We start from the raw sequence: 144,179 nt of genomic DNA, 5'->3' as shown, positions 1-144,179 counted from the left end.
CTGTTCTCCACCCTGCTACTCATCAGGTGGGACCATCTACTTCCAGGGCACTGAACAGTTGTTTGCTCGTTAGAGGTAACACAACTGGGGTGTGAAGAACTGATAGTACCTCCTTTGTTGAAAGTGGAAGCTGATAGAAAGTTGAAGGATCAGCAGAAAGGCAATGAGAGTCTTTGTGCTCGCAAGAGGGATGGGGAGAGGCAGGGCTTTGGAGGATGAACAGGAGCACAGAAGAGGAGGGGGCCTCTGGACATGAACTTTGCTGGTGCTGGGCATTTTCCAGGTTGTATGACTAGTTGCACGTGTGGGGGAACCTTGTATGGATTGATGCTTGGATGAGAAACTCACTTATCTCCTTCCAGTAGTCCACTGCCTTCCACTCTGTGGCCGTTCATGCCCACGTCCAAAGGGTGACTCATATTTAGAAGGAAATGCCTGCCAGCAGAGTACTCAGGTGGAGGAGTTGATTCTAAAGAGTCAGGTGTTATCAGTCTTCCTTCATGGATGGGGAGAGAGGAGATCAGAATTCAAAGGGCTTGGATGGGGATGGTTGGTGGACATGTTTAACCCTGATCTTGGGGCGGAGGGACGGACATCAGAAGGGTGGTCGGCAAGTGAACGGAGATCTGTAACAGTCAAGATACGGGCTGGGATGCACCTGAGTAAGTGTGGTGGCTCTGGGCCAGTTGGCACAAAGGCTGGGGACTGCAGGCGTTTCTTCACAGGCTGGCGTGCTGCGGGGCCGGTCGGGGAAGGCGTCCAGCTGGACACCCATGTGAGGCTCTGCTGGGCACTCACATTTCCAAGGAGGAGACAAAGGAAATGAAACGCAGCACATCTCCTTAGATTATTGTTTTAGGACGCTAACTCTGTGTCTCATTTCTGGTGAGTGCATCATCTCTATTACTACTACCTTCGTCAGAATACAGCCGCTCCTTCTTTACCACTCAAAGGAAAACATTTGCTTGAACCAGAAGAAGATTCAGTTTATTCTGTACACTAAAAAGAACTGAAACAGTACTGTTCTCCAGAAGACGAAGGAGACTGCCACCAGTCTTCGTAACGTAAAGGCGTGATGCAAAACATCATCGTATGCTTTCGAACGCTGGACCAGCGGCAGAGTGTGCAGTGGAGCATTGGAAAACAAACACCAGCGGTGGGACACTTATTTGCTTCTCTCCTGGATCCAGCTGTTGCTAATTCTGGAAGAGACTTATTCTCTTAATGTTTTGACACATTTGCATTCAAAACTTTATTTCTTTTTTTTTTTTTTTTTAATCCTCACCCGAGGACACCTTTCCATTTTTCACTCAGATAGAGCGGGAAGGAGAGAGAGGGAGAGAGAGAAACATCGACGTGAAAGGGACACATCGAGTGGCCGCCACCCACACGACCCAACCAGGGCCGGGGACAAACTGCAGCCAAGGTACATGCCCTTAGCGGGAACCGAACCCGGGTCTCTCTGGACCGCAGGCTGACGCTCTAACCGCTGAGCCAAACCGGCCAGGGCTAAAACTTTATTTCAATCAGCAAATTATAGTTCAGCTTTTTAAAAATGACACGTTTGCTCCTGTGGTTTAAAAAAAAAAAATCTTGTGGCCCTGGTGGGCTTGGCTCAGAGGTTAGAGCGTCAGCCTGTGGTCCAGAGAGACCCGGGTTCGGTTCCCGCTAAGGGCACATACCTCGGTTGCAGTGTGTCCCCGGCCCTGGTTGGTCGTGTGGGTGGCGGCCCCTCGATGTGTCCCTTTCATGTCGATGTTTTTCTCTCTTTCTCTCTCTCTCTCTCTTCCTCTCCCTCCCACTCTGTCTGAACAAAAAATGGAAAAATGTCCTCAAGTGAGGATTAAAAAAAAAAAAAATCTTTGTGAATGATAATCTCACTTCGACCTTATCACTTTGAGATGTTTACACACCCCTGGTTCTCCCTCATTACTGATGAGCAAAGTCCTCACGGGCACACAGTCTCACTCAATGCCATCACTTGTAACAGAAGCAGAATGATAAGATTTGTAAGTGGTGCATTGCACAAATGGTCCATTGTACTGGCTGGCCTAATTGCTTCACCCAAATAGCAACGTGATCCTATAATACCAGTCAAAAAGAAGAGAACTTTGGGGCAATTGTGTCTCTCCAATTGTATCATAACACACTGTGCTTAGAAACATCCCCCTTCACAGCTTGGCAAGGGAGAAAGACATTTCATTCATTAGAAGAGAGAAAATCCAAACTAAATGTGAGTGAAACAATGCTAGTAATCTCGCAAGTGGTGTGATCACTCAGTGTGATATTTCAAAACCTCCTCTGTTGGGAAAGGGAGCTGATTGGGTTGGTCAGTTTCACACTAAACTGAGGCCTGGAGAATGACAGCCTTTTTACTGTAACAGGAAATTTTTACTTGCATCAATTTTAGAAATATAATCCAATAGTTCTGGCATGCAAGTTTTGGAATTCAGCAAACTTTTTTGGGTTTGGGGTTTCTACAATGTTTGTCTGAGCTAAAGTTTCTTATGAACAGAGAGTTGACAATTTAAAAAAGCAACTATAATTGATGTGAAATTTAAATATGCCAGAGACATTGTATTAGGGTTCTACGGAGAAACAGGACCTATATTGAGAGAGAGAGAGATTTTTATTATAAGGAATTGGTGCTTGTGATGATGGAGGCTGGTATGTTCTGAGATCTGTAGCTGGCAAGCAGGAGGCTCAGAAGAGCCTATAGTTCAGGTCCAGGGCTGAGACCGAATAAGAGCCACTGCTTCGGTTTGAGTCTGATGGCAGGAAAAAGCCGACGTGGTATTCCCTGCTCTGCAGGGGAGGGTCAGCCCCTTTGATCTCTTCAGGCCTTCAGCTGATTGGAGGAGGCCCACCCACATTAGGGAGAACACTGCTTTACTCAGTCTACTGATTTCAATGTAATTTCATTCAGAAACACCCTCACAGACACACCCAGAATAGTATTTGACCAAACATCTGGGCCCAGTCCGAGTGCACATAAAATCCATCATAGACATCAGCTAACAAAGTACTGAAACTGGTAGTCAGAAGGTCTGTGAGGTCAGGCATTTTTCACAAGGCTGATGCCCTGTTATCGTTTAACCCTTCTATCCCTGCCCAGGGTGGACAGATGAACTACAGTCACTTGGTTGATACCAATTGCTCAGGTGCATACTGGTCCTTTTGTTGAAAAGTTTAATATTCTCATATGCAAAGTGAGGCTTACATTCCCTGATTTTGTGGCTTTTAGGAATTCTTGAGGATCACGTGCTGACCAGGAATTGAATCTTGGCTTTAAGTTTGGGGGTGTCTACCAACTTCTTTTGTGTTCTTTTGAATCTCATTTTTCTTATTTGTAAAATAATCAAATTAGTTGTAATTCACATGGTCACAAAGATCCCTTCCAAACCTCAAATCTCATAATTAGTAAATAGCTTGGAAAAGACTCTTTTAATCTTATCAGTGTGTTAAGTGTGAAGGCTATTTGAGCTCTTTTGGCTTTTTAATGTATGGAAATGGTAGGCCTCTAACTTCTACTTTTGGAATGAATTTTCTTCTACACAATTGCCTCAAACCTCTATTATTTTGTTTTTGTCCTCGTCTAAACTATATTATAACGATTTTTAAAATAAGCTTTCCACAATTATAAAATACATTCTGTGAAAACACTCGGCACCCTATAAGACAATAATTGTTAGTTTATGACTTAAGTTCTAGGTTTCTTAGCTCAAGACCAAAAACCAAGCCTGTTCTGACATCAGTCATTTTTGAATCCAATTCTAATAGATACCCAGAATACATTCAAGAATGTCAGTTGAGCCCTGGCTGGTTTGGCTCAGCGGTTGGAGCATCGGCCTGCGGACCAGAGAGTCCCGGGTTCGGTTCCCACTAGAGGCACGTACCAAAAAAAAAAGAATATCAATTGACATTTTTAGTACTTTTCTACAAACAAAACTTGAGCATGTATTGTGGCTAGATCGATAGTACACAGGATAGAAAACACTTCCTATTGCTATTTTCTTTTGCAGAGGAAGGCACACAGCCCACTGCTTTAGTGATAAGACCGCCAACCTTGTAACTTCACACTTGAAGCTCAGTCTCCATCTCTTTTAGTGCTGCAGTAAGTCAGTGACAGAGACGAAGGCTATTGATCAAGATCCTTCCGAAATCGCCCACCCACTCTTCATAGAATCATGGCTGACAAAGGGACATGCTACATATTTTCACAATGACATGGAGATTGAAAATGGAAAAGTTAAATATAAATCTTCATGGAAGTTTCAGTAATTTTTAATAATTTGTTCTTTTGCTGCATGCATATGTGAATGATATATTTGTCCCAGAGCAATACGAATTCATTTCCCCACATCTGTAATATCGGCAGTAAGCTAAATTAAAAATGCATTTGTACTTGTACAGTTAAATGATCATATTTAATGAAATGTCAGAGATGAATCTTAGCAAATAGTCAGGAAATTATTTTAGAGAGTGCAGCATTTCATTACTGGCAGTCAGGGAAAAGCAAAGTGATTAAACAAATGGTTTACTGCCCAAGAAGAATAAAAGCCCAGTGTGTGGGGTTGACAGACAAACGCTGCATTTCTAGGTCTTAGCCCACTCTCTTCCTGCTTCCTCCAACCCCCATGAAATCTTGACTGTGATGGTAGCTCACTCAGGAGGTTTAGAGAAATTCCCCATGCAATGAGGGGGAAAAAAAAGTAGAAAATGGATATGATGCCTGAGAATCACCTCTGTGAGGTCTCCCACACTCCACTTTAGCAAAGTTTAGGCAGGTGAGTTGAATAGGATACTCAGGTCAATTGCAGGAGAACAGGGAGGAGCTGGCCAATGAATGAGGAAGTGTTTAGGCCACAGGCCCTCACCCACGGACATTGGATGTGGAGTGGACCTGGGAGAGATGGGGGATTAGGCAACTGTGCTGTGGGTAAGCACAGAGTGCAGGAGGATGGGGGGCAATAGGCGCTAGGTAGGGACAGAGAAGGAGAAGAGGGATACGTGAGTAGGAATGGGTATGATGAGAGTTATTTGGCACTTGAAACAGCAGAGTTGATACCACAGTAATTAACCTAGTTATTAATAACAGGAAAGAAGCAAAGGGAAGGCTAAACACTATAGGCATGCCATTTGGGCAGCTTTGCCAGAAAGCTGCAGCTGAACACTCCCCAGGGAGCCACCGGTCCACTCCCTGCAGACCCTTGGGGGAAGGCACTGGACAGGGAAGGCAGACATATGCCCCATAAAGTTGGGGGGACTAGTGAAGGCACTTGCTGTCAGTCACACTTGGGAACAGGTCACTGGCCAGAATGGATGTGGCCACTGCAAGCACGGGAAGACTTGAGATATTTAATCCCGTGAACAAAGGAGTCCCCTCTCTTGGTTGACTCCTTGCGGGGCCCTCACACTCCTGCTCCCCTGCATTCACCCACATGGCTCTCGGCTGTGGGAACCCACACACGATGGACTAACGGACTGCAGCGATCCTGACGCTGAACTGGACCTGCTGCGACAGGGAGCAGAGACTCTGGACACCGGCTTTGCTTCTAGCCCCACTGAAGCCCCTACTGCACTTCTTCCAGGACTGGGCTAAGGGAACTGGGACTCCGGAGAGGCAGAGATGTAACTCCACGCAGATAAAAATGTCTCGTTCTCCCATACGAGCCTTAGAAAATTCTTTTTCTCAATATAACCTAAGGACTGCGCATCCAGCACTCAGTGAAGAAAGGGATCCCCACTTCCACCAGTAACAGATTGGGGCCATCAAGTGGCCAGGGAGAACTTCACTGTCACCAACACCCTGCCACGTCCCACGTGAATCCCATGTAAGCAACTTGAGGTGCTGACAGGCCAAGAATTAAAATAAGAATTATCAGCTGTTTGTTTTTTTTTTTTTTTTTTTATCCTCACCTGAGGACATTTTTCTATTTTCTGTTCAGATAGAGTGGGAGGGAGAGAGAGGAAGAGAGGGAGAGAGAGAAACATCGACATGAAAGGGACACATCGAGCGGCTGCCACCCACACCACCAACCAGGGCCGGGGACAAACTGCAACCGAGGTACATGCCCTTAGCGGGAACCGAACCCGGGTCTCTCCAGACTGCAGGCCGATGCTCTAACCGCTGAGCCAAACCGGCCAGGGCTTATCAGCTGCTTTGGTTGGTGTTATGGTCTGAATTTTTTCCTCTAAACAGATACCTTGAAATCCTAACTCCAGATCCTCAGAATGTAAGCTTATTTGGAAACAAGGTCATTGGGGATGTAATTCGTTAAGAAGGAGTCGTACTGTTGTAGGGGAGGGCCTTCATCTAACACATCTGGTGTCCTTGGAAGGAGACCATGTGACGCTGGAGACAGAGGGAGTGGTGCTGCCTCAGGTGGAGAAATGCCAGACTCAGCCACCAAGAGAAGCTAAGAGGGGACAAGGAGGGAGCGTCCCTACAAATCCTTCAGGGAGAGCAGGGCCCTGCTGACACCTTGATCTCAGACTTCCAGCCTCCAGAACTGTGAGACAATACATTTCTGTGTTTTCACTTTTTTCTTTATTGATTTTAAAGAGAGAGAGGAAGGGAGAGGGGGAGAGAGATAGAAACATCTATGAGAGAGAACATCGATTGGCCGCTTCCTGCATGCTCCCCACTGGGGATCAGGCCTACAACCTGGGCATGTGTCCTGACCGGGAATCGAACCGGTGACCTCTTGGTGCATGGGTCGACACTCAACCACTGAGCCATGCTGGCTGGGCCATTTCTGTGTTCTAAGTACCCAACCCATGTGTGGTACTTTGTAACGGCAGCCCCAGGAAACAAATACAGTTGTAAAACATCATTCTGAAAGGCAGAGTCAGTGTTATATTTCTCAGTCTTTTGAATTTTTTCTTAAGGAAATTTTATGACTTTTCATTTAATTTTCTTGTGCTGTCATCTTGGATCAGGATGAGGTGACATTCTCCTCAGCTGCAAAATTTAAGGGGCTGCCAAAACACTCGGTAATTGAGGTAAATAACATTCAGAGGCAATAGTAAAAAAAAATTAAAACAACAAAAAAAAATACCATGATTAGCAGAATGTCAAATATTTAAATATATGATCAATGTGAGTGACTTTCCCTCTTGCCTCACTGTGGGCTGGTACGGCACCACTGTCGGCATCTGAATAGCACAGGTTCAGTTTAGAAATGCACATAATGAAGGACATAGATGTAAATACATCCACATAAAAAGCACTATGTTTTATTTTTATATCAGGCAGACACAAAAAGAGATGACAAAGTAACAGCAAGATGACTTGGGTTGAATTCCCTTTTCTCCGTGTGAGAACTCAGACAGCAGAAGAAAGACCAGGTCAGTGGTCAGGTAACAGTGTGAGCCCAGTTAAGCATCTTTCAAATATGAAATCTGTATAAAAGAAGATAAGCTGCTATAATCCTAGTGGTGAAGGGAATTAGATTCTTTGGCTTTTACCACATGACAGTAAATGACAGCCTAATAAATAAAGCAAAAATGATTCCTGACTTATACTTTTCACATTATATCCTGGAGGCAATTTGCTACTGTTACAAGTATATTAAATGTAGGTCTGATTATATTCTGGGGAGAGCTGACAAGAGGCATGTTCTGGAACAGGAAGATGCTGGTCTATGTCTGTTGGTAAATATTTATTTGGGTGCACACTTCTCTTAAAGCTAGGGAGAGACCGAGAGTAGAATTTCATATCACATGCTGAACTTAGACTAACTTTTCTTCCCATTGCTTAAAGGTATTGATGAGTGTTTAACACTTACGGTGTTTATTAGCGCCCTGGTCAATTTGGCTCAGCGGTTGAACATCGGCCTGTGGACCAGAGAGTCCCGGGTTTGGTTCCCACTAGGGGCACATACCACACACACAAAAAAAAAAAGAAGAAGAAGAAGAAGAAGAAAGATGTTTATTAGCCATTCTCTCTCATCCTCTAAAAGTACAAATATCACTCCAGTGGTCAGTAAAGAGACCTAGGATGTGGATTCTATGACAGAGGAAATGAATAAAGACAGAAATAATTAAAGGTAATGTAGAGATCTGTGCTACTGAAAAAATGTTTTACTGACTCCTTTTTGGTGTATAGTTCTATGAATTTTAGCACATGTATAGATTCATGTAACAACCACCACAATCACATGAAAACATTCTGCAACCATCCCAGCTCCTACCTGCTCCCCCTTTATAGTCATGGTCTTTAAAACTTGATTCAGCCGTCTCTCTGCTAACTTTGTTTTAGAGCTTACTTTCCTTCGTTCCCACGATTCCACTACTAAAAATTCTGTAAATTCACTCTGATTTGAATAATTCAGAGCTACCTAGCTCTTAAGTTTTAGAGTCTTTTATTCCAGAATAATGATTTCATAAAAGCTGTTTGGAAAAAGGCAGAAAGTATGGGGATATGAAAAGTGGAGGTATGACCATGGTTTGAACAGAATGAGATACAGGATCACAGCCAGCCAGGCAGAGTATAAACCACTGTATGTAACAGAGGGTACACTTGTTCATCTTTTAGGGAAACTTTAGTGTTTATAACACAAAATTACTTTCGGCAGTACTATTTACATTCAGTATTTTGGATAGTGTAAAAAGGATTCAGATCTTTTACATTTTTTTCTTTCATAGTTTTTTTCACTTTTATCATTTAAAGTGTACAGTTCAGTGGCCTCCAGTGTACCCACACTCCCGTGCCACCACCACCATCTGGCCACAGGATGCTTTTATCTTTCCAAACTGAAACTCACTGCACAACAACTCTCCTTCCCCTGCCTCCAGCCTCCAGCCACTATCCTTCTCCTTTCTGTCTCCGTGGGGTTGACTACTCTTGGTTCCTAAAACAAGGGAATCATACAGTGTTTGTCATTTTTAATGACTTATAACGATTTATAGTGACTATTAGTATGACTCCCAGGTCATCTATGTTGTAGCATGTGTCAGAATTTCTTTCCTTTTTAGGGTTCAATAATATTCCATTGTATGTATATACCACATTTGGTTTATCCACTCATCTCTTGATAGGCACTTGGGTGTGTCAAACTTTTGGCTACTGTGAGTAACGCTGCTATGAACATAATTGTACAAAAGTCTCTTTGAGTACCTGATTTCAATCCTATTGGGAATATGCCTGAGAGTGGAATTTCTGGGTATTATAGTGATTCTATCTTCATTTTTTTGAGGAATAACTATACTATTTTCCTCATCAGTTGCACCATTTTATATTCCCACCAGCATTGTACAAGGGTTCTATTTTTCCCCCCACATCCTCACCAAAACTTGTTATTTTAAGTGTGTTATATAAAAATAAGGATCCTAATGGATTTTAAGTGATTTTCTGTGGTTTTGATTTGCATTTCCCTAGTTATTAGTGATGTTGAATATCACTTCATATCCTTATTGGCCAATTGTATATATTCCTTGAAGATATGTCCATTTAAGTCCTTTACTCATTTTTCATTTGAGTTGTGTTTTGTTGTTGTTGAGTTGTGAAAGTTCTTTATGTATTCTGGATATTAATCCCCTATCAGATACATGATTCACAAATATTTTCTCCCATCCATGGATTGCCTTTTCACTCTGTTGATTATATCCTTTGATCTGTAAAAGTTTTACATTTTGAAAAAGCCCAATACATCTTTTTACTTTTATTGTCTGTGTTTTTGGTGTCATGTCCAAGAAATAATTGCCATAGCCAATGTTATGAAGAAACTCAGAAAGAAAATAAAAAAAAATCTACAGAAAGCAAGCTAGGACACATAGAAATATGTCATATAAATTCAAGGTTACAGTTCTAAAATACTTAATAAGATGTGAGAAAATACAGATAGACAATTCAATGCACTCAGAAAACAAATTAGTGGACAAAACAAGTACTTTACCAAAGAGACTGAAATGTTAAAAAAGAACCAATCAGAAATATTGGAAATAAAGCATGCAATTAAGGAGATCAGGAGTGATCTACTGAGCACAGGAAACAGAGCCGACCGGATGGAGGAAAGGGTTAGTGACATGGGAGATGGGAATCTAGAAATGATGCAGAGGGAAGAAGATAGAAACCTGAGCATACAAACAAATGAAATAGCTCTACAAGAACTATTTGACTTCAGCAGAAAAAGCAATATCAGAATTATAGGCATACAAGAAGAAGAGAGGGAGAAAGAAATGGAGAGCCTATTCAAAGAAATAGCGGATGAGAACTTCCCAAAACTGTGGAAAGAACTAGATCCTAGAATCCAAGAAGTAAACAGAACACTTAGTTCCCTCAATCCAAAGAGGCCCTCTTTAAGGCACATTATATTAAAACTGTCACAAATTAATGACAAAGAGAAAATCTTGAAGCAGCCAGGGAAAAGATGGAAGTGACCTACAAATGAAAATCCATCCGAATATCGTCCGACTTCTCAGCAGACACTCTACAAGCCAGAAGAGAGTGGAACCAAATATTCAGAAGACTGAAAGAGAGAAATTACCAGTTGAGAATAATATGTCTAGCAAAATTATCCTTTATATCCGAAGGAGAAATAAAGACTTTCACAGATATACAGAAGCCGAGGGATTTCATCACCAGAAAACCTGTATTGCAGAAAATACTCAAGGGAGTTATTCTACCTGAAAGAAAAAGCTTATAGTCACAATACTATGAGTAAGATCACCAAAAACTTACATTAAAAACAGAGATAATTTGTGACAACAAAACCATAAAAGGGGAGGAGGTAAAAGTCTGAACTGCAAAGGAAGATGAAAATCAGATGCACTCAAAAGAAAAAAAATACTGTATAAATGCAACTTAATTTTCCATAAACCTAATGGTAACCACACACACAACACCCCCAAAATTAAGAGATATAATTTTAAAAAAGAGGAAACTGAGGAAAGAAGTATGGAATACCATCAAACAAAAGCAACTGACAGAAACACAAAGGAAAAGAACCAGTGGAGGCACAGAGCTACCAGAAAACAAGATAAAATGGCTACAGGAAATCCTCATATATCAGTAATTACGCTAAATGTAAATGGACAGAATTCATCAATAAAGAGGCACAGAGTAGCAACATGGGTCAAAAAACAAAACCTAAACCCAACCATATGCTACCTACATATAGGCTGCAAAGACAAAGGTAGATTCAAAGTAAAAGGGTGGAAAATTATTCTCCAAACAAATAACATCCACAGAAAAGCAGATGTAGCCATACTTATATTTGATAAAATAGATTTAAAGAAAACAAAGATAGCCCTGGCCTGTTTGGCTCAGCAGTTAGAGCGTTGGCCTGTGGTCCGGAGAGACCCGGGTTCGGTTCCCACTAAGGGCACGTACTTCGGTTGCAGTTTGTCCCCGGCCCTGGTTGGTCGTGCGGGTGGCAGCCACTCGATGTTTCCCTTCACGTCGATGTTTCTCTCTCTCTCTCCCTTCCTCTCTCTCCCTCCCACTCTATCTGTACAAAAAATGGAAAAATATCTTCGGGTGAGGATAAAAAAAAAAGAAAACAAAGATAACAAGAGACAAAGATGGATATTTTATAATGATGAAGGGGACACTACATCAACAAAACATAACACTTCTTAATATATGTACACCTAATCAGGGAGTGCCGAAATATATAAAGCAACTGTTCACAGAACTAAAAGGAGAAACAGATCAAAACACAATCATAGTTGGGGACCTTAATACTCCATTGACAGCTTTAGATAGATCATCCAAACAGAAAATCAATAAAGAAATATTGGCCTTAAATGACACACTAGACCAAATGGACATAATTGACATTTACAGAGCCTTTCATCCCAGAACATTAGATTATACATTCTTCTCCAGTGCACATGGAACATTCTCAAAGATAGACTATATGTTGTATCACAAAAATAGCCTCAACAAATTCAAGAAGATTGAGATTACACCAAGCATATTCTCTGAGCATGATGCCTTGAAATTAGAAATCAATTGCAAAAAGGAAGAAAAGAACCCCACAAATACGTGGAGATTAAACAACATACTACTGAAAAATGACTGTGTCAAAGAAGAAATAAAAGGTGAGATCAAAAGAAATATAGAGACAAATAAGAATGATAATATGACATATCAAAACTTCTGGGATGCAACGAAAGCAGTAATAAGAGAACTTTATATTACTACGGGCCTATCTCAAAAAACAAGAGAAATCACAAATAAACAATCTAATATTACATATTAAAGTACTAGGAAAAAAAGAACAAAGGCAACCCAAAGTCAGCAGAAGAAAGGAAATAATAAAAATTAGAGCAGAACTGAATGAAATAGAGAACAAAAAGACTATACAAAAATTAATACAACAAAGAGCTAGTTCTTTGAAAAGATTAATAAAATGGACAAATCCCCAGCCAGACTCACTTAAGGAAAAAAGAGAAAAGATCCATATAAACAAAATCAGTAATGAATGAGGAGAAAGATCATACTGGAATCCTATGAAGGACTATATGCCACCAAATTCAATAATCTAGAAGAAATAGATAAGTTCCTAGAAATATATAACCTTCCTAGACAGAATCATGAAGAATTGGAAAATTTAAGTGGACTGATCAGCAGTGAGGAAATTGAAACAACCATGAAAAACTTCCCAAAAAAGAAAAGTCCAGGACCAGATGGCTTCACCAGTGAATTCTACCAGATGTTCAAAGAAGATTCAAAACCTATCCTTCTCAAACTCTTCCAAAAAAAATTGTAGAAGAGGCAATACTTCCTAACAAATTTTATGAGACCAACATAACCCTGATACAAAAACCAGGCAAGTATAACACAAAAAAGAAAATTACACCCTGGCTGGTGTGGCTCAGTGGTTGAGCATCGACCAAGATGTCACCGTTTCGATTCCTGGTCAGGGCACATGCCCAGGTTGTGGTCCAAATCCCCAGTGGGGGGCATGCAGGAGGTAGCTGATCAATGTTATCTCTCATCGATGTTTCTATCTCTCTCTCCCTCTCCCTTCCTCTCTCTCTAAAAATCAATAAAGAAAAAATAAATAAAAGATTACTGACCAATATCTCTGATGAGTACACATATAAAAATCCTAAACAAAATACTAGCAAATCAAATACAACAATACATAAAATAATAATAATGATAATACATCACAATCAAGTGGGGTCATTCCAGGACTGCAAGAATGGTTCAACATGGCAAATCAATGTAATATACCACATCAACAAATAAAAGGATAAAAATCATATGATCTTATCAATAGATGTAGAATAAGCATTTGATAAGATATAGCATCCATCTGCAATTAAAACACTAAATAAAATAGGAATAGAAGTAAAGTACCTCAACATAATAAAGGTCATATATGATAAGTCCTCAACCAATATTATACTTAATGAAGAAAAAAATGAAAGCATTTCTTCTAAAATCAGGAACAAGACAAAGATGCCCACTCTCACCACTCTTATTCAACATAATTCTGGAAGTCCTAGCCAGAGCAATAAGGCAAGAGAAAGAAATAAAAGACATCCAAATTTGGAAAGAAAAAAGTAAAAGTGTCACTTTTTGCAGCTGGCATGATTCTGTACATAGAAAACCCCCAAAGACTCCATCAAAAAAACTATTAGAAAAAAATAAATACAGTAAATTTTCAGAATACAAAATCAATATACAAAAATCCACTGCCTTCCTGTATACTAAAAAGAAAATTTCAGAAAAAGAAATTTAAAAAAATCCTTTTGCAATTGCAACTGAAAGAATAAAATACCTAGCAATAAAGTTCACAAAGAACATGAAAAACTTATTTACTAAAAACTACACAGCATCTTTAAAAGAGATTGAAAAGACAAAACAAAATGAAAAAATATCCCATGCTCATGGACCAGAAGAATCAACATAGTTAAAATGGCCATATTACTCAAAGCAATATACAGATTTAATACAATTCCTATCAAAATCCTAATGTCATTCTTTTTTTTTTTTATCCTCATCCAAAGACATTTTTTTTCATTTTTTGTTCAGATAAGTTGGAGGGAGGGAGAGAGAGGAAGAGAGAGAGAGAGAAAGAAACATTGATGTGAAAGGTACACATTGAGTGGCTGCCACCCGCATGATCCAACCAGGGCAGGGGACAAACTGTAACTGAGGTACGTGCCCTTAGTGGGAACTGAACCTGGGTCTCTCTGGACCGCAGGCTGATGCTCTAACCACTGAGCAAACTGGCCAGGGCCGTAGTGCCATTCTTTAAAGAAATAGAACAAAAGAGTCATTAGATTTTTATGGAATCATAAAAGATCCCAAATAGCCAAGGCAATCCTGAAAAAAAAAAAAAGAACAAAGCCAGAGATATCAAGCTACCTGACTTCAAATTATATTACAGAGCTACAGTGATCACAACAGCATGTCACTGGCAGGAAAACTGACACACAAATCAATGGAACAAAATTGAGAGCCCAGATATAAAACTGCATGTGCATGGGCAGATAGTTTTTGACAAAGGAACCAGAAACACACAATGGAATAAAGAAAGCCTCTTTAATAAATGGTGCTGGGAAAATTGGAAAGCCACATGCAAAATAATGACATTGGATTACAATTTATCTCAATGTACAAAAATAAATTCAAAATGCATCAGAGACCTAAATATGAGACCTGAAACAATAGATTGCATAGAAGAAAGCATAGGTACTAAACTTATGCACCTTGGTCACAGAGCATATTTTATGAACTTTAGTCCAAAGGCAAAAATAAATGAATGAGACTATATCAAGCTAAAAATTTTCAGCACAGCAAAAGAAACTGACAGCAAACAAAGAGGCAGCTGACCAAATGGGAAATGATATTTGAAAAAATAACTCCCACAAAGCTTTAATATCCAAAATATATAAAGAACTCACAAAACTCAATACCAAAAAAACCCAATTAAAAAATGGGCAGAGGATCTGAACAGACATCTCTCCCAAGAAGATGTACAGAGAGCCAACAGATATATGAAAAGATGCTCAACCTTACTAGCAAGTAGGGACATGCAAATCAGAACTACGAGATACCACCTCATACCTGTTAGAATGGCTGTTATCAAAAGACAAGTAATAAGTGCTGGAGAGGTGGTGAAGAAAAGGGACCCCTCATTCACTGCTGATGGGAATGTAGACTGGTACAGCCACTATGGAAAACAGTCTGGCGATTCTTCAAACAATTAAGAACAGAGCTTCCATATGACCCAGCAATCTCTTCTCTTGGGTATATACCCCAAAAAACTTGAAACGCATGTATTGCAAAAATATATGCACCCCTATGTTCATTGCAGCATTATGAATGGTGGATAAGACATTGAGACAATCAAGGTATCCTGAGATAGAAGACTGGACAAAGAAGATGTGGTACATATACACAATGGAATACTACTTAGTCATACAAAAAGATGAAATACTGCAATTTGTGACAACTTGGATGGACCTTGAGAATGTTATGCTAAGTGAAATAAATCAGGCAGAAATAACTAAGAACCGTATGATTTTACTCATATGTGGGACATAAAACTGAAACATGTGGACACAAACAGCAGTGTGGTGGTTGCCAGAGGGAAGGGGTGGGGATTGGAGAGTGAATAGGGCCTAATATATGATGACGGAAGATGATATGACTTTGGGTGGTGGCCACACAGTGCAATGTACAGATCTCATGACATCGAAATCCACACCTGAAACTTATATAATTCTATTAACCAATGTTACCCAATAGATTTAGTAAAAACATTAAAATAAAAAATATATAAGGGGAAAAACCTTTAATATTTCACCACTGAGTATGATAGTAGTTATATAATAAAATTACAAAAATATTGAATGTTTTTCATATATGGTCATTTTTATGTTGAGGTAGTTTCCCTTTGTTCCTACTTTGTTGGGTGTTTTTATTATGAAAGAGTATTGGATTTTTGTTAAATTCTTTTTCTACATTAAGTGAAATGATCATGTGCTTTCTTTCATTTTTAAATGTGGCATATTACATTTATTGATTTTCATATGTTGATTACAGTGGCTTTGTAGTATAACCTGAAATCTGGTATTGTGATCCCTCCTACTTTGTTCTTCTTTTTCAAGATTGCTGTGGCTATTTGAGGTCTTTTTTGGTTCAATATGAACTTTTGAAGTACTTGATCTAATTCTGTGAAGTATGCAGTTGGTATTTTGATGGGGATTGCATTGAGTCTATAGATTGCTTTGGGTAGTATGGACATTTTAATGATGTTAATTCTTCCAACCCATGAACAGGGTATATGCTTCCACTTTTTTATATCTTCCTCTATTTCTTTTTTCAATGACCTGTAGTTTTCTGAAAATAGGTCCTTTACTTCTTTGGTTAAGTTTATTCCTAGGTATCTTAATTTTTTTGCTGCAATGATAAATGGGATTGTTTTCTTAGTTTCTCTTTCTGTGAGTTCATCATTAGTGTATAAGAATGGCATCGAGGAGGAGGAAAAAATGGCGGCAGAGTGAACGGAAGCCACACAGACCGTCTCCCAGAACCAAACTGGAATTACAACTATAACACAGACAATCGACGGGAAAAAGCAACAGAAAAGCAGCTTGGAGGACCATATAACGAGGGACACTGACTCCATCCCGGTAGGCTTGCGAAGGCGCGAGACTCAGTCTGGGAGGCCATGGTCGGCAGCTCGGCAGCGGCCTCAGCTGGGAGCGGCGCCCTCGGGTTACACTCCCAGGCGGCTCCACCGCACAGCGGGACAGAGGCTGAAACAGCCACAGCCACTCACCTTGGGCTCCGGCAGAGGGAGGACGGACTGGACTGGAACTGTGTCAGGACACTCGGGATCTGGAGGGCGCTCAGAGCTTTGGCTGACTGCAGCCACTCAGGACGGTGGCCACATTGCTCCTTCCCAGGGCTCTGAGGAGAGGCAGCAGCCCCTCCCTCGGAGGACCAACCCCACCCTGTGGGCCATTGAAGTGCTAATTGAGGCTCACTAACGACCAGCATCTGCCCCACCCTCGGGAAATCCCCTTGTGCTAAGCACCTGAGGGAGCTTTTCAATCAACTGACAACCCAAAACTCATCAAGTAACCTTGACTGCTAGCCTCCAGGCAAAAAGCTAGAGGATAACAGTACCTTTCCTGGGCTGGCAACTTTAACCAGGAAAGTAAGACTTGACAGTGGTGTTCAACGTGGGTCCTCCCTTGCTCATCTAAACACAGGAGAGGGAGCCACAAACAGCAGGACTCCAACACCCACAGGGAAAACTTGACAGACTCCAAAGCCCACAGTGATAGCCAAAATGGTGAAACACAGAAACAGAAGCCAAATGAAAGAGCAAGAGACCTCCACCGAAGATGAGATCAATGTGGAGCAATTAGGCATGATAACAGAGCTAGAATTCAGAGCCATGATCTTGAGGAAGCTGAACAGCATGAGTAAGGACATAGAGACACTGAAAATAAGCCAATTGGAAATTAAAATCCAACAAGAAGAGATAAAAAATGACATATCAGAAATGAAAAACACATTGGAAGGTTTAAAAAGCAGAGTGGAGGAAGCTGAGGACCGGATCAGTGAATTAGAAGACAGGGTAGAAAAAATCAACCAATCAGAAAAACAAAAGGAAATAACTATTACAAAACAGAAAGACAGCTTAAGAGAACTATGGGACAACTGGAAACGTAATAATATTCGTATCATGGGAGTCCCCGAAAAAGAAGAAAATGAGCAAGGGATAGAGAATATATTCAAAAAAATAGTGACAGAAAACTTCCCTAATTTGGTGAAGGAAGAAGGCATTCAAGTTCAAGAAGCACAGAGAGTCCCAAGTAAGAAGAACCCAAACAGGCCCACACCAAGACACATAGTAATTAAAATGCCACAAATTAAAGACAAAGAGAGAATCCTAAAAGCAGCAAGAGATAAGCAACAGGTTACCTACAAAAGGAACCCCATAAGACTCTCAGCTGACTTCTCACAAGAAACACTACAGGCCAGAAGAGGATGGCAGGAAATAATCAAAGTCATGAAAAACAAGACTCTGAATCCAAGACTACTCTACCCACAAGGCTATCATTCAAAATAGAAGACCAAATAAAGAGCTTCCCAGACAAAAAAAGGCTAAGGGAATACATTAGCACCAAACCAGCACTGCAAGAAATGTTAAAAGGACTGCTGTAATTAGCAGTAGAAATGGGAAGAAAAATAGAACCACACTAAACAAAAATGGAAATAAATAAGTACATATCAATAATCACCTTAAACGTAAGTGGATTGAATGCTCCCATAAAGAGACACAGAGTAGCTGATTGGATAAGAAAGCATGACTCATCTATATGTTGTTTATAAGAGACCCACCTCTCAACAAAAGGCTCACATAGGTTGAAAGTGAAGGGATGGAAAAAAATTTTCCAAGCAAATGGAAAGCAAAAAAAAGCTGGGGTAGCAATTCTCATATCTGATAAAATAGATTTCAAAATGAAGACCATAACTAGAAACAAAGACGGCAACTACATAATATTGAAAGGATCTATCCAACAGAAAGATATAACCTTCATAAACATATATGCACCCAATATAGGAGCACCAAAATATATTAAAAATCTTCTGGAGGTCTTCCAAGGAGAAATCGAGAACAATACAATCATAGCAGGGGACTTCAACACCCCGTTGACAGCACTGGATAGATCCCCTAGGCAAAAAAGTAGCAAGGATATAGAGACTCTAAATGAAGCACTAGATCAACCCCAAAACTACAGAATACACATTCTTCTCAAGTGCACATGGGACATTCTCAAAGATAGACCACATGATAGGACACAAACTAAATCTCTACAAGTTCAAGAAGATTGAAATCATATCAAGCATCTTCTCAGATCACAATGGCATGAAACTAGAAATCAATTGCAACAAGAACATGCAAAGACATTTCAAAACATGGAGGCTAAAGAGCATGTTATTAAACAATGAATGGGTCACCGAGGAGATCAAGGAAGAAATAAAAAACTTCCTGGAAACCAATGAAAATGAACACACAACAACACAAAATCTATGGGATGCAGCGAAAGCAGTTCTGAGAGGGAAGTTCATAGCACTACAGGCCTACCTCAAAAAACAAGAAAAATTTCTAATTGACTGTCTAACCTCACAACTTAAAGAATTAGAAAGCAAACAAAAAGAAAATCCCAGAGCAAGTAGAAGGAAGGAAATAGTAAAGAAACCAATGAAAATGAACACACAACAACACAAAATCTATGGGATGCAGCGAAAGCAGTTCTGAGAGGGAAGTTCATAGCACTACAGGCCTACCTCAAAAAATAAGAAAAATTTCTAATTGACTGTCTAACCTCACAACTTAAAGAATTAGAAAGCAAACAAAACGAAAACCCCAGAGCAAGTAGAAGGAAGGAAATAGTAAAGATCAGAGCAGAAATAAACAACATAAAGACCAAAAAAAAATTCAAAGGATCAATGAAACAAAGAGCTGGCTTTTCGAAAAGATAAACAAGATTGATGGACCCTTAGCTAGACTCACCAAGAAACAAAGAGAGAGAACCCAAATACACTAAATCAGAAATGAAAGAGGAGAAGTAACAACCAACACCACGGAAATACAAAAGATCATTAACAACTACTATGAACAACTTTATGGCAACAAATTCGACAATTAAGCAAAATGGACAAATTTCTTGAAACACACAGTCTCCCAAAACTATTCCCGGAAGAGATAGAAAACTTGAACAGACCAATAACAACTAAGGAAATTGAAGAGGTAATCAAGACTCTCCCAGCAAACAAAAGCCCAGGCCCAGATGGCTTCACGGGGAAGTTTTACTGAACATTCAAAGAACTAGCACCCATTCTCCTCAAACTATTTCAAAAAATTCAAGAAGGAAGACTTCCAAACACGTTCTATGAGGCCAGCATAATTCTAATTCCAAAACCAGAAAAAGACACTACGAAGAAAGAAAACTACAGGCCAATATCCCTGATGAAAATAGCCGCCAAAATCCTGAACAAAATATTAGCAAATCGGATCCAGAAATACATCAAAAAAATTATTCACCATGACCAAGTGGGATTCATTCCAGGGATGCAAGGCTGGTACAATATTCGCAAATCAATAAACGTGATACACCACATAAGCAAAATGAAGAATAAAAACCACATGATCATATCAATAGATACTGAAAAAGCATTCGACAAGATCCAGCATCCATTTCTGATAAAAACGCTCAGCAATGTAGGAATAGAGGGATCATATCTCGACATAATAAAGGCCATATTTGAAAGACCTACAGCCAACATCATACTCAATGGACAGAAACTAAAAACATTTCCATTAAGAACAGGAACAAGACAGGGATGTCCACTTTCGCCACTCTTATTTAACATTGTACTGGAAGTCTTAGCCACAGCAATCAGACATGAAGAAAAAATAAAAGGGATCCAAATTGGAAAGGAGGAAGTGAAACTGTCATTATTTGCAGACGACATGATATTGTACATAGAAAACCCTAAAGACTCCATCAAAAATCTACTAGACTTAATAAATGAATTTGGCAAAGTAGCAGGATACAAAATTAACGTCAAGAAATCGACGGCATTCTTGTACATCAATGATGAACTCACAGAAAGAGAAACTGAAAAAACAATCCCATTTACCCTCGCGCCAAAAAAATTACGATACCTAGGAATAAACTTAACCAAAGAAGTAAAGGACCTATTTGCAGAAAACTACAGGTCATTTAAAAGAGAAATAGAGGAAGATATAAAAAAGTGGAAGCACATACCCTGTTCATGGATTGGAAGAATTAACATCATTAAAATGTCCATACTACCCAAAGCAATCTATAGATTCAATGCAATCCCCATCAAAATACCAACGACATATTTCATAGAACTAGAACAAATACTTCAAAAGTTCATATGGAACCAAAAAAGACCCTGAATAGCCACAGCAATCTTGAAAAAAAAGAACAAAGTAGGTGGGATCACAATACCAGATATCAGGTTGTACTACAAAGCGACTGTAACCAAAACAGCCTGGTACTGGCACAAGAACAGGCATATAGACCAGTGGAACAGAACTGAAAACCCAGAAATGGACCCAAGGCAATACGCTCAATTAATATTTGACAAAGGTGGCAAGAGCATACAGTGGAGTAAAGACAGCCTCTTTAATAAATGGTGTTGGGAAAATTGGACAGCTACATGCAAAAAAATGAAACTAGACCATCAACTTACACCATACACAAAAATAAACTCAAAATGGATAAAAGACTTAAATGTGACCTGTGAATCCATAAAAATTCTAGAAGAAAATGTAGGCAACAAAATTTCGAACATCATACGGAGCAGAATTTTCACTGATACATCACCTAAGGCAACAGAAATAAAGGAGAAAATGAACACATGGGACTACATTAAACTAAAAAGCTTCTGCACAGCAAAAGAAACAATCATCAAAATGGAAAGGCAACCCACTGTATGGGAGAACATCATTGCCAATGATGTATCAGATAAGGGGTTAATTTCCAATATATATAGAGTGCTCCTACAACTCCACAAAAGGAAGACAAAGAACCCAATTAAAAAATGGGAAGAGGACCTGAATAGACACCTCTCCAAACAGGACATACAAATGGCCAAAAGACATAGGAAGAAATGCTCAACATCATTAATCATCAGAGAGATGCAAATTAAAACAACAATGAGGTATCACCTCACACCTGTCAAAATGGCCACCATCAACAAATCATCAAACAACAAGTGTTGGCGAGGGTGTGGAGAAAAGGGAACTCTAATACACTGCTGGTGGGAATGCAGACTGGTGCATCCGCTATGGAAAACAATATGGTGCTACCTCAAAAAATTAAAAATTGAACTTCCATTTGACCCAGTGATCCCAGTTCTAGGAATATACCCTAAGAAGCCTGAAACACCAATTAGGAAGAATATATGTACCCCCATGTTCATAGCAGTACTATTTACAATAGCTAAGATCTGGAAACAGCCCAAGTGTCCACCAGTAGACGAATGGATAAAAAAGCAGTGGTACATATACACAATGGAGTACTATGCAGCAGTAAGAAAGAAAGATCTCTTATCCTTTGAGATGACATGGAGGGACCTGGAAAGTATTATCCTAAGTGAAAGAAGCCAAGCAGAAAAAGACAAATACCACATGATCTCACTTATATATGGAATATAATGAACATTACAGTCTGAGGAATACAGTAGACCCAGAAACATGGAAGTAGGGTACAGACTGACAGCCCTCAGAAGAGGGGGTGGGGGGGTGGGGGGGTGGGAAGAGATAAACCACAGAACTTATATGCATTTATGCATGACCAATGGACATGGACAACTTAGCCGGGGACGGGGCGGAGGTGGGGTGGGGTGGGGGGTGCCAGTGGGGTAAAAAGGTAAAATATCTGTAACAAAAAAATAAATAAAAAATTCATAAAAAAAAAAAAAATTTGTGGGGGAAAAAAAAAAAAAGAATGCCATCGATTTCTTGACGTTAATTTTGTATCCTGCTGCTTTTCCAAGTTCATTTATTAAGTCTATTAAATTTTTGATGGAGTCTTTGGGGGTTTTCTATGTATAGTATCATGTCATCTGCAAACAATGACAGTTTCACTTCCTCCTTTCCAATTTGGATCTCTTTTATTTTTTCTTCCTGTCTGATTGCTGTGGCTAAGCCTTCCAGTACTATGTTAAATAGGAGTGGCGAAAGTGGGCATCCTTGCCTTGTTCCTGTTCTTAAGGGAAATGCTTTTAGTTTTTGCCCATTGAGTATGATGTTGGCTGTAGGTCTTTCATATATGGCCTTTATTATGTCTAGATATGATCCCTCTATAACCACACTGATGAGCGCTTTTATCAGCAATGGATGCTGGATTTTGTCAAATGCTTTCTCGGCATCTATTGATATGATCATGTGGTTTTTATTCTTCATTTTATTTAGGTGGTGTATCACATTTATTGATTTGCAAATATTGTACCAGCCTTGCATCTCTGTAATGAATCCCACTTGGTCATGTTGGATACTTTTTTTGGTGTATTGCTGGATCCAATTTGCTAGTATTTTGTTCAAGATTTTGGCATCTATGTTAATCAGGGATATTGGCCTGTAGTTTTCTTTCCTTGTAGTGTCTTTTTCTGGTTTTGGAATTAGAATTATGCTGGCTTCATAAAACGAGTTTGGAAGTCTTCCTTCTTCTTGAATTTTTTGAAATAATTTGAGGAGAAATGGTGTTAGTTCTTCTTTGAATGTTTGGTAAAACTCCCCCGTGAAGCCATCCGGGCCTGGGCTTTTGTTTGCTGGGAGAATCTTGATTACATCTTCAATTTCTTCTGTTGTTATTGGTCTGTTCAAGTTTTCTACTTCTTCCTGGTCCAGTTTTGGGAGACTATGTGTTTTTAGAAATTTGTCCATTTTGCTTAATTGTCAAATTTGTTGCCATATAATTGTTCATAGTAGTTGTTAACGATCTTTTGTATTTCTGTAGTGTCAGTTGTTACTTCTCCTCTTTCATGTCTGATTTTGTGTATTTGGGTTGTCTCTCTTTGTTTCTTGGTGAGTCTAGCTAAGGGTCCATCAATCTTGTTTATCTTTTCGAAAAACCAGCTCTTTGTTTCATTGATCCTTTGAATTGTTTTTTTGGACTTTATGTCGTTTATTTCTGCTCTGATCTTTACTATTTCCTTCCTTCTACTTGCTCTGGGGTTTTCGTTTTGTTTGCTCTCTAGTTCTTTAAGTTGTGAGGTTAAATAGTCTATTAGAGATTTTTCTTGTTTTTTGAGGTAGGCCTGTAGTGCTATGAAGTTGCCTCTCAGAACCGCTTTCACTGCATCCCATGGATTTGGTGTTGTTGTGTCTTCATTTTCATTGGTTTCCAGGAAGTTTTTAAGTTCTTCCTTGATCTCCTTGGTAACCTATTCATTGTTTAATAACATGCTACGTAGCCTCCATGTTTTCAAATGTCTTTGCATGTTCTTGTTGCAATTGATTTCTAGTTTCATGCCATTGTGATCTGAGAAGAGGCTTGATATAATTGCAATCTTTTTGAACTTGCAGAGACTTATTTTGTGTCATAACATGTGGTCAATCTTTGAGAATGTTTCATGTGCACTTGAGACGAATGTGTATTCTGTAGTTTTGGGGTGTAATTCTCTGTTGATATCTATTAAATCCATTTGGTCTAGTGCTTCATTTAGAGTCTCTGTTTCCTTGCTAATTTTGTGCCTAGAGCATCTATCCAGTGCTGTCAGCGGGGTGTTGAAGTCTCTGTTATGATTGTATTGCTGTCGATTTCTCCTTTGAAGTCCTCCAGAAGATTTTTAATATATTTTGTTGCTCCTATATTGGGTGCATATATGTTTATCAAGGTTATATCTTCCTGTTGGATAGATCCTTTCAATATTATGTAGTGGCCTTCTTTGTCTCTAGTTATGGCCTTCATTTTAAAATCTATTTTATCAGATATGAGTATTGCCACCCCAGCTTGTTTTTGCTTTCCATTTGCTTGGAAGATATTTTTCCATCTCTTCACTTTCAACCTATGTGAGTCTTTTGTTGTGAGGTGGGTCTCTTGTAAACAACATATAGATGAGTCATGCTTTCTTATCCAATCAGCTACTCTGTGTCTTTTTATGGGAGCATTCAATCCATTTACATTTAAGGTGATTATTGATATGTAGTTATTTATTGCCATTTTTGTTTAGTGTGGTTCTATTTTTCTTCCTATTTCTCCTGGTAAGTATAGCAGTCCTTTTAACATTTCTTGCAGTGCTGGTTTGGTGCTAATGTATTCCCTTAGCCTTCTTTTTTTTTTTTTTTTTTTGTCTGTGAAGCTCTCTATTTGACCTTCTATTTTGAATGATAGCCTTGCTGGGTAGAGTAGTCTTGGATTCAGATCCTTGTTTTTCATGACCTTGATTACTTCATGCCATTCCCTTCTGGCCTGTATTGTTTCTGTTGAGAAGTCAGCTGAGAGCTTTATGGGGTTTCCTTTGTAGGTAACCTGTTGCTTCTCTCTTGCTGCTTTTAGGATTCTCTCTTTGTCTTTAATTTTTGGAACTTTGATTACCATGTGTCTTGGTGTGGGCCTGTTTGGTTTCTTCTTACTTGGGACTCTCTGTGCTTCTTGAACTTGAATGCCTTCTTCCTTCACCAAATTAGGGAAGTTTTCTCTCACTATTTCTTCAAATATATTCTCTAACCCTCGCTCATTTTCTTCTTTTTTGGGGACTCCTATGATGCGAATATTATTACGTTTCCAGTTGTCCCATAGTTCTCTTAAGCTGTCTTTCTGTTTTGTAATAGTTTTTTCCTTTTGTTTTTCTGATTGGTTGATTTTTTCTACCCTATCTTCTAATTCACTGATCCGGTCCTCAGCTTCCCCTACTCTGCTTTTTAAACCTTCCAATGTGTTTTCCATTTCGGATATGTCATTTTTTATCTCTTCTTGTTGGTTTTTAATTTCCAATTGGCTTATTTTCAGTGTCTCTATGTCCTTACTCATACTGTTCAGCTTCCTCAAGATCATGGCTCTGAATTCTAGCTCTGTTAACATGCCTAATTGCTCCACATTGATCTCATCTTCGGTGGAGGTCTCTTGCTCTTTCATTTGGCTTCTGTTTCTGTGTTTCACCATTTTGGCTATCACTGTGGGCTTTGGAGCCTGTCAAGTTCTCCCTGTGGGTGTTGGTGTTCTGCTGTTTGTGGCTCCCTCTCCTGTGTTTAGATGAGCAAGGGAGGACCCACGTTGAACACCACTGTCAAGTCGTACTTTCCTGATTAAAGTTGCCAGCCCAGGAAAGGTACTGTTATCCTCTAACTTTTCGCCTGGAGGCTAGCAGTCTAGGTTACTTGATGAGTTTTGGGTTGTCAGTTGATTGAAAAACTCCCTCTGGTGCTCAGCCAAGGGACTTTCACGAGGGTGGGGCAGATGCTGGTTGTTAGTGAGCCTCAATTAACACTTCAATGGCCCACAGGGTGGGGTTGGATCTCAGAGGGAGGGGCTGCTGCCTCTCCTCAGAGCTCTGGAAAGGAACAATGTGGCCCCCGTTCTGAGTGGCTGCACTCAGGCAAAGCTCTGAGCGCCCTCCAAACCCCGAGTGTCCCGACACAGTTCCAGTCTAGTCTGCCCTCCCTCGCCCGGAGCCCAACGTAAGTGGCTGTGGCTGTTTCAGCCTCTGTCCCGGCTGCGCTGTGGAGCGGCCTGGGAGTGTAACCTGAGTGTGCTGCTTACAGCTAAGGCTGCTGCCGAGCTGCCGACCGTGGGCTCCCAGCCCTGTCTCTCGCCTTCGCAAGCCTACCGGGATGGAGTCAGTGTCCCTTGTATGGTCCTCACAAGCTGCTTTTCTGTTGGTGTTTCCCGTCAATTTGTCTGTGTTATAGTTGTAATTTCAGTTTGGTTCTGGGAGACGGTCTGTGTAGCTCCGTTCACTCTGCCGCCATCGGAAAATTGCTTTTTTAGACTGTCCAAGATTTGATTTTCTTTTGCTGCTTTCAAGCTCCTCTCTTTACCTTTGAGTGTTAGTAGTTTGATTATAACATGTCTCAGTGTGAGTCTCTTTGACTTATCCTACTTGAAATTTGTTGTGTTTCTTGGATTTGTAGATCCATGTTTTCCTTAAATTTGGGGAGTTTTCTATTATTACTTTTTCAAATAATTTCTCTACCATTTTCTCCTTTTTCTCTTTCAGTGACTCCTATAATATGTGTATTAGGCTACTTGGTACTATCCCATAAATTTCTGGGGCTCTGTTCACTTTTCTTTACTCCCTTTTATTTCTGTTCTTCAACCTCAATAATTTTAAATGACCTATTTTCAAGTTTGATGATTCTTTTTTTCTGAATCTGAGAGTCTGTTCTTGAACTCATTAAGTGATTTTTTTCAATTAATTTGTTGTATTTTTCAGCTTCAAAATTTATGTTTGACTTTTTAAAATAATTAATTTCTATGTCTTTTTTTTTTTTTTTTTTTTATGAATTTTTATTTATTTTATTGTTACAGATATTTTACCTTTTTACCCCATTGGCACCCCCCACCCCCACCCCTCCACCCTGTCCCCGGCTTAGTTGTCCATGTCCATTGGTCATGCATACATGCATATAAGTTCGGTGGTTTATCTCTTCCCACCCCCCCACCCCCCATCCCCTCTTCTGAGGGATGTCAGTCTGTGCCCTACTTCCATGTGTCTGGGTCTACTGTATTCCTCAGACTGTTATGTTCATTATATTCCGTATATAAGTGAGATCATGTGGTATTTGTCTTTTTCTGCTTGGCTTCTTTCACTTAGGATAATACTTTCCAGGTCCCTCCATGTCGTCTCAAAGGATAAGAGATCTTTCTTTCTTACCGCTGCATAGTACTCCATTGTGTATATGTACCACAGCTTTTTGATCCATTCGTCTACTGGTGGACACTTGGGCTGTTTCCAGATCTTAGCTATTGTAAATAGTGCTGCTATGAACATGGGGGTACATATATTCTTCCTGATTGGTGTTTCAGGCTTCTTAGGGTATATTCCCAGCAGTGGGATCACTGGGTCAAATGGAAGTTCAATTTTTAATTTTTTGAGGTAGCACCATATTGTTTTCCATAGCGGCTGCACCAGTCTGCATTCCCACCAGCAGTGTATTAGAGTTCCCTTTTCGCCACACCCTCACCAACACTTGTTGTTTGATGATTTGTTGATGGCGGCCATTCTGACAGGTGTGAGGTGATACCTCATTGTTGTTTTAATTTGCATCTCTCGGATGATTAGTGATGTTGAGCATTTCTTCATATGTCTCTTGGCCATTTGTATGTCCTGTTTGGAGAGGTGTCTATTCAGCTCCTCTGCCCATTTTTTAATTGGGTTCTTTGTCTTCCTTTTGTGGAGTTGTATGAGCTCTCTGTATATATTGGAAATTAACCCCTTATCTGATACATCATTGGCAATGATGTTCTCCCATACAGTGGGTTGCCTTTCCATTTTGATGATCGTTTCTTTTGCTGTGCAGAAGCTTTTTAGTTTGATGTAGTCCCATGTCTTCATTTTCTCCTTTATTTCTGTTGCCTTAGGTGATGTATCAGTGAAAATTCTGCTCCGTATGATGTTCGAAATTTTGTTGCCTACATTTTCTTCTAGAATTTTTATGGATTCACGGGTCACATTTAAGTCTTTTATCCATTTTGAGTTTATTTTTGTGTATGGTGTAAGTTGATGGTCGAGTTTCATTTTTTTGCATGTAGCTGTCCAATTTTCCCAACACCATTTATTAAAGAGGCTGTCTTTACTCCACTGTATGCTCTTGCCACCTTTGTCAAATATTAATTGAGCGTATTGCCTTGGGTCCATTTCTGGGTTTTCAGTTCTGTTCCACTGGTCTATATGCCTGTTCTTGTGCCAGTACCAGGCTGTTTTGGTTACAGTCGCTTTGTAGTATAACCTGATATCTGGTAATGTGATCCCTCCAACTTTGTTCTTCTTTTACAAGATTGCTGTGGCTATTCGGGGTCTTTTTTGGTTCCATATGAACTTTTGAAGTATTTGTTCTAGTTCTATGAAATATGTCGTTGGTATTTTGATGGGGATTGCATTGAATCTATAGATTGCTTTGGGTAGTATGGACATTTTAATTATGTTAATTCTTCCAATCCATGAACAGGGTATGTGCTTCCACTTTTTTATATCTTCCTCTATTTCTCTTTTAAATGACCTGTAGTTTTCTGCAAATAGGTCCTTTACTTCTTTGGTTAAGTTTATTCCTAGGTATCGTAATTTTTTTGGAGCGATGGTAAATGGGATTGTTTTTTCAGTTTCTCTTTCTGTGAGTTCATCATTGATGTACAAGAATGCCGTCGATTTCTTGACGTTAATTTTGTATCCTGCTACTTTGCCAAATTCATTTATTAAGTCTAATAGATTTTTGATGGAGTCTTTAGGGTTTTCTATGTACAATATCATGTCATCTGCAAATAATGACAGTTTCACTTCCTCCTTTCCAATTTGGATCCCTTTTATTTTTTCTTCATGTCTGATTGCTGTGGCTAAGACTTCCAGTACAATGTTAAACAAGAGTGGCGAAAGTGGACATCCCTGTCTTGTTCCTGTTCTTAATGGAAATGTTTTTAGTTTCTGTCCATTGAGTATGATGTTGGCTGTAGGTCTTTCATATATGGCCTTTATTATGTCGAGATATGATCCCCCTATTCCTACATTGCTGAGCGTTTTTATCAGAAATGGATGCTGGATTTTGTCGAATGCTTTTTCAGCATCTATTGATATGATCATGTGGTTTTTATTCTTCATTTTGTTTATGTGGTGTATCACGTTTATTGATTTGCGAATATTGTACCAGCCTTGCATCCCTGGAATGAATCCCACTTGGTCATGGTGAATAATTTTTTTGATGTATTTCTGGATCCGATTTGCTAGTATTTTGTTCAGGATTTTGGCATCTATGTTCATCAGGGATATTGGCCTGTAGTTTTCTTTGTTCGTAGTGTCTTTTTCTGGTTTTGGAATTAGAATTATGCTGGCCTCATAGAACGTGTTTGGAAGTCTTCCTTCTTCTTGAATTTTTTGAAATAGTTTGAGGAGAATGGGTATTAGTTCTTTTTTGAATGTTCGGTAAAACTCCCCCGTGAAACCATCTGGGCCTGGGCTTTTGTTTGCTGGGAGAGTCTTGATTACCTCTTCAATTTCCTTAGTTGTTATTGGTCTGTTCAAGTGTTCTATCTCTTCCGGGAATAGTTTTGGGAGACTGTGTGTTTCTAGAAATTTGTCCATTTCGCTGAGATTGTCGAATTTGTTGCCATATAGTTGTTCATAGTAGTTGTTAACGATCTTTTGTATTTCCGTGGTGTTGGTTGTTACTTCTCCTCTTTCATTTCTGATTTTGTGTATTTGGGTTTTCTCTCTTTGTTTCTTGGTGAGTCTAGCTAAGGGTCCATCAATCTTGTTTATCTTTTCGAAAAACCAGCTCTTTGTTTCATTGATCCTTTGAATTGTTTTTTTGGTCTCTATGTCATTTATTTCTGCTCTGATCTTTACTATTTCCTTCCTTCTACTTGCTCTGGGGTTTTCTTTTTGTTTGCTTTCTAATTCTTTAAGTTGTGAGGTTAGACAGTCAATTAGAAATTTTTCTTGTTTTTTGAGGTCGGCCTGTAGTGCTATGAACTTCCCTCTCAGAACTGCTTTCGCTGCATCCCATAGATTTTGTGTTGTTGTGTGTTCATTTTCATTGGTTTCCAGGAAGTTTTTGATTTCTTCCTTGATCTCCTCAGGTGACCCATTCATTGTTTAATAACATGCTATTTAGCCTCCATGTGTTGAAATGTCTTTGCATGTTCTTGTTGCAATTGATTTCTAGTTTTATGCCATTGTGATCTGAGAAGATGCTTGATATGATTTCAATCTTCTTGAACTTGTAGAGATTTAGTTTGTGTCCTATCATGTGGTCTATCTTTGAGAATGTCCCATGTGCACTTGAGAAGAATGTGTATTCTGTAGTTTTGGGGTGTAATTCTCTGTAGATATCTATTAAATCCATTTGGTCTAGTGCTTCATTTAGAGTCTCTGTTTCCTTGCTAATTTTTTGCCTAGAGGATCTATCCAGTGCTGTCAACGGGGTGTTGAAGTCCCCAGCTATGATTGTATTGTTGTCGATTTCTCCTTGGAAGTCCTCCAGAAGATTTTTAATATATTTTGGTGCTCCTATATTGGGTGCATATATGTTTATCAAGGTTATATCTTCCTGTTGGATAGATCCTTTCAATATTATGTAGTGGCCGTCTTTGTCTCTAGTTATGGTCTTCATTTTGAAATCTATTTTATCAGATATGAGAATTGCTACCCCAGCTTTTTTTTGCTTTCCATTTGCTTGGAAAATTTTTTTCCATCCCTTCACTTTCAACCTATGTGAGTCTTTTGTTGAGAGATGGGTCTCTTGTAAACAACATATAGATGAGTCATGCTTTCTTATCCAATCAGCTACTCTGTGTCTCTTTATGGGAGCATTCAATCCATTTACGTTTAAGGTGATTATTGATATGTACTTATTTATTGCCATTTTTGTTTAGTGTGGTTCTATTTTTGTTCCCATTTCTACTGCTAATTACAGCAGTCCTTTTAACATTTCTTGCAGTGCTGGTTTGGTGCTAATGTATTCCCTTAGCTTTTTTTTGTCTGGGAAGCTCTTTATTTGATCTTCTATTTTGAATGATAGCCTTGCTGGGTAGAGTAGTCTTGGATTCAGATTCTTGTTTTTCATGACTTTGATTACTTCATGCCATTCCCTTCTGGCCTGTAGTGTTTCTTGTGAGAAGTCAGCTGAGAGCCTTATGGGGTTCCCTTTGTAGGTAACCTGTTGCTTATCTCTTGCTGCTTTTAGGATTCTCTCTTTGTCTTTAATTTGTGGCATTTTAATTACTATGTGTCTTGGTGTGGGCCTGTTTGGGTTCTTCTTACTTGGGACTCTCTGTGCTTCTTGAACTTGAATGCCTTCTTCCTTCACCAAATTAGGGAAGTTTTCTCTCACTATTTTTTTGAATATATTCTCTATCCCTTGCTCCTTTTCTTCTTCTTCGGGGACTCCTATGATGCGAATATTATTACGTTTCCAGTTGTCCCATAGTTCTCTTAAGCTGTCTTCCTGTTTTTTAATAGTTTTTTCCTTTTGTTTTTCTGATTGGTTGATTTTTTCTACCCTGTCTTCTAATTCACTGATCCGGTCCTCAGCTTCCCCTACTCTGCTTTTTAAACCTTCCAATGTGTTTTTCATTTCGGATATGTCATTTTTTATCTCTTCTTGTTGGTTTTTAATTTCCATTTGGCTTATTTTCAGTGTCTCTATGTCCTTACTCATGCTGTTCAGCTTCCTCAAGATCATGGCTCTGAATTCTAGCTCTGTTAACATGCCTAATTGCTCCACATTGATCTCATCTTCGGTGGAGGTGGTTTGCTCTTTCATTTGGCTTCTGTTTCTGTGTTTCACCATTTTAGCTATCACTCTGGGCTTTGGAGCCTGTCAAGTTCTCCCTGTGGGTGTTGGTGTTCTGCTGTTTGTGGCTCCCTCTCCTGTGTTTAGATGAGCAAGGGAGGACCCGCGTTGAACACCACTGTCAAGTCTTACTTTCCTGGTTAAAGCTGCCAGCCCAGGAAACGTACTGTTATCCTCTAGCTTTTTGCCTGGAAGCTAGCAGTCTAGGTTAATTGATGAGTTTTGGGTTGTCAGTTGATTGAAAAACTCCCTCTGGTGCTCAGCCAAGGGGCTTTCACGAGGGTGGGGCAGATGCTGGTCCTTAGTGAGCCTCAATTAACACTTCAATGGCCCACAGGGTGGGGTTGGATCTCCGAGGGAGGGGCTTCTGCCTCTCCCCAGAGCCCTGGGAAGAAGCAATGTGGCCACAGTCCTGAGTGGCTGCACTCAGCCAAAGCTCCGAGAGCCCTCCAAACCCCGAGTGTCCCGACACAGTTCCAGTCCAGTCCGCCCTCCCTCTGCCGGAGCCCAAGGTGAGTGGCTGTGGCTGTTTCAGCCTCTTTCTCGGCTGCGCTGTGGAGCCGCCTGGGAGTGTAACCCGCGGGCGCCGCTTATAGCTAAGACCGCTGCCGAGCTGCCGACCGTGGGCTCCCAGCCCCGTCTCGCGCCTTCGCAAGCCTACCGGGATGGAGTCAGTGTCCCGCGTTGTATGGTCCTCGCAAGCTGCTTTTCTGTTGGTTTTTCCCGTCGATTTGTCTGTGTTATAGTTGTAATTCCAGTTTAGTTCTGGGAGACGGTCTGTGTAGCTCCGTTCACTCCGCCGCCATTTTTCGGTTCCTCAATTTCTATGTCTTTGTTGATATTCTCATTTTCTCATATATCAGTTTCCTGATTTCCTGTAGTTCTTTGCCTATATTTTCCATTAGTTCTTTGAGCGTATGTAAGACAGCTGTTTTAAAATCTTTATTTAGTAAGTCCAATGTTTATGTTTCTGAAGATAGTTTGCTAAGATTTATTTTAGTGGGTCATATTTCTCTCTCTCTCTCTCTCTCTCTCTCTCTCTCTCTCTCTCTGTGTTTATTTTGTTGAAAGTAGAACATTTGGAAAACACTGCCTACTATTTTAGTCTTTGTAGACTGGAATTGAAGACTTTCATTAATTAGCATGTTATTTCCTGAGCCTTGGAGTCAGACAGAAGTGAAGGCTTACAGTCTTCTCAGGACTTTCCTAGGCATACATACTACCTAGAGGTAGCTGTGTGTGTGTGTGTTTTCATTTCCCCATACACATAGCTACTTTTAAATATATTAATTTCCCAAAGAGTCTCACCCTAGATTTTTCTCAGGGGCTTAGATATTCTATTGTATTCCTCTGCCCAGCTCTCTTCTTCCAGGTAACTGCAGATCTGCAGTTTTCACACTTCTGCTCAGTCAGGCAGAAGCCACTGCTTTCTGTTGCTTCTGCCTGACAGGTCTGAGCTATGCTGCTTTTCTCTTTTTATGCCTTGATTCAGTCCTGACAGAAACCGACCCCTCAGGTAGCCCATAAACATGCTAGAATGCTGCACCTAAGTTCTATTCTGCTCCTGCCAGCCCGAGGGTGGAGCTAAGAATTGGGCATCTTCTTTCTGATTGTCCCATGTTCAGGAAGGGGAGGACAAGGGAGAGCAAAACATCACTAAATAATAGTCTACCATTTGAAGGTAGTTTTTTCTTGATTATTTGTTTAGTTGCTATAGATCTTTGACTGGTTTCCTATAAAGTTATTTTAGTTAGTCTCTAGTTTTTTTAAATGTAGTCTATGGGTGAACAAGGGCCTGGAGTATCCTTGTCTGCCATTTTGCTAATGTCACTCTCTTCTTTCATAATTTAATAACAATAAATGATAAGGTCCAGGTGATAAAACTGAACTCAATATAGGTGTGTAGTCTAAACTTGTGGTGTATCAGATAACATAACCTGCTACATTGTCATTAAATAGGCTTAGCAGAAAACACTTTCATCAATAAAGAAGATTTTGAGTGCATTCTAACATTCTGGAGAAGAGTAATGATAAACTAATATTGATCATTAATGCTCTGAGATGTTTATCCATTAAAAACACCTTTCTTTCAAAATTCTGTATATTAAAAAGTTGGCTTTTTTAATAGTCTTAAAAAATGGAAAAAATATCATGCTTTGCATTTTAAAAATTATCACCCAAGCATATATTTTTTAAAAATTGATTTTAGAGAAAGAGGAAAGGGAGGGAGAGAGAGAGAAAAAACATCAATGTTAGAGAGAAACATTGTCATTTATCTCCTGTATGTGCCTCGACTGGGGAATCAAACTCAGAACCTAGGTATGTGCTCTGATTAGGAATCGAATCCACAACCTTTTTGATGTATGGGTTGATGCTCCAACCAACTGAGCCATCTGGCTGGGGCCACACTGTGCATTTTAAAAGAAAGGTAGTCTTAGGTACAAGAATTTGTTAGTGGTTGTGAACCAAGATGGTCTTAGATATCAGGCTGGTAGTATCTTCATCATGAGATCATGACAGCCTTCCTATAAGCAGGATGCTTGAATCAAAACATCTGTCAAGAACCCTGTAGTTTTGTGATTTTTGTATCAATGAGTAGAGACTAAATTCTGAACAAAGTGATGGCCAAATAGTAATAATGCACTAGGATTAGTTTCTGAGTCCCAAAGCCTCAGCATATCAAAGATAAAATACTGCGTAGGGTAAAAGTAGGTTTACAGTTGTGAGTATGTGAAATACACAGTTTATTCTTATCTTATTATTTATTAATTATTGTATTATTTTCCATGTGAACAACTGTAAATCTATTTTTGCCCCAGCCTGTAGATAAGACAGGGTGGAAGTATGAGGTAGTAGTACTGCCCTTACAACTAGACACATTCTTTGCCTTGTCCTTAGTGAGGAATTTACTTTTTATATGTAGGACAAGATGAAGGGTGGATGAGTTTGGTTCCAATTACACAAGTTGATGGTTGACATGCCATTCTATTGTTGATGGTCTTAATTAGCTGATGGGCTTTGTTTCTTGATCTTTGGGTGTCGCAGTTTGAATGGAATATGGCATGGAAGAATGGGAGACATGGAGTAAAGCTGGAAAAGAATAAAAATACTAACATTTATTTGGTGCCTACTTTGTACCAGACATTGATAATTCCTTTCTCGACTTTAATCCCCAAAACTACTGCCCCAAATAAATGTTATTTTCCCTTTTGTAAAGTGTTATTGTTCCTTTTCTACAGAAGGGGTCAACTGAGGCATAGAGAAATCCAGGAACTTGTCAGAGACGACCTCTTAGTAAGTGGCAGCTCTGGAAGTTAAGCTCAGGTCCTATGGACTCTTCAGGACACACTTTTCCACATTGCCACGCTGTCTGAACAAAATGCTAATGAAATGGGAGGTAAGAGCCTCAGAGGGCGTTTGAGCAGAAGAGAGGCTGCACGAGAGCTCTTTGATCTGGAAGTGCTGGCCATGTGTAGTCTGGGCTGGGGAATATGGTTTCTCATGAAACCCCATGAAAGAAATGTGCTACTTTTTGTCTGATGAAAACTTGATAATACACCTTTCCCTAGGTGCTACTAGGCTACAGTGAACTCAGGGTAACCATGAACAGGGTTACTTTAAAAAATGTAAAACTTGATTGAGTGTAGTGTTAATTACTGTGCATGTTACAGACATCATCTCGATAAATAATTATAACAACCAGAATGAAGCTTGATGTTATCTTAAATTCACAGAAAAGATAACTGAGGCTTAGAGAAGTTAATTCACTTGTTCAAGGTTAGATTTAAATAAGGGCAGGTGATCTCCAAATCTAGGACTGTCTGTTTCCATAACTTCTCACTGTTCTAACTCTTGCTATTTGCCTAGAAAGCCAAAAAATAATTTTAAAAATGGCTTCATTCAATCCTGTCACCTGTGGAGGTGGCCTCTTCCTGGACCCCAGTGATCATTCTTCCCCGGACAACTCTGCCAGCTCCCTGAGTGCTGCCAGCCATCTCTCCTTCTTTGTCTTAGTTCACTCCTAAGGGCTTCTTGTGTCATGTGTTATAGCCATCCCAACGTACACAAATCACTTTTACAGACAGCGTGGTGAGTATGAAGAGAGAAATTCATCAATGCTGACATCTCCTTGATGAATGGTGGTTTGTCTTTGCAAAGCCTGAGAGTGTCTAGTGAATTTCAATTTGCTGTGGCTTGCTGGGGATTAAAGGGATTATGGTTGGTGAGAGGCTTTGAACTTCAACCAACATATTATTAGGGGAGGCCTATGCCAGCTTGAAAATCTTGTTCATCTCAACTTTTTTTAGATGCAAGGGGAAAAGGGCATGCTGGTCAGAAGTGCACTGAGCTGGCTGGTGGTTTTTGCCATAATCAATCTTATATCTCTTTTCATTTTTCTCCCCACTTGATAATTATCCCTAACATCAAAATACAGAGCGGGACAAAAGTAGATGCACAGTTGTTCATATGGAAAGTATTACAATAATTAATACATAATAATACAGGAATAAACTCTATTTTTCACACACTCCCAGACGTAAACCTATTTTTGCCCTACCCCATATATAATTCAGTTAGGTCTGATGTATTCATTGAGTGGCAACTATGTGCAAAGCATTATACTCGGTGTTCTACGATCAAGATGGAAAGACATGATGAGTAGGTGAATGAATGACATGTAGACTGTCTTGCCTCTTGTGTTTGTCACTTAAATGTTGTTTATTTGGACTGACGTCCTCCTGTAAACCTGGAGATGAGCCAAAGAAAGCCAATAGCTTAAAACTATGGTAGGTCCTTGCAATTCATAGCACTAATTACTGCTGATACAAATAGGACAATGGATTAGATATAAGCTCTCCTACTTTTATTTTATTATGTTCCAATTAAAATATATGCCATACAGCTTGGATATCTTACAATTGCTAAAGGCTCATGGGGGAGACCAGCCATGGCAGCATGCTCTATGGTGATTAATATGAGGACATGTCTAGAGACACTTCTTTCGGGCAGCCTTGGAGAGAATATATGGAGAATTGAGAATTACTGTTGTTAAATGCACCACGTTTCCTCATCTTGCCAAGTTTCTTTTTTTTTTTTTTGGCTCGATCTAGTGACTAGGGAGAAGCCTAAAATAGTGATTTTCTGAACTATTCTTTAAGTTTGAAAAAGCAGAGATATTTTTATAAATTTATATTAGGAAAATTAAACAAAATACCTACTGCACAGGAAACTAAGCTTAATACAATTTCCCTGTTAGAAAGGAATCGGCCGAGGATCATCTGTATTTGGTTTTGGTGACTGAGTATATCAGGATTTTTTGTTGTTGCTATTTTTTCTTCTCTTCCTAGGGCTATATTGATTGTGGGGCCTTGGATATTTGTTTCCCATACAAACATTTTTAAAAATATTGGTGAGCCCTGGTTAGTGTGGCTCAGTTGAGTGACCTTCGTTCCATGCACCAAAAGGTCACTGGTTTGATTCCTGGTCAGGACACATGCCCAGGTTGTGGATTTGATTTCCATTGATGTTTCTCTCTCTCTCTCCCTGCTCCCTTTCTCTCACTAAAATAAATAAAAACATATTTTTTAAAAAGTGGTGAACTTTGGGTAACCAAAGAGTGAACTTAATTCTTTGAGTAACTTGGGGGTTTCGGTGTAGACTGGGGTGGGACAAGGCTGATTCTGAAGTGGTTGAAACACCTGGGATTTTGGATGTTTAGATAATAACTATTCATTTCCCGTGGCTGCTGTAACTAATTGTCACTAACTGGTGGCTGAAGTCAACAGGGATCTAATCTGCCACAGCTCTGGAGGCCAGAAGTCTGAAATCAGTGTTTCAGCAGGGCCACGTTCCCTGGAGGCTCTAGGGAGAATTCCTTCCTTCCTCTTCTGGTGGCTCCAGGTGTCCACTGACTTGTGGCCACATCACTTTAATCTTCGCCTCCATGGTCACATTGCCTCCTCCTCTTCTGTGTCAGATTTACCTTTACCTTTCTCTTATAGACATCTGTCATTGGATTTTGGGCCTATCTGTATAATTCAGAATGATTTCCTTATCTTGAGATCCTTACCTTAATTATATCTGCAAATACTTTTTTCCCAAATAAAGTGCAATTCACAGGTTCTAGGGATTAGAACCTAGAATTACACTTTTGGCCAAACCAGCCAGGGCTAGAAGTACACTTTTGGGAACCTCCCTTCAATCTGCTACAGTGGCTTTCAAACTTGTTTGAAGAAATACATTTGTCATATAACCCAACCCCACTATAAACAGGGAAATAAAGTTTTACAAAACAATACTTTCTATTACCATGCAAAATGCACTCTGTCTTGTTCCATTCTCTACCATTGCATTTCATTCCAACAAAGTCCTGTTTGCTAATCTGCTAGACTACCCCCTCCACAGTTCTAGATCTCAGATGATCCTGGGCTGTATCAGAATGTCTGTATTCTCTTGATTGCAAAACATTAGCTTGTCTTAGATTCCTCAGGGCTGGCTGAATTGAGTTGGCTTTGAAGGAGTTGATGGGGAACTGTGATCAGAATACTGTATTATTTGATGACCTCTTAATTATATTAAATGCAAATTATCAATGCTCACATCAGGTATTTTGTAGACATGAGAACCACAAAAATGGAATATGCAAACCTACTCTCAGGGTTCTATCTGGTGCCATACAAATTGTTTTAACTATACATTTTTTTTTTTTTTTTTACTATACACTCTTAATCACCAACTTCTCTGCCAAGACAGATAGCTATTTATAAATGGGTGTTTAAGTTCACTTAGTAACTCTTTACATGTATTCTTTAATACTCAAGATACAGCATCCCACGAAAGCACCTCAATTTATGCTTTATACATTGTTTTAAGAGGAAAGCTATTTTCAGAAGATGGAAATCTCAATTTCTTGTCAGTGTGGGCATTTAAAGCACTTTGTAAGGGAAACTACAAATGAAAAGCAGTGACAAAAATTTTTGCTTCCATTCAAGCAGGTGACGTAAGAGGACTAAAATCCATGATTAAGAAAAACGAAATTGTATAAATTATAGCAGAAATGCCTGTCATCACCCGTATTAGCTGCTAAAATGCCTCCAGGGGGTTAGATTAGAAAAAGAAAATTACTTATCTGTAATTCTTATTCTCTTTAGGTAGCAATTATAATAGATATGCACTCTTGGGTGTAAGTCATTGGTGTGAGAACCAAGAGCAGACGAGAAGTCAGCTCAAGAATCATAACCCTCCAGGAAGATGCGCCCGAGGAAGTCAAGGGCATAAAGCACATGGAATGTCATTGCCCTCGAGTGTCTTTCCTATCTGACCACCAAAGAGAACTGATGAATTTAGTCCCTTAGAAGAAAAGAATGACTGGGTGGATCTATTATTATTATCATCATCATCATATATTAAATGTATAAAGGTCTAGCCCTGGGCGAAATTTGAGAATTGGGTCTACTCATTTTCTCTCTGCTCCTCTCTGCCTACTTCAGGAATCCAATCCCCACTTACTTGCCACCCCCCTTGCTTTGCTCTTAGGAAATACCTCATTAAATTTATTTACACTGAAGCCAAGACATTCACAGTAGAAAGAACCTTGGAGAGGGAATAAGGAGCCACAGGCCTGATGCTGGCTTGGCTACCAATTTGTTCTGGGGCAGATGTCACCTCTTCGGGCCCCAACGTCCTTGTTTATGCAATAAGAGGGTTGAACTAGGGAGTGTGATTTCAAGGAACATTTTAATCTCCATGATGAAAGTGAAAAAGACAGGCTAAACGTTAGGCTAATTGTAGGCTAAAATGTTAGGCTAAAAGTGTTATCCTAACATTTAAACTTGGCATAGCATTTAAACTGGAGCGAAACTGACCAAGCCCCACGCTGTAGAAATGAAGCCTTGTTGAATGTCTGCAGGGACTCAGGGATGTGTTTGGGGGGTCCACGCTTATTTGATGAGAAATTTTGAGATCATGTCATGTCAGGACTGGCCCTAAATGTCTCTCAATGCAACTTGGGTTGGTGCAAACTTCACGTAAGAGCCCGAGCCTGTGGTTAAATGCGAGGGTTTTGGAAGCTGCCCTTCCAGAGGGCACGTGGTGCCACGAAGCAATCATTCGTGAGGGCTGTGGCATCTGGAGGAGCCGGGCCACTTCCAGAAATGGCTGCTTCGTGGCTAAGGGCTGACTGACTCCAGCAGTGTTTCTTCTTTATTTCTTTGTGACATGCACGGAGACAAGCTGCATGCGCCTATTTGAACATAGAGACAGAAAAGGCATTTCTTTCTTATACCAAATCCCTGCCTTTTCTTTCCTTTGTGTCCATTCCAAATCACACCAAGAGGAGAAGTGCTGGGAGGCCTTGCTCAGATCCCATAAAGGTACTTATTTATTTATTTATTTATTTATTTATTTATTTATTTGTTGATCCTCACCTGAAGATATATTTCAGTTGATTTTTAGAAAGAGTGGAAGGGAGAGAGGGAGAGGGGGAGAGAGAGGGCGAGAGAGAGACATCACGTGAGAGAGACACATTGATTGGTTGCCTCCTGCACACGCCCTGACCAGGGCCAAGGGTCAAACTTGCAACCCAGGTACGTGTCTCTGACCAGGAATCAAACTTATGACCCTTTGGTGCATGGGCCAAGGGCCAATACTCTATCCACTGAACCACATCAGCCAGGCACCATCTCACAAAATTTTAAAAGCAAGAAAAAGGTTTTCATCCCTGGGTGCGTGCGTCTAGAGGTTCGCAGGGTGAGTGTGCTCAGGCGTGACTGTCATTGGCTCTGCTCTATGCTGTTGACCTGATCATCTACTAACCAATCTCCCTTTGGGCCTCTAGGAGGGGCCGCCCAAAGTAGAGAGAGGCATTTGAGATTTTCTGTAGCGTAGCATGAATGCATATGGTACGGCTGATCTACCCTAAGCTCACATCCTAAGAATTCCAAGTGGCTCTGTGGCCTAAGGTCTAAATCAGTAATTCAGTCATTCCTTTGACACAATTATTTGGAGCAATGACCCTTGACCATTCATACTCTGACAGTGAGCCCAAGCAGGGATGCGGGATGGGAGACAGGACACTGATCTGGATCCAGAATAGACCAGAAGCCCATGTGACATAATTAGACTGTTCTAGGTACCCCCTTTTTTTTCCTACCATATTTTTCTCACGTCAAATAATCTGGAAATGGCTTCATAGCAATTCTGATTCTGTATTCCTTTTATATCTGGGAAGAAAATTAAGCATCATGTTTTCAATCCATTGTCTCCCTTTGTGATGCGGGTTACGAGGAATGTGTAGGAAAAAGAAAAGGCAGATAACTCATTCTAATTTTCTTGTGTATCTGGTAATACCAAACCTTCTGGCAAGCATTCTGATGGCATTTGCTAGCAGCAGAGTCCTTATCTATAGAGCGTTTTAAGCAGGATGTAGCTGGTAGCCTAGGATTGCCTATCATACACTGACATGTATGTATTTATGGAGTATAGCTCTCCAGAAAATGCCACAGAACCCATCTGAATAAGGACTGGATGTGCTGTGTAGGAGATGGAACTCTTCTGTAAGTGATATGAACTATACATGTTGCTTAGAAACATCACCTGGAGCGGTGCCAAAGAGCATCTGATGTGGTGAGAAGGACCTAGAGAGCTGCGCGGGAGGCTCCAGTCCTCCCTGCTCGTCTGTGCCTCTTCGTGACCCTTAGTGTGGCCAGTGCAGCTGACACTGAATCCTAGACGGCTGCTTTGACAATCTCATCCTGCGTGTGTTCCCCTCTGCGTATTGCCTCCTTGGTAGTAGCCACTGTTCTTCATTTTTCAAAGTTGCATATGATAAATGGTTTCATTTTGTTCATTCATCCACTCACTCATTATCCATGTATTTCTTATATACCTACTACGCTCCAGGCACTCTTTTAAGTGTGGCGGATGCTGTAGTGAACAAAAGAGACAAAAATCCTGGCCTTCGTGGGGCGTATCTTCCAGTGGGGATGACAGGCAATACATATGAGTAGGGAAGTAAATGATATGGTGTGGTAGCAGGTCATACGCACTCCAGGGAAGAAGGAAAGCAGGAGAAGAGAGACGGGGAGGGCAGTGGGGAGGAGTAGCAATTCCAAATAAAGAGGCTAGAGTAAGCATCCACGAGAAAGTGACATTGAATAACTGCTCGAGGGGGTGAGGAAGTGGGCCATGTGAGCACTGGGGAGGAGAGCTTTGTGGACAGCGGGAGTGGCCAGTGTGAAGCACAGCCATGTGCTGTGTGTCCAGAGAGGGGTCGGCGGAGTGGCCACAGGGTGAGCTGATGCCGGCTCACAGACCACTTACACTATTAATAAGGCTGGGGAGCCCTGGGAAGCTTTTGCACAGAGGGGTGACAGGACTCGATTTGCATTTTAAAAGATTGTTCTTCCTAGTGTTCATTTTAACTAGAATTCACTGAAAAACCTTTGGGGAAAAAAAGGTCTTTGGTTATGCAGGCACTTGGCAGGGACACACAGAGTGATCTCCCCAGAGTCCTGTCCACCTTTGGGTTCATGTAAAACATACTCTGAGGATGGGGTGCAAAAAGTCTTCATGCAATAGATGTAAATTTGTTGTGAGCATCATATAAAAAACCTTTGTGAGTGTGAAATATAGCACACATACACAAGAAAATGCACACGTCATAGATAGGGCTTAGTGAATCGCAATAAAGTAAGTAGTCAGATAGTCAAGGAACTGAACATTGTCACAACCTCAGAGGCTCATGTACGCTCTTTTCCAATGACAACTCACCCCCTATTCCCTAAAGGTAACCCTTCTCCAGACTCTCACGGTGACCACTTCCTGGCTTACTTTGTTCTTTTGCCATCTGCGCGTGTACCAGGCTGTTGTTTGTAGCTATGGTTTGTTTTCATTGTAATTTATTTCACCGTATGAATCTCTCTTATCTTTTTAACCATTCTATAATTGATGGACATTTTGTTTGCTCCCTGCTGTGAGTATCCTTGTGCAGTTCTCCTGGTGTCTGTGAGCAGCTGTGTGTGTCAGGCACACGCCTAGGATGGGACCCGCAGGTGTACGGGGTCCTGTATGTTCATCTTCAGTAGATTACGTTGGTCTGTTTTTCAGAATGAGTGACTCAGTTTCTATCTTTCCAGCAGGGTATAGGAATTACTCTCGGTCCATCTTCTTGTCTGCACTTGGTCATGTTGCTCTTTTGAATTTTAGCTATTCTGGTGGGTGTGTAGTGACATCTCAAAGAAGCTTTAATTTGCATTTCCTTTGTTATAAATTTGTTGAACACCTTTTCCTATGTTTATTGACCACTTGTATGTAGAGACTCTTGTGAAGTCTTTGTTCAGGTCTCCTGTTCATTTTCTCATTAGATGGTCTGTCTTTTTCTCATTGATTTGTAGGAGCTTTTTTTTCTTTATTGATATTAGAGAGAGAGAGAGAGAGAGATGGAAACATCAATGAGAGAGAACATCAATTGGCCGCCTCCTGCATGCCCCCCACTGGGGATCAGGCCCACAACCTGGGCATGTGCCCTGATCAGGAATCGAAATGGTGACCTCTTGGTGCCTGGGTCAATGCTCAACCACTGAGCCACATTGGCTGGGCTGATTTGTAAAAATTTGAAAAAATATATTAGCGCTGGCTTGTGTAGCTCTGTTCGTTGGACATTGTCACATGAATGGAGAGGTCGCCGGTTCTCTCCCTGCTCAGGGCACATGCCCAGGTTTCCAGCTCGATCCCCAGGAGGGGCCTGCAGGAAGCAGCCAATTGATGTTTCTGTCTCTCTCCCTCTCTTAATAATAAAATCAAATAAAATTATAAAATATATATATTAAAGATATGCACGGCATATAAATTTCAAATATTTTGTCTCACTTTCTGGCTTATCTTTTCATTCTTTTATTGATGTTTTTTGAAGATCAGATGCTCTTAATTTTAATGTGCTCATATTTATCAATGTTTTCCTTTATGGTTTGTGCTTTTTAGTCCTTTAAAAATCTTTGCATACTTTCTATATTGTCTTATATTTTGCCTTTCATATTTAATCTACCATACTCCTAGATTATATATTTTATGAGGCAGACACAGTTTCTTTTCCTCCCTCCCTCTCCCCTTTCCTCCCTTCCTCCCTCCCTCCCTCCCTCCCTCCCTCCCTCCATCCCTCCCTCCCTCCCTTCCTTCCTTCCTTCCTTCCTTCCTTCCTTCCTTCCTTCCTTCACTTTCTTCTTTCCCCTTCCCCCTGCTCTTCAGCTCTATCATAAATCAAATCCATGAGACATCATTCTCCAGATTCCATTCTAAACTGCTCACTGGGTCCTTTCTTGAAAATAACAAGCTTTACTGGAAAGATTTTTTGATAAAAGTACACTAGAGCATGAGCTCCTTGCGAGTAGGAATGTGTCTTGTCCATTTCTGGTTCTCCAGTGCTCGGCATGGTGCTCAGTCAATGTTTATTTATTGGAGGGTTCTTCGCTCATATTTTCCTGGTAAGACAGAGTTAAATGAGAAGCCCAAACTTTTTCCCAGTTAAAAGGAAGCTTGGACAAAACTACTATCAGTGATCTGTCTGTCCCTCATGCAGTTTCTTTGACTAAAATATAAAAGTCTGACAGTGGTTCTCAGCTTTGGCTGAGGTTTGGGATTGCAGGGGAAGTTACAGAATTTCAGAAGCCTGGGCCCCGCCCCCAATGATTCTACTGAATTGGTCTGGGATGCGGCCTGGGCATCAGGATTTTTCAGTCCTTCCAGAAGATTCTAATGGGCAGCCAGGGCTGCGAATCATCAGGAAGGGAAACAGTGAGAAGTGTTACTGTCACGGTGGCTGGATAAAATGCAGGCCCCCCCAGTTAAATCTGAACTTTAGATAGCTAACACATAATTTTTCAGTCTAAGACTGTCTGCAATCGTGCATGGAGTATACTTATGCTAATAGTTACATGTTTCTATGAAATTCAGATTTAACTGCGTGTCCTGTATTTTATTTGGTGAATCTGGCAACTCTAGTGACTGTCAGTTATTGCTTACATGCTAACCTTGTCAGAGTCATGATCTCCAGGCGGCAGTCATCCTTCCCCATGACATCCTGGTCCTGTGAGGTGCTCGTGGTGCCGACCTCTCTGCCCAGCTGTCTGTGTGGTGACGGCTGCTCACTAAACAACATTCTCAGAACTGGTGCTGCTACGAAAGCCCACTCGACTCAACAGGGTGTCAGATTTAAGCAGGTAAACTTAGGAACAATTGAAACATATTTCGGAGAATTGCATGGGAAAAGTAATAATTGAGAGATTACTTTTACAATGTCAACAATTTATGCAGGGTGCAATTAAATCCAAAAGAGAGTAGCATGAGCACACTCTTTTTCATTTTCCCCAACTAGACTCAGTGAAATGACTTCATTAATTCGGGTGAATCGTAGTTCGCACTGTCGAAGATAACCAGTTTGTTAACACAGACGACAGAATCGTACCCTTTCCTCTCACGTCTGTAGGTGAAGAGAAGCTTCATTTTCCACCGACACTGCATAGTTGATCCTTTACCTCTTAGCTTAACAGGTGTTGCTTTAGACTTCCTTGGAAGGTTCTAGAAGCATAGGACCTGTCATTAGCCTGCTTATGCTGTCCTTGTTCTGTGTTAATGAGATCTAGACCCCTGCACATGAATAATTTTGCTTTCGAGGTGTCCCTCACACTGCTGGGGAACCATTGCATTTGCAGGTTTGGTGGCTTTCCTGACTGTATTGCTAAATGCTGAATACCCAAGTATTCTCAATGATGAGACCATGACTATCTTGGAGGCAGAAGAAGATGCACTAATGAATAAGTTGGATAATTAGGGGGCAGAGTCCACTATATGGATGGATGGCAATTTTCTAGCACATTGTCACTTTCTTATAGCATCATGTTTGATCCTGACAACACCCCTGCAAGTTGATTGGGTGGGCATTGTTTTCCTTACTTTGCAGATAAGGCAATAAACTCAGTAAGATTGAAAGACTATATAACGTTATACATGTGATAAATGGGAAGTCTCAGCACTTAGGTCTTGATTCTTGGTTTGGTGGTGTGTTTCGTGTAGTCATGCTTCACTTAACAACGGTGACCTTCGGAAAGGCGTCATCAGGCCATTCATCGTGTGCGCACATCGCAGGGCGCTTACACAGACCGAGATGGTCCGGCCTCCTACACGCCAGGCCCTACGGTATGTCCTGTTGCTGCTGGGCTACAAGCCTGCACAGTATCACTGCACAAAAAAACATGGGATTACATCAAGCACAGAGAAAACGATGCAATTGGAGATGTGGCAACATGAGAATCTGAAGCTGCTGCTGGAGTAACACATTACTGTTTTACAGCAAACTTGCTTCAGATAAGTAGAAGTCATAAGCTCTAAAATAACAATAAAAGGTATAGTACAGGAAACACACAAACCAGCAACATAGTCCTTTATTGTCATTATCAAGTATTACGTACTGTACATAATTCTGTGTTGTGTACGACGGCAGTACATAGGTTTGTTTACGCCAGCACCACCACAAACGTGGATAATGTGTTGCACTTTGATGGAGGACACCCACAATGCCACTAGGCAATGGGACTGTTTCAGCTCCTCCATGACCCCATGGGACCACTGTCCTACCTGCAGTCTGTCCTCAGGCAGATCCTTATGCGTGTAGCCGGTATTTCAGTCTGGGAGAGCATGGCCTAAACTTGCAGTCTTTTAATACTCAAAGTTGTTAAAAACTTGTGGATACTAAATCCTTTTCTTTTAAATTCTAATGCAGTTAAGCTGGGGGAGAGCCCAGGAGTCTGAAGTTTAAAGACTGGCCTTAGAGAATTAGCAGAGACTATTGTATTTGAAAACTACCATTGGAATTCTTTATATTATTTTTTTATTTATTAATTTTTTTGTTGTTATAGATGTTTCTCATTTTTCCCCCATTGACACCCCCCACCCCATCCCCAGCTTTGTTGTTTATGTTCAGTGGTCATGCATACATGCATGGAAGTTCTGTGGTTTATCTCTTCCCCCTCCCATGCAACCCCCCTACTCTGAGGCTTGTCATTCTGTACCCCACCTCTATGTCTCTGGGTTAATTTTGTTCAGTAGTTTGTTTAGTTCATTATATTCCACAAATAAGTGAGATCATGTGATATTTGTCTTTCTCCGACTGGCTTATTTCACTTAGCATAATACTCTCCAGGTCCTTCCATGCCATCTCAAAGGATAAGAGATCTTTCTTTCTTACAGCTGCATACTATTCCATTGTATATATGTACTACAGCTTTTTTTATCCACTCATCTACTGATGGAAACTTGAGTTACTTCCAGATCTTAGCTATTGTAAATAGTGCTGCTATGAACATGGGGGTACATATATTCTTTCTGATTGATGTTTCAGGTTTCTTAGGGTATATTCCTAGAAGTGGAATCGAACAACACAACAAATCATCAAACAACAAGTGTTGGCGAGGGTGTGGAGAAAAGGGGACTCTAGACACTGCTGGTGGGAATGCAGACTGGTGCAGCCACTATGGAAAACACTATGGTATTACCTCAAAAAGTTAAAAATTGAACCATCAGAATTCTTGATTCAATTTTAGCAATCCCAGCTGCTTTGGGGGACAGCACACATACATTTAAGTGAAAATATTTACTACATCTTTTGCAAAAATTGTTGATATTTGTAGCTTATTTTTAAAAAAGCGTGTTGGCAGTCCTTAATAAGTGCAACAAAAGCTGTAAGGTAGAAATAAAAAAGGGGATTGCTTATTGACTTCCTCAGTGCACTATTGCTTCGCTGTCAGTGGGGACGACGGAGGAAGAGGCTCTATTTCGGACTTTGTTTGGTTAATCCATTCACGTAACAAGCATCCACGGAATATCTACAATATGCCGGACCCTGTGCTAAGCACTCGATGTAAAAGAGTCAGATGAGGCATACTCCTTGCCTTCGAGAGTCTTAGTCTTTTGGACGGACAGATATGCAAAGTATAGATCATAATAAATGTGACCTATGATACCATGAGGGTCTGGGTTATACTGTGTGGGAACACAGAAGAGGGAAATTCAGCTCCGCTGAGGTCAGGATAGATTTCAGAAGGTGCTGCCCGGATCTGCCTCGAGTTTTTCCAGACGTCAGAGCCACTCCACTGTTTTCCTGCAGGGTCCACTCAAGAGACAAGTATCTTTCAGAACTAAAGTCAAAGGGCCCCTTGCTTTCCTGCTGCTGGGCTTCCCATATAAAATGAAGCCAACTTTACGTGCACCAGATGGGCTCTGAGCCTGCTTCCCCTTCGGAGTTTGGGGCAGAAAGGAAATTGTTAGGATGGGAGCCAGTAGCTTTCACCCTGCGCTTCCTCAGGGATTAAAGCCTGCGGTTCTGCTCACAGGTGTGCAGATGCCAGAGAAACTGGTGTCAGCATTCGGTGGCCTGTGACACCCCACCCCAGAGCCCTCCTTCTTTCTGCTGTGCCGAGCTGAATTCCATGGACAACCGCCCCAAATGGAGAGCTTGGGAAGGGTACCCCATGAACCTGTTCAGACTCACTCCAAGCTGCTCTTTGGCACCCTCATTGCCCTCACTTAAATTGTTTCCCAGCGGAATCCCCGCTCTGGTATTTAATGCAAATTTAATTCCTATTCTCTGGACGGCTACTCTTCCTCACACTCTCCCTACCGCCTTCCCCGAAAACTGCCTAAACCATTTTCCCTCTTTGCTTTGAAGGCAACTACCATAAATAAAACCAGAGAGGCCACAGCTATTCCCGAGGAGGGGGAGGTCGCAGGAGCTGCCCTTTGAGAGCACCGCTGGGCTCTCTTGCAGTCGGAGGGACAGCCCGTGGCATGCGGTATCCCTTTGCTGTCATCCTCACCTCAGGCAATGTTTCTGTTTTTGCTGCTGCTCAGCTCCCTGGAATGTGGTCTTTCAGAGGCTGTTTCTGCTGACCCTCGTCTAGAGAGTGCTCTTCCTGAGGAGGAGAGGGAGGAGCAGGGCGAGGAGGCGGGCGGAGGAGAGAAATGGGTTTGTTTCATCCCTGGAGATGTATTTGCTTGAAAAATGTAACTTCCCATTTTGAAGGTGTTGATCAAAAAAATGAAAACTTGAAAAATTTCGGCTCCTCTAGAGGAAACACTATTCTTAACTCATTTGGGTGCCTGAAGCACCCCAGGACTTGAGCAATCAGGGCTACTAAATTCTGATTTTGGATGCTTGAATAAAACTGAGAAAAATCAAAGTAGAGAAGGAAATGAACGTAGATTGACTGCTTTTAATGTGCTCCAAATTGTACCTACTTGTATTTAATTGTACAATAACAGCCCTGTGAGCGGTATTGGTATTATTTTTCTCATGTTACAGATGCCAAAGTGAGACTTCAGCGAGCTTAGGAGTAGAGCACCAAGCCGGTGCAGAGGGGAGTCCGATTCAGCCCAGATCCATCCAGCTGGCTTCTGCGCTGAGAAAGGGTTGGTGCCTTACCGGCTCTGGGGAGGGATGCAGGCTGGTCTAACATGAGCAGTTTGTAACCCCGGACTCTGACTGTAATGCTGTTCCCTATGCATGAACAGAAGCGGTGCCGGGAAAGAGAGAGGGCTTTATATAGAAAATGAATGCACGTGAAAAATTGGGGTGTGCTGAAAAGTTCTTCAACTTTTTCTTCTTCCCTCCCTCCCTTCCTTTTTTTTCCCGTTCTTTTCATTCTTTTTCTTTTTTCACTTCCTCTCTCTCTTTCTTCCCTCTTTCCTTTGGATATTTTACTCTATTTAGAGATGATGGTCAATGATACAGTTCCTGCCCTGGAGCAGTTTCAGGCCAAGGAAATGGCCATGTAAGCAAATTGCTATGACGCCGTATGTCAGGTTCTGTGATGGAGGGATCCACAGAGTCTACGGATACAGCCGAGGGAGCCAGGAACTTTGCTTGGAGAAGTTAGGAGCAGATAAAGAGAGGAAGTGATGTTTCATCTGGCCCTGAATGTTGGGTAAACATTTACTCCCCTTTGGGAGAGATGAGCATACCCTTTCTGTTTGGGAACTAGTAGGACCAGCATGGCTGGATTGAACCTTGGTCTGAGGGCTCAGACTCAGACAGTAGTCTTGGCATTCAACTCTCTCTTCTAGAAGGGCTTCTTTTTTAGAGCTTGTCCTGAGTCCTGGAGTCTGGGTAAACTATTGAATGGTCACACCAGGCCAAAGTCACACCTGGTTGTCAGGGCTATGAAATCTACACTTTCATTCTCCTCTCTTGACCCATCCATGTTTTTCACGGGACAGTGTAACAAGTCACTCACCTGGCACAGACTCCTGAGAGCATTGTAAAGAAATTGGGAGTAATCTGCTTCTATATGCAGCGGATGCGAGAACGTCTTTCCGTAAGCCAAGCCTGTCCGCTTAAGAGAATTGCCCTTGAAGAAATGACTGAAGTGATTGGGAAAGAATTTCTTTTGTCCTGCAGAAATAAATGAGGACCAAGGAGAACAGGCAAAAGCTATTTATTATTCTGACCTTGAAGTCAGACACCGTCTCTTGTGTTTGGCAGAGACTGGAAGGTGGGCAGAGGTGTTGGAGAGCTGGGGGGGGGGGGGGGGAGGAGGCTTCAGGTGTGCCCTGACTGGGCGCTGCTGGCCTAAGAAGTTGTCGGCAACCTAATCAGCAGCGGGGTGTCCTATGCAGTCGGTTAGGACACGTACAGGAGAGAGCAAAAGTGGGATTGCAGTTGTGAGCACGCAAAACCCGGAGTTTATTCTTGGACCATTGTTTATTAATTAATTATTGTATGATTTCTCTGGATGATTTGTCTTCTTCCTCTTCTCCTTCTTCTTATTTTGTATCCTTACTTATGATTTATCTTTTAGGTAATGATGGCTGGTCATTCAGCCTGCTTTTGCACACTCCTGGTATTTTGACTTTCTTGGTTGGTTCTAAGTTGGAAGTGGGGACAAAAACTAGGGAAGCCGTCAATTATCACTTAAGTTCTGATCAACTGGGGGGTGATTGTTACAGGAGTTATTGTTTGGCTTCCTAGAGTCCTATTACAGAGAGTGGTCTGACTTAAAGTTAGCAGGCTGGCTTTCTGGGCTGCTTGTGACAGATAATGGGTTGGTTTCCAGGGCTGGTTGCTGTAACTTGTGGGTCTGCGTTCTGTTTTCATATTCGGTCTGGCCCAAGTCCATTTGTAGACACGGGTGCTGGTTCATATCTATGAATGTGGGCTGGCTTCTGGACTTCGGGATGGCACTAAGGCTAGAGTCTGTTTGGGAAACAGCACATGGGACGAAAGGCATGGGAGGAGCTGCGCGCACGGGTGGGGGTGGGGAGGGTGGGGGGTGGGGTCGGGTGGGGAGGGCAAGGCTGAGGCCTCACAGGGCGCAGGCGGGGCTGGAGGGCGGCTGGCCTCAGGCTGCCTGTCCCAGCTGCGAACCCTGGAGGAAGTGACACCTTTGGAAGGCTCAGGGTATGGTTAGGACATCCCTGGAAACGTCCTGCATGGATTTTTCAGTGTCCGCCTTCCTTTTGATAGACAGTAGTTTGGACTCCATCCCAGTAAAATGTGTGGCCTCTCTCAAACAGAAACCAGGGGCGGTGTCTCTTCCAGTTGCTATTGGAAATAAAGCCCATTGAGAGGCAAAGAGTTTTGATGAGCCGGCCTAACAGGTGTGCTGCCTGGCGCAGCTGCAGGCTCCTTCCGCTGGTCTTTCCTCTCCCCCGCCCGCCCCAAATTCTGGAAGGCTCGTCTGCAAATGGAAACCTTTTTCCTTCTCCCTTAACTACCATCACGTATCCTGCTCAGGTAGCTGGGTAAAATAGTCAAAATATTTTTATAGCAGCTCTAAAGGGTTATAATATACTCACTGTCTATGAGGAAGGCCCGCACGCGGGGAGCTGAGGCTGTGACAGGTGCCCCTCAGATTTCCCCGCACTTCCCACAGTTCTGCTAAAACGTGTTAACCCTAAATCACAAAGCCGAGTATAAAATTTTAGTGGCTTCACATACTCGGCCTTTTTTTATGTTTCTTGTCTGAAGCTCTCTAGACACCAATGGAATGTCATACAGCTAGTCAGATTTCCAATCAAATGGTGTCTTTTTACACAGAACAATTTAACGATTAAAAAATTAAAAAAGAAAGATTTAAAATGTCTAGTTTGTAAAAAGGTCACAATGAAGTTATAATGAAATAGGACACAGCATCAACCCCCCCCCCCCCCCAGGATCAAGGAGTAAGTTTAAATTATTAGCATTCTATTTAATAACCTAGAGCAAATAACATAGTTTAATGACCGCAATGATATACATTCTTGTGACTTAACAATGTGCTAGGAAATTATAAAGAGGTTCTCATGAAATAGACACGCCCAACCAATATGAAGAGATGGTTATGATTTTGCAGAAGTTGTTTTAAAGCAACTGTGAAATATGGTTACAGTGATTATTTTTCCTTTCTACGCTAAGGCTTGTGTATTAAGTCCTGAATGATGAGTGCCCAAAGTGTGCGCTGAAATGTAAAATTTGACTTCGTACTCTATTTTGAAGGAAAAGTATTCTTGAAAGGTCAGCCTGCAGCTCGCTGGTGGAGAGCTGGACATGCCTTTGGCTCGGACTTTTCCTTGTGGCCTTGGGTTGCCGTGGTCAGTCTGCCTGACGACTGTTAGTTAGCACACATGGATTCGGAGGGACCCTCAGTTCTCTAAGGACAGCAAACGGAGCAATTCTAAAGTTTGGAGAACAAATTCTGAGAATGAATCAAACAGACATAACATGAATAATAATTTCAGGATATTTTAATTTTATTTTTTTTAATAATACTTGCCTAAGCTCTTGAGCTTGGGCTGAGAGATTTAGGAAATAAAAGGACCAGTATTTTAAAGGCAGTTCTACCTTTAGTCTATATGATTTCTGTATCCTCCAATTCACCCGTTTGAAGTGCACAATTTAATTTCTTTTTCTTTATTGATTTTTAGAGAGAGAAGGAGAGAGAGATAGAAACATTGATTGACCGCCTCCTGCAAGTCCCCCACTGGGGGTAGAGCCCACAACCCAGGCATGTGCCCTGACTGGGAATTGAACTGGCAACCTCTTGGTGCATAGGTCGACGCTCAACCACTGAGCCACAGCAGCCAGTAAGTGCAAAATTTAATCGCCTTCGCTATATTTAAACAGTTGTGCCTTAATTTTAGAACACTTTCATTAGCCCAAGAAGGTACTCAGCATTCCTGAGCTATCACCTCCCAAATTTTCCACCCCTGGCCTTAAGTAACCACTCACTAATTTACTCTCTGTCTATATAGATTTTTCTCTTCTGGACATTTCATATCATATAAGTGGAATCATACAATATTTGTCCTTTTGTATTTGATTTCTTTTACTGAGCATGTTTTCAAGGTTCACCCACGTTGTAGCATGTGTCAGAATTTCCTTCCTTTTTAAGGTTCCATGGTACGTACATACCACATTTTGTTTATCCATTCATCTGTCAGTGGACACTCTTGGTTATAGGGAATAATGTTGCTATAAACATGGGTGTACGAGTATCTGTTTGAGTCTCTTCTTTCCATTCTCTTGGGTAAATACCCAGAAGTGGTATATGTTGCTGGGTCATGTGGTAACTCCATGCATAATTATTTGAGGAACCGCCATGCTTACTTTTCTTTCTTTCTTTCTTTCTTTCTTTCCTTCTTTCTTTCTTTCTTTCTTTCTTTCTTTCTTTCTTTCTTTCTTTCTTTCTTTCTTTCTTTCTTTCTTTCTTTCTTTCTCTCTCTCTCTCTCTCTCTCTCTCTCTTTCTTTCTTTCTTTCTTTCTTTCTTTCTTTCTTTCTTTCTTTCTTTCTTTTCTTTTTTGGTTAATCTTCATCCGAGGATATTTTTCCTTTGATTTTTAGAGAGAGAGAGAGTGGAAGGGAGGGAGGGAGGGGGAAAGAGAGTGTGAGAAACACTGATGTGAGAGACACACATCACTTGATTGCTGCACATGCCCAACCTGGGCCGGGGATCAGACCTGCAACCCAAGTACGTGCCCTTGACCAGAATCGAACCTGTGACCCTTCGGTGTGCGGGCTGATGCTCTAATCACTGAGCAACTCTGGCCAGGGCTGCCATGCTTACTTTTAAGCAACATATTTTATCTATAATTTTAATTGTAAAAAATAGTAAGTGGAATAATCTTTGAAGTCTTTCATGCTTATTGCTTTTCAAATTAATGTTCACAAGATGCTATGAAAAGCTTTCTGATATTATTCACCCTTCTGCTCCTAATAAAAAGAAGAAAAAAATGTTAAAATTATCTTTACATAGAATAAAGAGCAAAACATAAAGGGAAATCCCTTGCAGAATTACATTAAAACTGATAACATGCTTCGAGTCCAGGGATATTTACAGACTTCCAAGGTCTTGCTCTCTGATACCAAAACACACCAAAAGTATCTTTCATAGTTTTGAAACAAAACCTCCAGGAGTCCTTCACATAAATCTCGGTATTAAGCCAGTCTTGCCTTGTCTAGCCCCTCAAATCATTTATTTAAGTGGCAGTAATAAAAGATGTCAGCAGTTCAGTCGTAAGCTCCGAAAGATTTCTGTGCGCATTGACCTTTAAGCGTTCGTGTCTTGACAGGAGAGTGGTTCGCAAGGACCCCGGTGAGATACGGTGTGGCCAGGGGTCAGGCACGCTAATGACAAAATTACCATGTACCGCTCACCTGGGCAGGCCCGGTGCTGGCCTTAGCACTGCCGGTGACCTTTCTCCTGAGCTCTTCTTTTGCCCAGAGAGTCTGTCGGAATGAACACACTTGTCGGGCAGAAGACTTCTGCGAGGAAAGGACTGAATTTAGTGCATTTTTTTTTCTCTCCATTTTGGTTTCTTTTTGAGGATGCCCTTTCTCTCTCACTCGATCTAGATAAAACATCTATTTCTGGGGGGTAGACCTTGGCGGGGAGGCTTCCTCTGTCTGTCCTGCGTTCTTGGCATTTTTGAAGCGTGGCCGTGGCTCACATTCTTTCTCCAGACACGCTCTCTCTCTAAAGCTGCAGGTACTAATGAGGTCTCATTGGTGGCTTTCATCTGTGACGGCGGTCCTCTTCCTGCGGCTTCCGGTGGGATGGCATTTCAGTGCTCCGGGTCCGGACACGCGAGTCCTCAGGGAACCGGCGGGGTTCACAGGGGTACGTGCCTCAAGTTGGTGATCGGAGGGGCTAAAGAGGCAGATGGCAGTCTGGCCGAGGCACAGAAAGTTAATGAAAAATGATGCTGATGACAACTTCCCAGGCTAGCAATTGGATGCTGTATAAACTGTATTTTAACATATTTATTGTTTAGTCTTTAAGGTGTCATGGGATGATCTAATTCTATAAATAACACTTAGCTAAATATCCTGAGACTCTGGGCTGGGCTAACATAAAAATCGGAGTGCTTTCATTAGTAGGTGTAAGATTCACTGTGGAGTGTTTACTCTTTGGTTTGCTGAGAGTGGAGAACATGATAGGGGGGGCATCAGTGAGGGGGGAAGGAAGAGAAAGGCAAAGGAAGAAGAGGAAGGAGGCCTGGGAGGAAGGAGAGAGAGAGGGTTGGAGAGAGGGAGGGAGGGAGGAGGAAAGGAAGGAACGCCTGATTTCCCACCCTCGGTCACATTGCCTCTGTGACACACTTCCAGGCCTGGACGCCCAGGTCACTGCACCCTGATGAGAGAGCTGGTGCTCCCTGGGCCGGGTGGGGGCGGGGATGCTCGCGGCTCTCCTGCGTCCTCATCCTGGTCTCCACGCTGGGAAAGATGCTGCTCAGTAAGAAACTGGAAGCCCAGTGATCTCTGGCATCTGCAAATGTGTCTGGGGGCTACAAGAATACTTGTAAATAATGATAATTAAAGGAACCTGAGAAATCTGCTCGGTTAGTTGTTTGTTTAGCTCGAAATTTGGTACCTTATAATTATCACATGGAGTAAATGTTCAGCTACAAAATCTCATTATGGATGTGTTCCAGTAAGTAAATATAAAATTTTTGGACTATTTGTAGCATATTTAAATGAAAGCTGGTGCTAATGAAATTATTCTCATGTAATTAGATATATTAAATCATGTCCCAGGTTGGTTCCATGACATGGTTGCGCTGCTAATTTTTATTCTTTCCAGGCACGGAGAGAATTCTCTCTGAAGATCGGTGCCACAAACAGCCGCCGAAGCTGGCTGATTTTGGAATCACTGGGACAGGCAGAGCCATGGCATCATCTTGAAGAAAACGGAGCCTTCCCATTCTTCCCCTCTGAGCCGGTGACTCAGGAGAAGCACACAGGAAAAGCCTTTTCCTGCAACTTCTGTGCTCAGATCTAATGTGTTGACAAGGTCCCAGTAGGGACTTCATTCATGCTGAGTGAATTGGCAGAGTGATTTCACGGCTTATCAGATCATAGGCTCCATGTCTTGCTTTACTTTTTGAATCAGCCCCAACTCAGGAGACCAGAATCGCAACACAAATCTCATTTTCACTAGACAAAGGGCTCAGCCATGCATTCAGTCTCCTGTTTTTCTTCATCTATCCCTGGGTCTGGAGTGACATGGAGCGAGACAGGGGTTTTGTGTCCAATATTCCTCAAGGTTGGACCTTGGCACAGGGGATGTGATTGAGCAGGTGTAAGGGTGGGGAGCAGGCAGCCAAGAGTGATTGGCATTTGTGGTGAATTCTCTTTTTTTCTTTATAACTGGCCCCCAAATTATTCCTATTATATATTTTTTTCCTTTATTGATTTTAGAGAGAGAGGAAGGGAGAGGGAGAGAGAGACGGAAACATCGATGAGAGAGAACATGGACTGGCCACCTCCTGCATGCCCCCCACTGGGGATCAGGCCCACACCCTGGGCATGTGCCCTGACCGGGAATTGAACTGGTGACCTATTGGTGCATGGGTCGATGCTCAACCACTGAGCCACACCGGCTGGAAGGCCCCAGATTATTTTATTCATTTTATTTGAAAGGAGTCCTGACCTTGAAAAGAATTGAATCATGGTTTTATTCTTGATGACAAGAAGAGAGGATTTCCAGTAACCTCTCCTCTCATCTCTATATCTACTCCTTTATTAGCTCTGTTCTTTCCTGGGCCCATGCCTGTTGGACACAGTTGTGCTTATGTCTAGCGAGGACACATCTTTCCCCACTGAATAGGCAGGCGGGTCAAACTCTATGGGCTCAGAAGAGAAGAGAGTTTTCCTCAATCTAAGTAAATGATATTTGCTGGAACAAGGTGGGTCTCTAAGCCCTTAGAGATAATCCTATCTGAGAGAGAGAGAGAGCGAGAGCGAGAAGGAGAGAGAGTTCTCTCAGTTTTGTTCTTTTAGGAAGACAATGTCAGCAGCATTACCTTGGGTCATTCAGGGATGTGTATAAACCTGGGCAAGTGTAATTATCCCTCTAAGCCACCAGGGAGCCTCTGGTGTGTTCCTAGTCATAGGACCTTCACACTGAAAAGAATAAACAAATCTGAACAAAATTTCTGATTCTCATCAACCAGCCAAGCCTGACCCTGCCATTCCAAAGGGTAATGCATTTTGTAGATCGAGTGAGAAACTAAATAGGCAACCCTCTTTGGGGATGTAGCTATCTCTGCTTCAGAAAATGTTTATTGATTCTTTAGGTTTTTCAGAAAAACATTAATCATGCAAAACGGTAAAGACATGAGGCTCAGAACACGGGTGGTAGGAGACAGGGGAGCTGGTTTTCTTTTTACAGTAAGACTTATGTCAACACATTTCTGAAAATTAATCAATAGTTAAATAACTCAAGTGACAGATTGATCATTCTGGTAGAGACCGAAGTCTATAAGATGTTATACAATTAAAACAGAAACAACACATAAGGCATTTTATTTGACATTACTCAAACTTCTACTGATCCCACCACATTTAATTCATCATTTTCCATCAGTCTCTGGATTTAGGAAGATTAAAGCTACAGTAAAATTAAATCTAGCTATTATATTAGAAATAAGAAAGTAAACAGTGCTTATTACTATTTCAGCTCCAATTTTATAACAAAAAGTAAGGTTATAAATTCCATATCAGTTTAAATAGACTATATAATATATTATGTTTATAAGGTCTTTTATAAGATAATAAGACACCTTTTTAAAAATGTTTTCTTAATGATTTTTTTTTTAAGAGGGAGAGGAAGGGAGAAAGAGAGAGAGATAGAAAATCAATGAGAGAGAAACATTCATTGATCAGCTGCCTCCTGCACGCCCCCTATTTGGGATCGAGCCCAAAACCTGGGCTTGTGCCCTGATCGAGAATCGAACCAGTGAGCTCTTGGTTGAAGCTTAACCACTGAGCCACACTGGCCAGGCTCAAAACACCTTTTTTTTTTTTTAAAACCATCATTTTAATTATAACCTGGTTTTCCTTTAGCTATGTTTTCTTTGAAAAAAATGTTTTTATAGAGTTTTAGTATTGTGATTTTTCTTTTGTAAAATGGGCTATTTTTCTATTTGCTTATTAATACACTGCTTTTTTTTTTTCTTTTTTGAGTTCTTTGCATGTTGACAGTTGTTGTGAAGCTCATGAGCTTTTAGTGAAAGAGCTTTGGGGTAGACAGGTCAGGGTTCAAATTCCTATCTCTGCCTTTTAGTGGCTACAGGACCTGGGCAGGCTTCCTCGTCTCTTGAGTCTCCAGGTGTGAAAGGAAATCATAGCACAGTCTGTTAGGACAATTGTGAGGAGAGCAAGACTTACATGCTTGGTATATAGTCGGTGCTCATATTACCATCTAATGTTGCTATGCTTGTTATCATTATCATCATTACCCCTGTAGAGAAGCTCTCTGTTATTTAACATTTCTCATTTGTAAATCTTTATCACAGAAAGATGATGACAATCTCTGAAATAAATGATGTTCAAAATCATGATCACAAGGCATTGGAAAATTCTGAATTATGTGTCTTGAATTACAAAATAAAGTTACATTTTGGGCAGTATAGCTTGAGTGATATGTATATTATAGTATATTCTAATTCTTAAAAATTGTTTATTTATGTGCTATATATAATGACCCTTGGTCTACTGAAATATTTAATCAAACATCTGACTAGGCTGAATAATTTTGTTTCTTACATTCTGTGTGTCATCAGCAAATTGACAATGGAGTGAAGTTATGACTCAATTATGAGCAGTGAGTAAAACCTATAAATAATAATTGTAAATGATTTTTTTTTTATCCTTATCCGAGGACATTTTTGCATTTATCTTCAGATAGAGTGGGAGGGTCAAAGGGAGGGAGGGAGAGAGAGAGAAACATCGTTGTGAGAGAGACACATTGACCGGTTGCCACCCACACGACCCCAACTTGGGCTGGGGACAAACTGCAACAAAGGTACGTGCCCTTAGCGGGAACCGAACCCTGGTCTCTCTGGTCTGTGGGCCAGTGCTCTAACTGCTGAGCCAAACTGGCCAGGACATAAATGATGTTTAATAAATATTGGTAATAATTGTGATACGGTCAAACTGGTTATTCCTAAATTTTCTTTTGTCTATATTTTTGACCTTTAAGAGAGAGCTGGCTTTATGATGTGTTATATTATTAATCTGACAAAATTATTTCCTTATGAACAGACTATTAGGGGGACAGTGTCTATACCAGCGATGTTAGGACATTATGAGTCTAAATCTCAGTGGTTTAACATATAAAAGTTATATCTTGCTCATGCTACATATGCGGTATGATTTGGCAGGAACAGGTGCAAGTCTGAAGGCAGGAGACCTAGGTCCCAGCTCAAAGGCAGCCAGGCAGAGAGAGAGTTCCCCCTCACGCAGCCTCTATTCTATTCAGACTTCCGTGGGGTGGGAGGAGTCTGCCCTGTTGGAGAAGGCAATGTGCTTCACTCAGCCTACTGACTCAATGTTAATCTCATCCACAAACACCCTCATAGACACAGACGGAATAATGTTGTTTTTTTAAATACTTTTCTTTTTACCTTCAGATAGAATGGGAGGGAGGGAGAGAAAGAAAGAGAGAGAAGGAGAGGAGAGAGACGATGTGAGAGAGACACATCAACTGGTTGCCTCCTGCATGACCCTGACCAGGGCCAGGGACCAAACCACAGCCGAGGTACATGCCCTTGACTGGAATTGATCCCGAGACTCTTTGGTCTGAAGGCTGATGCTCTAACTGCTGAGCCAAACCTGCCAGAGCAGAGTAATGTTTGACAGAATAGCTGGACACTAGGTGACCCAGTCACGATGACACACGATGTAAACCTTCACACCAGGTGGGGCTGATGCTGCTACCCCGGGGACAGCAGGTTGAACGCCACAGGCTCGCTTCTGTTTCCCGGTTTTCCCAGGGGATTGAGCCTCAGCAGCCCCACTGCTAACCTGTTCCACAGCACACTCTTTATCGACTTCCTTTCTTTTTAGCTCTTTGTTCTCCTCCTCCTTCCCCCATTATTTCCTAGGATCATCTTTCAAATAAATTACTTACTCTCAAAGTCAGCTGCTAGGGGAACCCAACCTAACGCATTTGATTATAACACAGCTGTGCCTGGAGCCACCCTGTCCATGACCATTTGTTTGAAGAGGGTTATGGACAAGAGGATACTTAGTCATTGTCTTTGTGGACAAAGAGTTAATAAAACTCTCCAAAATGGTTAATCCTGTATTTTCTATCTTAAATTTGAGATTACAAATGATGGTTACCATAAAACCTGTTGAAACTCTGGCCAAAATTTTCATGTCAGGCAGTGTTGGTCTTTGGTTCTCTCCACTCTGATGCTCCCTTTTCTGCTGGCTCTTCCCAGTTTCTCCTTGTCTCCTAGGATACTCGCTCTGCCCCCCCCCCCCCCGATCCCTCTGCTGCATAGGAAAGCCATTGTATGAGGCTACTTCTAAGGAAATATTGACTGATGTTTCCTCTTTCAGTTAAATTAAAAACATTTATTGAAAACCTACCATGTGTTAAGTTATTAGCTAAGCATAGGGAATCCTAAGATAAATAACATACACTCGTGCCTTGGAGGTGGAGCAAGTCTGGTTACCAACCCTACTTACACATTGGAACCGCTTTGGAAATTCAGAAAGTACAGTTTCTCAGACCACATCCTGGGAGAGACAATAGGTCTAGGGTAGGATCGGAAGGCAATCATTTATGAAAGCTTTCCAAGATGTTGTGTCTTACCAGTCTACCGGCTGTGCAGACCCTAAGGATGCTTTATCCAAAGAAAGTTATCTCTAATAAGGAAAATTCAGGCGCAGTGACAGGACAGTGGAGGAGATAATCTGGGGCCCAAAGGAACCTTCCCAGGACCTTAAAAGTCATAATGTGCGAGGTGTTATTACTCTCTACACCAGTATTCTCTTCCATGTGCCTGATGCTGATAAGGGATTAGATACCGAAGAAAAGATTAGAGCTGAACTGTAGCTAAGAATCCAACTGTTTTTATGGTGCTGGTTGAGTCAGCCCTGGCTCATTTCAATGAGTAATTCATGTAATGTTACAAAGACACTGTCCTGAGAGTGTCTGCATGTGTACATGTGTCCGAGGCTCAGTGGTGCGCACAGTGAGATGCAGGGATAAATGAGCCTTAGAGTCCAACGTGAAGCCCACAGTATGCCCTCCAGTTCCTCAAAGACTGTTTTGCTTGGAGCATTCTCAATAAAACTTTCTGGGGGTACATGTTCTGGGCTTTACCCTTGGATAGCAAAAGTGCGTGACATCAGGGAAAATGAGCTAGGGCAACAGGAAGACTGGGCCCCAGGTGAGTGAATTTGCCACCCAAGCGGTGACAGGTTCTTCTTGAAGCTCGGCTTCAGCATGCACAGCAGAAGCGCGGAGTGAGCGAGCAGAAGACAGAAATCTTCCAGTGGAAGAGAATCTCCGGGACTCCACACAGTAGCATTCCGTTCATTGTAATTTGATGTGTGAATTTTGGCTGGCATTTACAGTTCAGATCCCGTTCCTACGGGATTCCCATTTAGGGCCTGTTTGTGTGATTGATTCCCAGCCTTTCTTCACCATGGACGCTTGAGATCCTCAGGTAAAACGCACATATCTGCTCTCCGACAAATGTTCATCATCATTACCCCAGTGAATCATTTACCTGCCCTGACACGTTCTGATGTCCCTAGCACTCCAGGAGCACCCCTCTTCCCTTTCCTGTCCCCCGTGTCCCCTGGCCCTCGCCCCTCCAGTGCCCCACGTCTCAAAATTTCAAAGTATTGCCGCCATTAATCACTGGAAATTTAGCTGGCAGCAGGGCAATGAGGGGAAGAGAATTATTATCCAAATACCTGCTTCAGAAAACCAAAAGATAATGGCTTATTTTGTGCTGAGGGAGAAGGGAGGATGGGGCTCGTGGAGACATCAGGCTCAAGCTGCTTTCGAGATGTCGATGGTGTTTCCTGATGGCTCGCACGGTGCAGCTCTTTCCACCCCACAGGCTGGACTCCACACACTCGAGGGCCGCTCCTGCAGCCCCTCCACGTGGGGCCTGCACCCAAGGTGCTGGCTGGGGTGGTTCCGGCCCTAGCAGGCTGCCCTTCTCTCATCGCTGTGTCAAGGGGTAGTGTGATTCCCATCGTTAATTATATGCTCTATTTTCAGCTCTTTCAAGTGATTTATGGAACGACCTTGACGTCTCTGGGTCTTTTCTCCCTCCTCCTAATTTCTCCTCATCTGGCCAGAGCATAATTTGTTTGTTTTTTAACTTATTAAATTGTTGCTGCTTTTTTGCTTATCTGACATGACTGTATTATTTAAAAATTGTAAGATAGACAAAAGAAAGAGATGTATTATCATGAATGTAACAGCATCCTTGTTGGTATTTTGCTGTATTTCTTCCCATTTTTTTTTCTTTTACACTGTCAAAACATAGTTGCAATCATAGTGAACAGTTTTGTAGTTTTTGTGCATTTTCCTGTATTGCTAAGTTATCGTCATACCATGGTTTTTAATGCCTTTATGTTTTCAAAACATATTTCTTAGTCCCTTCTATTTATTCCACCTACTGGAGTTGAGATACAATTTTTCTACTGAAATTGTCCCCTTGGATTTCCACATGTTAGTTGACTTTTGAAATATTGAGTGGTTCCTTTTTTAGAATAGGAAACAAACCCAATGCCTTGGAGCTAAAATGCCCAGACAAAAAACTCCCCCAAAACTGGTTGGTTCTTTTCAAAAGTTTGTGAGGCCACACACTCTAAGTCAAACATTCGTTTCTTCCAACTTGTGGATTAATGTAGCCCCATCAGCATTCCTCGAGCTTTGTTCTTAGGATTCCAGCAAATTCTTGATTTGGATGTCCACTCTGCCCAATGCCTACCGGGAATCCTGCTGGGACAGCGGATCTATGTGGCTCTGCCTCGTGACTGTTCTCCAGAGCGTGGAGTAAGCAGGGGACTCAGCCTGTCTGCATGGTGACAGTTCCTGTCACTGTCGGCCCCTCTGTGAAAGGCCAGTACCTGGGGAGGCTGTGCATTCTCTGGGGGGCAGTGCACTGCGGTCCTCAGAGCACTGTTCACACAGGGAAGAAAGCAAAACCTCGATTTTAATGATTAAAAATCAAAACAACAGTTTGAGAAGGTGAGTGTTTTTGAGCAGGATGTTTTCCTTTTTCTTTGTGAATGCATCATGGCCCTACAACACCTCATCCTTCCCTGCGCCTCCGCTGCAGACCGAGCCCAAGGCTGCTTTCCCTCCCTCTCTGTTCTTATCTCAACCAGATCATGGAGTCACCTGAGCTTTGTCTTTTAGTTCTCAGATCCAACGTTCATGCTATCTTATTAATTCTGCCATACATGGCTTTCACATCAGCCTCCTTTTCTGCTCCCTACCACACACTGTACTACTTCAGTGACGTTCTCATTGCCGGTTGATCAGGTTCCTGTGTCAACACACCGGGCCAGTTAATCCAAAGCATGTCTGTCCCTCTCTTTGTAGTTCATCCTCTCTTTGCAATTCATCCTGCCCGATCTCACAACCACCCAATTTATTCTGTTCACTTGCATCGAAGTTGACTTTCTCATATGTTTACCTGACCACGTCACTCATCTGCCCATGAACCACATTGCTTCTGCGGTCAAGTTCATGGCGTAGAGGGTGCATCATTATCTGCTGCTTGCTTCTCCTCCCAGCTCAATCCCTCCTCCCGATTCTACTGAGTCAAAACCTGAACTGGTAAAGTCCAGGCAGATATATTTGTAACAAGCTCTGTAGGCAATTCTGATGCATTTGATACAGTCATGTGAAAACTCAGTAAGGTGTCATATGGGTGCCTCCATTTTTCTGTAATCAGGTTTTAGGAAAAGATGTGTCATAATGTATTTCAGTTACTGAGCTCTTTTGATTTGGATCCCAGATAGAATCCTAATATGGTTAATTCTGCATAGAAGGTTTTGTTTAGAGTTAAATCTCAGGATATTAATTGTTATTGTTTTTTTTTAATCCTCACCCGAGGATATTTTTCTATTTATCTTCAGATACAGTGGGAGGGAGGGAGGGAAAGAGGGAGAGAGAGAGAAACATTGATGTGAGAGAGACACACTGACTGGTTGCCTCCCGCATGACCCTGACAAGGGCCAGGGATGAACCACAACCGAGGTACGAGCCCTTGACCAGAATTGAAACTTTGACTAATTGGTCCGAGGGCCGACGCTCTAACCGCTGAGCCAAACTGACCAGGGCTATACTGCAGGATGTTAATGTTGCTCATACCTAAAATGTTTTGTATGTTATAAGCCTGTTCGTGCACAAACCAGTTCCATTATTAGTTTCCTGTCTTGTTTCTGGAGCAGCATACCCCTCCTGATGCCCATGCCAAGTCTTCATTTAAGAAGAAGAAAAGGAAACATGAAAATAATAGTGTGAGAAATAAGAATGAAAGAAGACTAACTCACATAATAATATGGCAAAATAGAAAAAAATGGGAAACATAGGTATCCAGATCTTCAGAAATTAACAATCACGTCCATGTTCATATATCATTTGGCCATATCAAATATGGAGCTTTTAATGCTATGGCAAATACCTATTATTTAAAAATATGGAAAATGAAATTATATGGAAAAGGTTAAGAAAGATGTCAGAATGCAATACTGCTTTTGTAATATTATCTCTGTGGTGTGAAATATGTATAGAAAAAGAAACTTTTGGATATCAAGTTAATATTGGATCTCTTGGGTACTGAGATTATTGATTTTTTAAGACTCTTTGTCTTTCTCCCCTTGATACTTTTCAGATTTCTGAGTTAACAGGTATTACTTTTGGAATAAGGAAAATATCAGCTTACTTTTATGATTGTCATCGTCAGAACTGGAGCAGAAAGAGACATAGACATGAGAGAGAAGTTGGCAAAGGTGAGGCGGGGGGAAGAGAGGAGAGGAAGGAGGTAGATGTGAGGGAGAACAGGATATGGCAACCAGGCAAGGGCTGGTTTTGTTTCAAAGCCTTGAGGAAGGGTACTTTATTCTCTATCTTCAAATTAGGACTTCTGATTTTCTAAACAGCCTGGCGCTCCCATCAGAAGGCACTATAAAAACACAGACCCCCCCCCCCCCCCCCAGTTTACTGGTATTCTTTACAATGATACATAGAAACAGCAGCTTCTATTTATCACCAGTATTAAAAACAGCAGTGAGCTCCTGGACATTACTTTGAAGTCATGTGCGTATTGGTAAGCGAGTCACAAGATGGCAAAGCTCCAGTGTTTTAGGAAAATATTTTCTTGTGTCCTTTCCTTTGCTTTGTACAGTCCTGAGTCCTCTCAAGTCAATTAAGGGGGATATGAAATTCCAGCCCTGAGCAACCAGTCTGTTCCCTCGTCCGTCCCCAGGACCTGGCTACTGCAGTAAGGGCCCTGACCGGGAGAGAGGCTCCCGTCACTGTGAGACTGGCAGAGATGAGGCTGCGAATATGCAGAAAGCAGGAGGAAGGGAATGACTACTCAAGGCATAATGACTGAATTACAATTTTAAAATGGAATGAGTTAGATAGTTATTATCAGTGTAATTATTCATAAGTGTGCCTAATTATTCATAATTATTCAGAAGCATATTACTTCCCTGATTGCCATAAGTGATCTCTGAGGCCAATTACAATGCGATTCTGGTCATGGGACCCGGCGAGTATTACCCCTCCTGTCTTGGTGAATCCCGAGCTTGGTCTCTGTCCTGACAGCAATGGGAGCCCTTTGTGTCATCTGGCCCTTTAAATACACACAACAAACTCCTTGCTTCGAACCCAGCTGATTTCAAAGCCCCCATTGTCTTTCTCCCTTTCCATTCCCAAGCTCCTCTTATTTGGGTTCAAGCTGTTCCTTCGAGGGCCTTCGCTGCTGCTGTTTAATTAGGGCTTTCTTGTTGTCATTCCTGCCTTTGATATCTTAATAGCATTGCAGGGCACATGTAGGGAAACAGGGCGAGAAGCAAGGACCCTTGTGCAGACATCAGTTCTGTGGAGGGGCCGAAGACTGGGCCATTCTGCGGAGGATGAGCTGTTAAGTGAAGGGTTTCAGATTCTTGTCAATGGAGAAGCCTCAGGTGGAGGGCTGCAGCCGTTTTTAACTCGTCTGCAATAGGCCACAACTCACTGCCTCCCTGTACAATGTGTACTTCTGGGATTATTTCAAAATAGTGTCGCCTGGGAGAATATTTGCAGTTTGAACAGCATGATTTCACGTTGACCTCAATGTGGCAAACCAGGGATGTGGGCTCAGCCTTTACAACCTGCTCTTTGCGCGGAGGTTCTCATGGAGGTGCAGCCTTCAGAGATGGAGCCACGGCTCAATTTCTGCTTTTTTTTTTTTCCTCCCTGGAAAACATTACAGGAATTACCATATTGTGGGCCGGCATTATCAAGTGCAAATTAGCATATAGATTAGTTCTGGGGGGCAGGGAGAAGGAGAGGTGGGTTAAGATCTTTAAAATCATGTATAGTTATGCTCCACAGAGTGGCGCGCAGAAACCTTCCCGGCGCTGGGCTACCTAACCCAGTGCGCTCCTGAACGGAGCTGATGGGTGTCAGTCGACAGTTTCCAAGGGAACAAAGACAATTTGTTCTGATTACAGCTGAGACATGACTGGGAATTGGGCAGCAGAAGAAGTTGCAGGTTGATTTGGTGGATTTTAAGACTTTTACCAGCTTTTTGTTCCTGGATAGAGAATCCCTGATTTTGTTAGTACGAACACCCTATAATTAATTGGAATGACCAAGTTGAGGTTTTGCATTTGGTCCAATAAATGAAATCAGTTAAATTTTTATTGACAGGGTGAAAAGAAAGGGAAAATAAAAGAATTTAATCTATTACTGATACTTTCTTGCAAAGCGTGCCAAAAGATAGAATGCAACGGAGCTAGTTTAAATTGCTACTTTCTAACGTAAGAATATTGAAATAGATTTATTGAAAAACAAAGATTTGTAGGACCCACTTTCTCTCCCAGGGTTCTCACAACGCGGGAGACTGGTCGGTTTGCAAACGTCACTCCGTCAAGTATTCTTCACTGTGTTCCTGGCGCCCACACCGGAGCGGGACCCAGCGCTAGGGCACTCCCTCAAGCTCCGGAATACAACGTTGTATGAAATCTGCAACCACTGTGGAAGCGAGTTCAGGGGAGGGGGAGACTCTGAGGACCTAGTGACCAAGAAAATGTGATTAGGTTGTGGGACCTGACTTGGCCGTAAACGATAAGCACAATGTGAACAAACATTTGTGAGGACTTTTCAAGCCAGGGCGATGGACCCCAGGCTCTGGGATGGAAAATTATTGTAGAAAAAGAAATCAGTTCTTTTTTCTCAATGCCATTCCTGACACATAGCTGGGCAGAGAGCATTTGCTTTGTACATTAATTAGCTAATTTAATTGGTTTTAATTTAATTAAATTAAAAACCAGTAAGATCAGCTCAGAGCTTAGTGATAAGCATGCGACTTTCTCTGTAGCAAATATTACCACTAAGTAACAAAATTAACATATTTTATTAAAATAAACACAATTCCTCTTAAAAAATAATATTGCCCAATTTTTTCTGGAATCACCCCCTTCTCTCATGGTTGGGAGTAGGCTTAGAGTGGGATGTAGAAGAAACTGCCACAGTAAAACAGAAGAGCAAAGGTGTGTGCAGGTGCACCGGTAGGTAAGACGGACCAGCTGCAGGAGCCGCACAGAGATTTCTGCCTCCCGGCGACAGGAAGTGATAAAAAACCAGAAGGATGTGGCCGCAGAGGCTGACAGGTCAGCACAGCTACAAAGCAGAGCAAGTTTGCACTGTCCTTTTGATCTTGGAGCCAACACCGCACATTTCATGCCACGTGAGGTAGATTTTAAAATCTAATTTGGTCCCATGAATGTTTGATCAGTGGTTTTATCAAGGTCCGAATTGTTCACCCAGTCAGAGATGGGTAAGGGCATGAGAGAGGCATCTGGCCATGTGTGATTTAGCATGACGTCCTGGTCCCAGCCCTGCACCATTCGCTGTCCGAGGATGTCCACCTGAGCTCTGCACGCCATGGGTCCTGGAAAGTCATCGGGAGGACTGTTTTGTCTTCCACCTAGATTCTCCAAATTCTGTGAAAGTCTGGGTGAGAAAAGTACAAGGCCTTGGCTCTTTGAGAAAAGTGCCGACACATAGTAAATGCTCGACAAATATTTGTGAAGCAATATTTGTTGAATCTTCCTTTTGTTCGATTTGAATCATTAGATCCTGTAGCTTTTATTGCTTGTACTGTTTTTCATGATCTATTTTCCAACATTTAATACAGGTATTAGAGGGTTGTTCGGTCTTTATTCAATTTGTTCACAAAATGAAATGTCTTATTCTCCCAGTTAGATTTCAAGCTGTCCAGGACAGGGGCCTCTCTCTGGTCTCTTCTACAGCATCCAGTGCAATGCTTCACTCAACCCATGTGCGTGTTGATTTGTGACAGAGGAGGCACCTGTGACTTGATAGCTGGGCAGGAGATTAGGAATCAGAAAGTCAGGTGTTCTGACAGGCAGTGTGAGAGGGAAAAAGTCACAATCTTACTGAACCTCAGTTCGATCATATGTAAAATATGGATATTAATTCATGTCCTACCTGAATAATAGGATCAAATAAATCAGATTTGTGAGGATCAAGTAAATTACAGTTTGTGTTTAATTTAAAGTGTTCCGGCAACTACTTCCTGAATTTAGCTATGATGGTAGTGTACCTACATGGTCATTTCTGAACTTGAGGCATTCTATTCTAAGGAAAGACCTGATTTTGAAAGTCTTAATGGGATCAAGGTGAGTTAATGTTGTTTTATTTGATTGCAACTGGGATCTGGCTTGTCCAAAGCCAGGATGCTTTGTCTTCCCTTCAGATATTATGTGATATGTAAGACTGTTGGTTCAAGAACAGACAGCCTTGAGTACAAGAAGCACCTTCATCCAAAGAAAAGTTTATTCTGAGGGCAGAAAAGAAGAAAGACTGTCCTGAGATGAGACATACAAAACCAACAAGGTATGCAAATCCCAGCAAACTCAGGTCGATAGTGCATGCAATTCCTTGGAAAAGAGTTAGGAAAAAATCCTGGGTAAGGAGTTTCTTGGAGTTGTTGGTAACATAAAGCGTGATGGAGAGAGTGTGGTTTAAGATGTACAGTTTGCTCAGGGTGAATTTTCCAATATTTATTAGGTGGTCTGGTCCTAGACCTTTTTACTGTGTCTTTATTTCCCTCATGTTATTTGTTTTCCTAGTGGGTTCCCAATCCATCATTGACCCAACATGGGCCAACCTCCTCTGTTGGGGACATATATTTTTCCTGCTTACTTCATTTTATTCTTTTTCACATGGAGCATAACATGACTTTCATTATAATTTAATTTCTCCCCAGCAGACATGTCCTTACTCAGCATGGATGTTTGATGTTATCCAAACAATAAGGTGATCCTGACAGGTTTTGAAGATGTTTTCTCACTTGAAGTCGTAGCCGTACTCCTGAGAGCAGTAGGCTAGTAGCCCTCAGTCCTAGATCCATTTCAAAATCTGGAGGACTTGATGAAGGTAATAACTATTTTTCAAATACTCCCTACATGATTATACTTGTAGTTAGAACTTAAAAACAATTTGTTAGATAAAAATTCCTGAGCCATATTATTGATGTGCACTGTTTAAAGAAATACTGCAATGACCCGTTTGTGACACAAATAGTCAGTGTTCCCACCATCCTGATTTTCCATTTGGAAGTCTGACTATGTATGCAATATTGTGTGTGTGTGTGTGTGTGTGTGTGTGTGTGAATAACTTATGAATGACACAGACTGCATTACATAAGAGAGTTCCCTTAGTGCACTGAGAAGGAGCTTTACTTCTGCATTTACAGTAAGTTTTCATTTACACTGATTAATTGACCTATAATGTTATAGAAGTTATCACATAGTATTTATTCATATTTACATTTAGTATGTAAAACAGAAAACTGCTACAAATTCCATGAGTTTCAAGAAGACTTATTCTCTCATTATACTTCTGATGACATTTTTCATTTTTTCTTTTAAGCTTTAGATGAAGGAAATTTTCATATGTAAAAAACAGAGAAAATGGTCTACTTGGTTTCCACTTGCTAATCATCTGACTTCAACAATTATCAACATTTTGTTCATCTGGTGTCTTGTCTTGTCTTCATCCCTTACCTTCCAACCCCTAGTCTCTGATTGAGACAAACAACCTTATAATTTTTGCTCTTCCTTTAAAAAAAATCTTAATAATTGATATTGCATTGCCAACAAGCCTCGCTCATCCCTGACTGAAGAGGCAGGCTGTAATTCCGTCCCTGGTTTGCAAGATTTCCTGCTAAACCTAAACCCTTAAGCTATGTTCTTGCAGACTGGGACATTAGCAAGATCTCTCGATTGAATTACAGAATTGCATTCCACCAAGGATTCAGATTTGTAGAGTACTTAACACTGAACTACACGAGGAGGCACAGGAGTAATGGGTCTTTTCCGTAATGTCATCTTTTTTTCCTTCCGTAAATCAAAGGAGGTATTACAAGACCTTGAGTTTTGTGGCACGAATGCAGCCACAGGTATACAGGGGCTGGAAACAGCCCCCAAATTAAAGCATTTGTCATCTCCTGAAGGTTTATTCTTTTACCTGTAGTTGTTAATATGAATCATTGAAGAATCAGATCTTTTCTGTAATTTGAAACTCTTTTGGAGGCTACAGATTCAACAGTTTCCAGTGCCCTACAAGCCAAAACAGAATAAATTACCCAACTGGTTCAGTTCCCACTTAGCATGGTGCTGTGCCCTCCCGCCTTGGGGACTGGGGTTTACAGGTCACCATGGGCTCTGAGACAGCCTGGACTCTCTTCTGGCCTTACTCCAGCAGTGAAATAAAGAGAACGCAGTTGAGAATCGCCCCTCCGCAGGGAGGTCCCCGCTGGAGACCAGCTTGTCCCTGTCTGGGCGCTGAAGCCAGGAGCATGTGTTTGCTTCCAGCCTGGCCTCACCGGCCTCTGTCACCTCATCACGCTGGTTTCGAGCCTCAGAGTGTCACATTGCTGGTGTCTCCTGTTAGTTCAAGGAGAATGTAAACTTTCTGAACATTTTCTCAAAAGGATACATTTTACTTTCATTAAAAAGCCAAACACTTATAATATTGTCTGCAAGTTTGGGAACAGAGAGGAACTAGAGAAATGGGGGGGGGGGGGGAGAAAGCTATAGAAATTGGGAACCAAATCCTATGTCTTGTTTTGGGGTGGGGGATGGGCTGGTTGTGGTGGAGTGTATTTGAATCTATCCTATACTCTGTGTTTAAATTGATAGACCTGTACAACAAGATACAGTAAATTTTATTGTGTTACAATATAGAAAATAAAATAAATTGTTAGGAGCAAAATAAAACAGTCCTGTTGAAGGTTGAAAGTCAAGAAGCCAGTGAATGAATATAGAGAATTCTGGAACGGAAGGGAAAGAGCACATTAAGATTATCATTTTTTTGAAAGTTATTTAAAAATTATTATTATACAAATCATATTGTAAAGGCAGAGATTTTTTATTTTTTATTTTTATTTATTTATTTTTTTATCCTCACCCGAGGACATTTTTCCATGTTTTTGTCCAGACAGAGTGGGAGGGAGAGAGAGAGAGAGAGAGAAACATCGACGTGAAAGGGACCCAACCAGGGCAGAGGACAAACTGCAACCGAGGCACAGGCCCTCAGCAGGAACCGAACCCGGGTCTCTCCAGACCGCAGGCTGATGCTCTGACCGCTGAGCCAAACCAACCAGGGCTAAAGGCAGAGATTTAAAAAAGTTGTCAAGAATCTCCTAACTGTAATAAGCCACCTATTTGTATTTTAAAAGCCCTATAGGTTTCAGTCAAATTCTGTTCTTCCTTCCCCTTACCGGACAGAAGCTCCCCGGCTCAGTTTCATGCCTGGGGTCCTCACTGCTGTCCCAGAAGCTGCTGACTCAGAAGCTGCCTTTTAGATGCACGTTAAAGTTTGAGAATCACTGGTTGCCTTGGAGATTGCTACGGAGGCCTCAAGTAAACCCTGCTTCGGAGGCTGACTACCAGCGCACACACAGTTGAGCGTGCAGGTGTATTCCCAGGATTCTTACAGTGAAATGAAACCACCCTATTGGAATTGCCCAAAGAAGCTTATCTTAATTACATTTTTAATATCACAGGCAGTATTCGAGGACTACTTTCCCTTGTTATCCTTAGACATCTGCCTTTTCTCTTAAATTTAAGTTTTATATCATCTGAGCCGGGTTGAGGGAGCAGGCTGAGGGGAGTGGGCAGAATCTGGGCATGTGGTATTGAACGGGAAGTGTGGAAGGTGATGTTAGCACAGCTAAGTGCCTGGAGCAGACAGTTCCCTCTTGTCTCCCATTGCTCGGTGGGGAGGGTTGTCCCACGCGGAGCCGCTATGTTCATACGCACTGCTGTGGGAAGTCTGCCATAAACACTTTGTCCTGAGTATGATTCCTGAATGCTAATGTCTAACGGAGACGTTCTCCGTGGGCCTGGCTGTCGTGCGGAGGGGCTCGGAGCTCGCTGTAACTGGGTGAGCTGCCCCTGCAAGAGCTGCTGGACCAGGTGTCATTTTGCTATGGAGGACATGACTGAGTCCACGTGCTTTAACTCTATGCATCAAGAAATCCCAGTGAAAAAACAAATTAGCACCAACTGAGATTGCTTTCATCATATATTTTTCTTTTTAATTAATATTTCATGACCAGTTAACCAGCAGTCTTTTATCCTTCTAAGAAGGAAAAAGGTATTTAACCAATAAAATATATTTATTGCCCTCATTTTAAAGTCTTAATTAAGGACCTATCCCTCATGAAAATCTCTTAAAAATATACCACCAGAAGTGTACAATAAAGAAGGAAAGAAGCCCTTCAATGCTAAAACAAAAACAAACAAACAAAAAAACCCCATATTTTTTCATGCTTATCTGTTTAATGTGTTCCTTGGACAACTTTGTAAATTCATGCAGTTATTAGCTTATTATGGAAGAGGTAGAAATATAAGCCTGTAAGTAAGAATATGGACATGCTGTTTGCTCAGGGTAGATTTTGTATATAGCACATACACGCAATAGAATCATTCTCAAATTTGAGGAATTCAGAGATTTTCACTTTTGTAAACTCAATATAGAGACATAATAGAGCTCTAAGTTAACAGAGTAATTCAGGAACATAAGAAAAGGAGCTTAGTCCTTCTAGGGTCATCTTAGATGAGCATAGTACCCAGTTCTAAAGCCACGGCGACCCTTGTCACTGGATGCTTAAGCTGTGCGTTCTAGGACGTGCAATCTGTGAAGCAGGTCTCCATTAGTGAAGGTTCTGTGCAAGGAGCTGGAGGAAGAGCATATGCACTCATTCTGGGTGGCTAAATACCAGCCAGCTCAGAGGAAGTAAACATTCTCAACCGAAGCTTTCTCTGTGTGTGGTTCCAGCTCTTGGGTCTACTCATCAGGGAAGATGGGAAGCAATCGGAACACTGGTCTGTTCATTAGGGTTGGTCTTAGATAATAACATCATATATTTATTTACAAGTGAAATAGAGGCTTAGGAATACTTAATTTTTCATTTGCGAAAAAGGTAGAAAGAGTTGCAATGATCTGCTCAAGGCGCACAGCTAGCGAGCTGCAAAAGTGGGACTGGAATTCACCTAATTCTGTCCTGTGACCACCAGAGAACAGAAGGAAAATTCCAATTTGTGCATTTCGTTGGATCACTAGGCATTAAAAGTTCTGTGTAAAGTGCTACTTAACTTATGCTTGTTAGTTCTTAGTCGATTGGAATAAACTCATAGTGTGTTTGATACACCCCAGTAGACAAAAAGAGCACCTTTTTCAGTAAACTGAAGTTAAAGACATATTTACTTTTAGGCCTGAAAGACTGTTTCTAAGGCATTATGACAATCTCTATCCCTGAATCTGAATCGGTCAGTATAAATGGAGACTCTGTTTAAAACTTAAAAAAATTGAGGTGATTTTGATGAATGATTTTAGCAATAAAGTCATTTATTAAATCCTGGAAAAATCTACCAAACTCTACAATGTTCAGAATTCTAACTAGACTATATGATATATCTTTTATTCTATCATATTTACTTTTTGTAATTACTTACAAATTTATAGTAATATACTTGCAAATATAAAAAGCAAGTGTAGAATATTGTGTCACTAATATTTGTTTGAGTATCCTGAAAGGTAAAATTAGTTTTCCAGTTGTTTCTCTTTGTAAAAAGTAAGCAGTGGGCTTATTTTATTAGTATTTCTGCTCATTGGTGTGTTCATATTTTGTTGACTCTATACTTAATGAAAACGCAAAGCAAAATAACTTCCCCTGGTAGTAATAAAAATCTTAAAGCTGAGAAGAAACAAATTGTAGATTCATATTTTCATGATGCTAAATTGGTTTTGGTGAGTATTCAGCATAAAAAACAACCAACAATAAACTAAACCCAACATCTTCCAATGGTATTTCCTTTTCCTGCTGTAAATGGTGGAAAGAAGGCAATAGTGTGCCACCTAGTGGTTGAACATGGATTGGCGTGGTAGACTCCCCTAATCCTTTCTCAGAATATAAAGTGTATCTACCAGAATGTAAAGCAATTGGTCTTTAAAACACCAATTCTTTCCTCCTCAGACAGATTCATTTTTATTCAGCCTAGAGAGTCTCCATATGGTACTATTATTCTTTGTTAAGATCATAAATACTTTTAAATAATCACCTCTAATGTGCATGGACATTTGCCATTGAGTTATATCAATAAATGGTACTTAATTAAATGTAGATACAGCTAAGAACTATATATTAAAATAATGCCATTCTCAGCTACTTAATTGTGAGGGGCTATATATTAGGATACTAGAAGTTATTTTTTCTCTGTGGACTACCAGTTCATTTTCAAACAAACATTGATTTCTGTGACGTCATTTAATCAAATGCTCAGCCTCTTGATATTTTTATATTTATATTTTATTTATTTTGTAGAGTACAGTTAACAGTGTACAAACAATTACTCTTCATATTTAACCTTATGTTTCTCCAGTGTAGGTAAGTTTTTATATTCCAGGCTATGCTTAGGGCCATCATATGCGTGTGGCAGGTAGGTATGTTACAGAACTTTAGCTCAAGGAATCTTTTGCTGTATTGTCCTTGATCAGTATAGGATGTTAAGACTTTCATTCTACTTCGTGCTGTGCCTCATACATCTGAAACCTTGGTTGCAGTTTCACTGAGTGTGAATATGGGGTTATCCTAATCAGTATCCCTGAAGAAAATTCCAGAAATGGTTATTCATTCACTGTCACAGATTTGGGTGTATCCTTAGGTCTTCTGTCGTTTTTGCAAAGACTGCCTTTAAAATCAGAGCTGAAAGATTTCTAGGCAGTGCAGCTAAACCAACCTCATGATGTAGTTAGTGTTCTGTGGTTCACCTTATGACATTGAGCCTGAAGTCACATATTCTCCTACTCCTAATGAAATTCTAATTTTGTTCTGTTTGAAACTTTTAGACTTTTTTTGAAGGTCAAATTATACCTCCACTCCCCTTTCGCTTTACACAGGCTTTTGTCTAAAAACAATAACACTCTTATTTAACCTGTCCTAACCTTTAGGATCCTTGAGGTTATGAAGACTTTTCAGCAGGTTGTAATCACAGAAGTTACAGCATACATTTATGTTCTATTTCAGCAGGAGCAAAGACACTGTTAGATAAAAAGTAAAATGCATTAATCTAATTGTTTACAACTATTAATCATGGGTAACAATCCTCTTTTGTGTAGGAATGTAAAATAGAAAATATGATTTATTCTGGTTTTGCAACTTTGATGTTCTTTATTCTGAGATCACTTTGTCATCTTCAAAGAGACAATATCTTGTTAATCCATCTCCATTTCTAACATAATGACATTAGTGAAATGTCATTTAAGGGTATAATTTCATTTTGTTAGTATTTTCATTTTATTTTATTTTTTTCATCACCATTTATCCCCCTAGACCCTCTTCACCCCCTCCCCCTCCATCACCCCCGGGTTGTCCATGTCCATGAGTTCTCTCTCGTTTTTGCTTGATCTTTCTCCCCCCAACCCCCAACACAATAAGTCCTTCCTTGCATCTTTGTTTTTGTATGAAGCCAGATCATTAAACATCACTAGTGAGTGGCACCCACAGTTTTTGGTGCAATTTTTGAAGCAAATAGTACAACCAAAGCAAGGCTATAGAAGTCACTGTCCGAAGTCATTACTGATCAGAGAAACCATCTATATTAGGATATAGTCAAGTAAATTTTGCATTTTTTTGTTGACTTTCCAGGAAATAGCAGGAGGCCACATGGTGCAGGAAAAAAAGAACAGTTAGCTTGGAGTCTGGCTCTGTTGGTAGAAATGCTGTTAGACTTTGGTCTCAGAGAGGTTTATTTCTGACGAGATTTCCTATATGTTTAGGTAGTTCTATGAGACACTGAGCAAATCATCTGACATATCTGGCCTCATACGGAGCATAAAGTAATTTGGGGCACGAAATAATTAAACAGTAATTACAACTACCAGATCCTGTGGTTCACGTTCAGCCCAAGCTTTAAGCAGGAAGTGAGTCTCCTTGAGAAAGGGCTCCACTCACCCCTGGTGCTACCAGCGCTCCTCAGCGGCTGTGGGTCAGAGGGAACAGGGCCACTCAAGTCACACAGACGCGGGCGAGGCTCAGACAGGAGGCGGCAGGGTAGCAGTCCCAGGCAGTCATCTTTCTTAGCAAGTAAAGCAAGCAGCCAACCTTTGGAGGGAAGCCAACTCCTCTTCAGAAATCCCATTCTGACCCCAGGAACAGTGCCGAAAAGCAAAGTTGAGGAGCAGTTCTGTGCTTGGCAATAAGTAGCAAGAAGGCAATATTCAGAGAAAAATATATTTTTCACCAAAATAGATTGAGTTTTCACTTGTGATGAGTGAGGAGGAAACAGTGACTGCTGTCAGAACCATCCTGTGTACTTTTTATAGACTATGTACAGTTGACCCTTGAATAATGTGGGTGTAACGCGCACAGACCCTTCCACTGCAGTAAAAAATATTTACATATAACTTTGGATTCCCCCCAAACTTAACTCCAACATAGTCCCTTGCTATTCTTGGGGAATTGGTTCCAGGATCCCCACAGATACCAAAATCCGCAGATGCTCAGTTCCTTTATATACAAAGGCATAGAATAGTGCATACAGTTAGCCCTTCACGTCTACAGATTTCCATCTGCAGATCAAAACTGTTTCTATCTATGGTTGGTTGGATTTGTGGATGTGAAACGTAGAGAGACAGAGGGCTGACTGTATATTTATTGAAAAAAATCCATGTAAAAGTGGACCAGTGCCGTTCAAACTCATGTTGTTCAAGGGTTAACTGTAGTTAAGTTAAAATGAGGTCATTGGGGTGGGCCCTAATTCAATATGACTGGTGTCCTCTTTTAAAGGGAAAATTTGGACACAGACATGGGCAGAGGGAAAACACCCTGTGAACATGAGGCAGAGATTGGGATGAGGGATCCTGCAAGCCAAGGAATGCCAAAGATTGCCAGCGAACCCCAGAGTTTAGAGGAGAGAGGCCAGGAACAGACTCTTCCTCTCAGCCTTCGGAAGGAAGCAGCCCTGCCCACACTGATCTCAGCCTTCCAGCCCCAGAGCTGTGAGGCAGCACATTTCTGTTGATTCAGCCCCTGGGCAGAGGTCCTGCGTCATGACAGCCCTGACTCCTCTAATACAATGTCATGTGCTTGCCAGTTCTCATGACTTCTTTTTATCAGCCTCATGAGGGCTTGAGTAGGATCGTCTGATGAGAGCCAGCATGCTCAGTTAAATTCAATGTTAGAAACAAGTATTTAGATAAACAAAACAAACAAGACAAAAGGTCCTGTTTGGCACATACCGATTGTAGAATCTTTCTCAGTGTTCTTTGAATTTCAAACTTGACTGGTTGTCCTGTATTTTTATTCGCTAAATCTGAGGAGCCTTTTTGGGGTACATTTGTCAGAGTCATGTTCATTTACATGGACAGAGCAGATTCTCGGGTGTCCATAGAGAGGCAACAACAGAGAAGTGCAAATGCTTTTAGGCTCTGTCTCAGTGAGGTTTATTTCTGATTATATTTATATAAGCTAAACCAGTCCTGCAACTAACTAGCTGTAAGACACTGTGTACGTCATCTGACAGATCTGGGCCTCAATATCTCATTTGTTAAATGAGGGAGCAGATGATATGCTTTCCAAGGTTCCTTTCAGCTCTAAATGTCTACCATTCAAGAAAATGCTTCTTAAAGAACATTTGAAAAAGCCTAGCTTATCAAAGCATTAGAAAGTACTTAGCTATTTTTATGGGTTCGATCAAAAATATAAGCTGTCACTTCTTGGGAAGCTTTATTACTCCCACTTCTTAGCGAAGGCTGAAGTTTAAAATCATTATGGTGCCCCTTAACGAGGAGTCCCTAATTTAGGAGGGTGTTCATGATAATGATCACTTAAAAAGATCACTGATTAGAGAAATGGTTCAAATCTTAATGGGTGTGGAGAATGAAAGCTGAGTAATTACTTTTTTACTGGGCTGGTGGTGTTGAATTATGTTTGCTCTGCTAATTGTACTTAATTTACTGTGAATCTTTTCCCCAGACTCCTGTTGCTCTGAGGGGTGGTGCTGCCGGGCGAGGCATTACACTGGGACCTTGATTCATGACTGTCGTAGAAGCCCTACTCCCGCGACAGTGTCCTGAACTTATTTTTAGGTAATTTATTAGAGGGCATGTAATGAAGTTAGCCTGGTAGTTTTACATCTTCCCTCCACACTGCTTCTTAGGTATGTAAACAAGTTCACCCATCAGCTTACAAAATCGTAGGAGTTGGTCATGTTGCCAACGGTTCTTAAAAAAGGGGCCAGATTGTTATTTCTCAAAGATGGCTCTAGAAAGCCAATGAGCATTTCATACTGGGAGCCAGTGGGAAGTCGGCATGGTAGGCGTTTGAGGTTGAGAATAAAGAGAAAGAAAGAAAGTAGTCCTGATGAAAAGGCTAGGAGGAGTCCTTTGCTCTTAGAGTTGGACAGAACACTGGGTTCGGCCTCGGACCTGGCCCTGGGGCTCAAGGAAGTCTCTCAACCTTGGTTCTCGTGGCTGAGATAAAGCTCTTCATCCAATAACCACATCTTGGAGAATCACACATCAAATTACTAACCAATCCAAATCCTTATAAAGACATCTAGTAGGTTCTGTTTATCCTTAGTGAGGATAAACCAACAATTTGTCTAGTCTCATGGATGATTTTATAAAGAAGTTTTAATTAGCCCCTAACAAAGAGTGTGGGAATACCCTGTTAGTTACTTACCAAAATCAGTTTCCTCCTTTCTTGCAAATTGAATCCTGGTGACAATGTGTCCAGTTCCTGGGGATGGATTGTAATTGGTCCAAGCATTTATAATAATCTTGCCCTCCAATTTCCAAGCTTCCCTTGCAGCTAGCCATGGCCATGTGTCCTACTGGCCAATGAGACAAGAGGAAGTCTGGTAGGGGCTCCTGGAGAAAGCAGAGGCCAGAAGCAGGTACCACCCCTTCTCTTTCTGCCCTTCCCTGAGACTTCCTGCCTCTAACTGGGGTACAGTGTCTGAAGCTACAGGTGGTGAGAAGTCAGCGGGACGGCGGGGGGAAGACGGAAGGAGCCCATGTCTTCACTTCATAGGCCCACAAATTACTCTGGACCTCCAACCACCGGACATTTGTTGCCTTTGGGCTGCATCATAAGAGAAACTATGTATTTTTCCTAGTCCATTATTGAAGCAGAAAGGGACTGACTTACGTACAGAGAGAAAGTGACATAAACTGGGGAAAATATCACCCCTTGGAAACAAACCACCGTTCTCTGGTGCTCTGTTCCTTTTCTTCAAGTGTTTCTTGATCAGAGTGGAGCAGGTCTGTGCTCTGCTGGTTTCATTTTCTGCCCACCACGTGGGGGTCCATAAAGAATCACAGACAGTAAGCTCTGTCAAGTGTAATTATAAATAATGAGAGTGATTATTTATGTACATTGTGGCCAATTCACGGCAGCCTGCTTTGCTTTGTAAGCCCCTGCTCACCTCTAGTCTGTCAAGGGAAGCCGAGCCACAAATCAATGGCTGTTCTCATAATTTACGCTGCACTTTTTCTCTAAAGATTGTGTAAGGTTTGAGACACAGACAATTAATTTTACAGGGCGTACAAAAGTCATCCTGATCTGAGAACCAGGTGTCTGGTTTTTCCACTAAGATTCATTGCCCCGCATGTCAGCCAGGCCAGGCTGAGCATTCTTGAGTAGTTGGGAGTCACTCCATTGGCAGCCCGTACTGACCTCACCTGGCAAAACTCCCTCAAGTGTCTGAGCCAGAACCCACCCCTCCCCAGCATACCTCTGCTGCAATATCCTGGCAGATACTTTATGACATGCTGCCGTGATATAAAGCTCGCAGAAACTGCTTTACACTGCCCCGAGCCCCGGGCTACTGGGGAAAATGGTAAGTGTTTGAAGTTTAAGCTAAATAATATGCTTTTAATGAGATCGTGTGCCTTGCAGATCAAAAGCATCACCAAAAGGTAAAAAGTTCAAAAAGGCCTTTACATGCACAGCAAATTTGACCAAAGCAGCTTGCGTGATCTTTCTGATAGACTTTTAAAAAGCGTCCTTAAGTTTCTGATCCTGAATGTCTCAGCAGGTTCCCCTGTACATTTCATCACACTGACGTGAGGTTTGGTGGTAGGGTGGGTTTATCAGCAGGGGAATATCAATGCTTAGCATCTGTGATGCTGAACTTATCAGAGTCTGCAAGCCTCGGGGAATGTTATCTGAGTGGTCTGGGCATCTGATAGGACATGATCTCTTCCAAATGTTGGGGGAGAAGCACAAAGGCAATAGCCAGCTTAGGAGAATTTAAGCTTTGCTCAAACTTCATTCACTTCATGGGACTCTCTGAGGAATCCTTTCAGTTAGAATTGGGGGTGGGGGTGCAGAGGGACAAAGAAATGAACATTAAATAATAAGTACATATGAGGGATTTTCGATGCATTATTTCATTGAATCCTCAAAGTATCTTTGTGAAGTGGCTATTATTAATAATTTGTTCTTCCACTGAACTTTATCTTTTAACCATAAATATAACGTTTATTACAACCGTCCTCATATTACCTTTATTTGGTAAGTGCCAGTCTTCACCTTTGGACTGTATCTTGGAGAACGTGGGCTCTGCCACGCCCTGCTCTCAGCCATGGCCACCAGGCCAGGACGTGTCCCCTTTAATCTCACAAGAACTCGGGGAGTTTGCTTTTGTTTTTGCTCATCTTACAGATAAAGAAATTGTCCAAGAGATTGGGTAACCAGCTTTTCTTTTTTTTTCTTTTATCCTCACCAGAGGACATTTTTCTATTTTTTGTTCAGATAGAGTGGGAGGGAGGGAGGGAGGGAGGGAGGGAGGGAGAGAGAGAGAGAGAGAGAGAGAGAGAGAGAGAGAAACATCTATGTGAAAGGGACACATGGAGTGGCTGCCACCCGCATAACCAACCAGGGCTGGGAACAACTGCAATCGAGGTACATGCCCTTAGCAGGAACCGAACAGGGTCTCTCTGGGCCGCAGGCTGACACTCCAACCGCTGAGCCACCCAGCCAGTAAGAGCCGAAGTGGAACCGTGACCCGTCCGGGAGTGCACATGGGCGTTTCCCTGTTGAGCTCTGCTGCCCAACCTGGGTGTCCCCAGAACCCAGAGCTTCAGCGTTTGTTCGGATGAGTGCTTCCTGCACTGGGAGTCACCCTCTTCCCAACACGTAACCCGTCGGGGCGCCGGTCACCTCATCGCCACGCCCTCAGCACGTTTTGTCGCTGCCCGCACCCTCTCCACACGCTCCTAGTTGTTCATCATGCAAAGTGTGGGTCGGGACCAGCAGCATCCGCGTCAGCTGGAAACGCCACAGACAAGCCCACTCTCGGCGCCTTGCCTAGACGTCCTGAATGCGAGGTGGGACCAGGAAAGCGATTTTCAACGAGTTTTCCAGCTGATCCTGGTGCACGCTGACGCTCGGAAGGCGCTGTCCGCTGTCCGGTGTGATCCTGGTGCACGCTGAGGCTGGGAAGGCGCTGTCCTGTGTGATCCTGGTGCACGCTGAGGCTGGGAAGGCGCTGTCCGGTGTGATCCTGGTGCACGCGGAGGCCGGGAAGGCGCTGTCCGGTGTGATCCTGGTGCACGCTGAGGCTGGGAAGGCGCTGTCCTGTGTGATCCTGGTGCACGCGGAGGCCGGGAAGGCGCTGTCCTGTGTGATCCTGGTGCACGCTGAGGCTCGGAAGGCGCTGTCCTGTGTGATCCTGGTGCACGCTGAGGCTGGGAAGGCGCTGTCCTGTGTGATCCTGGTGCACGCTGAGGCTCGGAAGGCGCTGTCCGGTGTGTGGAGGCAAAGCCTTACGAATGGCATGCCTATGCTATCTAGTCTCCCTCCGCTCCTTTAACACCCAGGTGATTGCAACGGTATCAGGTAGACAACTACTTTACATAATGTTCCCCTCGATATTTCCAGAACCCCACCTGGCACATACATAGTGACTGAATTATCACTGACTGTATTTCCTATGCTCTCCTTACTTCCCAATCTGTGCTTCCTAGTCCCTTCCCGTCTTTCACCCAGTGTCCCACACCCCTCTCCCCCCTGACAACCAGTTATTTTTTCCTGTTTCTATGCGTCTGTTTGAGTTTTGCTTGTTCATTTATTTTGTTCTTTAGATTCCACATATAAGTGAAGTAATATGATATTTGTCTTGATTGGACTGACTTACTTCACTGAGCACAATGCCCTCCAGGTCCATTTGTGCTGTTGTAAATGGTAAGATTTCATTTTTTTGGTGGCCAAGTAATATTCTATTGAATGTATATATGTAGCACCACTGTTTTAATCCACTCGTCTATTGATGGGCTCCTGGCTTCCTTCCATAGCTTGGCTATTGTAAATAATGCTGCAAGGAGCCAGTGATTTTTGAAACACATTTAGCATGATGTTCCATAGGCTATAACTGTGCACACTGTTTATCCAGACACTGAATCCTTTTCCTGCTTCTACTCACGTACCTACATCATTTTATTTGAGGATTTTGCTGAAGTGACCATTACTCTCATTGACTGAGTGTTTTGAGGGTTTGATTTTATTAATCTTCACATTCCTTGTGCCTAATACTCTGTAAACTGTTTATTGAACTAATTAAGTGAACTGCTAAGTCACCTGTTGTTGTCTTTGGCATGAAGCAAATCTACTAATCAATTTGATGAGTTTAGAATAATGTATTCAATTCCTTTTCCAAAGTGTTTTTGAAAATAGATTTTACCCCAAATAAAAAAATATCTAAGAGTTGGTGGGGTGACAATTACACAAGTAAAACCCATTGTTAAGAGTAATGAAGAATCATAACAATTTCTCTAGTTGAAGAGTCTACAGGATGGCCAGTGCTGACTGCCCAAGTGGCTACCACCTTTCAGGGAACCAATTCCTCATTCATTGGCCAAGTCTTTCTTTCTTTCTTTCTTTCTTTCTTTCTTCTTTCTTTCTTTCTTTCTTTCTTTCTTTTTCTTTCTTTCTTTCTTTCTCTCCCTCTCTCTCTCTCTTTCTTTCTTTCTTTCTTTCTTTCTTTCTTTCTTTCTTTCTTTCTTTCTTTCTTTCTTTTTTCTCTTTTGGCAACTAAAAAGAGTAAAAGGTGTGTCTTCTCTTCTCTCACTCCTGATTCTGATGGGGGACTCCAAATGTAAACATTTGTCATTGATGGGTGCATTATCATTTAATTTCTCTCTCACAGAATCTGCAATTGGGAATAGGCAGGGCAAGAGATAGACAACATAAGGCAAGCCCACTCTCGGCGCCTTGCCTAGACGTCCTGAATGCGAGGTGGGACCAGGAAAGCGGTTTTCAACGAGTTTTCCAGCTGATCCTGGTGCACGCTGACGCTCGGAAGGCGCTGTCCGCTGTCCTGTGTGATCCTGGTGCACGCTGAGGCTCGGAAGGCACTGTCCAGTGTGATCCTGGTGCACGCGGAGGCTGGGAAGGCGCGGTCATACATTTTATGATTAACACACTGAGACTTGTAGAGTTTCAGTAATTTATCCAAAGTTCTATTGTTGGTAAGAAGTGGGACTAGGATTGAACTGAGGTCTGTTCGAGTTCTTTTCCCTGGAACACTGACCACCCAAGAGAGGGTACCCAAGGCCTGCACCTCAGGAGTAAATGAAGAGCTTTAAAAAATACAGATTTCAAAGTTCCATCCTAGCCCCTAGTAAATTAGAATTTTGGGGGTAAATCCAGAGAGATTTGTATTTTTAAAACATGATTTGCACTGCATGTGTCTTTAAATAGTGATTCTAATGTTTGCTAAACTTTGAGTAATCTCGTTGATTATGATAAAAATGTACATATTCCAGAGAGGGACAGATTTATATGCTGTTATCAGTCAGTGGTAGTTTAAAAGTGCTGGAGTTAGGAAGGGAGGCAGGTGAACCAAGAACAATCTCTGTGACTTCCCAATCTTGCCTCAGGCCAGCCCAGCCTATGTTAGCTGTTGCCTTTCTTCTAAGAAGTAAATGTCAAAAGTAGTTTTCTTTGAAGGCAACATAGGTATTTAACTCCTCAAACAGCGAGAATCCCACCAGACAGTTTTATGATGTGATAATTTACCTCTTACAAGTAAGTACACTCTGCCCAGGTAGAATATCACAAACTGAATTTGGTTTTCAGAAAGGAATTCTACTGAAACAATTTCTCTGGTTTTTTTTTTTTTTTTTTAAAGCAAATCTGATTGACTTTTAAATTTTTAATTGGAAAATTAAGTTCCTTTGGGCTCATTGCATTACTAAAAGAATGGGCAAATTATTGGTCAATAAAACAGTGTGACCAGGGATTCCTGTGGTTTAAAAACATTATGTGAAGGCCCCTAACCTTACTTTTTCACAGTATAAAGTGAACATGTTTAGTATTTCTGCATTAAAAATATTTAAGAACATTATTCCTTACTCTTCATTTAAAAATAGTCAAGTAAGCCCTGGCAGGTTTGGCTTAGCGGTTAGAGCGTTGACCTGCGGTCCAGAGAGACCCGGGTTCAGTTCCCACTAAGGGCGCGTACCTCGGTTGCAGTTTGTCCCTGGCCCTGGTTGGGTTGTGCGGGTGGCAACCACTCGATGTGTCCCTTTCACGTTGATGTTTCTCCCTCTCTCTCTCCCTCCCACTCTATCTGAACAACAACAACAACAAAGTAGTCAAGTAATATTCATTATATTCCAATCCTGTGTTGGTACTCTATTAGGTCTTGGGGATACAGTGATGAACAAGACAGGGTCTTGATACCCAAAGAGCTTCTAGTCATAATTAACATGTGTACTATATTCTCCATTGGAGGTTTTTTTCTGCCCAAGCTGTGCTTGGATATGAGTTACATAGATGCCCATACTGACTTACCCATAAGAATATCAAACACATATATAAAAAAATTAACTATCTTTTGAGGCATGTCAAAAGGAGGACTTAACATAGGGGATTGTTTACATAGGTAACAGAAGAGCTAGGGAGACAGGACAAGGAGGCACTAAGGGATTGGCAACACCAGGAAGGACCGGAGGGACTCAGGGAAAGTTGGTGTTATCAGACTCCAGAAGCTGGTTCCTTTGGGTGGTTTAGGACCATAGTGGGGACCTCCCAGTGGGACCTGGAATCCTGGACAGATGCAGCTGCTGCTAGAGATACCTGTGCAAGTGGAGTAAGAACGAGATGATCCCTGGTTCTCTTCTTGGGTAATATGCTGAAAAGTTTGCTTTAGCTCCATTGACTGGAGGGGCTGGGGACAAATCCAGCAAGAAAAGATGCAGGGAGACCCAAAAGGAGGCGACTGGAGTTATCCAAACATTAGATGTGGCTTTTGGGAAAGGTTGGCGGAAGTACCCTCTTTCAAGATAATTCAACAGAAAGTCGTTTATTAGAACATAACAACTTGCCTAATGCTTTTAGAAATTTCTTTTTCAATATTTGCTCTTTATTACTGATAGGCTCTTTGACTGTGGGTGGCCCTCAAGAAGCCAGGGGTCCTTGCGGTCTCTTCAGTGGTCCCCTCATGGGTCCCACAGCTGCCAGGCTGCTCCTGTGTCTTGGCAGAACCCTCTCTGCCTGCCAGGCCTGCAGCTGAGGTCCATGTTTATGATGTCTCCCAGTTGGCAATTTATCTTCAGAGATGTCATGAACTCTCTTGTCCAGCTGCACACTTGCCTCTTTTTCTAGTGCTTGGAGTCTGGTTGAGGAATGCTGACCATGTTGCTTCTCCAGGCCACTTCGACTGGGTCATGGTGCACTGTCTACCGGGGATGATGACTGCAGTTCTGCCGAGAGCTGTGCAGGGTGATTCGTCTCCATACTGGGACTAGCATCTAGCAGTCCGCTCCAGGCTTCTGCCAGTGCCTCCCACTGAACAAGCCGAACGAGAAGCCTAGAGGAGAAGGGCTTGGAGAGCACTGTTTCTGTGTTATAGCAGAGTGGGGGGGAGGGGGGAGTGGACCTGAGAACTGATAGTCCAATGGGGGCAAACTCAGTGGTCCTCTGAAGGAATTGACTGTCTATTGGTTCAGAGTGGGCAAGCTGTAGAGAGGGTCAGGATCAGTGTGTGTGTGTGTGTGCATGTGCGTGTGCGTGAGCATGCATGCGTGGGCAGAGGTGCATCTCCTGGAGGGCAGCAGATAGGGAGTCGAAGCCGTGCAGAGGCATAGTTCCATCAAGATCCCGTTCAGAACCAAGATTCTTGGACTCTCTACTGAGCCCCACTCTCACTTCTCTTTTTAACTTTTTTTTTAACTTTTGTGTCATGCAGCAGAGCTCAATATCTGCCTTCTGCTCTCAGAGGAGCTCAGCCTAAAGTGAGTCCAGACAGGTTATCGACGTGTCCACATCGACTGATCTCGTAGATTCTCAGAGAAGAAATACTTAGCTCAAAGTCACACATTGTTAGCTTTGTGGTAAAAACACTCAGATTTTTGGCAGAGTTTCTACGGGACCCTCTAGGCTCCAGCCTCCTCTCTGTAAAGAGCTCTGCATGAAGGTTGGATTTGTGCGCTTTTACCAGGACCCTGTCAAGTTGGGTATAATGACCTCAGCTGAGGACAGTACTTCTCAAGAACCGGTTTTCTTTTTTCCCTGCCAATTTAATCTGGACCTATATTTTCGTAAAATATGTTTTTAAAAGTTTAATAGTAAAAGACATGCAAAGCAGCGGTTCAAATGTTTTTTATTAGATTTCATAGGCATAGACTCACTGGGCTCCTCCTCGCTTTTCTGTTGCAGGAGAGTCACAGTTTCTGGTCCACTGCCCACGCTTACTCAGAACACACACCTGGGGTTGCCCTCATGATCTTGGGGGGCTGCTCTGCAGGAAGCTTGTTTTTCCCACTCCTGCCCTCTGACCTGAGAATTTCTGGAAGTCTTGACCAAGAATTAACAAAAAGCAGGATCAGTGAGTCAGCAAGAACGTGCCGAACAGCTCTGAGCTCTAGCTGAGAAGACTCGCCCACTCTGCTTCCAGGGCGTGTGTGTGTCTGACTCAGTGGAATGGGGTCTGTCTTTTCCAACTACTTTGTTTTATGTTCTTTTGATGCTGACAACTTGGAAAAAGCAGTGGACATATCTACAAATGGCAGTTATCTTCAGGGAAAGGAAAATGGCAAATATTAGACAAAAAAATATAAAGTAAAACATTGCACCCTGAAGGGCCAAAGAAATCATTAGAGCTATCTGACAGCCCCAGTCTCCAGGCACGTGACCTGCCTCCTGGCTATCTCATTGCTATTCATATGAGCCAGGGTGTCTATCCGGCAGTCAGGGTTGAAACTGGGTGGAATCTATAGGAACTTAGATATGGTCCAGAGTGAAAGGAACCAGCAACCCTTACAGCTGTGTTTTTAAATTTTGTCTTCCAAATTATTCACCTATTGTTTATAATTAGTTACTCTTCTACCAAAGCATGCACACACACACACACACACACACACACACATTTTAATATTTTTATTCCTCTCTCCCCCAAAATATTACATTGAGCAAAGTAAACGTTTGGGAGTTAATTACCATATCTCTTCCACAAGATATTACTCTACTTACAGAATGAGTATTGAATTAAAGTAAAATAAAATAACTACTCTTTGCTTAGGGGAAGATATTCAAATAAATTATGAAACAGGAAGTTCAAAATCTGTCTCTTACCTAATCTTGACACTTATTTAAATCTAACAAATTTCTTGTTTAAAAAGTTGCCATTATTGAAATGTTATTAGGGTAATATAATAAAAGTTAAATACATATCAGTGCAATACATACTCAAATGCAATTGCCTAGGGATGGAGTGTTTCTTACCGGTTGAGAAATAGGTTCTCTCTCATGCCCTTTATTAAAGTTTAAAGAAAGTGTTGACTTGGAGGAGAAGACCGGGTGGGAAATGGGCTTTCTCGCGGCCGATCTTTAAGGGCTGGTCTGCCTGCAGCACTCTCAAACATGGCAGGGTACAGTGTGTTTGCAAAAGAAATGTTAAAAACAACCAGAACCAAAAAATTCCAGCCCCAGATCCATCTCCCGAGATCCCTGTGTTTGTGACAGGTCGGCATGTCCTAAGCCGTATTTCAGTGCTTCTCAAAGAGAAGCTCGGCTATATTCTTTTTGTATTGTTTCAGCAATAGATTCTAATCACAACTTAAAAATCTATCCCCACCATCTTTTCACAAGTTCAGCTTTCTCTTTTTCAGCACTTAGCATGATAAAAACAAAACAAATCCCCAAACCTCTGTACCTATTGAAATCCTCTGCTTTCCCTGGAAGATCACGTCATCTTCTTTGAGACCAGGGTGTGCATTTAAGACCTGAAAACTGTGACCCCCGTTGCCTAGCAACCGAGAGACTCAGGCCTCAGCCCTGGTGGGTGAGATGAAAAAAGGTCAATTAATGTGGCAGGCCTGTCCTTATCAATATGCTACCGTGGCAGCGACTTTTATTTCTTTATAGTAATGTATCATAATAAGTTTTGTAGGTCTTTATACTGTGGTTCTCCCTTTTGAATAAAAGCATAACTAAGACTTGAGGGGATGTCTGATATAACAGAAAATGTAACCATAAAAAAAAACCACCCAGAAGAGAAATCATCTGAGTGCTGAGTACCCTGCCGGGCTGCCTGAGGCAGTTACACATTTCCATTGAGTTATTTTATGATCAGGCCAGTATGTTATTGAAATATTATCTCTTTAGCCTTTCTCATTCTGATAAGAAATGACAGGCTCTCAGAACAGTAATACATACAGAGTACAAAATATGGAGCTGTGGACAAAATTCAGCTGGGGTAAAGAACACCGACTGGAGAATTTCCATCAAAACCATTCATCCTTGGGTCGTATTTTCAGATCAAGCAAGTCACATTCTAATGTCACTTTAATCATGATGAGAATTTGGGGCCTCTGTCGATGATTAAATTTAGACCAATGATTGAACAACATTAAAGGAAAGTCTACGTTAATTTTAGCAACCTCATTGAAGATAATTTCTTTGGTAAATTATGAAATGCTGTAACGTTGACGATACACAGGTAATAGTTACAGTCATTTGGAAGAGTCATTCATGGAAACAGGCCAAGGAGACATAACTAGGAATAAAACATTTCAAGTTTATAAGGTGGTCTGATTTGGAAATATTCTGAAAATGATATGGAATACCTGAGCTTTGTTCCCTTATTTATAAAGGGAGGAGAGGTGCTCTTATCACTGTTTACTTATTGCTTTTTACACACCAGCCAGTCCATGAATATAACTGATATGTACATATTTATAGATATGTGAGCTACACATGTGGTCTCTTGGTCTGGATGTCAGGACACCTGGGTTTTATTCTTCACTCTGTACTGATTAGCATGTGACCGTGGGCAAGGTGGCGACTCCTGGGGTCTCAGCATTGACTCCCAACCTATGAAATGAACAAGTTGAACTATATAATTGCTGCTGTCCTTTCCTGTGGTTCTTTTATCCTCTATCAGCTATATTTTTCTCTATTCTCTATTCTGCCATCTAGATACACAGAATCACATTTTTATGCAAAGTATGACTTATGTGTGATTTTGCATAATAGCCACTTTGTATATTTTAAGACTTTTTGACTTTCTGACAAATGACCTTCAAGAGGACATAAATTTAGGTGTTCTCAATTATCAGCACCATTTTGGGGTTGTATAAATTGACCTTCTACAATCTGAAGTTAGCATTTTCCTCTACTCAGCCCAGTCTTTGTGAACTTATGGGATTCGTGACTGTTTTGCTTTCCCCCCGCCTCTCTTTTTTTCTTTTCTAAAGAGCCTTAATGTAGACACAGATGTTGTCTCCTCCTCACAAATGCTGCACAGTGAATCATCTTAGCCTCTCTGTAAAATTTTAACTTAATGGAGTCCTGGCATTTCTGATGAGATGAGGAACTTAATTTTATAGAACAACCTATTGAACAAGCTGTTCTTGGACATTCCCATCTCAACTAAATGTTAAAAGTATTAAAATTCACATTAGCACAAGAGGAAATTTTGCATGGGTAATCCTTTAATACAGTGTTTTATGGCTCTATTAGCTGCACAGCAGCTGGTGACATGATGAATTTAATCCATTAAAAATTTCAGTAAGAGGTTTAAAAGTCAGCTTTTTAAAACATTATCTTGCTGCAAGGAAAGAGAACTTGTCCTCGGGGCCAGAACCAGGGTGGCGTCACACTGGGGCAGGTATGAGACACACCTGCACGACACACTTCTACCTGCCGGAAGCCTGCTGGGGGCTGCACCGGGAGGGGCTGAGTCGCAGTCAGGACGAGTCGGTCGGAAGGCGCTGCAGCCCTGCAACATCTGACTGACACCTTCCACTGTCTCCGTGCTCCTCAGAGAACGTTTCCCATGGATACTAAATGAGGGTGTTGTTTTTAAACGGCTCAGCATTTTTTTTTTCCTGTGTTACGGTACATATATATGCAAAATGAGAAATTCCCTGAGCCTTTGTTGATATAATTATTTATCTTAGAAGGACATAAGTAAGAAGAGATTTCTGATCTTTGATAGCAGCTTTTGCAAAGTCGCTTGGGTATAGAAGCTTTGGCTCAAGAGATCAAGGTCTCGCCTGGAAGAACGCTACCGATGTGTGTCCCCGTGGGAGCCATGCCGGGCACAGAGCAGCTATGTTCCTCGGCAGCTGGGAACTGAGGGACCTGGCCAGGGCCGGACTGAGGCACAGTCAGCTCTTAACCTCAATACACTTCACTTTTCTTTCCAGATTATGACTTGTTTTCCCAAAAGGAAAAAAAAAAATACTACATTGTCCACCCCCATCAGTAGATTTCGTGAGTTAGTCGATAGGATTAATTGTTCTCAAAGTCAGGAGAATCTCTTTGTAACAGCTATGTATTTCTGAGCAGAGACGGTAGCAGGTCACCTTGGATCAAATTGCCTAGCATCTGTAAACGGGTTTGTTACTGTGTTCAACCCTCGTGAATTGAAAAATAGGTAGCCTGATTTAGGAGTGGTGTCTGTCTACACAATTCATTTATGCACTCATTCCCCTATTCATGTAAATTCCTCCTGTCATCTCCTCACCTAGCAGAACTTGAAGTTGGAGGGGAATTACTATTTCACGTACAGCTCTTCTGGACCATAAGAGCAAAGCTGGAATCTACTTCATCTGCCTAACAGGAGGTCCCTAACGGTCCCCACAGTTCAAAGACACCACCAGGTTGAAAATGGAAGCCGCGACTGTATTCCGGAGTATAAACATTGGTTTATTTTCTTCCAGTTGACAGGCTTCATCTTTCTCAAAGTACATTAGGTTACCAGGGTGTGAAAGGCCCTTCCTTCTGTTCCATGAAGGGAGACATGAACACTCTAAAATTATTATTTTCATAATCTGCGCACCCCTACGCTGCCACACATTACCTTTTAATGAGAAGGTCAACGTATTTAGAAAACAGTTGAACTTGAGAGCTGATCACTGTTAGCTTGAGTGAAATCTGTTTCGATGATATCTAATCCCGTGTTTGAGGCTGATTGATCTGGATTCACTGCTGCACCCCCCATGCTTTTACAAAGGCGCCTTCACGGGTGTGCAGTAATGTGCTGCTTTTTCCAATCTATATGGTTCCTGGTGACTGAGCCTGTTGTGAGAAGGGTTATGCAGTCTGACTGCTCGACTAATGATACTGCCTTTTTTTAAAAAAAAAAAAAAAACACATAAAACACAAACTCCACTAAAATGAGTTCCTTATTGAAAAAAATGCATAACCGAAATCCAGTCAATAGTGTCATCGTAACCACACACATTTCCATGTATATACTATTTTCATAAGCGAGAGGGATTCTGGTTGACATTTCAGATTTTATAGTCAAGGATGAAACAAAAGCAGAGTAATCAGATCTTCTCACCCAGCAGAGGTATTTTGATCGAGTTTGACATATTATAACCATTTCCAAAGAATTCAAAAATGGGAGCAATTTGTGTTTCTTGATCGATTTTAATGACTCTTGAGTTGCCACTGCAGGGTACTATGGATGGGGCCAAACTGGGTTATTTGGTGCATAAATAGCTAATCCTAGCTTCTGAGAAAAAGCCCGCAGCCTCTCCATGTTTTCTTCACCCCACAGTGGCGCTCTCTGCCGTGCGACACCCCCTGGTGCCGGGATGAGCCAGAGACGGCCTGTGTGGACGCCTTCGACGTTTCTCTCTGTTTAGTTCAAAAGTCCAACCATGCCAAACTCAAAGTTTTACACACCAATTATTTAAAAAATAGCCCAAACAAGAAAATTTTTAGGCTTTTAGAAACTTCCTGCTTTACATATCCAGTGAAATCTTATCCAACAGCTGCCACCTATTGAGGGGACAGGGCCCTGCCAGGAGATCTCAAGCTGCTGTGTCTTTCTGAGCTCCGCCCCATAGCCCCCCACTGCGCTGCTGAGCCCCTGCACCCGTGAGCACCCTCTTCTCCCCAGAATTCCCTCCTTCTCCTTTCCTTCTGAATAGTGACCCCCATGGTGTGAGGAACTCCCCCACATGCAACCCTCCAAGCAAGGGCCACGGGACAGAGTGTGTGTTACTGCCTCCCGTGGTCATATCTTTCTCCTCTATGGGCTCCAAATTCCTCAGCTCCTGACCTCCTCTTCCTCCTCCTCCTTGCCTTGCCTTCTCCCCCTCCTCCTCTCCTTCCTCTCTCTCCTCTTCCTCCTTCTCCACAATAAACAAAGCAACCTTGGATGCTGTGGGCTGGCTGGGAGGAGGCGTGTATGGAGATTTAAAAAGCTGCCAGAGTTCACAGACCTTGACTATGTCGATGAACAAGTGACCACTGATCCCCTGCTGGTCTGGGGACCATGGGGAAGGAACTGCCATCGAGTAAGACAAGGGCTTGTTGTCAGGAAGCCTCAGCCTCTCGGGTGAACAGCACAGATACACATGAAAAGAGAGATTAGTGGCTGCTCCTCCTGACTGTGTCCTCATAACTCACACGCCGGTTTCATTCTCTGCTCCCTTTCTGCGGAGGTTCGCTCATCTGTTCTCTCATGCTGAGGATTTTGATTGATTCCTTCCCGTATGCGCGGCACTGTTGTGGGCACTGGAATAGAGCTGAGAGCGAAGCAAAGGCATGACTTAGATTATGACGTAGGGAAAGTCCCACCCGCTGGGAAGGGAGCTCAGAGAAAAGCCCGCCTTTCGAGGCTGTGGGGAGAGGGCGAAGAGAGCGTCCGAAGGACAGTGTGCGGGTGGCGGGCAGGACCCTTCTCACCACTCTCGGGCCTGAGGCTGGGCTCCTGTAGGACCATCCAGTGCTTTTGGGAGGAGTTGGAGAAAGTTGGGCCAAGTGACCTGCTCCTTTAGGTGGCGTGTGTGTGTGTGTGAGTGTGTGTGTGTGTGTGTGTGTGTGTGTGTGTGTTGAGGTTGCAGTTCCCCAAGGACACTCATATTATGGCAATCCCCAAATGATTCCCCAGAAATCCCAAGAAGTGTTCTGGGCAAAAATAAGGCTCCGTGGGCAAATGTGTTTGTAAAACACTGCACACTACAAAACCCATTAACACAATGCTTCTCAAAGTTTCTTTGCACCCAAATCAACCATTAAAACGCAGATGCCGAGTCAGTGGGCCTCTGACCCTGCATATCTAACCAGTGTCCTGGTGAGGTGACGCTGCGGGTTCATGAACACTGTTTTGTTTTTTTTTTATCCTCACCCGAGGACATTTTTGCATTTTTTGTTCAGACAGAGCGGGAGGGAGAGAGAGGAAGAGAGAGAGAGAGAAACATCAACGTGAGGGGACACATCGAGTGGTTGCCACCCGCACGACCAACCAGGGCCGGGGACAAACTGCAACTGAGGTACGGGAACTGAACCCAGGTCTCTCCGGACCGCAGGCCAATGCTCCAACCGCTGAGCCAAACCGGCCAGGGCCATGAACACTGTTTTGATTAACAAAGCTTATGGGATTCTTTCTGCCTCTTAGTTTCTAAAGGTGCTAGGATATCCTCCACGAATACTCCCAGTTTTGTCTAACACGAACATTTACATCTAGCTACAGAAAGCAATGGGAGCTTTCGAAATGTAGCTGAGAAAGCATTTTACTATTAGCCTCACGATAGTTCCCTGACTGTCACCGGAGAATTCTATTTATTGTGCATGCATGTGTGCACTGGAGTGTGTAAGGGTGCCGCGTAAGCCTGTATGGCAGGCTGTTGTTTGCACAAATACTAGCACATTCTGTGTGCGAACCTCTCAGAACCTGGTCGACGACTCATTACAAGGCACAGTCTGTGTTCCCTCATCTTGAACCCAGTCTCCGTGAGCACAGCACAAAAGAAGTGCGATTGTGAGGTCATAAAAGGTAATGCAGTTTCCACCTGCTCTCTCTCAGGATACTTGCTTTGCAACTTTAGTCACCATGCGAGAAGTCTGGTTACCCTGTGCAGAGACCACGTGGAAGGATGAGAGGAAGAGGGACAGAGACAGGGAGGCAGGGAGGGAGGAAGGAGGGATCCTGAAGGAACCCCAGCTAGTCCAGTACTCAGCTGTTTGAATCTCTCCAGCCTACACACTAAACATGAGTTGAAAGCTCTCAAAATGACCTCAGTTGGACCTCAGCTCTAGCCACAGATTGATTGCAACTGGATGAAAAACTCTCAGATGAGAACTGCTTACCTGAGCTCAGTTAGTTCCCTGATTCATAAGCAAAATAAATGATTATTATTGATTTAAGCTACTGTTTTGGAGTGCTTTTTAGGCAGCAATAGATGTCTAGAAGAGTCCAAATAATAAAAATTAATCAGATCCTGGGCTTGCTTCCTTATATTAACTTAGGGCCAAAGGAAGACCTGATAGCACCTTTGTTGGAGCTGAGATAAAAAATAAGTTCCTGTTAGAATTTTCCTGTGGATGGAATTCTTGTCTGTAGCCAGAATCCAAAGCTTAGGCACTCTCTCTCCTCATGCCCTTCCACGGATAAGGTTGTATTCTGTAATGCCAGACAACATCTGATAAGCAAGCAGACACCCATGAAAATGAATGACTGTCAAAATTTTTTCATGCTTATTTGTTATTAACGACAGAGAATGTGAAGGTGCAATTCAAATAGTTTATTATTGTTATACGTTTTAGCAATATATTACAGTTTACGCCTTGGCTTGGAAGTTGATTACAAGTTTTATGAGACTGAGTGCCTGTTATTGGCAATCTTGATGTTTTCTTTTTCCGTGTAAGATGTCACAGACAATTGATTTATATATAGTCAATTTTTTTATATTATATCATTTCAATAAAAAAATTAAAGGAGAAAGTGTGCAGTTGGGAGTGGAAAGAGGATAATGAACGTTACATCAGTCATATGGAAGGATTTTAGAGCATATTAATAATATGTATGTACTCTATGGGATTTGTTTTAGGAACACTTTATATTCTTTGCCAGAGAAAAAACAAGTCATCAGAGACTTTTTATAAACACAGGTGGTGCTTATTAACTGAGAAATAAAAGTTTTACACTCCTGATGATTAGCTTAGACAAGTGTTCATGGGCTTCTGCACTTTTGGAAAATGGTTCTTATTTTCTTTCCTAGTTTTCCTCTCAATTCTGATTACTTTCATTCTATATGAACAGCTTGAGTTAGTGGCGCAGTGATACCTAATATATCTGTGACAGATTTTTTCGGGGGCGGGGGGAGTATTAGCAATCTACTTTACAATGATCATCATCATAAAATATGGCACTAGACACATTTTAACAGACATGGCCTTGAAACCTCAATGAAATAAACAAAGACTTCATATGTGAACAGAGAATTCGGATTTAGATCTACAAGTAATAGGCTTAAAGGGAAAAGCCAGTCTGCCTGTTTATCTGTTACTGCCTGCATTGCTGTCTGCTTCACCTTAGGATTTCCCGAATCCACTCGTTATTTTGTGATTGTTTTAATGCGTATGAAGGGCAGCTCAAAAAAGGCACGAAACGTTAAGAGGATTCTGTGAAACAATATGGACAAAGCACAAATGAAAATAAAGACTGCAGGAAAAGTTTTGAAAGCGAGGCAATGCCATTCTAGAAAATTTGCAAAAGGCACATGTGTAGTGTAAGAATTTGCGAATTCAAACCCGTGGAAGGCGAGAGAGGTGAGGAGGGGCGGGCACTTGGCGCAGTTGGAGGATGTGGTTTGAGAGCGGTACGGCCTCAGGAAGCCTTGCAGCAGAGGCTGAGCAGAGACATTTGGATTTAATTACTGGGGTAGAGATAGTTTATAAGATGGCCTTTGGATGCAGGAGCCCCCTTTCAATTTACAAGCTGTGTTTCTCACAATTCTAGGTATCAATTCCATTTCCTGCTCAGAGTGCTATAGAAATGTATTTGACTACAGATTGGTAGTTATGAGGTAAACAGGGAAAAATATTTCTTAAAGTATTTAAATGTGTATATATCTATTCACCTGTTTATTTATCTATAATTCCACATTATAAATGACAGCATAGAAAATGGTAACCTAAAACTGTTAATTAGTATTGGGGAGATGAGGTCGGAGCTATAGAAAAATGAATCATATAAAAAAGCAAATGCATGCATCAAAGCAGGGTGCAAATAAATGAGAGGCCTTGATTACTGGTTCTGGCCACGGGAGGACGTCTCTCTAGGTGGAGTGCCTCGCACACCGGTGAAAAGAAAGGAACTTCCACTTAATGCAAAGAATTCAGCAACTGACACCGAAGGACAGATGACCAGAAAGTGATCACTTCCTGTGCTATCACTGCATATAATGTTTTATTTTTTTTTTAATATGTGTTTATTGACTTTTTTAGAGAGAGAGGAATGAAGAGAGAGAGAGAAACATCAATGTGAGAGAGATACATCGATTGGCTGCCTCCTGCATACACCCTACTGGGGATCGAACCTGCAACCTGGGCATGTGTCCTGACCAGAAATAGAACCAGGACCTTGCAGTCTGTGGGACTGTGCTCAATCCACTAAGGCACACCAGCTGGGCTCATTGCATATTATGGAGTGGACTTTATGAGGGATTCAAAACAGCCAAGTTGGAGCAGATCTCAGATGCCCTTCACCTCTGACTTCCTTGAGGAGAACTCCCACTGTCTGCTCCTCTGCCCACTTGCCCAGGAAGCTGGTTAGACCTTCAATTACCCGCCTGTGAGCCTACCTTGGCTGACACCAAGTGAGCCAAAACTGGGGGAGGATAGAGGGAGAAACAATAAATGCCTACTGGGGAAGCTCTGAGCCTGTTTTTAGTTTCTTTCAACCATATTTGGGATTTAAATATTTGCTAAGAGGAAAGTTAAAGAAACTTAATTTGGGTTTTGAGATTTAGACGCAAGGCAATGCAGAATATTTGAAGAAGTAATTTTACCTTTTACCAAAGCAGTTTCATGGCTGAAGTGGTGGCCAAAGAAAAAATTCATGGAAGCCTAATGATGGGTAAGATTTTTTTCATTCACCTGAGTATTTATTGAGCATATATTACATGTCAGCATGTTAGTCTTTTTTTTTAAAGTCTACTTTGCATGTTATTATTTATTTATTTTTAATTAAAGTATAGTTGACATACAATATTATATTAGTTTCTCACGTACATTATAGTGATTCAATATTTACATACCTTACATTGGGATCACAATGGGAGGTCTAACAACCACTTGTTGCCGCACAAGTTTATTATGATATTATTGAATACATTACTTGTGCTGTACATCACATCGGGCCTTGACTTATTTATTTTATAACTGGAAGTTTGTACTTCTATTCCCCTTCACCTTGTTTACCCACCCCCTTCCTTGGCAACCATTAGTTCCTTCTCTGTTTTTTTTTTTTTCTTAATCCTCACCCCAAGACATTTCCCCATATTTTGTTCAGATAGAGTGGGAGGGAGAGAGAGAGAGAGAGACAGAAACATCGACGTGAAAGGGACACATTGAGTGGCTGCCATCCACACGACTTAACCAGGGCTAGGAACAAACTGCAACTAAGGTATGTGCCCTTAGCGGGAACTGAACCTGGGTCTCTCTGGACTGCAGGCTGACACTCTAACCGCTGAGCCAAACTAGCCAGGGATAGTTCCTTTTCTGTATTTTTGACTTTCTGCTTTGTTTTGTTTGCTTCTTTGTTCTATTTTTTAGATTCCACATATGAGTAATATTATACATATTTCTCTTTCTCTGTCTGACTTATTTCTCTTAGCATAATACCCTCTAGGTCTATCCATGCTGATGCAAATGGCAAGATTTCATTTTTTTAATTGTTGAGTAATATTTCACTGCATACATGTACCACATCTTTATCTAGTGATCTTTTGATGTCATCTAGGTTTCTTCCATATCATGGCTATTGTAAACAATGCTGCAATGAACATAAGGGTACATATATCTTTTCAAACCAGTGTTACTGTTTTCTTTGGAAAAAATATTCACAAGTGGAATTGCTGGGCCATATAGTACTTATATTTTAATGTTTTGAGGACCCTCCTTACTGTTTTCTGTAGTGGTTGCACCAGTTTACAATCCTACCAACTGTGTGTGAAGGTTTCCTTTTCTCCAAATCCTTGCCAACACTTGTTTGTTGACTTTTTGACAATAGCTATTCTGACTGGTATGAGATGATATCTCATTGTGGCTTTGATTTGCATTTCCCTAATGATTAGTGATATTGAGCATATTTTCATATTTCTGTTGGCCATCTATATGTCTTCTTTGGATAAATATCTACTGAGGCTTTTGACCATTTTTAAATTGATTTTTTTTATAGTAAATTATGTGAGTTGTTTATATATTTTGGATATTAACTACTTATTAAATATATCTTTTGCAAATATCTTCTCCCATTTAGAAGGTTGTCTTTTTGTTTGTTGATGGTTTCCTTTGCTATATAAAAGCTTTTTGGTTTGATGTAGTCCCATTTGTTTATTTTTGTTTTTGTTGCTGTTGCCTGGAGAGATATGTCCAAAATAACATTGCTGAGACAGGTGTCAAAGAGTTTACTGCCTAAGTTTCCTTCTACGATTTTTATGGTTTCGGGTCTTACATTTGATTCTTTAATCCCTTTTGAGTTTATTTTTGTATGTAGTATAGAAAAGTGGTCCAGTTTCAATTTTTTTTTTGCATGTATCTGTCCAGTTTTCCCAACACCATTTATTGAAGAGGCTTTAATTTCTCTATTGTATATTCTTGCCTCTTTTGTCATAGATTAATTGACTATATAAATGTAGGTTTATTTCTGGTCTCTCTGTTCTGTTCCATTGATTGATGTGTCTGTTTTTGTGCCAGTACCATACTGTTTTGCTTAGAATGGCTTCATAGTATAGTTTGAAATCCAGCAGTATGATACCTCTAATTATGTTCTTATTTCTTGATATTGCATTGGCTATTTAAAGTCTTTTGTGATTTCATATACATTTTAGGAATATTTGTTCTAGTTCTATAAGAGGTACCATTGGTATTTTAATAGGGATTGTATTGAGTCTGTAGATTTCTTTGGGTAATATGGACATTTTAACAATATTAATCTTTCCAGTCCACGAGCACAGTATATCCTTTCATTTATTTGTGTCATCTTCAATTTCTGTTTTTTTTTTTTTTTATCTTCACCCAAGAATATTTTTCCATTGATTTTTCAGATAGAATAGTAGGGAAGAAGGGAGAGAGAGAGACAGAGAGAAACATCACTGTAAAAGAGACACTTCGATTGGTTGCTTCTCACACAACCCAACCAAGGCCTGACATTCTATCCTATAGTTCTTTAAACCAGTAAGATGATGAGTTTCTATTCATGTTTTAGCCACCCGAGATGGCACTGACTGGGACTTGCTCCCTGCTAAAGCCTAAAAACATGAGATATACTGAGTTTCATTCTCGTGGTCTAGCTTTTAATGTTCCTCCACTATCTGCCTGATTTTATTTGCTCCCCAGGGCCTTCAAGTAATGTTTTTTTTTTTTTTTTGTATTTTGTCCCTAGATTACAGTCATTATTTGTAGAAGGACTGACCTGATAGAAGCTACTCTACCATTACCCAATTAATCACTTTTGATTATTTTTGTATTTGTGATTTTTCTAAATTGGGCATACAGTGTAACAATAATCACAATTAAAGAGAGGCATCTTAAAAACTTAAGAAAAAGAGGCATGTAATATGAAAATATATAACCAAAAGAAAACTATATGCTTTTACATGAATATTAGCTAAGATGACTAACCATCACAGCCATTAGAGCACAAGCTGCTTTTTAATAATGTAGTAATTATTTATAATAGAATGAGATTTATGTGATTATGAAAGTCTTTCACATTTGGGTAATGGATATGAATAAAATTATTTAATCACTTTTGCTTGAAACCTCCACTTTACCTGTGGGCATCTTATAAACCACCTTGGAATATTGGAATTCTGTAGATACTTTGAGAAACTCAACTATTTGTGTAATAGATATACCCTTTTTTATGTTTTCTCACCACAAATTTACTTTCCTTTTCCTCTATAATTCCTCTATAAGTCTTGTTCACTCTCATTTCAAGTAAAATCAAGAACAAGACAAGGATGCCCATTCTTGTCACTTTGTTCAACATAGTATTGGAAGTTCTAGCCATAGCAATCAGACAAGAAAAAAAAAGATGTCCAAATTTGAAAGGAAGAAGTAAAACTGCCATTCTTTGTAGAGGACATGATACTATATAGAGAGAACCCTAAAGTCTCCACCAACAAGCTATTAGAGATAAAAAATCAATATACACAAATCTGTTGCATGTCTATACACTAATAACAAACTGTCAGAAAGAGAAATTATGAAAACAATTCCATTTACAATTGTATCAAACAGAATAAAATACCTAAGGGTAAGTGTAACCAAGGTGGTAAAAGATCTTGTACTCTGAAAGCCATGACATTAATAAAAGAAATTGAGCCCTGGCTGGTTTGACTCAGCAGTTAGAACACAGGCCCATGGACCAAAGAGTCTCAGGTTCAATTCCCAGGCCAAGGGCATAGTGTACCTCAGTTGCAGGTTCTAGTGTCATGTCATCTGCAAATAGTGGCAGTTTTACAACTTCCTTTCAAATTTGGACATTAAAAAAAAATTTTTTTTCCTCTTGTCTATTTGCTTGCAGCATGAATAGTTTTCTACAGTGAACTACTATGGTTTTATATTTTCTGCCTGAAAGATTTCTCTAGTGTGCTTAGCTTACAGGTGTGGCAGCTTGGAATTACTGAGGAATTAATACCCCTAGGAGTTTCTATAGGTATATACTCCAGCTTCCTCTTTGTTCAATAGGACATTTCCAAGACATGTTATAAACACTTTCTCAGAGATGGAGCTCCAGTTGTCTGTAGCATTATACCACTTATTAACTCACCCTTTTTTTTTGCCCCCCCCCCTTGCCCAATATTACTATCTTCACTTTCTCACTTATGCTTCTCAGAATGATATCTCAGAAAATTTTCTATACCCAAGTACCTTCAGGGTCCACTTTCAGGGAAACACAAACTACAACACACATTATCTTAAAATAATATAAAGAAGGCCAATATGTCTCAAAACTTATAGGATGTGACTAATACATCCTTTTTTTTTAGTACTATATTATAGTACTATACATTTTTATTATTAAAAAAGAAAGAATAATATAAGAATTAAATAATTTATTAAAAAGTTCAAAAAGTAACTGACACATATACCTAAGAAAAGTAGAAATTAGAAAATTACACAGATGAATACACATGTAAAATAAGTGTGTTGGAAAACAAATAATAAAATTAGTTAATAAGTTTAAGAATGTGTTCTTTGGGGAAAAAAAAAACTAGCAAATGTCTGAAAATTCTGGTAAGTAATACAGTTATGTGCCACTTAACTACAGGATAAAATTTGAGAAATGTGCCCTTAATTTTGTCAATGTGCAAACATCACAGAGTGTACTTCACAAACCTGGGTTGCAAGCATTTACAGCATATTACTATACAGAACAACACAAGATTAAATCATGCACAAGAGAAAATAATGTAGTCAAGAGATGGGTAAACAGGAGACATAGGAGGCTGCTGCTGGGGTAACATGGCATACTGTTTTCCAGCAAACTCTTTTTATAAGTAGAAGCAGTATGCTTAAAAAAACTAGCATAGTATAGTAAATACATAAATCAATAACATAGTCATTTATTATCATTATCAAGTGCTATGTATTGTACATAATTGTATGTGCTAGATTTTTATACAGCTGCAGGTGCAGTAGGTATGTTTACATCAACATCCCGCAGCCATGTGAGTAAGGTGTTGCACTAGGACGTTATGATGGCAACAGCATCACTAGAAGATGGAATATTTTCAGCTCCATTGTAATCTTATGGGACCACTGTCATAGTGCAGACTATTGTTGACCAAAAAGTTATGTGGCATGTGACTGTATCAACAACAACAAAAAAAGAAAACACAAAGAAGCAAAATAAAAAAGTGATTATGACATTAGATATTGATAAATAAAATAATTTAAAGAGATTATTAGGCAGGTTTATGTTAATAATTTGAAAACCTTGGCGAAATGAATGCTTTTAAGGAAAATCTGAATGATCATAATTAATCCAATAAGTTGATAGCTGACCACGGTGAATAAAGAAGTTGAAAATGTTTTTGAAGAATTACTTTAAAAATGTTCTAGGGCTTGACTATTTTGAAATAACTTTTTCCAAACTTTCAAAACATAGCTTATTTTTATGTTACACAAGCCATTCTCAGCATAGATGGGAAGAATTCCAATTTATTTAATAAAATAGTGTAAATTTGATGCCAAAACTTAAAAAATATATAAAAGGAGAAAAACCACTGAAAAATTTCTTTTCTGAATATGCTTAAGATAATGAAAAATATCTATAATAAAAAAGCAATCATTTACTAGGCAGTAAAGAGCTAGAGGCATTGCCATTAAAATTAAGAACAAAATATGGATATATGCTATTGTCACTGTCCATTTATGGTGTCCTGAAAGTTCCAGCTGTTAAGTATAAGACAAAAATACTGTACAAGAGGTAGTGTGTTTGTTACCGAGAGAAAAGAAATGATTAATACTTTTTTATTTATTGATTTTTTTTGAGAGAGAGAGAGGAAGGGAGAGAGAGAGGGAGAGAGAGAGAGAGAGAGAGAGAGAGAGAGAGATTTATTGTTCCACTTATTTATGCATTCATTGGTTGCCCCTTGTATGTGCCCTGATCAGGGATTGAACCCACAACCTTGGTGTATGGGGATGATGCTCTAACCAACTGAACTACCTTCTCCCCCCAAACGCCCCAACATCCCCCCAACTACTGTTTATAGATGACATGGTTGTCTTTTTAGAAATTGCAAGAGATCAATTAAAAAACTTTTAGCACAAATAAGGTTAATTAGTTGATTAATTAGGTTAATGATTGTTGTTACAAAGAGAACACAAAGATAATAGATTAAATAAGATAGAAATTTCTTTTCATCCCTCACAGCACTCAAGAAGTCAGTGGTCAAGAACAGAACTGCTCTGTTCCATGTGGTAATTAAGAGACCCAAGTTCCCTCTGTCTTGCTGTCTAATTGTCCTCTAGAATAGGGTTAGCAGGTATTTTCTGTAATGGGCCAGAAAGTAAAAATTTTAGGTTTTGAGGAAACATATGATCTCTGTCACATTTTTCTTTCTTCCTTTTTTATAATCATTAAACAATATGAAACCATTCTTAGCTCAGGATCATACAAAAATCAGGCCACAGGTCAGATTTGGTGCACAGGCCATAGTTTGCTAACTCCTGCTTTTTAATTTATTACCCTCTTCATGGTTAAAGATGCTTCATCTCAAGTCTGCGTTCCAGAAGAAAAATACAAAGATTTTGGAGATGACTTGGAAGTTGCACATACCACTTCCATGTCACTGGACAAACACAGTCACCTGCTTACCACACTGCAAGGAAAGCTGGGAAATCAAGGTAGCCATGTAATCAGGACAAAGGGAGGACTATACTTGGATGGGCAAATATAAATCTGACTTACTGGTTGAAATGAGAATTTCAAAAAAATCCTAAGTTTCTCAAATGTCAGCAATTGCCAATTAGAAAATACAATGGGAAGTTGGAAAGTGGGTCTTTTACAATAACAAAATGTCTTTAATAAACACCTTGAAAATTTGAACCGGAAATGTTCAGAATCTACCCAAAGAGAATACACACACACACACACACACACACACGCACACACACAAATTAAAAAATATTTATATATAAATATTTATAAATAAAATATTTATATATATAAAATTTACTTTCTTTTGTATTTATATAATATAAAAGAAAGTAAATTGGAAAAGCAAACAAAAGTGCTAGATGAAAAGAATGAGTTTTTAAAATATGTATGCAAATTTTCTCAAATTAATTGTTAGGTTTAATGCAATACTAATAAAGATTTCAACAAGAATTACTGTGTGTGTTTGACAAGATGATTCTGAAATGTAGGATGACACTCAAAAATAAATAGGAGAGAATTTGCAGAAAAAATATTTTAAAAGAAATGAAATAAGAGGAACTTGATCTACCAGATACTTTATTATTGGTACCATGAGTTAGCAGTGTTTTTCAGCCTTCCTAATGCCGTGACCCTTTAATACAGTTCCTCATGTTGTGGTGACCCCCAACCATAAAATTATTTTTGTTGCTACTTTGTAACTATAATTTTGCTACTGTTATGTCTTAGGCGATCCCTGTGAAAGGGTTGTTCAACCCCCAAAAGGGTTGCGACCCACAGGTTGGGAACCGCTAATTAGAGGAATTGATTCAGTAGAGATAGTCTAGTTGAAACAGTGTCCCTTACCCCTTCTAAGTGTTTTTAGGTCACAGGATTTTGAGAAACAGAGGGTTCTAATTCAACCACCTTTGGGGTGACCTTAGGCAACTGATTTAATTGATCTAAACATCAATTTTATGATAAAAGTCAGCCAATAATATGTATATTACAGGGGTTTAATAAGAATTAGAATTTGTTTTGTACTACTTTACCTTTCTATAACTCTTGGAGGAAAAGATTTTATCTAACTAAAATTTTGTTAATTAAATCCAATGTTCCTATTAGAAGCACGTCACCTGGGATTGCAGCACATGATGCCTATGGGTACTGATGCTGATACTGAGGAACAGAATGGATAACTTGACATGACTTTCTCTTGGTATGCTACAGAATGCCACACAGCACTTTGGCTAAGAAACAGCTGTCAGTTTGGGGAAAGAAAGCTATTCTGAATTTTAGTTCTCTCTATTTCTAGCTATACAATATTGGGAATACTATTTATTTATTTTTACTTAGTATACATTTCAATTTATTTACTTATTTTTATTTATTAATTTGTTTTTGCTACAGATGTTTCTCATTTTTCCCCCATTTACACCTTCCTCCCCACCCTCACCCAATCCCCAGCTTTGTTGTCTATGTTCAGTGGTCATGCATACATGCATGGAAGTTCTGTGGTTTATTTCTTCCCCCACAAACCCCTTCTCCTCTGAGGCTTGTCAGTCTGTACCCCACCTTTATGTCTCTGGGTTAATTTTGTTCAGCAGTTTGTTTAGTTCATTATATTCCACAAATAAATGAGATCATGTGATATTTGTCTTTCTCTGACTGGCTTATTTCGCTTAGCATAATACTCTCCAGGTCCTTCCATGCTATCTCAAAGGATGAGATCTTTCTTTCTTACAGCTGCATAGTATTCCATTGTGTACATGTACCACAGCTGTCTAATCCACTCATCTACTGATGGACACTTGGGTTGTTTCCAGATCTTAGCTATTGTAAATAGTGCTGCTATGAACATGGGGGTACATATATTCTTTCTGATTGGTGTTTCAGGCTTCTTAGGGTATATTCCTAGAAGTGGGATCACTGGGTCAAATGGAAGTTCAATTTTTAATTTTTTGAGGTAACACCATATTGTTTTCCATAGTGGCTGCACCAGTCTGCATTTCCACCAGCAGTGTACTAGAGTCCCCTTTTCTCCACACCCTCGCCAACACTTGTTGCTTGATGATTTGTTGATGGCGGCCATTCTGACAGATGTGAGGTGATACCTCATAGTTGTTTTAATTTGCATCTCTCTGATGATTAGTGATGTTGAGCATTTCTTCATATGTCTGTTGGCCATTTGTTTGTCCTTTTTGGAGAGGTGTCACATATTTAGGTCCTCTGTTCATTTTTTAATTGGGTTCTTTGTCTTCCTTTTGTTGAGTTGCATGAGTAGCTATATATTTTGGAAATTAACCCCTTATCTGATGCATCATTGGAGATTATGGTCTTCCATATAGTGGGATTCCTTTCCGTTTTGATGGTTGTTTCTTTTGCTGTGCAGAAGCTTTTTAGTTTGATATAGTCTGGGAATGCTATTTAATTTCCCTGTGCCTTTATTTTCTTATCAGTAATATTCAGACAATGATGATGATAGCATGGCTATAATAAACAATTATTGATTATTTATCTGTCCTAGGCATGAGGTATTTATGATACATCAAATTATTTAATTTTTAAGAGGCATGTATCATCATTATCATCATCATGGTTATTATTTCTATTTTGCAGATGAGGAAACAGAGATCAAAAGATTTCTATAACTTGCCTAAAGTCACATGCTATTTACCATGGGCGTCAGGACCAGCACATAGGCAGCTCTTCACCATCAGGGGACTACTGTTTGTGTAAAGGTAGGCATGCAAAAAGCAGCTGTTACACTCGGATTAGGATAGACAAATAGGGGTGCTCGCATTACAGAAGCAGAAAATAGCAGTTGGACATTGTGATTCAGCTAGTCTGTCTCATTGTGGAAGCTTTATTTATTTATTTATTTATTTTTGTTTTGTTTTTTTATCCTCACCCGAGGACATTTTTCCATTTTTTGTACAGATAGAGTGGGAGGGAGAGAGAGGAGGAGAGAGAGAGAGAGAGAAATATCGACGTGAAGGGACACATCGAGTGGCTGCCACCCGCACAACCAACCAGGGCCGGGGACAAACTGCAACTGAAGTACGTGCCCTTAGCGGGAACCGAACCCGGGCCTCTCCGGACCGCAGGCCGACGCTCTAACCGCTGAGCCAAACTGGCCAGGGCTGTGGAAGCTTTATTTAAACCAAGGGTACTTTAGAGGCTCAGTGAATTCATCCTGGAAGTTGGGGTGTTTGCAAACACTTAGGACAGTGTTTGGTATATGGTAAACATGCAATAATTGAGGGTATTAGTGTGGTGATTTACCACTGTAAGTAATAGGTCTAGCAGAATGGCTCACTCTTTATCAGCAACTCAATAAATATTTATTGATTGAATAAATGCTTTAATAAAATGTCTGATCTTCAAATGTCTTTGATATCCCTGGGTTTTCCTAGAGTTATGATGTTAAGACTGTGAGAGATAAATCTCCAGTGAAAAGGCTCATAGTAATAAATCAGTGTTTGTCCATGACACAATCTTTCCAATTTAAATTTGGTTTAGAACTAATGAGTTTCTAAGGGAATGGGAACAGTCTGAAACTTTGAATCAACAAACATTACTTGAATGCTAAGGAGTATAACTGATTATTTTCCAGAGTTCTGGTTCATGTGTTTTATTACAGATATTCATTGTAACCAGTTTCACTCTATCCAGTGAAATTGTAAATTTCAGCAAAAATGATGAATATCAAAGCTAACATTCTACTTACAGTATTTCTAATATGTCTATTTTCAATTGTGAATCAAATGTTCTAATTAAGAAAGTAAATATAGTAATATTATTTTACACAAATTTTGTTGGTTCATTAATGTTCACTTGTTTTAATCTTTTCTGAAAATTTTGGCTAGAAACTGCTTGATGATTACAATGTGTATCAAGTAGAAACGTCTCAGAAAAACTATTTTATTTGGGTAGACTAAATATTTGTTGGGAAAATAAACTGCTGAAGACAACAGATATGTTTAAAAATTGTGCTTTATTATAGAGTTTTGTTTACTAGTATAGTCAATGTCCATATTTCAGAAAATTAGAACTGGTTTGTAGTCTGTTGTTTTTCTTATCTGTAGCTATATATAGTATACTAATCACTTAGAAATGAGGTGTCTACATTAGAGAGAAACCTCCCTACTTCACCAACTCTTGAAAAGATAAATCCTTAAAAAATGAGCAGAATAATAGTAGGGGTGGGAGTGAAGAGAAGGGGGTGGAGGAGAGAGAAAGAGAGAGAGAGAGAGAGAGAGATTGAAGAGGCTGGGAAAATAATCTTGTACTTTCTATATTAGCTTCTAATATCATCCCCAAATAGTTCTTTAAGACCTCAATTTATTGAATCTGATGGAGATGAGAGAGAATCATGAGACTGATAATGATTTTCATGTGCAGGTCATGGGCTTGGTTAATTCCCTTTCAAAGTGATGTCGGGAAGGAGAGTGAGTGCAGCCGTTGGGCCCTCACTTTCCAGCTAGCTGGGAACTGTTTCTGATGAATGTCCCTACCTCCATCAAGGGCATTTCTGCCATTTAGCAAGCACGCGGGAAGCAGACATTGCTCAAGTACAAGGGTTCAGTTTGCAGTGAGCCACAAATCACATTTCATTTATCAGGCCCTACAGATGACAGGATATCATCGAATCCCTGGAGAGCCATATTCATTAAAAAGAAATCTTAAGTAATTACAACAATTAATTGACTTGAAACAGTTTCTGGTGGATAAGGTTTACATAATTCATTCGCCAGACAAAACAAGCCTGATCAAGTTCGGGAACATGCTCTGTCGGAGGGCCCCTCTCTCAGACGCAGCGCAGACCAGGAAAGGGGCCGATAACCCGGAGTCCTCCCTCCGCCGCGCTCTGGTTGGAAAGAAAGGGTAATTTGTAAAGTGAAAAATTTGAACTTAAAAGGAATGGACAGGTTCTATTTTGGGTACATACTATGATCTATAGCACTTCTTTACTTACCCATGTTACTCAAGTTGATGAGTGAAAACTAAAATGAGTTATATTAACTGAGAACTCCGTGAGTTTGTGGTTTTGAGGATGCAAAGCCAAGCAATCATTGAGGATACGATCCAGACCCAGCCCAAGAATCCTTTATCCCCAATGTAACTTGCATGAATAACTATCCTTGTCTAATATTTTGTCAACATGTTCAACAATTATTCATAAATTCTTTAAGTTTTTAAAATGTGGGACTTATGATTAAGTTTGGGGAGGGATACCACTGGGGAGCAATAGCAAATAATTTCTTTATGTGCTGTGAAATACGATTTCTAACCACGTAATACTGTAACATAATATAACCATACTATCAGGATTCTACTATATCAGCACCTATTTTTTTTTTAAATCCTCACTGAGGATATGTTTTTATTGATTTTAGAGAGGGAAAGGGAGAGAGAGAGAAAGAGAAAACATCAATGTGAGGGAGAAATATCGGTTAGTTGCTACCTGTATGCACCCTGACCAGGATCAAACCTGCAACCTAGGTATGTGCCTTGACCAGGAATTGAACCCGCCACCTTTTGGTGTATGGGACAATGCTCCAACCAGCTGAGCCACCTGGCCAGGGCAGTACCTATTTTTTGCAGACATGATTTAGAGGAGTCCATGTAATGAGAAACTCTCCTCTAACACAGTTTCAATGTGTCTTGTTGGGGGTGGTAGGAGGATGCATGACGGTGACTCTTAGTAAAACAACTAAAGAAGCACGTACTATAGAATCTTTCAGATAGTTGTATTTTATTTCATGCCCCAAGAAGAGTTCCTAAGGCTTTGAGAACTACAGGGGCAGCTTCACTGAAAGGGCCAATGGTGGGGCGGGGACTTACACCCAAGAGGGATGGTCTCTGAAGTTTGGTTGTTCCAAATCAAGCCACAGACTTGCTGCCTCCGTGTCTGGGAGGCTTGTTGAGCATATGCAGGGCCCAGGGCAGATACACTGAATCAGATCTCTGGGGGCGAGAGTCCTGGACCTCTGCTGTTTTAACAGTTACGCTGAAACACCATGACGACTGGTGAGATTCAAAATATTAAAAAACCTGTAGGAAGAGTTTCAGAGTATTGTTGTTTTTTGAAATTACTCTTTCCTTTGTATTAGGCAGTGTTGTCCAAAGAAGCATAGCCAATAGGATATACAGGGTGGGGCAAAAGTAGGTTTCCAGTTGTGAGTACGTGAAACAGAGTTTATTTTATTTTTGTATTATTATTTATTAATTGCTATATTATTTCCCATATGAACAACTGGGAACCTATTCTTGCTACACCCTGTATATCTATATCAACATAGACATCATTATTCATTATAAGGAATTGGCTCATGTGGTTATGTAGGCTGAGAAGTCCCCCTGTCTGCAGCCACGAGCTGGAGACCTGGAAGAGCTGTGGATGCGGTTCCGTCCAAGTCCGAAGGCCCGAGAACCAGGGGAACCATTGGGTCAATCCCAGTTCAAGGTGAGATAAGATGTCCTGACTCAAGCAATTATGAAAAATAAAAAGAAAAGAAGAGGATAGAAAGAAATTTTTAAAAGGAGATGAACTTCTTTCTCCACCTTCTGTGTTATTGAGGCCCACAGTGGGGAGGGCAATCTGCTTTGAGTCCACCAATTCAAATGCTAGTTTCAGTTGAAAATGCTTTCACAGGAATACCCAGAAATAGTGCTTATTCTGTGGACCTGTGGCCAGTCAAGTTGACACATAAAATTAACCATCATACTCTCCAAGATTTTCCTAATTCTTACTTCTTGAAAGTTGCAGCCTAAAATTCTGGAGAGAAGTTGCAACGTTACATGTTTTATCCATCCAACTCGCCTTATAGAATACCTGATGCTACATCATCAACCATGCCCAGGGCTGAAACTGCAAAGTAATAACCTTTCCAAAAATTTGTTTTGCATTTTCTTCATAGATAGAGAGATTTTAATTTTGTTATTTTATTTTTTAGGTAAATAATTTCCATTTGGTTAAGAAATCTACTATTTCGTTGTTGAGATGTTCTGATGTTCTGTTTTTTTTTTTTTAAAGAATCTTTGATTGTTATAGCATAAAAAAATGCTTCATAAAAAGTGAGGGCTGATTGAAAATCCTTGTTAGAGTATTCCAACATTGGATCCATCTGACGTTCGTGTTGCTTAGTTATCTTTTCTCATTGAAGTTGTGATTTCCTTGGTATGACAAGTAACTTTCTGTCATATCCTGGACATTTTGGCTATTATATTAAGAGATTCTGGGTCTCCTTTAAATCTGGTACTTTATCAGGTGGTCATCCTGCATAGGTTAGGTGCCAGGCCCTGGTCGAATTTGGTGGGATGTGGTTCCAATGGCAGTTTAATCTTCTGAGCCTGGCGGTGTTCTTTTGTCTGCTTGGTTTATCTTGTGTCATGGGGTCTCTCACCAGTACCTGCTGAGCTGCCTGAGGGCTGACAGGGGTTTTCCCAGGTGAGTCCCTTCTCTACCGCGTACTTTAGTGGGCGATAGGGGTCTCTGGGTGGTGGGAGGAGGGCTTCCTTGTTGCTGCCTGCAGCTCTGGTGCTTCTCAGCAAGGGAGAGGAGGCTCCAGCCCTGCCTAGAGGCTGAGTATCTCTCCTGGGGCTTAACCTTCTTGAGGATGGTGCCGGTTTGCCTCCTGTCATTGGAGGGGCCTCCTTCTTGTTACAGGGGGAGGAATGAGCCTACCGGGGCTGCCTTCTTTTACTAGGTTGGGGCCAGGAAATGCTGGGCCTGCATCACCTTCTTCCTAAGTGGGGAACATAGGCCAACCTGCCCTATAATGTTCCTCTAGGCTGTGGGTCTTAAACCCGGTGGCTTTCATCTTACCAGCTTTTAAAGTTTTCCTTTGCTTGCCTCTTCTGTTATTTCCAGGATTTATAGTTATACTTGGGGAGGGGAGGAGCAGGGAGAAATGAGTGTATGTTATGGACTGGTTCTAAAAATTAATTTTCCATGGCAAGTGTCACAGGTAATTTCAAACCAAAGTTTCTTGCTAGGCCCCAGAATTATTTTAATTTCTTTTTTTAAAATTTATTTTTAGAGAAAGAGGAAGGGAGAGGGAAAGAGATAGAGAAACACTGATGCGAGAGAACATCAATTGGCCATCTCCTGCATGCCCCCCACTGGGGATCAGGCCCACAACCTGGGCATGTGCCTTTTCGGGAATTGAACTGGCCACCTCTTGGTGCATGAGTCAATGCTCAACCATCGAGCCATACTGGCTGTGCACCCCAGAGTTATTTTAAATAATTTTCTGTGATGCCATTTAAATGAGATAAGAAACATTGACAAATTCCTATGTACTTCATCATATTTCCACTTGAAATCATACATAAAAAATATGACAAGGTTTGGAGCTTCCAGTCAAGAAGGCAACGTTGGTAAATGCAATACTTGCATTCTCCACAACCACATCAAAATTACAACTAAACTACAGAAAAAACCATCATTCAGAACAACCTGACATCGAACTGAACAGAAGTCCTACAACTAAGGATATAAAGAAGTCACATCAAGCCCTGGCCGGTTTGGTTCAGCGGTTAGAGCGTCGGCCTGCGGTCCTGAGAGACCCGGGTTCGGTTCCCGCTAAGGGCATGTACCTCGGTTGCAGTTTGTCCCTGGCCCTGGTCGGTCGTGCGGGTGGCAGCCACTCGATGTGTCCCTTCACATCGATGTTTCTCTCTCTCTCTCCTTCCCACTCTACCTGAACAAAAAAAAAAAAAAAAGAAGTCACATCAAGACTAGTATGATGGGTGGAGGCACGGAACCAGTTGGTCCCACACCCATATGTGGTGGACAAAAATCAGTAGAGATACCTCAGCTGTAGAGGTCCCCCCTAAGGAGTGAGGAGCCCCAAACCCACACCAGGTCACCCAGTCTGGGGTTTCAGTGTCAGGAAGAGAAGTCCCCATAACTTGGCTATAAAAATGAGCAGGGAGTGTGGCTGAGTGGACCAAGGCTGCTGGAGTCCTCGGGTAGCAGCTGCAAAGGCACCAGGGATATATGGGGAGGAACTGAAGTGTCTCACATCAGGGCGAGAGCTGGAGGTGCAATTTTCTCCCAGACAAAAGTTATGACAGAGGCCATTGTTCCTTTGCTGAGCTCTCCCCCTGCAGAGCCGGCAGGTGGGTGTCATATCTGAGACTCCATCAACCTGGCTATCACTATTCACGCTGCCTTGGTGATTCCCTGAGACCTTGCCCCACCCAACTTTCAGACCCACCCAAGCTGCTTCCAGTGCCTTTTTTGTATAAATGGCCTGTCTTGGCTCATTCTTCAGACTTTCCTAAAATCTTTCAAACAAGCAGCTTCTGGCCTCAGCTTGCCCTGCATTTCTTCTTCTTTTTTTGAAAAAATTTTTTCTTTATTGATTTTAGAGAGAGAGAAAGGGAGAGGGAGAGGGAGAGAGAGAAAGAAACATTGATGAGAGAGGCTATCCAATGGCTGCCTCCTGCATGCCCCCTACTGGGGATTTGGCCTACAACCTGGGCACGTGCCCTGACTGGGAATCGAACCAGTGACTTCTTGGTGCATGGGTTGAAGCTCAACCAATGAGTCATACCAACCGGGCTGCCCTGCATTTCTTGATAAGTGGCCCTAGGCCAGGCACTAGTGCCAGCCAGCTGTGGTTCACATCATGGCCTCTTCTGGGCACATCCAACCCCTGCACAAGTAGCAGCCATCTGCAGATCACTTTTTAGCTCATGCCAGGTGGCCCCAAGTAGAACTCAGGTGGCAGCTGACCTTGGCTTGTACCTCTCAGGAGGCCCCAGAGGAAGAGCTCTCAGCAGCCTTAGACTACATCCAACCATTTCTGAAGCACCACTCAACCACCTCCACAAGGGACACACTCAAGGGGCAGAATCAGTCAGCAGGCAATGGAGCACCACTGAAGTAACTCCTGTTCTGTGGGGTGGGCCCCTGCACAGCTGATCCTCCATGGTGGTCACAGCCAGCCTTGCAGCTGGTTGGCCTGGGGCTAAATACCTCCCATTGACATGCCAACAACAATTAAGGCTCACCTACAATGGGAGGGTATACATAGGCCACACAGGGTGGCACCTGGAGTGTCCAGCTTGGGTGAACAAGGAGGCTGTGCCACTGGGCCCTGTAGGATACCTACTACATAAGTCCACACTACCACGCCCAGGAGATGTAGCATCTCTACCTAATACACAGATACAAACAGAAACACCGGGAGGATGCCAAAATAAGGAGACAAAGACACATGTTCCAAATGAAAGAACAGAACAAAACCCCAGAAAAATAACTAAACAAAATGGAGATAAGCTATCTACCAGATGCAGAGTTCAAAATACTGGTTGTAAGGATACTCAATGAATTTAGGGGAAAGGGAAGTGCAGGTAGTGAGAACTTTAATAGCATAAAAAAGGACATAGAAACCATAAAAAAGAAACAGTCAGAAATAAAGGATAAACTAACTGAAATGAAGAAGAATTTACACAGAATTAACAGTAGGGTAGATAAAGTCAAGAATCAAATCAGCAATTTGAAATATAAGGAAGCAAAAAATACCCAATCAAAATAGAAAAAAGAAAAGATAATTTAAAAAATGAGGCTAGGACAACTTCAAGCATATCAACATTTGCATCATGGGGTGTCAGAACAAGAGAGAGAAAGCAAGAAATTGAAAATCTGTTTGAAAAAATAATGACAGAAAATTTCCCTAGCCTGGTAAAGGAAATAGACATTCAAGTCCAGGAAGCACAGAGAGTCCCAAACAAGATGAACCCAAAGAGACTCACACCAAGACACATCATAATGAAAATACAAAAGGTTAAAGACAAAGAGACAATCTTAAAAGCAGCAAGAGAAAAGCAGTTGTTAACTCCAAGGGAGCTCCTAAAGGAGTGTCAGCTGATTTCTCAAAGGAAACTTTACAGGCTAGAAGGGAGTGGCAAAAAATATTCAAAGTGATGAAAAGCAAGGACCTACAACCAAGATTACTCTACCCAGCACAGCTATCATTTAGAATTGATGGACATATAAAGAGCTTCCCAGACAAAAAAATGCTAAAGGAGTCCATCACCACCAAACCAGTATTATATGAAATGCTAATGGGTCTTCTTTGAAAAAAAATTTTTTTTTCTTTATTGATCTTAGAGAGAGAGGAAGGGGGAGAGAGAGAGAGAGAGAGAGAGAGAGAAAGAGACACTGATGAGAGAGAACATTGATTGGCCTGTCTGGGAATTGAACCAGCTACCTCTTGGTGCATGGGTCGATGTTCAACCACATAGTCACACTAGCTGACTAAAGGGTCTTCTTTAAGAAAAAGAAGGAAAAAATATGAACAATAAAATGGCAACAAATATATATATATGTATCAACAACTGAATCTAAAAACAAAATAAACAAACAAGCAAAACAGAAACAGATTCATAGATACAGAGAACATTTTGGCAGTTGCCAGATGGAAGGGAGGTTGGGGATTGGTGGAAAAGGTGAAGAGATTAAGATGTACAAATTGGTCATTACAGAATAATCATTAGGATGTAAAGTACAGCATAGGGAATATAGTAAATAATATTTTAATAACTATGTGTGGTGTCAGATGTGTATGAGATTTATTAGGATGATCACTTAGTTATATAATGTCTAATCACTGGGGTGTATACCTCAAACTAATATAATATTGTATGTCAACTATAATTTTAAAAATTAAAAAAATTATATACCAAGATTTGAAAAACTCTATATAATCTCGGGAAAGAAAATGAAAAAAAATTTTGCTTTCAGTTTCTGGTTATAAGTCAAGTACTCTCATTTAGCACGTTTCTCCCCATTTTGCACCCTTTAATGGTTGATTATTTGAGAGAGAGGCAGTTTCCCGAGTTCAATGCCAAACGTTTTTCAGAAGGGCTAGGCCAGCGGCACAAAGCTGGCTGATAACAGAACTTCTCAGAGAGCTTTCAAAGGCCCCAGCCTCCTGGGTCCTACTCCCCGAAAATTCTGTCAGTGGGGTGAAGCTGCTCTGAATGTATACATATATTTTAAAGTTCCCCAAGCAAGTATGGGTGATTGTTTATATTTGGTAACTACATCTAACCAAGAAATTGGTACATTTCCAAAATGTGATAGAATCTAGAAAAATAAGGGCCTTCACCCAGGTTAACCCTTTATGCAGGGAAAGCCAAAAGGAAATTTGAAATGTGAATCTTGCAATGATTTTGGTCAGCACATTCTGAACAGGGGAATGAAAACAAGAAGTATTAAGGAGCATGATGAAGATCACGTAAGACATGAGATATCTAGTATGCGGGGAAAAGGGAGTGAAATAATTGCCTTGGTGAGGCAGGGCCTCGGAGAAGATATGATGCTTGTCTCAAATATTAACAGGAGTGTATTGAAGAGGAATTAGACTTGAACTGATTTGGAGTAGGAAGCTGCCTCTTTATCTTACTTAGGTGATTCCAAGGCAGACAGTGTGTGAGGTGAGCTGCCAAACAGCCCTGGTTATGGGAGGGATTCATGCAGACTTGCAAAAATGGTCTGGGTGCCTAAGATTGAATGAGCTGTAGGAAGAATTCAACAGGGAGCCAACCAAGATGTATGAGGAAGGAAGGAATGAAAGGAGGGAGGAAGGAAGGAAGGGAGGAAGGGAGGAAGGGAGGAAGGGAGGAAGGGAGGAAGGGAGGAAGGGAGGAAGGAAGGAAGGGAGGAAGGGAGGAAGGGAGGAAGGGAGGAAGGAAGGAGGGCATAAATGGTTTGGGTTCGGAGGACCCGCTTCTGATGTAATGTTTGCTTGTATGACTTTCTTCAATAAAGCTCAGCAATCTGGAAACAAAGCAGAGAAAATGAAATTACATTAACTTGAAATTGAAAAAGATAGGCAGAGAGAGAGAACAGCCAAGGAATAGAGGATATATTGGCTGTCAGTAAGGGCAGGTTAAAATGCAGGGTCTTGGCAAAATAGGAAGGCAGGTGCACTGAGGAAGAGACCAACAGACCCGGAAAAGTGCCTAAGGCCAGTGGGCTGGAGGCAACCACAGAGGTGAGGAAGGTTCAGAAACAGTGGGGAAGAAGAGAGGATCCTAGGTTTGGAGTGGTCTCCTTTTCCACGACTGTGAACCGTGGAGTGAGCAGGGGTTCCCACTGGAGTCAGCCCTGGAGCCAGGGCTTTGCCTGAGACCATGCTTCTCAGACAAAGCGCCGTCAGAATCATCCGGAGGGACTGTTGACACACAAGCTGCTGGATCCTTCCCCAGGGGAGTCTGACTCAGTAGGTTGGGAGGGCCCCAGGGTCTGTTTCTCTGACAACCTCCTGGATGGTGCTTGTGCTGTGATCCTGGGGCAAGCCCTTGAGAGACGGTGACCTGGGAGAAGCCAGGCTTCCATGAAATTAAAACACTTGCAGGGGATGAGGTCATAAGAAATTCATTTACCACAGAGGGTTTAAAGAGCAGCGTAGCTTGGCCAGGGGATTCTGTGTTACAAGGAGCTGCTCTAGGGCAAGGTTTGGGGCATTCTCGGGTGGCTGGGAGTGGGGGCAGCTGGCTGGATTCCAGAGTGTTTTCAAGTAGCTCTCAAAGTTTGCTTGGGCAGTTCACACTTGTCCATCACTAGTCATTTACTGTCGGCTCCTTTCCATGAGCTCTTGGCATGTCTAACTTCGGTGATGCCAGGGGAAGCTTATTTCACGGTGCCTGAAAGGGTGTTGGTTCAGATCCAGCCCTGAGTATGATGGGCATTCTCACAAGGGAGGAATAGATTGGCAGCAGAGGTCTTTAGCAAAACTGATGGTATGAAAACTTTATTCATAGTTTTTCTTAAAGCCTTTGATGACTTTCCATAGCCATTCGGGCCCAATCTAGACTCCATAATATATGTACGTATAAGCTTTTCACACTGGCCCTGGAGCACCTTCCAAAGCAGCATTTCCCCCCTTCTCTGGGCTTTTCACAAAGGACGTGCCGTTTGCTTGCAGCACATGCCTTCTCCAGCGCCGAGGCCTTCACGCGTGCTGGGCTCGCTCACAATGTTTTCCGCTGGCTTTATAAGCTAACTTCCACTGATTCTTCTAATACCACTTCCGGGTCTCTTTCGGCGGGGGGGGGGGGGACTTTTCTAATCATCATACCAGAGAACATGTCCTCCCCTTTAACAACTGGTCTCACAGTTGTAATTTCATGTTTACTATCAGTTTTCCATGTTCTGCTGCTGACTCTGGAATGGCAGAGGGTTGACCTGGAACTTACCTGGTTTTATAGCTCTAAGTCTCATCCTGGGAACCCTCAGCCCCAGGCAAACCAGGATGGTTGGTCATCCTCGTCATCCGTGGTCACACCGTACCCCCAGCTCTCGCACAGTGACTGGCACAAGCGGCTCAAAATATCTGCACTAAAGAGAATTGTGTAGTGCTTTACGTTGGTCAAAGGGGAATCATCCCTCACTCTCACTATCCTTATGACATCTACCAACATTACATGAAAAGGCAAAACAGAGGGCTAAAAGTCACTAATTAAAAGGATTTTGGGGTTTGATTCCAAACTTTCACTTCGAAACTCACTAAGTGGTTTTAAGACTATAGACATATGGTAAGATAATATGTATGGCTGACCTGCTGAGAATGGGAATATTCATTCATTCATTCAGCAAATAACATTTTGTTTTTATACTTATCCTCAAAATACACTTACCTCTCCACCAGGTTCACTCTCCACCAGGTTCACTAGTAAATCATATTCACTTTCTTGAGAGAGTTTTCGGAAGTTACCTAATGAATGGAAATGCTCTGGTAAGAGATTACCTCGAGCTCTGTTCTCTACATATCTGAAGTGGGGAAGAGGGATTATCATTATTAGCTCCAGGACAAAGAGTGGCAGACATGAGCACTTCTAGAGTGGCCAGGGTTGGGCTACAATTATATCCTATTTCTGTTTTGATGTCCCCTCTCCCCCCACAATCCCTGGGGACATGAAAGTCTGTCTATGTAAATGTATGATCTGTGCCCCTGAAGAAATGAAGTGGTTTACAAGGAACAAACTATCCTGAGTCACGCTCAAGTAAACAAACTCAGTAATTCATCTGTAAAGAATTTTGTAATTTAAACAGACTCTCCAGTACTTTGAACTGTTGAGGAGTATTTGTTAACACAATGTGTTTAAGAGCCAGTATCAAGGATTTTAATCTTCCAAACAAGGGAATTAGAAAGCATGTCCTGTTTCCACCGAGACAGAGTAAGGGCAAAGGCTCTTAGGATAGCTCATCCCCTAGGATATTAAAAACACCCTGACAGCCTGGCCGGTGTGGCTCAGTGGTTGAGCATCGACCCATGTACCAAGAGGTTGCTGGTTCGATTCCCGGTCAGGACACATGCCCAAGTTGTGGGCCCAGTCCCCAGTGGGGTCATGCAGGAGACGGCCAATCAATGTTCTCTCTAATGAACGTTTCTCTCTCTCTCAAATCAATAAAGAAAAAAAAATTAAAGAACAAAGAAACAAAAAAACACCCTGACAAGCTTCTCTAGCTCAGAAGAAGGGGGACCCACTGGAGCTTGGCGTGAAGGACAGATATGGGGCGGCAGCCCTCAGACAGGGAAGTGGTGAACTTGCTACTGCTCATATAAGGAAGGGAAAAAGGAGATGAAAATGCTTCTTCTCAGACCCTTAATTTCTACTTTAACATCAAGGCACAGCTCTATTTTAGGTCTCAGGGGAAAGGAAGAGAAAAGGAGCAAGTGAGAGAGTCTGGAGAGAAAACGGGGAAGACGCTCAAGAGGGCTTGCTCTTCCCTGCTCGGCACCCGCTCCGGTAACAAAGCAGGAGTCCGCTCCCTTTACTGCCCTCATCTCAGTCAGGGACGACGGGTGAAACTGGAGTCGTTTTCAGCGTTCTTGACCCTGAAAGCTATTTCAAAGACAAGTGTTTCTGCACGCGATGACTCTCGGTGGAGAGTGGACTCAATCACCCCAAATCTATCCGTACTTGTTCTAGTTTACCCGCTGCTGTGTAACAAATCACCCTCAAACTTGAGCTGCTTCAAACAATAACCATTTTATTATATCTGTGGCCCTAGCAGCTGGAAAAAGCAAGGAGATTGATTCTCCTCTAGAGCCTCTGGAGGGAGTGGCGCTTTGCTGACACTGATTTTGGCCCTGTGACACTGATTTTGGCCCTGTGACACTGATTTTGAACTTCTGACCTCCAGGATGAGAAGAAAATAAATGTGTCGAGTTTGGTACGGCAGCCATAGGAAACGTACACAGCTGGGGTAGCTGGGAGACTGGGCTGCACTGAGACTGCTGGACAGAGCGTCTGCGGCGGCCTCTGTACCGTGGGAGCTGCCGCAGAGTTTCTTAGCGGTAGCTCAGGGATCTCAGGAAGACTATCCGGGAGAGGACGGGGAGCTTCCAGTTTTTGTTTTTTTTTTTATCCTTACCCGAGGACATTTTTCCATTTTTTGTTCAGATAGAGTGGGAGGAAGAGAGAGAGAGAGAGAAACATCAATGTGAGAGAGACACATTGTGTGGTTGCCACCCACACGACTCGAACTGGGCCGGGGACAAACTGCAACCGAGGTACATGCCCTTAGCGGGAACTGAACCCGGGTCTTTCAGGAGCGCAGGCCAACGCTCTAACCGCTGAGCCAAACCAGCCAGGGCGAGCTTCCAGTTTTTAAAGGCTTGGTCAAAGCTACCACAGAGCCTGCCGAGATTCAGGAAAGAATAATTTGAAATCTCATGTCCTACTGATTGTGGATCAACAACATCTTGTTTGTAAGCTTATTCAACCTACTGACTATCAAAATCACAGTTGTGTCGTGGATACAATCATTAATCAGTTCGATCTAGAAAAAGAGAGTAATAGAGATTCTTTTGTTTTCCTTATGGAATCGAAAGTTCACATTCACTTATTGTCCTAAAAGAGGTAAAAAAGAAATGAGTGCTGCCCAGCCGGTGTGGCTCAGTGGTTGAGCGTCGACCCATGCACCAAGAGGTCACTGGTTCGATTCCTGGTCAGGGCACATGCCCAGGTTGTGGGCCTGATCCCAGTGAGGGGGCATGCAGGAGGTAGCCAGTCCATGTTCTCTCTCATTGATGTTTCTATCTTTCTCTCCCTCTCCTTTCCTCTCTCTCTAAAATCAATAAAGGAAAAAAAAATTAAAAAAGAAAAAAGAAATGAGTGAATTATTTTCATTCATTCATTCATTCATTCATAATCATTCTGCCTGTTTGCTACAAGACGAACATTGTATTAGTAAGTGTGATTAGTATGTAGAAAGCTCTGTGGCAAAACTGACAAATCTTCATTGAAAAACGAATTTCAAAGTGGGGAGTTGGGATTTCTCTTTTCTTTGGTGTGAGCATAATGACTGTGACGACGTATACAGAACATACTGCAGCTTCTCAGGAGGACTACCGTCACCCCCACTTCTGGCCCAGCTATTCCGTGGGGGGATGTTCAGAGTGCTTCAGGCACTTTCCCACACATTATTTCTTTTGATCCTCATAAGATCCTATCTCTTAGATTATTATTTCTAATAACAGGAAACTGAGTCTGAGAAAAATTACCTAGCTAAGTAAACGATTGAGCTAAGACTTGGGGCTGACCTTCCTCTCTTTGCGGCCGAGAGAAGGTTCCTGGGCATGGACACATGATAAAAGTGCACAGAGAGGTGGTTCCCCAGCCGTTTCTTATGGCATTTCCTCATCATTGCAAAAGCATGCTGATTTCACACAACTGACTGACTTGACAGATGTTCAAGTGTTTGAGCATCTGGAATAGACTGATCTGAGATGGGCTTTTTGCATCAGCTCTGTGCAGTGCACCCCGGCTGATGTCTTGAGGCTCTTTAGATGATTTTGCATTTTCTGCTGCAGTGAAAAATCAGTCAGTCAGTAGAATAAGGATCTGTACTTTGGGCTGGACTCCCCAAACTTGGTAGCCTTCCCACAGCTCTAAGGTATGTCTGAGTGCATACAGCAGCCCATGAAAAGTGCTGCAGTTAGTACCTCTCTGAGGTCCTGAGCCTTTTAAGGAATCATAATATCAATATGAGCAATAATAAAGATGAAACTCCTGGGGCTTCTGGTCAGGACGGCGGCGTAGGTAAATGCGGTCTCGCCTCCTCCCACAACGACATCAAAATTACTGCAAAACAACCATCATCCAGAACTGCCTGAAATCGAGCTGAATGAAAGTCCTACAACTATGAAATTAAAGAAGCAGCCACATGGAGACTGGTATGAGGGGTGGAGGCAGAAGGGCTGGTCCCACACCCACGTGTGGTGGATAAAAATCAGGAGGACACCTCGGCTGGGAAGGCCCTCCCTGAGGAGTGAGGGGTCCCCGTCCCACACCAGGCACCCCGCTCAGGGTTCCTGTGGCAGGAAGAGAATACCCATCACTTTTGGCTGTAAAAACCAGTGGAAACTGAGGCTGAGAGAGGCTGTGGCTGCTGAAGCCTCAGGCAGCTCCTCTTAAAGGGCCCGCGCACTGACTTCCTTGGACTCACTTTCTCTGGGCTCCAGCACAGGGGCAGCAGCTTGAAAAGCACCAGAGACACATGGGAAAAAGCTGAGTTGTTTGGCATTAGGATGAGGGATGGAGAGGCAGCTTTCTCCTGGACAGACGTGCTGGTGGAGGCTGTTGTTCCTTTGGTGAGCCCTTTCCCCACGGGGCAGTCGAATGTACACCATATCTGGGACTCCAGCAACCTGGCTCACACTGTTTGCCCCACCCTGGTGATTCCCTGAGGCCCTACCCCACCCAACCTTCCCGCCCAATCAAGCTGTTTCCAGTGGCTTTACCATAGGAATGACCTGTCTGGCACCTGCTTCCGATTTTCCTAAAATCTCTTAAACAAGAGGCATCTGGCCTCAGCATGCCCCATACCTCTAGCTAACTGGCCCCAGGCCTGGCTCTAGAAGCAGCCAGCCTTGGTTTGGCCTTGCCTGGGCACCTCCAAGCCCAGCACAAGAAGCAGCCATCTGCAGACTGCTTTGTAGCTTATGCCTGGTGTCCCCAGGTAGAACACAGGCAGTGGCTGACCTTGTCCCAGAGCCAACAAACCCAGTGAACAGCTTCAGACCACATCGAAGCACCACCACCCAACCATCTCTGCAAGAAACACACTCCAGGGTTGGACTCAGTGGGTACCAGAGCCCTGCTGAAATAGTCTTGCTCTGCGTGGTGGGACCTGCACAGCTGATCCTCCAAGGTGGTCCGAGGTTGGTGATCAGTGGGCACACCAGTCCTTGCAGCTGATCAGCCTTCCCATTGATGTGACAATGGCAGTCAAGACTCAACTGCAACAGGGGAGTGGGGTACCTTGAGTGCCCAACTGGGGTGACTAGGGAAGCTGTGACACTGGACCCTATAGAACACTTACTACAATAAGCCACCCTACCAAGCCTAGGAGACATAGCAGCTCTACCTAATATATAGAAACAAACACAGGAAGGCAGCCAAAATGAGACAAAGAAACATGTCCCAAATGAAAGTACAGAACAAAACTCCAGAAAAACAACTAAACAAAATGAAGATAAGCAATCAGTCAGATGCAGAGTTCAAAACACTGGTTATAAGGATGCTCAAGAAACTTAGTGAGGAACTCAAAGGAATAAAAAAAGACTAGTAGAGTAAGTGAAGCCAAGAAACAAACCATTGATTTTGAATATAAGGAAGCAAAAAACACCCAATCAGAACAGCAAATAGAAAAAAGAATAAAAAAAAAAAAATGAGGATAGTGTAAGGAGCCTCTGGGACAACTTCAAGCATGCCAACATTCACATCATGGGGGTGCCAGAAAGAGAAGAGAGAAAGCAAAATATTGAAAACCTATTTGAAAAAATAATGACAGAAAATTTCCCTAATTTGGTGAAGGAAACAGACATGCAAGTTCAGGAAACACAGAGATTCCCAAACAAGATGAACCCAAAGAACCCACACCAAGACACATCATAATGAAAATGTAAAAGGTTAAAGACAAAAAGAGAATCTTAAAAACAGCAAGAGAAAAGTAGTTAGTTACCTACAAGGGAGCTCTCATAAGACTGTCAGCTGATTTCTCAAAAGAAACTTTGCAGGCCAGAAGGGAGTGACAAGAGATATTCAAAGTGATGAAAAGCAACGACCTACAATCAAGATTAGTCTATCCTGCAAAGCTATCATTTAGACTTGATGGACATATAAAGAGCTTCCAAGACAAGAAAAAACTAAAGTAGTTCATCACCACCAAACCAATATTATATAAAATGTTGACAGGTTTTGAAGAAGAAGATAAAAAATATGAACAATAAAATGGCAATAAATACATGTCTATCAACAATCGAATCAACAAATAAAATGAGCAAGCAGAACAGAAACAGACTCATAGGCACAGAAAACTTTTTGTTGGTTGCCAGATGGGAGGGAGTTTGGGCGAACTGGCAGAAAAGGAGAAAGGATTAAAAAGTACAAATTTGTTGTTAGACTGAGGAACCTCAAAGGGAAGGGGCGAGGAGGGGAGGGATAAACCAAAAAACTTATATGAATAACCAGTGGACACAGACAATAGTGTGGGGAAGACAGGAGGGGGGCAGGAATGGGCAAAGGGAGGTCAAAGGGGGGAAAATGGGGTGCATCTGTAATACTTTCAATAATAAAGATAAAATAATTTTTTTAAAAAGATGAAACTCTTCATACAACAACTGGAGATCTCTGGGGTAAGGGATTATTTTACCCCATAAATTAGTGGAGCTACTTTTCTCATATGAGAATGATTTCTAGACATCCAGGACTCCTAGCTGAGCTCAAGCTCACTTTGTGGTGGGAAGGGTTTCCAGGGTCCTGGTTCTTGGTATCATCACCATATACTTCTGCTTTCCACTAAGAGCTGGCTCAGGGCCAGGCACTGTCCTGGGTCCTTCATTTATAGTTTTTTTGTTTGTTTTTTTGTTTAAGAGATATATTTATTTTAATTCCCTTTCCAAGGGAAGTATCTCAAAATTCTCCTGTGTCCAGTGACCCACATTGAAGAGGGCTACTGAGCACCAATGACAAAATAATGAGAGAAATTTTGTAAAAATGAGGTGGAGTTTGAGTTCTTTTCATAACATTTTAGAATCAATTTATTACTATAACCTAAGATCCTAAAGCAACTGAAATTCAGACTTCAATGTTATAGACTTAAATAAAAAACACACATGGTAAATGATCTACAGAGTGGTGTTCTGGTCTTGCCACCAGTCAAGAAAATGGAAAGGAAGAAGTATGTTGAAAGCTACTAGGTATAGCAAACACTGCCCCCAGAATGGAATAGGAAAAGGCCATGGATCAAGCAAGATTTTATTCAGTTGCATGTGACATAAATCCACAAATAATGATGTCTTATTCAAGATAGTGGTTTAGTTTTTCTCTCTGCACAAGGAGCCCTGGGGTAGACCCTGGTGCAGTAGCTCCGTAATTACAGGGATCCAGCTCGATTGCTCTCGCTGATCCACTGTCCTTGGTCCGACGTCCCTGGTCTAGGAAGGCTGCCTGAACTCCAGCCAATGTAGCTGCATTTATCCACCAGGAAGGATAAGGGAGAAGGACCATAATTGGTAAGGACACGAACCAGCTGTCCTTTAAGGGGCTTCCCAGGAGCTAGTACACTATGGCTACTTTTACATCTGGCAAAAGAACTATAGGAGGGTACATCTTTCATCTTGATGAACATGTGCTTAGCTAAAAACCAGAGTTTCTGTTACTAATGAAAACCAACAGTGGATAGAACATTGGCAGTTGCTGCACATGCTACATCTTTAAGAAGGTATAAAACATGGGGATCAGAAGAAAAGAATGACCTGATTTCCAATTGGATTTCAGTATACAATACAAACACATCAATAAATCATGCCTGACTTTCAAAAACCACATTAAAATCAATTTTAATGCATGTCTACTTTTCCCCCAAATCATTTTCTGGTAGAGTTGGCAAGTCTCTTACATTCAAGCAAAGATGGTAAATATCTCATTGAATTAACTTACTCAAACCCATGACATGGATATTATCCTCATAGCTCAGAAGAGTTATTTATATAACTTGTTTGAGCTCAGAGCCAGGTTTGAAGTCCAGATGTATCTGGCTTTGAAACCAATGATTTCATCATTTCAAAATATTTTAGACTTCCTTAAAATGCACCAAAACCTTGGTGACAGGAACTCTTCCCAGTTTCCCCCGCACTAGGACATAATTGGTGGGAGACAAAGGTAATTTAAAGCTGAGGAAGATAGTGGTATGTACTATAAAAGACAATTGTAATAAAGTACTGGCCTAGTCTGTCCTGGTCAGAAAATTCCCACCTATATTTGTGTTACAGCTGGTAGGCAGCTGGTATAAACAATCCAGACAGACTTTCTGTGCGTCCCAATACTATGGCGGACTCTTTTTTTGTTTTGTTTTGTTTTTTGGTACATGCCCCTAGCAGGAACCAAACCCGGGACTCTTTCTGGTCCGCAGGCCGATGCTTTAACCGCTGAACCAAACTGGCCAGGGCCTATGGCAGATTCTTGAATGCAGAACAGATATGAAAAATAAACTTGGGCCATTTATATCTGTTGTAAATTGATGGGGAAAAAATCCCCAAGTAGAAACACAGCTTGGTTTGGTGTTAGGAGAATGTATTCTTAAAAAATCATACTTGAAGAAATTTGAGTAACAAAATGTTATTGGTTAAGATGGTGAAGTACAGTGTTGGAATGAAAATGGCTCCTGGAAGACAATGCTGTCCTTTATGGGCATTCTTATCCGATCAGGTCTTCAAAGGGGTAAGCCTTAAATTCAGGGGATGCCTAACAACACTTTGCTTCCAGATTACATCTCAAGAGTAAAGTTGAGTAAATTGTCATGACAGAAATATATACATTTACTCTTTATAAGGCCAAAGATTCACCCATAGTCCCTTCCATATATGACCTAGCAATATGGAAGAAATTTTGCATGAAGCTATATGGCTCTGATGTAATTTGGTGGACCATGTGCTCCCAGACAGTAGGTCCTCTGACTCTCTCTCTGGCCTGCAGAAGCTCTGTTCACATAGCTGGAGGCTTCAAAAAGAGATCCAGTCTGAGGTAAAAACAGTGATGTGGTTTCAAAGGTCAAGGTCTTGAACTTTATGCTTTGAGCAGAAGAATAGAGAAAGTCTCCAGGGGAGAAGGAAGTCAGTTGGACTCAGGTATATTGTTGAAAAATTGGTGAACCATTGAAACTGGAACACTGAGTAAAATGAACCTCTGGATCTCATAAGGTCCTAAAGAAATAATCTGTCCCCAAATCAGTGACTTGTTCTCATTAGTACTTTGAGATCACAGGAGTTATAAAATATATCTTCTGCATGTTATTGAGTTTACCTTTAAAATAGGCACGATGGCCTGGCCGGGTGGCTTCCTGGTTGAGTGTTGACCCATGCACCAAGAGGTTACTGGTTCAATTCCTGGTCAGGGCACATGCCCAGGTTGTGGGCCCGATCCCCAGTGTGGGGTATGCAGGAGGCAGCCAATCAATGTTCTTTCTCATCGATGTTTCTATCTCTCTTTCCCTTTCCCTTCCCCTCTCTAAAAATCAATAAAGAAAAATAAATAATAAAATAAAATAGGCAAGATGACTTTTTTCCTGAAGATATATTTAAGAATTTAAAATAACAGTTGAATACTGATTTCCAAACTACCAAGAGTCAAGGAATCATTAAGTATTCATTGCTGCTTATTTTCTGTTTCTTGAGCTATGATGGTGTGCTGTTGATGACTTGCCATTGAGGAAGGATACTGAGCATATAAGGGACATTTCTCTCTGCCCCTCCCAGCTTTATTGATGTATGATTTGATTGACAAATAAAAAGTATATTTAGTTAAAGTATAACATGTGGTGTTTTGGTATATATACACCTTGTGAAATGATTACCATAATCAAGCTAATTAACAAGTCCATAACCACACATAATTATCTTGGTGTGTGTGTGTGGGACTCTCTTAGCAAATGTCGAGTATTCAACACATCATTATTAACTATAATAACTGTAAGTCAAGGTTCTCCAGAGAAACAGAACCAATAAGATACATAGATATAAAAGGAGATATATTATTCAAATTGGCTCACGTAGTTATGGAGGCTAAGAATTCCCGCCATATGCCATCTGCAAGCTGGTGAATTGGGAAATGAGGGGATATAATTTAGTCCAAATCTGGAGGCCGGAGAATCTTCAGACACAGGGTAGTAGAGGTATAAGTCTAGTCCCAGGTCAAAGGCGTGAGAATCAGGGGAGCACTGGTATAAGCCCTGGAACCTGCAGGCTCAAGAACCAGGTGTTACGATGTCCAAGGGCAGGAGAAGATGGATGTGTTACTTCAAGAAAAGTGAGAGTAAATTCTCCATGGCTTTGCCTTTTTGTTTCACTTGGGTCCTTAGTAATTGCATAATACCCACCCACATTGGTGAGGGCAGACCTCTGTAGTCTATGGAATCAAATGCTAATCTCTTCCAGAAATGCCCAAACAGGTACACCGCGAAATAATGTTTTACTAATTATCTGGGCATTCATCAGGCCAGTCAAGGTCATACATTAAAATTAACCATCACAGTAACCCTGTTATATGTTAGGTTTCCAGAACTTATTCATCTTATAACTGAAAGTTTGTCCCTTTGACCAGTATGTCTTCATTACTCCTGCCTCTGCTGCTAGTAATCAGTATTCTACTCTCCTTCTTTGTGTTCATTTTTTTTGGATTTCACATATAGGTGAGATCATACAGTATTTGTCTTTGTGTCTTGCTTATTTCACTTAGCCTCATATCCTCCAGGTTTCTCTGTGTTGTCTCAAATGGAAGGAGTTCCTTTTTAAAGGTTGAATGGTATTCCACATAAACCCATTTTCTTTCTCCATTCATCTGTCAACAGACTCTTAGGTTGTTGCATCCCTCAGCTACACTGTACAATGCTGCCATAAACACAACACTGCAGATACCCCTTCAGCACAGTGTTTTGTTTCCTTTGGATATAGCTAGAAATGAAATTGGTGGTTCTATTTTTAATATTTTGAGGCATATGCTCTCCACCGTGGCTGCGCCAATTCAAATTTCCACCAGTAAAAGGGTCATAGGGGGATTTATTTTTCATCACAGGGTCAAGGAAATAGTTTCTCTTTTCACTCTAAGTACTTTTGCATGTGAGCTTCAAGGCTGGAGAAACATCAACTTTCATAGGAAAGTTCTTTCTGGATTTACACATTTGGGAGTATCATGCTTCTCAATTAAAAGAGTGTCAGCTTCATGCATCCTTTATTTTGTGTTTTCTTTTCATTCACTTACTCATTTATTCATTAATTCATCACCTTTTAAAGTGCTTTCTATGGGCCATTAGTGTGCTAGTCATTAGGATTATGAGGAGAGAGAAAAAATAGTAGACACGCTGTAACGTATAGCCTAAGTGGGGGAGACAGGCATGGATCCAAAGATCGGACCTACCGTGAAGCTGGCTTCAGAAGAGAAGTTCAAGGGTAAGAACCTTCTGTGACCCTTCTTGAAGGCATCTCCAGACTTCCATATGTAGCACAGTAATGCACAGCAGAAGGCAGGCAGGCAGAAAAGCTGAGGAAACTGGTGTGTGCGAGTTAACGTGAAAGTTGGCAGCAGGCCTTTTAATCGAGGCTGGACGGCAGAGGGATCCGTGAGGAAGACAGGAGCTGCGAGCTGAAGAAGAGTGGGAGTGGGGAGAAGAAAGGGACATGAGAGGGTCTATTGAAGAGACAGAACATTTGTGCAAACCCTCCATGATACGAGGTATGTGATGGGAAGAGGGCTTACAAATGGAAGGAATAAATGAAGGCCAGGTGGGCAGAGAATAGAGAGAGAGGGGACCCCGGAGAGAGGAGTGGCATCTCCAAGTGCCCACCCTTCTCATTTCCCACAGCCAAGCCATTTTCAGGTTCGCAGGTAAAGCCAGATGGAAGGTAGAAAGTGGAGTCCACCCACCTAGTGGGATTTCATTCCTGAGCAATTCACCACGTTTAATTCTTTCCCCTGTATCTTTGTTTCCTATTTCTACATTTCTAAATATGCTTTTTTTTTTTTTTTACTTATTCATCTGCCAATTTTAGGCCCATTTGTTACATCCTGTTGATGAAGATGAAGATTTTGCTCCCTTACACTATCTTTCATACCTCACTGTCCCTGTCTCCCTGACATGGTTATACTCAGTCGTTTTTACATTGTTCACGATCATGAACTTTGTGAACATTGTCCACTGCTGAGCCCACTGTATACTGTGAGTATGTTTCCTTCTTTTCCTTGTACAGTTTCTGGCTTTCCTTGAATTAATACTTTGCCTCATATGGTCACTGTCTTTGTCTACTCCATTCCTAATGTTTCCCCATCAAATCTGGAAAAACCCGACAGCAACACTCCAGCACTGAAGGCACACGTGTGACCCCAGCGTCCGGGGAGCAGAGCAAGGGAAGGGGGTGGGTGCGCATTACGCACTCCACAGACTTCCCATTACCTTCCTGCTTTTAGGATGGCATCTTTCATCCTCCCCACGCCTGGCATCTGGAGCCTCTGTAGGTGAATTTCTTCAGGCTGCACCTCCTGCTCTGTCATTGGGAGGCATTGTCAAGGTTCCGGTTGAAAAGCAGTTTCCTCTGTCTTGCTAAGTCAGTTACCAGCCTTCCATCATCTTTCCAGCTTCTAACAGTTAAACTTGCTGATGCATCCTCTCCTGTTCTCTTTGTCCCTGTAGGCTTAGGCCTGTTTTCCTTCCTGTCTTATTTTAGTGGCATTTCAGGAGAGAGCAGGGGGAATGCCTGGTCACCTGCTGTGCCACCAGGAGACCCTGTGCTTCATGTTCCGGTTGCTCTCAGCCCAGGGGCCATGCCCGATCCAGGCCTGAGACCAGTGGGGAGCCTGCTGGGGAAGCAGGGACGGCGCTCATGCCAAACACCAGTCCCCCTGTTTCTGCTGTGCATGATCGTGCCACTCACCAAAGTCCGCAGACGTGGCAAGAAGGGTCAAATAGGAGGTTCTCACTCATGTGTGGTTTCACGGGGTTGCATGCTCTGTGGAGTTGGAACAAAAATGAGGCCGAAAGATAATAAGAATGCTTTTTTTTATTACCTCTTTAAACAAAACTTTAATAATAGAAATATCCCTCCCCCACCTCTCTTTTTCTCTTTGTTTAACTTCATTGAATCTGGGCATCTGGATAGATGTTTATTGAAAAACTCAAAGTAACAAGGTCTGTCCGCTTGCCTCCTGGCAGGTCCACCTCTTAATCCTACACAGCATCTGTCTTCTATTACCTCAGCCCCTCATTGCTGTCTGGATGAAGACCTACCAATGGCAGAGATGGGTCCTGGGAAACGCAGAGGCTTTTCATTCCAAAAGGAATGGAAACGAAAAAGAGAACACTTTGGAGACATCTATATAGGAAAGGTCAAAGAAAGAAGAATCAAAATAAAAATGGGAGCATGCCTGACCTCTCCAGTCGGTGACAACAAGCCTCATGGACATGGGGACATTCACATTCCTCCTGGTTACTCAGCACCGAGATGGTGAATCATAAAATGGAATTACATTCATCTTTTCAGAGGCTGTGCTCCTGGGCTAGGGTTGGCCATGCCACATAGCAGCTGGGAGTGAATCTTTGCAGCTGTCGAAAACAGGGATTTGTAATGGAACTGCTGACAGACCCTTAACCATGGCAATGCTACCGAGAGCCGCAATAATATGGTAAATAAGGTGAATGGGCTCGGCTTATCTCATTTCACAGCTGAGCTGTGTATTGCCAGATAAATCAAATCAGGGTAAACGGCTTCATCTAATAAACTGGGCCAACATATAATGTATTTGTTCAGGTTCGCACTTTCATTGATTCTCATTTGATTTAAGAAGAGATATTTCAGCTCATGTTTGAACGTTTCTAGTATTCATCCCTCCTTCTGGTAAGGAGAGGCTGAGAGGCAGAAACACACAGCTGGGACTTTTCTTCTTTTAAAGAAATTAAGTTTTCTGATTCTTGGAAGTTCCTCTGCTTTCCGTCTTTATGCATCGAAGTGGGGGAAGGGCGAGGGCAGGACCGCTTGGGGAGAAGGCCAAGAAGAAGCAGGAAAAAGAACTCCATCTCTTCATCTGAATTTCCCAATAATGTTTTAGTGATGTTTGCTAATGTATCATTCATTAACCATCAGCCACTATGAAAAACATAATCTATCTCGCAAAGTGGACATTATTATCGCATTAAATCATTTCACAATATACCTGAACGGTTCCACATGAGAGGCCTGGCCTGGCCAAGCTCGGATGCCTCCGGGGCAACTCTTCAGCAGTAATGAGATACGAGGGCTGTCTGTGATGAATACGATATTACTCGTGTCAGTGGTTGCGGACGGCACCCAGAATATTTCTTCTTACAGGTTTTTTTTTTTTTTTTTTCCATAGCAAAGGAACTCAGGCAAAGCACTATTAACCCAGTAAATGAAGCTCTAAAGATCACAGAGTGTGTCCATTAGGAGACAAGGAGGAGACTAATCCAATTTTTCTTGCAAGGAGAGATGCTGATACTTGGTACCATCTGGGGACGGTGGGCCCTGCATTTCCGATGAGGCTCTGTGTTCTGCCTTCTCTGTCACTCTTCCTTCCCTGCCTTTGTCTGAGGACGATTAGCGCTTTGTCCCCTCCTCTCCCTCCAACTCCTCTTGCCATCAACCTCATTGAAGGTGATTAAAAGGATGTCCATGGGTGGAAGCAATGGAAAAGGGTAACACGTGGGGGATGAGAGAATGAGCCAAATGGCCAGGCTGTTCCCTGAGGCCCCAGGTCTGTGTGGTCCTCCGGCTGGAATCTGCAAAAGGGGGAGGCAGTGGGTACCAGGGGCCATTCACTCCCTGCTCCTGTTAAAAGCACATTAAGTAATCTCGCTTCTTGGGAAATAATCCATATTATCATCTCTCGCAAGGGCATTTACTTTTTTTTTTCTTCCTCCTTGAAACACTGTTTGCAGGCATTTGTTGAAAATGCTGGTGGATAAAGACAGGATTCCTGATGGCCAGACAGCCAGAGGATAGGCATGGGATGAATCGCTGGAGGTGTTCAATGAAAATATAAACACAGTAGTGATTCTTTACTTAATTGTACTCTAAACCTTTCCCCCCTTCCTTTCCTATAACACATATTTGTCACACATCCCCTTTATGCTGTCTTGTGCGGGAGAATCAAGTTCATGGCATCATTAGTCCAGCTGGCAAATATAAAGCAAATAAACCAAGACCACACCCACCCACCTTGGGACAGCTGCAAAGGAGCTGCACGGATGCTCCAATTAAAATGAGTTGCACAGTCTGGCAACTGTCATATGTAACTAAATGGGACGTTTGATTTTTTAAATGACAACCCTACATCATCGCTTCCCAGGAGAACATCAAAAATATATTCCCCTGAAGAGTAGCCTGGAGATCAGAAAATGTGTCCTTTCCCCCCACCAGGTTTGTTTGCTGCAGTGAATCAATGCAGTTGGATTGGCTTAATTTTCCACACTGGAAAATGCAGGTTGAAACACCATCTTTGAAAGTCAAATTTATAATAGTTCATTTTACTCGGGTATATCAGCTCAGGTGATGTGGAAAATGTAATTTTGAAAACATTTTGGCTTCCTTGTCGTCTTTGGAAAGGACAGCACAGTGTGAGTCTTGATTTTGTGTCTATGTGGATGTACCCTCAACTTCCCTTCCCATGCCGAAATCACCTCATAGATGTTATTAGTTTCAGTGAAGTGTGTTTACATTGAATAAACATCCAGTCAGTCCCTCCCCGCACCTATGCACCTCTCTTTCCTCTCTCCTTGTTCCTTTCTCATTCGACTGCAAACCAGATGAGAGGGCATTTCACTGGCAATGTTCATATTACTCCTACCACGATAAGACAGCATCTGTGCCGCTTTACTTTCCAAAAGTATATCTAAGCTCTTTATATTCATTTAACTTTTCTTTGATTTATAAGGCTTACCTTTTTTTTTTGTACAACATTAAATAATCTGAACAATATAACAGACTCTAGAAATGTAGAGAGGTCAGATATTTAGCAGAACATTATTTTGGCCAATACTAAGAGAATTATTTTGTTTCTTTAAGAGAGATTATTTCATTTCAAGTACAGAAGAACGTATTGTCCACAGCATTAGCTCAGATCTAATAGTTAAAAATACATAGCCATCTCTCTTTTTTTTTGAAGCTTTTGCTTCATCAATTTATTCCTTTGGGACTACCTCTGTCCTCTTGCCCAAATACCTATTATTCATTGATTCATTTTTCTTGTTTATTTGCCCAGAAAATGTTTACTGATACCGATCAAAGTATTCCTAGGTTTTACAATTTGCTATATGTCCAATAGCTCCCAGGAAAGTGGTTGGTGCTGAGGGGATGCTAATACAATTTTTTTGAATTGAATTAGCTGTAATTGTCCTCTAGTTGGTTTATTAGGTTCTAGCATTAGCTGGTTCAAGAATGTTTTGGACAAGGCAGCTAAAGGCACCTTTATTTAAATTCTTCACGCTGCCATTCATGGTGCTCCTAAAGATGTGCTGGTTGGCTCTGCCTGTCCTATGTGACACCACCCCAGTACCCTGTTACTTCCATGCTATACTGAGGTTGGGCCTCCTGTTGGTAACTGGCCTTCCCAAATTTGCTCCTACTAGAATTGTACCCACTTAGTCAGGCCCTTTGCATGCCCCACTCCCAGAATCCCTCTGTGATAACTATAGTCTACATTGGCTTTTCTTTCTTATACTCACCTGCAAGGTAAGTAGACTTTATCCTATTCCCACATAAGCAAACTAAAGCTCAGAGATGTCACATGGTCTGCCCAGGGTTTTACAGTAACACATGGAAAATGGAGAGGCTGGAATTTAAACTCAGGTCTGATTAGTTTTAAACCTTCCTCATTTCACATTTTCTATGCTGCCTCAAGGTAGAGAACTGAAGCATCTCACAAATACCTCCTTTGAAATTGATCTCTGTCAAACGGTTGTCACTGGCTGGAAACTTTCTAAAAATCTCATGGCCCTGACCTCATCTCCCAGAGATTTTATGAGTTGGAGTCCCAGAAATTTTTAAAGATTTAAATCATCCAGTGATTCTAATGTGCAACCAGAATTGAAACACAACAGATGGACTGGACAGTGACCCTCATGAGCTTGTTGAACTAGCTATGACTCTACCCAAATGTGCTATTATCAACTTTTCATTTCTTGTCTATAAGGAGAGGCTGTCAGCGGATTTACCCTATTCAAGATAAATGTCTATGAAATTCCCTCCTTTCCCCAGTCCATCAACTCAATCAAAAAGAAAATAAGATTACTTGGTATAACTTTATCTTAGCAAATTCATATTTTTTAATTATTATATACATAACACAATTTACTATTTTAACCATTTTTAAGTGTATAGTTCTGAGGCATTAAATACATTCACATTGTCATGCAACCATTACCACCATCTGTCTTCAGGATGGTTTCATCTTCCCAGACTCTGTATCATTAAACACCAACTCCCCAGCCCCAGCTCCAGCCTCTGCCAACCACGATTCTACTTTCTGTCTATGAATTACCAACTCTAAAATTCCAGATATTTTGGGGGACAGAGAGAGAGCGAGAGAGAGCAAGAGCACATTGGCATATCTTTTATTGCAGTATGTTGTTATAATTATTTTATTTTATTTTATTATTAGTTATTGTTATCTCTTACTGTGCCTAATTTATAAATTAAACTTTATTATAAGCATGTATGCATAGGTAGAAACGTAGTATGCATGGGGTTCAGTACCATCTGAGGTTTCAGGCATCCCCTGGGGGTCTTGAAACTTTTCCTCTGTGGACAAGGAAAACTCCTGTGTTATCTCTGAAACCACAGTGCTCTTATTCTGGAGAAATTATGTGAAAATGAATTATGGAAAATAAGTAAAATATTGCTTGGGCCTTAAGGGCTACCTCCTGAAGACCTTTCTGACTTTGTCCTCCCCTCTGATTTGCTTGCTCACTGCTCCTGCCTCGTGGCCAGAGCAGCCTGAGGCAGGCAGAGTGGTCCCATTTCGTGTGGCATCCACTGGCCTAGGAGTGGACCTGGGGCCCAGTTCAGGCCAGTGAAATGTGTGAGCGTGGATCTACTGACCTACTGTGCGCGCATCTGGAAAAGGATTCCTTCCTTTAGTAGAAGAAGCAGAATGGGAACATGGCTTCTGGAGCTGTCCTTTCTGCATGTGAGATGCGATAGCTGATGCTTGTAGCCACCTGGCTGCTACCCTAGGAGACACTTCAGGACAAAGTTAGCAGGCCTGAAAATGGGAGAACCCTAGGTCCCTGAAGACATTGTGGAACTGCAGAATGTCCCCATCTCGAAGCTTTCTTAACTCTTTTTTCTAATATTATGAAGTAGAAGCCTGGGGATCCCTATAATGGCAGCCAAGCGTTTGAATTTATTTTGAGGAATTTCTCTGAGTGTGGCTCATGGCAACTGCATCAGAGTCTCTTGGAATACTTGTTAACAAGTGGGTTCCTCCCCAGATGCATATTATGAGTTCTATAAATGAGGCCTAGGAATTCCCATTTTTAATAATTCCACTATTTACTCTTATGTTCACTCAGGAGTCAGAATTTCTATTTTCAGAAAAAGAATGAAATATACTAGAAAGACTGCTTATCACCCTCCTAGAGAACAATTTTGCTATGTATTATATTTTCTTAGGTTGACCCTTAACTCTTGTAGGACATCTCAAAATCTGAAGATCAAAGCCCCCTATTGTTGAAAGCATTACATATGTCCCCCTTTTTCCCCGAGTGCAGTCCAAGAATGTGAATAGATCAGAAGTTACGAAAAGATCAGAAACAATTACCAGGGCAATCAGGGGAAGAAGAAATGCTGAAATCCAACAGGATGCAAATAACTCAATGAACAAATGGGTTTCCTCAAACATATATCCCATAGTTAGATGATGGAGTAGAAAGTTGGCCCATTAAGAAATAGTTACAGTGGGTTCTTGGAGACTGGGGAAAAGGAAGTAAAGGATTTATTAAATAGCTTCAACTCATTTGTGCAGAAAGGTGACTAATTTTTGGTTTATATGTGCATGTGAGTGTGTATTAGTGAGAGCAAGTGAGCTTTGGAAAAAGGCAACAGAGTGTAAAGCTGCCCGGGGACTGCAAGAACCCATCACGTGGTCCTCTTGGGACCCTAAAGGGTGGATCCTTCACTCTTAGCACCTCAGAGGCCATCAGATGACTTTGGCTCCTGGGTTCTTAAGTTACAGTTGTAAAAACAATAGCTCTGTAATGTCTAATAATTAAAATACATCTTTGCCAGCACAGCTATTTAGATTTATTTGCACACACACACACACACACACACACACGTGCATGCTCACATCCCACTGTTCTACCACTTCAACTCCTTTACTTCCTTTTCACAGCCTTTAATAATGTCCCATCACTGAAGCCATAAATGCCCTATTTTACAAAGCAATACTCTTGAGGATGCACTTTTGCCTCACTTACTACCTGGACAAGACAGTTTCTAAATTAGGATACTAACTTAGATGATGTTTAGTTTGGAACTTCATTCTTATGACCCTAGAGAGCAGATACTGGTGTTTCCATATACCCCATGGGTGGTGTTTTTCTTAATATGGAAGGCTGGTGAACCTATCTTCAGCACATTACTATGAGAGGGAATTCTTGAATTTCAACCAGGAATGTTTCATCAACTTTCTTCCTAAAATTTATCTTTATTGTTGAAAGCATTACATATATCCCCCTTTCTCCCCCATTGACCCCCTGCTCCCCACTCCCGCACCCCCACCCCCATCACCTTCCCTACACTGTTGTCTGTGTCCTTTGGTTGTGCATATATGCATAGAAGTTCTTTGGCTTATCTTTCCCCGCTCCCCTCCCTGTTTTCCTCTGAAGTTCCTCAGTTGAACAACCAATTTGCACTTTTTAATCCCTTCACCTTTTTCACCCATCCCCCAAACCCCTCCCATGTGACCACCACCAAAAAGTTCTCTGTATCTTCTAGTCTGCTGCTGTTCTGCTTGCACATTTGTTTTTAGATTCAACTCTTGACAGATATTTTTTCCCAGTGTTTCTTTTTATTTATTTTTTATTAGTATTTATTTATTATTAATTAATTTTTGTTACAAATGTTTCCCCCCCCACTGATTCCCCCCTCCCCCACCCTCCCTGCCCTGTCCCCAGCTTTGTTGTCCATGTCCACTGCTCATGCATACATGCATATAAGTTCTGTGGTTTATCTCTCCCCCACCCCCCCCCTCTTCTGGGGATTGTCAGTCTGTACCCCACTTCCACGTCTCTGGGACTACCCCATTCCTCAGACTGTTATGTTCATTATATTCCACAAATAAGTGAGATCATATAATACTTGTCTTTCTCTGTTTGGCTTGTTTCACTTAGGATGATACTTTCCAGGTCCCTCCATGTCGTCTCAAAGGATAAGAGATCTTTCTTTCTTACAGCTGCATAGTACTCCATTGTGTATATGTACCACTGCTTTTTTATCCATTCGTCTACTGATGGACACTTGGGCTGTTTCTAGCTCTTAGCTATTGTAAATAGTGTTGCTACAAACATGGGGGTACATATCTTCTTTCTGATTGGTGTTTCAGGCTTCTTAGGGTATATTCCTAGAATTGGGATCACTGGGTCAAATGGAAGTTCAATTTTTAATTTTTTGAGGTAACACCATAGTGTTTTCCATAGTGGCTGCACCAGTCTGCATTCCCACCAGCAGTATACTAGAGTCTCCTTTTCTCCACACCCTCGCCAACACTTGTTGTTTGATGATTTGTTGATGGCAGCCGTTCTGACAGGTGTGAGGTTATACCTCATTGTTGTTTTAATTTGCATCTCTCTGATGATTAGTGATGTTGAGCATTTCTTCATATGTCTTTTGGCCATTTGTATGTCCTGTTTGGAGAGGTGTCTATTCAGCTCCTCTGCCCATTTTTTAATTGGGTTCTTTGTCTTCCTTTTGTTGAGTTGTATGAGCACTCTATATATATTGGAAATTAACCCCTTATCTGATACATCATTGGCAATGATGTTCTCCCATACAGTGGGTTGCCTTTCCATTTTGATGATTGTATCTTTTGCTGTGCTGAAGCCTTTGAGTTTGATGTAGTCCAATGTGTTCATTTTCTCCTTTGTTTCTATTGCCTTAGGTGATGTATCAGTGAAAATTCTGCTGCGTATGATGTCTGAGATTTTGTTGCCTCCAGTTTCTTCTAGGATTTTTATGGATTCATGAGTCGATGTATCAGTGAAAATTATGCTGCGTGTGATGTCTGAAATTTTGTTGCCTCCAGTTTCTTCTAGGATTTTTATGGATTCATGAGTCACATTTAAGTCTTTTATCTATTTTGAGTTTATTATCGTGTGATGGTCTAGTTTCATTTTTCTGCATGTAGCTGTCCAATTTTCTCAACACCATTTATTAAAGAGGCTGTCCTTACTCCACTGTATGCTTTTGCCACCTTTGTCAAATATTAATTGAGCATATTGCCTTGGGTCCATCTCTGGGTTCTCTGTTCTGTGTCACTGGTCTATATGCCTGTTCTTGTGCCAGTACCAGGCTGTTTTGATTACAGTGGCTTTGAAGTATAACCCGAAATCCAGTAATGTGATCCCTCCAACTTTGTTCTTCTTTTTCAAGATTGCTGTGGCTATTTGAGGTCTTTTTTGGTTCCATATGAACTTATGAAGTACTTTCTCTAATTCTGTGAAGTATGCCGTTGGTATTTTGATGGAGATTGCATTGAATCTATAGATTGCTTTGGGTAGTATGGACATTTTAATGATGTTAATTCTTCCAATCCATGAACAGGGTATGTGCTTCCATTTTTTTTATATCTTCCTCTATTTCTTTTTTCAATGACCTGTAGTTTTCTGTGAATAGATCCTTTATTTCTTTGGTTAAGTTTATTCCTAGGTATGTTAATTTTTTTGCCACAATGGTAAATGGGATTGTTTTCTTAGTTTCTCTTTCTGTGAGTTCATCATTGGTGTATAAGAATGCCATCGATTTCTTGATGTTAATTTTGTATCCTGCTAGTTTGCCAAATTCATTTATTAAGTCTAATAGATTTTTGATGGAGTCTTTGGGGTTTTCTATGTATAATATCATGTCATCTGCAAATAATGACAATTTCACTTCCTCTTTTCCAATTTGGATTCCTTTTATTTTTTCTTCCTGTCTGATTGCTGTGGCTAAGACTTCTGGTAGTATGTTAAATAAGAGTGGCAAATGTGGGCATCTTGTTCCTGTTCTTAAGGGAAATACTTTTAGTTTTTGCCCATTGAGTATGATGTTGGCTGTAGGTCTTTCATATATGGCCTTTATTATGTCTAGATATGACCACTCTATTCCCAGATTGCTGAGCATTTTTATCAGAAATGGATGCTGGATTTTGTCGAAGGCTTTTTCGGCATCTATTGATATGATCATGTGGTTTTTATTCTTTATTTTATTTATGTGGTGTATCACATTTATTGATTTGCGAATATTGTACCAGCCTTGCATCTCTGCGATGAATCCTACTTGGCCATAGTGGATACTTTTTTTGGTGTATTGCTGGATCCAATTTGCTAGTATTTTGTTCAGGATTTTGGTGTCTATGTTCATCAGAGTTATTGGCCTGTAGTTTTCTTTCTTTGTTGTGTCTTTTTCTGGTTTTGGAATTAGAATTATGCTGGCTTCATAATACAAGTTTGGAAGTGTTCCTTCTTCTTGAATTTTTTGAAATAGTTTGAGGAGAATGGGTGTTAGGTCTTCTTTGAATGTTTGGTAAAACTCCCCCGTGAAGCCATCTGGGCCTGGGCTTTTGTTTGCTGGGAGAGTCTTGATTACATATTCAATTTCTTCTCTTGTTATTGGTCTGTTCAAGTTTTCTAGATCTTCCTGGTCCAGTTTTGGGACACTATGTATTTCTAGAAATTGGTCCATTTCGCTTAGATTGTCGAGTTTGTTGCCATATAATTGTCCATAGTAGTTGTTAACGATCTTTTGTATTTCTGTCGTGTCAGTTGTTAATTCTCCTCTTTCATTTCTGATTTTGTGTATTTGGGTTCTCTCTCTTTGTTTCTTGGTGAGTCTAGCTAAGGGTCCATCAATCTTGTTTATCTTTTAGAAAAACCAGCTCTTTGTTTCGTTGATCCTTCGAATTGTTATTTTGGTCTCTATGTCGTTTATTTCTGCTCTGATCTTTACTATTGTCTTTTTTCTACTTGCTCTGGGGTTTTCTTTTTGTTTGCTCTCTAGTTCTTTAAGTTGTGAGGGTAGTCTATTAGCGATTTTTCTTGTTTTTTTGAGGTAGGCCTGTAGTGCTATGAACTTTCCTCTCAGAACTGCTTTTGCTGCATCCCATAGATTTTGTGTTCTTGTGTCTTCATTTTCATTGGTTTCCATGAAGTTTTTGATTTCTTCCTTGATTTCCTCGGTGACCCATTCATTGTTCAATAATGTGCTATTTAGCTTCCATATATTCAAATATCTTTGTATGTTCTTCTTGCAATTGATTTCTAGTTTCATGCTATTATGATCTGAGAAGATGCTTGATATGATTTCAGTCTTCTTGAACTTGTAGAGACTTAGTTTGTGCCCTGACATGTGGTCTATCTTTGAGAATGTCCCATGTGCACTTGAGAAGAATGTGAATTCTGTAGTTTTGGGGTGTAATTCTCTGTAGATATCTATTAAATCCATTTGGTCTAGTGCTTCATTTAGAGTCTCTGTTTCCTTGCTGATTTTGTGTCTAGAGGATCTATCCAGTGATGTCAGCAGGGTGTTGAAGTCCCCTGCTATGATTGTATTGCTGTCGATTTCTCCTTTGAAGTCCTTCAGAAGATTTTTAATGTATTTTGGTACTCCTATATTGGGTGCATATATGTTTATCAAGGTTATATCTTCCTGTTGGATAGATCCTTTCAATGTTATGTAGTGGCCTTCTTTGTCTCTAGTTATGGCCTTCATTTCGAAGTCTATTTTATCAGATATGAGTATTGCTACCCCAGTTTTTTGTTTTGCTTTCCGTTTGCTTGGAAGATTTTTTCCCTTCCCTTCATGTTCAACCTATGCGAGTCTTTTGTCGTGAGGTGGGTCTCTTGTAAACAACATATAGGTGAGTCATGCTTTCTTATCCAATCAGCTACTCTGTGTCTTCTTATGGGAGCATTCAATCCATTTACATTTAAGGTGATTATTGATATGTACTTATTTATTGCCATTTTTGTTTAGTGTGGTTCTATTTTTCTTCCCATTTCTCCTGCTAATTACAGCAGTCCTTTTAACATTTCTTGCAGTGCTGGTTTGGTGCTAATGTATTCCCTTAGCCTTTTTTTTTGTCTGGGAAGCTCTTTATTTGGTCTTCTATTTTGAATGATAGCCTTGCTGGGTAGAGTAGTCTTGGATTCAGATCCTTGTTTTTCATGACCTTGATTACTTCATGCCATTCCCTTCTGGCCTGTAGTGTTTCTTGTGAGGAGTCAGCTGAGAGCCTTATGGGGTTTCCTTTGTAGGTAACCTGTTGCTTATCTCTTGCTGCTTTTAGGATTCTCTCTTTGTCTTTAATTTTTGGCACTTTGATTACTATGTGTCTTGTTGTGGGCCTGTTTGGGTTCTTCTTACTTGAGGCTCTCTGTGCTTCTTGAACTTAAATGCCTTCTTCCTTCACCAAATTAGGGAAATTTTCTGTCACTATTTCTTTGAATATATTCTCTAACCCTTGCTCATTTTCTTTTTCTTCTGGAACTCTTATGATGCAAATATTATTACGTTTCCTGTTGTCCCACAGTTCTCTTAAACTGTCTTCCAGTTTTTTAATCATTTTTTTCTTTTGGTTTTCTGATTGGTTGATTTTTCTACCCTGTCTTCTAATTCACTGATCCGGTCCTCAGCTTCCTCTACTCTGCTTTTTAGACCTTCCAATGTGTTTTTCATTTCTGATATGTCATTCTTCATTTCTTCTTGTTGGTTTTTAATTTTCAACTGGTTGATTTTAAACATTTCTATGTCTTTACTCATGGTGCTCATGTCCTTACACATGCTGTTGAGCTTCCTCAACATCATGGCTCTGAATTCTAGTTTGTTAACTTGCTTAATTAACTGCACCTCATTTATCTCATCATCAGTGGAAGTCTCTTGTTCTTTCATTTGGCTTTTGTTTCTGTTTTTCACCATTTTGGCTATCACAGTGGGCTTTGGAGCCTGCCAAATTTTCCCTGTGGGTGTTGGTG

This window comes from Molossus molossus, unplaced genomic scaffold (assembly GCF_014108415.1).
Source record: "Molossus molossus isolate mMolMol1 unplaced genomic scaffold, mMolMol1.p scaffold_m16_p_12, whole genome shotgun sequence".
NCBI lineage: Eukaryota > Metazoa > Chordata > Mammalia > Chiroptera > Molossidae > Molossus > Molossus molossus.
The sequence above is the reverse complement of the archived record's forward strand: the minus strand, read 5'-3'. Positions refer to the sequence as shown.